Genomic DNA, 114460 nt, shown 5'->3' on the forward strand with positions numbered 1-114460 from the left:
TAATCAACCACCCTACACAACCCAAGGACAGGGTCCTGTTTCTGTGCTTTAATAAACCACCAGTTTGCACGGGAGAGTCTCAAGATTTCTTTCTTGGTCATCGACTCCGGACCTCATCCCACCAAACCTCACCTATATTCAAAGACTACATCAATACCAAAGTCCACTGATGGCATTTTTATTTCATGCCTTTCCAGCAGTCATAATGCATATGTCACATCCTTTGGGGTCAGAGGATTTACAAAAGATAACAGATGGAAATCGCTTCTATCTAAAGTCATGTTTATTAAAGTATACTTTACAAATAGGATGTCTCTTTTATTGATTTTTTTTAAAGAATTTTTTTAAGGTTTTCTTTATTCATTTAACAGAGAGGGAGAGTACAAGCAGGGAGAGCAGCAGGCAGAGTGGGAGGGAGAAGCAAGCTCTGTGCTGAGCCAGGAGCCGGATGTGGAACTCGATCCCAGGACTCTGGGATCACGACCTGAGCTGAAGGCAACTGCTTAATGAACTGAGCCACCCAGGTGTCCCAGGTTAATCTCTTTTATAAGACTAAAGTTTGATGCATGGTATTTAGATCAGTAACTACCACCCCAATACAGAGCATTTCTAACAGCCAAAAGAATTCCCTCCTGCCCCTCCTGCAGCCAATTCCTTTCCTTTCCCTACAGCCCCTGGTAACCACTGATCTGATTTCCGTCCCCTATAGTTTTGCCTTTTCCAGAATGGAATAAGTGAAATCACAAGGCATGTACCTGCCATAATAGGAAATATATATTTGGTCTTTGTCCCTAGTTCCTGATACCCAGTTCCTAAAACCCTTGGATTTCCAGAGCGATGAGCGTCTTCTGCATGCTAATCAGATGACTGGTGGCTAGAACCTCCTAGACAGCATCAAGAATAAGGCTGGTCTCCACAAAGACCAATGCATGATTAGAGGGTTGAAACTTCCAGCCCCTCCCCGTGACCTCTTGGGGGGTGAGGGTGCTGGAAGTTGAGTTCAATTACTAACAGCCAATGATTTAATCAATTGCATCTTGGTAATGAACCCTTCTAAACTTCAAGGCTTAGAGAGCTTCCTGGTTGGTGAATATATTGACGGGCTGGTGTTGGGAGGGTGGTGTGCTCAGGGCACGCAAGCTCCCGCCATGCCTCCCCACATACCTCTTCCATTTGGCTGTTCTTGAGTCATATCCTTTAGAAATAAATCAATAAATGTAAGCAAAGTATTTCTCTGAGTTCTGTGAAATTCCTGGCAAGTTACAAACCTGAGAAAAGCGTGATGGGAACCCCCAGCTTCTAGCTAGTTAGTCAGAGGTACAGGTAGCGCCCCAGGACTCGTGGCTGGAATCTGAAGTAAGGACAGGCCCGTGGGACCGGATCTTTAAAGCTGTGGAATCGGACGCTAATTCTAGGGACTTAGGGTTAACCCTGAATCGGAATGCAGGACACCTGGTTTAGAGTTGAGAGTTGGAGAAGGGGTTTGTTGTCATGGAAAAAATTCAATGTCAGAAGAGTTGTAACAGAGTAACCTTCTGTATCTGGCTGCTGCTTCTTCTTTTATTTATTTATTTTTTTAAGATTTTGTTTATTTGAGAGAGATAGTGAGAAAGAGCATGCTTTTTGATTCTTTAAGATTTGGATTCTGGGGCGCCTGGGTAGCTCAGTGGGTTGAGTGTCTACCCTCGGCTCAGGTCATGATCCCAGGGTCCTGGGATCGAGTGCCACGTCAGGCTTCCTATTCAGCCAGGAGTCTGCTTCTCCCTCTCCCTCTGCTGCTCCCCTTGCTTGTGCTCTCTTTCTCTCTCTCTCTCTGTCAAATTAACAAATAAGATCTAAATAAATAAATAAGAGTTGGTTTCTGGTGAAAGGGAGGGGAGTGTGACACTGAACTCAAGAGCATAAAACACAAATGGCCTCAAGTCACGAATTTGCTGGGACAGGACAGAAGCTGTGGTGTGCAGAAGGTCCACAGGGTGCCACCTTCCTGGAGACACTGCTCTTGGGGACAGCATTCCTGTAGTTCTCCTTCTGATCATTTTTCATCTTCAAGTGAATGTTGAACTCAGGAATCCTGAACACCACAGAGGCCACATAGTAAGGACCCACAGCTAACATCATCCTCAATGGGGAAAAATGGAGAGCTTTTCCTCTATGGTCAGGAGCAAGACAGGGATGTCCACTCTCACCATTAATATTTAACACAGTATTAGAAGTCTCAGCCTCAGTACTCAGATCACAAAAAGAAATAAGAGGCATTAAAATCATCAAAGAAGGAGTCAAACTTCCAACATTTGTAGATGACATGATATTCTATGTAGAAAAGCCAAAAGACTCCAATGAAAAGTTGCTAGAACTAATACATGAATTCAGCAAAGTCACAGGGAATAAAATCAGTGACAGAAATCTATTGCATTTCTATACACCAATAATAAAGAAGCAGAAAAAGAAATCAGTGAATCAATCCCATTTACAATTGCACCAAAAACAATAAGATACTTAGGAATAAGCCTAAGCAAAGAAGTAAAAGATCTGTACTCTGAAAACTATAGAACACTTATGAATGAAAGAAACTGAAGAGGACACAAAGAAATGGAAAAACATTCCAGGCTCATGGATTAGAAGAACAAATACTTTTAAAATGTCTGTACTACCCAAAGCAATCTATACATTCAATGTAATCCCCATCAAAATACCACCAATAGGCACCCAGGTGGTTTAGTCGGTAGAATGTTAAGACTCCTGATCTCAGGAGTTTTGAATTCAAGCCCCACATTGGGTGTAGAGATTACTTAAAAATAAAATCTTTAAAAACAAAACAAAACAAAATAATACCACCAGCCTTTTTTGCAGAACAATCCTAAAATTTGTAGGGAACTACAAAAGACCCCCACATAGCCAAAGGCAATCCTGAAAAGGAAATGCAAAGCCAGAGGCATTACAATTCCAGACTTCAGGATCTATTACAAAGCTGTAGTCATCAAGACAGTATGGTATTGGCACAAAAATAGACACACAGATCAATGGAACAGAACAGAAAATCCAGAAATTGACACGCAACTATATATGGTCAACTAATCATCAACAACACAGGAAAGAATACCCAATGAAAAAAGATGATCTCTTCAACAAATGATTAAGGGTGAGTATCCAAAATATAAACTTATGAAACTCAACACCCCAAAAAACAATTAATCCTGTTAAGAAATTTGCAGAAGACATAAATAGACATTTTCCCAAAGATATCCAGTTGGCCAACAGACACATGAAAAGATGCTCAATATCAGTCATCATCAGGGAAATGCAAATCAAAACCATGAAGAGATATCACCTCACACCTGTCAGAATGGCCAAAATTAACAACACAGGAAACCACAGAGTTTGGCAAGGACTCAGAGAAAAAATCCTCTTATTCTGTTGGTGGGAATTCAGTCTGATGCAGCCACTCTGGAAAACAATATGGAGTTTCCTCAAACAGTTAAAAATAGAACTACCTTATGACCCAGCAATTGCACTACTAGGTATTTACCCAAAGGATACAAAAAATACAGATTTAAAGGGGTACGTGCACCCCAATGTTTATAGCGGCATTACTAACAATAGTCAAACTATGGGAAGAGCCCAAATGCTCATCGACTGAAGAATGAATAAAGAAGATGTGGTGTGTATATATACAATAGAATATTACTCATCCATCAAAAAGAATGAAATCTTGCCATTTTCAATGACATGGATGGAGCTAGGGGTATTATGCTCAGCAAAATAAGTCAAAGACAAATACCACATGATTTCACTTGTATGTGGAATTTAAGAAACATAACAGATGAGAACATGAGAAGGAAAAAAAGAAAAAGAGAGAGAGAAGCAAACCATAAGAGACTCTTTATGATAGAGTATAAACTAGAGTATAAACTGAAGTTTCACAGAGGGAGATGGGTAAGGAGATGGGCTAAAAGGGTGATGGGCATTAAGGAGGGCACTTGTTATGCTGAGCCCTGAGTGTTATAAGTAAGTGATGTATCCCTGAATTCTACTCCTGAAACCAGTATACCACTAAATGTTAACTAACTAAATTTAAATAAAAATTTGAAAAAAAATTAAAAAAAAAATTAAACTTTTGAGATGTGAAAAAAAAAAAACCCCAACATTTCTATACATTACTCCGTACTCATCACAAGTACATTCCTTAATCCCCTTCACTTATATTACCCATGCTCCCACCCACTTCCATTCTGGTAACCCCCAGTTTGTTCTCTATAGTTAAGAGTCTGGGGTTTTTTTGGTCTCATTTTTTCTTTGTTCATTTCTTTGCTTTTTAAATCCCACATGGGAGTGAAATCATATGGTATTTGTCTTTCTCTGACTGATTTATTTCACTTAGCATTATACCCTCTAGATCCATTTATGCTGTTGCAAATGGCAAGATTTTATTCTTTTTATGGCTTAGTAATATTCCTGTGTGTGTGTGTGTGTGTGTGTGTGTGTGTGTGTGTGTAACCACATCTTCTTTGTATATTCATCTGTCAGTGGACACTTGGGTTTCTTCCATAATTTGGCTATTGTAAATAATGCTTCAATAAATATGGTGGTGTATATATCTTTCTGAATTGGTGTTTTCATATTCTTTGGGTAAATACCCCATAATAGAATTACTGGATCATATGATAATTCCATTTGTAATTTTTTGAAGAACCTTCATACTATTTTCCAAAATGGCTGTACCAGTTTGCATTCTCAACAAAAATGCAGGAGGGTTTCTTTTTCTCCAAATCCTTGCCAATACTTCTTTCTTGGGTTTCTGATTCAAGCCATTCTGAAGGGTGTGAGGTGATATCTCATTGTGGTTTTGATTTGCATTTGCCTGATGATTAGGACTGTTTAATATCTTTTTTAAAAAATTTTTATTAACATATAATGTATTATTAGCCCCAGGGGTACAGGTCTGTTAATTGCCAGGTTTGCACACTTCATAGCACTCACCATAGCACATACCTTCCCCAGTGTCCATAACCCCACCACCCTCTCCTTACCTCCCCACCCCCCAGCAACCCTCAGTTTGTTTTGTGAGATTGAACCTCTTATGGTTTGTCTCCCTCCCGATCCCCTATTGTTTCATTTATTCTTTCCTTACCCCCAACCCCACCATGTTGCCTCTCAACTTCCTCATATCAGGGAGATCATATGATAACTGTCTTTCTCTGATTGACTTATTTCACGCAGCGTAATACCATCTTGTTCCATCCACATCGTCGCAAATGGCAAGATTTCATTTCTTTTGATGGCTGCATAGTATGTTGAATATCTTTTAATGTGTCTGTTGGCCATCTGCATATCTTCTTTGGGGAAATGTCTGTTCATGTCTTCCTTTTTAAACTGGATTCTTTGGGTTTTTTTGGTGTTGAGTTGATTAAGTTCTTCACATATTTTGGATACTAACCCTTTATCAGAAATATCATTTGCAAATATCTTCTCCCATTCAGTAGGTTGTCTTTCTGTTTCATTGACTGTTTCCTTTGCTGCACAGTAGCTTCTTATTTTGATATAAGTCCCAACAATTTGTTTTTGCTTTTGTTTCCCTTGCTCAGGAGATATACCTAGAAAAATGTTTCTATGGCCAATGTCAGAGAAATTACTGCCTGTGCTCTCTTCTAGGATTTTTATGGTTTCAGGTCTTGCATTTAGGTCTTTAATCCATTTTGAGTTTATTTTTGTGCATGGTGTAAGAAAGTGATACAGTTTCATTCTTTTCTGTGTGGTTCCTAACACCATTTGTTGAAGAGACTGTCTTTTTCCCATTGGATATTTTTGTCTTCTTTGTCAAAGATTAATGGACCATATAATTGTGGGTTTATTTCTGGGCTCTCTATTCTATTCCTACAAAGCCCTTTTACATACAGTTTGTCAACCAGTCCACACCAAAACCCAGGAAGATAGGTATAATTAGAAACAGTGACTCCTCTAAGCACACTGTGGTATCCTGGATTGGGTCCTGGAACTAAAACAGGACATTAATGGAAAAACTGATGTGTAGCTTAGTTACTACTAGGACTGTCCAATGTTTACTTCTTAGTTTTGACAAATAAACCAAGATAATGAAAGAGGGTAACATCAGAGGAAGCTGGGTGAAGGGTTCGTAGGAACTCTGTACTAATTTTTCTGTAAATCTAAAATTCCAAAATGAAAAGTAAAAAAAAAAAAAAGATCACAACATGTATCCTCTACCTGGGCCTTCATCCTAGCAGGTCCTCTACTATCTGGATGCTCAAAGCAAGAACATTAGAGCTCAGAGTCGAGGGTGGTAGATGGTGCTGGATGGAAGCTCTGAAGGGTGAATAATGGCCAAACCGATCATTTGGGTCCTACACCAAAAAGAGTAAGAAAGTTCCTGGTCCCCAAAGAATCCACAATCTGATTTATAATCCTTTTTCTTGGCATTGGAATTCATAACATGATTTCTTCACTTGTGGATTTCTTTTCCTAATATTCTTTGCTGTTTTAAGAATTAAGAGACCTTGGGCACGTGGGTGGCTCAGTCGGTTGAGCAGCTGCCTTCAGCTCAGGTCATGATCCCAGGGTCCTGGGATCGAGTCTCGCATCGGGCTCCCAGCTCCACAGAGGGCCTGCTTCTCCCTCTCCCTCTGCCTGCTGCTCTGCCTACTTGTGCTCTCCATCTCTCTGTCAAATAAATAAATAAAAACTTAAAAAAAAATAAAAGAATTAAGAGAGCTTGTATCTGTTGGGCTTACTCCGGCTGTGTCCCAGGAGCAAGTGGCCAGCAGCCATTAGAAGCCAGGGGTGGACTTGGGCTGGGATTAAGTCATCTCACTTGGGGTACTAATAATCTATATGTGTGTAATGCAGAGAAATTCACCCTGGGTATTTCTCTCTTGTTGTCTTTTTTGCTGTTTTTTTTTTCTCTGCCCTCCCTCCCCTACTTTTTCTTTTCTTTTCTTTTTCTTTTTTTTTTTTTAAGAAAGAAAAGGGCCTGACTGCTTATCTGACTGTAACTCTGAATGCTTTTCACATTTGAGGCTGCAAAACATTTGGTAATACCTGTTGCCCCAGTCCTAGAACTGGGTAAATTCCAAGCATTATCTACTTTCTTGGATGCTAAGGATAAGCCCAAGCAAGGAATATGTGGGCCTGCAGGGGGTGGGGGTAGTTTTCTAAGCCAGAAGCTCTGGAATGCTCCTAAACTCCTTCTGGGGGTAGGCGTTCTTCTTATTTCTCTTCCCCAATACTCATAGGTCATTCTGCCTCATGTCATCATGTCCCCAACCCCCCCAACCCCCCTCAGCGCCTCCTCACCTGTTGCCCGGTCACAGCCCTGGGTCCGGTGCTCATGCTGCCTCATCAGCATTCTTGAACTGGCTTTCTAAGGACTCCTAGCCTTGGATCTCACTTTGTCACGCCCAACCCATCCTCAAAACTGCCACTGTCAAAGCCTAAGTATTAAAGGGTTAAAACAGGACTCATACAAACACAGAATGCGCATGGGGTAAAGATGAACTCATCCATGAGGAAACTAGCAGAATGGTAAGTCCAGTTCAAAGGAAAATTCAAGAAGCTCCATTCAGTGAAAACCTGGGTGCTGAAATAAGGTTGCAAGCTTCCAGGTACAATAAAACCGATTGTTGCTTTCCCACATGTTCAGAGTCTTCACCCAGGGCCTTCATTCTTGGGTCTTTATCTGAGGCCTTGGGCTAAGGTCCTACTGGACACTTCTGCCCAATCATCTGTCTAGGGGAGGAGGGGAAATCATGAAGACACTTGCCCCCGTTCCTCAGTCCCCAGGTCTTTCCCCAACCAGCCCTTCCCTCTCATCCTTCCCAACTAAGCTGCTGGAGCCTTTTGTTTGGGACTCTCTCCACCGCAAGAGGACCCCCCAAGTCTGCACCGATCCACCTGACCCTCCAGAGAATGGAACAGGGGGAGTGGGTGCTTCCTCCTGGGTAGCCTCTGGATTTTAGCACTGCAGTAAGTGGTTACAGGATTAACTCTTCCATTTATGGCTGGTTGCTTTAATCAGCTACTCCAACACCTGACAGCTCGGCTCTTTGTCCTCCAGCTCAGCTGAACTCCCAATAGAGTTATATTTTTTACTGGACAAGAAATCGTCTTGTCATATTTTTTACTGGACAAGAGATTGCACCTCTGCAGGGCAAAAATACACGTGTGCACACATAACACCCCAGAGCTGGGGCCCTAAAAAATAGTAAATAGACAGCAAAGGTTGATTCTCCTAGATTCTAGAACCTAGAGAATGAAAATCTGTGGGTGGGTCCATTAGACAAGACTCCATCAGTAGGACTTTGAAAGGACACATAATTATCTCTTGTCCTATTCCTAAGTTGTAGCTGATTTTGTGTGACACTGCCAAAATGAGGTCCTACCACAACACTGTCACATAATGGTGGCCAATCTCATGGGCATGGCAGGTGTGGCATCTGAACTTAGGCGCCAGCTTCTACCATATCTCCTACAAGTCCTGGGCCAGCTGCATCTGCAGCTCCCAGCCAAAGGAACCAGCTTCCCCGACTGGTCATCTGACCCAGCAAGAATGGTGGTCTTAACAGGTGGACGTGGGTTCTTCTTTGTCCTATGGGGTCAGTGATTGTTCCGCCCCACATCTCCAGTTTTTCTTCCCAACTCCTGCCCCTGCAGGTCTGCGGTAGCCCCAGGCCCATGCACATGCAGAGACAAACACCTTCCACAAAATTCTTCATTATGCCACAATTACATAAGGTCTAACTTCTAGAATAAATCGTTTATGTCACATCATTCTTAGAGAATCTGTTCTCTGCAAAACCCTGGCTGATGAACTCCCCAACATTTTTCAGCAGCCCTTTTGGCTTCTTTCATCTCCTTGTAGCTAGAGTGCAACCATTGTTAAGAGAATGAGCCTCCAGGTCATGATGCCAGGGTCCTGGGATGGATCCCCGCATCGGGCTCTCTGCTCAGTGGGGAGCCTACTTCCCCCTCTCTCTCTCTGCCTGCCTCTCTGCCTACTTGTGATCTCTGTCAAATAAATAAATAAAATCTTTTTTTAAAAAGAGAGAGAGAGAGAGAGAGAATGAGCCTCAATATTAAAATCCAGCTCAGGCTCTGCCCAGCTTTGGGTCTCCAGGCAAGTTATCAAATTTCTCGAAGTTTCCACCTCCGTAAAATGAGAACAATCATAGGACTCCCTTAGAAGGTTCTATGGGGATTAAATCAGGTTAATGGCAGTAAAATCCTTAGCACCATCTCTGACCTTGTATAAACACTCAGTAAATATTCACTGTTAGCATTACCTCTATCAGAAACGGCATTTGTCACATTGCCTTGCTTTTCTGAAACACCATCATCACACACACCAGACTGAACTTCTTGAGACAATGAGCAAAGAGATATCCCTCCTGCTTAGAGGAGCTGGGGAGGCTTCCTGGAAGAGGTGACATTTTAGCTGGGTCCTGACTTACTGGAGTGGAATTAGGTAGACCAAGAGAAGAACAGTATTGCTTCTGGAAAATAAAAAACAGATGGCTGTGTAGAGACCATCAGGAGAACTAGCTAGCCTTTGAAATTGTATGGTCTTAATGCAGCTAGCATGTGTAAGCAGACTATGCATCAGGCTCTGGGCTAGGCAAGGAGGTCAGAATGCTAAATCGTTTTTCTGTATATTGGGGGCAATAAAAGGAAATCAGTGCTTACTACACAGTGTATGAGGAGCATAGAAGTGCAGGGGCTGAACTTCAGGGACCAAGAATGAATCAAGGGCAGAGTGTTTCTAAGCTCAGGTCTGATGAGGCCAGAAAACAGGACATCTCTGCGGGCTTACGGGCTGCCTTGTAGAAGTGACTGGAGAAGCATCTGTGTTCTAGGCCACTGGAGACAGAGCCCCCCCACCTCTGCCCTGCCCCTGCCTCCTCCCAGTTCCCTCCCTCCTACCCTTTCAGGGGAATGTGGGTTAGTAATGAGCAGGAAGTGAATGTCCTGAGCCCAACTCCCCTGGAATTAAGACCCTGATTATAGAAGAGGCCACCAGAGGCCAGAACAACACATCTAGAGGTATTGAGAAGAAAATGGGAGGCACCTGGGTGCCCCTGTTTGTTAAGTATCTGCCTTCGGCTCAGGTCATGATCCCGAGGGCCTGGGGGTCCTGGTATTGAGCCCCACGTGAGGCTCCTGGCTCAGCAGGGAGCCTGCTTCTCCCTCTCCTCTCCATTGTGCTCTCTCTCACTATCTCTGTTGTGCTCTCTCTCTCTCTCAAATAATAAGCAAACAAATAAATAAAAATCTTAAAAACAGAACAAAACATTGGAAGCACCAATCATCTGCTTGGATTTCGTCTTCTCCCCGTCCCACAGCACTAGTCTTTCCTCCCCCTACCCACAGTTCTCCCAGACGAAAAAGAGAGAGACTGCTCAGTGTGCAAGGGCATTCCAGTCCACAAGGCTGATCCTTTCCTGCAAGAACTTATCTCTAGGTGAGCTGCCCATCAGGCTCCCAGGCTCCCTTCAACCCTGGGCCACCAACAAGGCCAAACCACTATAGGTTCAGCAAGGCGCTGCCACCCAAGCAAGCCTCCTGCCCCATGGTCCTGGCGACACCCTCGCCACACCTTCTTCCTCTTTTAACTTTGCACCCATCACTGAAGTATTTCTCCAAACACTACTGGTCTGCTCCAACCATGAGAGGGGACCTATGGGGTCTCTCATAGAGCCTGGCTCTCTTAGCGCCTCCCTGCACCGCACATCCCACAGGGTCTGCCCCGGCCTCTGGACAGCCCCCAGGACCCTGCCTCCCCTGAGTGGCCTTCTCAGGGGGGCAGACAACAGGAGCACCTGTCGGGACCCACCATGACGGTCGCTGGGCCCCAGCCTGCAAGCCCATGCAGCCACCTCCCCCACCTGCCTCTCAACCCATTTCCACTGAGGTTAGGTTGTCTGGTGGCTCTGGGCTCACTGGCCATGTGGCTCTGGGAAGGTAGGTCACTTCACTCCTCTGTGCCTCTGTCCCCTCAGCCGTCAAAGGAGGATGACAAGGATTGTATTAGCTCGAGGAGGTCCCTGCAGAAATCCCAGCACTCTGGGTATTTGCAGCAGAAAGTGATTCACACAAGGGCTTAGGTGCTTGGGGGACTGTCCAGTTGGCTGGGTGGGGGAGGGAAGGCTGAGGCTAGAGAGGATCTGCTCCCCTGTGGCCTCCGGAGCTGGGGCACCTGGACGACAGGGGTGGGAGTCAGGGAGAGGGCAGCGCCTCCTTGGCTGCCTCCAGTGGTGTGGAACTGCGCCCAGGACACCAGTGCAGGAAAAGACGCAGGTCTGCGTGACCCTGCCTTTCTGTCGGAAGGGAGCAGCCAAGCCCAGGAAGGCGGCCTCTGGCTCCCTTCCACCTGAGGAGTCCCAGGTGGGGGGCAGAGCGCTGGCTCACAGTGGGCATCCACGCTCTGGAAGGAGCGGTCTGGGAAACGTCGCTGTAGCTTTCTGCCTGCAAAGCACAGAAAATACAGGGCAGAGGGTCTTTGGTGCTCTTCAGCCACAAGAGGGTTAACGGCAACCCCTTTTGTGCCTGGAGAGCGCTCACCCTCTCCACCTCCCCACCCCCCCCTCCTCCAGTACACAGCCTGTGCCGAGTGAAGGCAGTTCTGGGGGAGGGCGGGGTGACCACCAGGGAGGGCTAGGCCCAGGGAGATTCAGCAGCGGACAAGATAGAGCCCGGCCCTAAAGAAGGGCTGACCCTCCAGGGCCCGCAGAGACCGGAATCATCAAGGAATGTGGTTGGTGTAACAGGGCGTCTGTCCTAAAAGCCTGGGCAGCACAGGGAGCTGAGAGCAGAGGGGGCGCACCTGGGCCAGTGTGGGGGTGGGGCAGGGCACCTGCTGGAGAGGGGACAATTTGTAAGTTTGGCCACCCAGCCTGGGGTGGTGTTCACAGAACAGAAACAGAGCTCATAGGAAGCCCCCCACCCTCCCATCAACTTTAAGGCGTGCATGTATTTCAAGTCTCCAATGTTTATAAGCATTTACAGTGTAGCGGAAACCAGGGAGACCCCTCGGGTCGCAGCTGCGGGAGAACTGTTTTCCTGATGACCTCAAAATCTACAGCTGGGGTAGAAGTTGAGGGGACAGGAACAGAAAGGAAAATCTGTTGACAATTTCTAGGAATCCTGTCCCTCTCTTCTCCGCAGCGTGCGGCTCTGAGCCTCCCCACGTGCCTGGCTCTGCACTGCGGCCCTGGCCGCCTCCCTCCCTCCCAACACAAACCTCCGCCACGCGGGCAGCCCGCACACGTGCCTTTGGAAGGCCCGGAAGCCCGCGCGGTTGGCAAGGGGACCTCACACTGACTTTCTTCAAGGGTGACCCCACGAGGGACCCGGAGAGGGGACCGGTCTGGGGTCAGACAGGACTCCCTCCCTCCCCGACTCCCCGCTGCCCCTCACCCCGCAGAAGACCCCGGGCACCCCTCGGTCCCGCGCCGCAGGCTGGACGCGGCGGCGCGGGGCGCCCTCGTGTGGCCGGAGGCGGCGCTGCACTCCCCGCCGTCGTCCTCCCGCGCCCCGGAGCTGCTGGCTGAGGAGCTGCCCACTCAGGGTCCCCGCTGCGTCCCCGCTGCGCCCCCGCCCGCGGTCACTGCTCCCCCGGGCTGGCGCCCAAGCTACAGGCCCTCCTCCTTTCACCTCCGGAAATTTTCTCCCTGTATCTTCCAAGTCAGTATTCCTGCACGTCAAAGAATGTGTATTAGTCATCTAACCCCGTGTAACAGATTACCCCTAAAATGTAGCTGTAGAGAATAGCAAACCCTTACCATCTCCCAGAGTTTCCGCGGGTTAGGAATTCCGGAGGAGCTTAGCTGGCTGGCTCTGGCTCTGTCTCGAGTCTCTCCTCCGGTTGCCATGGAGTCGTTGGCTAAGACTGCCGTCCTGTGAAAGCTGGGGTGGGCCCACTACCAAGCTCACTGTCATCCTCAGGAGCCCTTCATTTCCTGCCTCTGGGGCCTCCCCATAAAGCTGCTAGGAAGGTGTTCTGTGGCTTCCCAAAGAGCAAATGCTCCCAGAGAAAGAGGGCAAGAGGAGCCAAAATAGAAGACATAGTGTCCACTAGAATCTAATATTGGCAGTGACATACCATCAACTCTGCCCTATCCTATTGATCACGCAGGCCAGTCCTGGGACAATGCAGAAGGAAATGAGAATCCCAGAAGGCAATGATCCCTGGGGTCCTTCTCAGAGACCAGCTACCGCAAACACTTTTTTTTTTTTTAAGATTTTATTTTTTTATTTGAGAGAGAAAGAGCAGAGTCGGGGGGAGGGGCCAACAGAGAATTCTCTTAACAGAGAATCCCAAGGAGTCTCTGTTAAGCACAGAGCCCAATATGAGGCTCAACCTCGGGATCCTGAGGTCATGGTCCCAGCTGAATCATTCAGAGGCCCAATTGACTGAGCCATCCAGGCACCCTGCACAGACATATCTTCTAAATGTTAGTTATAGAGCAAAATATGGTCAACCCCATGAACCCGCCACTCACACCAGAACGAGCGCATCCCATGCTCCCCGTTCATCTGCCTTCTGCCTCCCTGTGTAAGGGATAATCATCTTGAATATTGTGTGTATCACTCTTTGGTTTTTTAGAAAGTTTTGTCACAAAGTTACATACGTCCGAACAATCATTTTGTATTTTTGATCTTTACACAAATGACTGGCTGTAGGTAGTCAAGTCCTTCTTCCAAGCTCCAAGCTTCCATAAAACTCTTCCTTTCCCTTTTGCTCCCGGCTCAGCAGAGGGCAGATCCTCCCTGTCTTCTAATTTCTGGCTTACCTCTATATTCTTTATTTACCCACTCTCCCGTGAGGGACATTTGGGTTGTTCCCACTCCTTTGCCATCCAAACAGCATGCCAAGTCCCTTTGGGACCTGGCCTCTGGTATGCATGTTCAAGTTTTGCACCTGCATACGTGAGCAGAGGGTGCTGGGTTCCCCAATGCAAACCTCCCGTTTCACAACATAACACCAAATTGTTTGCCTACGTGGTTGCCCCAATTTACCACGTCACCTGTAACTTATACACTATTCTCTTGGTGCTTGGGCATGTGTGGCAGAAAGGTGGACTCAGGGGCCTGGCTGAGGAGGGAGGCCGAGGGGCAGAGAGGCTGGCAGTGGGGGAATCCGCATGCCCACGGACCTCAGCCGAACTCAGCCAGAGGGGCTTTTGGGTCTGTAATACTGTGTTTCATCATTAAGTAAATCGTTAGGCTCCTCTCTATTTCCCGCACGGAGGGCCTAAAAGCCTTGAAATGTCCAAAGCGGGAACTCCAGACCAAGGGGCCTTTTCTTATGTTAATGAGGTGGCTTTTGGCCTCCCCCTAAGGATGGGGGTTGGTTTCGGGAGAAGCTAGCACCTGAATGAGGCCTGGAGCTTTCAGCCCCACCCCTGACCTCCCGGGAGGGGGCCAAGGGCTGTTAGTTGAATTAATCTTCAATGGGTAATGTTTTAACCAGTCTTAGTTTGGAAAGGAAGCTTCCTTAAAAACCTAAAGGAACTGGTTTCTGAGAGCTTCAGGTTGAGGGAACACGTGAAGATTGCCGCAGGTGCGGCGCCTGGGGAAGGCCCAGAAGCTCCGCTCCCTATCGCGGAGCTGGTAAGGAAGAGGTCTCTCTGCGTTCTGTGAGCCTCTCTAACAAATTAATCGAGCCTCAGGGAGAACATCTGATTCACACCCCGTCAGCCAGAAGTACCTAGATTTGCAGTCTGAAGGGTGGGGATAGCCTGGTAGGATTTGCTAAGCAACAAAATCAACTGAATAAATTCGAAGATCCAATTGGCTTTATCAACACATCATGAATCGGGTAGCCTATCAGCGAGTAGAAGGGACCTCCCAGCAGCTCTGAGGCTTTTCTAGGCAGAAGGAGGGGAAGGCAAGGAAGTGAAAAGTGGATTATTTGGGGCAAGATTATCTTGCTGCTGGGGAAGGCAGGGGGTCTTATCAACAGATGACCTCCAGACCCGTTGGTTTAAAAGTCCACTCCCTGGGAGAAACCGAAACTATAATTAAGTTAGGTATTAAGGCTCATGGGCCTTAGCAAAAGTGACTCTATTTTGGACCTGTTGTTTCTTTTTAACAGACTGTCCCTTAACCTGTGAAATCTGATGCTGTCTCTGGGCAGATAGGGACACAAGTGAGTCAAACTGCAGACAGCTGGTGTTGGAAAATCGCTCGTTAGCATGGGGAAACATGACATGCTGTGCACACGCGTGCGCACTCCCTAAAATTGGGTCCAGAAACCAATTATTTCTCTGGCCCCTCCTGAGGAAGCCTCACCCAGCTGCTTCTGTCGATCCCGGGAAAACCATTTTATACCCTCCTTGTTGTAAGAATTTCACGAGAATCCTAACAAAGAATCCATTGCACAGCAGACACTCACTAAACATCTCTCCTTTCTTCCCCTTGCCCCCCTCCCCCATGCAGCACTCCTTTGGCAAGTGGAAGTAAATAAAAGAAACAAACTCCCAGGCAAATCGCAGCGCTCTGAACTCCATCATCATTAACAGAGCATGAATTAATTGCTTACCCACAGAAAGGAGAAGTTAATTACCTGCCATGGAAATTTTAAAAGGAGAAAGGGAAACATGAGTTTCAATTTTAATTAGGGCCCCCGCTTCGTGGGAGTGGGCATGAGCTGGTTTCTCTGGGATCTAACTGTTGTCAAATGAAGGGAAGGCCTCTGATCTCTGAACGGCCTCCTGCTCCTACACCTCTCACCCAGAACTCCAGCCAGACCTCTCGGAGGATGCGGGGGTGGGGGTTGGGGGGTTGGGGGGTGGGAGGGGCTGATTGCTCCCTCTAGGACACTGGCCTTCACTCCTCAGGGGAACAGCCACTCTAGGGCAGGGGTGTCGAAGGGCCTGGCTCACTGCTGCCTACACTGTCAACGGAGGAATAGTAGGAGATGCTGTGAGCTGTGGCCCAGACCCCCTCTATGCAGGACCCTCTCCCCGGCCCCCAGGATGGCTGCCAGCCCTCCCAGACACCTTCACTGGGCCACACTGCCTTCTCAGGCCAGCCTGCACCTGGCGATTGACATGAGGTAAAGGCCCAGCGCTCACCTCAATTTGGATCAACTCTGAAGGTCATCTGGGCTCCTGGGCTCCCGGGGGGCGGGGGGCGGGAGGGATGTCCAGCGTCCTTACTCACACTGCCTTGCACCTGGCCCCTGCCTCCAGTCCCGCCTCCTCTCTGCCACGGGGGCTAATCCCTTACAGATGTCCTACAGGCTCATCTCCATCTCCGTGCATGCTTCTTGGGCTCACCCACTTGGAACAGAGACTAAAACTAAGCAGTGTTAAAATTTTACATTTTTGCAGTGCCTGGGGCGCTCAGTCAGTTAAGTGCCTGACTCTTGATTTGGCTCAGATCATGATCTCAGGGTCATAGGATCGAGCCTCCCGCCAGCCTCTGTGCTTGGCATGGAGTCTGCTTGAGATTCTCTCTCACCCTCTGCCCCTCCCCTCTCTCCCTAAAATAAATAAGTAAATCTTTCTTAAAATTTACATGTTATTGAATCATCAAATCAAGGAAACTTTAGAAGGCATCTGATCTCCCCTGGCTGCCCTCCCAGTACAGCCATATGTTTAGCATCTGACCTGGCATCGGCTGTGTGAAGTGCACGACCGTGACGGGCTTGTCATCTCACACAGTGACCCTTCGGTTTCTGGACAGCTCCAACTGCTGGAAGGCTCTTATATGGGTCAGCTCCTGCCAGGACCAGCCCCAGAGCAAGCAAGGGTCTATGTGGGCCCCAGTCCCTTGCCAGGCTGTAAAGAATATAGGATAGTGCCTATCCTATATGAGCCCTCAGAACAGACCAGGTCTGGATGTGGGCAGGGCCCTGGTTCCCAGCCTCCTCAGCAGTCCTGAGAACCTGCATGTCTGGAGTGTAGGACAGTCACCCGATGGTCTGGACAGTCCACCTCCAGGAGCAGCCTCGTCCCCACCTGGCTTATGTTGAACATTTCCAGGTGTTTTTGATAAGGCTAGTCCCTACCTGCTCCTCTAAGAGCATCCCAGACTAACCCTGGGACCCCATTGTAGCAGCATAGGTCTCCAAGCTGGGGACCCCTTAAGCTAAGATTGGAAGGAAGGGTCAGAGTTCACTGGGCAGAGGCAGTGGTGGGAAGGGCTCCTGGTGGGCTGAGGTCCTGGGGCTAAAGGATCCACTTCCCTCCACTCCTGGCTCGGGAGTGAGGGACAGCCCAGCCGTCTATAGGACTGAGTTCTGAGTGAGAAATCCAATCCGGCAGGCGGGCCATAACCTGCGGGGCTGGGCTTTCTCCTGGAGTCCCTGGTGCTTCCAACCCCACCTCGTCAGCTTGCAAGGGAGCACCCAGAAGCCAGGGAGCACCCAGAATCCAGGGAGCACCTCCTAGGGTGCCAGAGGGCAGAGTGGAGAACACAGCTCAGCACTCTGCTCCGGCCTCAGTCCCGCCTGGCACAGGGATCCCCAGAGGTCTCCCCAGCTTCCTGGGGGCTGGGGAGTTGAGCTGGGAGTTGAGGCATGGATGTGTAGTCATGGGGAAAGCAGGACGTGAGGCACAGCTGTGAGCACCTGGTTTTCTTCAGGGCTGTGCTGGCCAGAAGAGGATCCGGGGCCCAGACCCCCAGCTGTGACAAAGCCCTGCGACCGGGGCAAGTCTTTTCCTCTAGGAATCTCAGAGCGAAGGAGGGAAGCTGTTTCCATGTGAGAATGGCCTCCAGTTCCCTTGGAGGCAAGGAGAAGGGTGCAGATTGAAACTGCATCAGGAGAGCGGCGCGCGGATGGCTCAGTGGGTTAAGCGTCAGCCTTCAGCCCAGGTCACACTATCTCATGGTTCCTGGGATCAAGCAAGCCCCGTGTTGGGCTCCCTGCTCAACAGGGAGTCTGCTTCTTCCTCTCCCTCTCCCCCCTGAAACCCAGCTTGTGCTCTCTCGCTCTCTCTCTCATTCAATCTCCCCCTCTTAAATAAATAAATAACAAAATCTTTAAAAATAAATAAACAGCATCAGGAGGAGAAATCAAGCCAGACCCGTGGAAGAAGATCCAGGCTGAGCGGGTGGAGAGCATGGAGGGTTCCAACATCCAACAGCTTCCCAGCTTCTTCTGGCTTTCAGCACAGGAAATGAGGCAGGGATGCAGGATACCCGCTGAGCCCCCTCCCCACCCCCTTCAGGATTGGCTGTGCCACTAGGGAGAGAGCATGGGTGGGGCAACAAGCAGGAACCAGACCCCCAGGGACCAGGAGGGTTGGGAGACACCCAGCGGTGCAGAAGGCAGGCAGGGTGTAGGTAGGCGTGCTGGACTAAAGCTTTCGTGCTGGACTAAAGCTTTCCGCAGCCTGGGCCCAGGGGCAAGGCCGAGAGGGAAGAGAAGAGAATGCTGGCCTTTCCGGGCTGCAGAGCCCACACACAAATGAGATGGAGAAGGAGGTGGGATTGCCCTCGTCTCAGCAGGACTCTCCCGAGCCCCACACAGCAGACGGCTTCATCCTCTGGCGCCCAGCGCCTGAGGACCTTCCCTCTCCCGCCGGCCACCCCCTCACGCCACACTGTTCTCTGGCTCTCCCCCTGGACTGTTCCTCTGGGGCATCTATGATAGCCAGCGCCTTCCGGGTAGTCCACTCAAAGTCTACAGGTCTGATGAAGACAACCCGCGCATTCACCTCCAGGCCTTAATTCCCGGGGCGGGAGTGAGGGGTTCGGATGGGGTGAGACTGAGCTGTACCTGTCTACATGGCAGAGCCGGGGGTGGGGGTGGCAGGAGGGAAGCTGTGCACCAGCCTGAGTGCAAGGGAAGGGACAAAATGACCTCCCAGAGGGCTGTCCAGACCCAGGACTGCCATTAGGTATTGGATGGTTAACTATTCATCAAATGCTCAGCAGGGAGAGAGCGACAAGCCCTCAGCACGGGTCAGAGTCCAGGGCTGGGCTGAGTGCTGGCTCTATTCCCGAATTAGGACCCCGGGGAGTGGGGGGACGGTGGTCACCAGTAGCCACAGTCCAGGAGAAAATCTACCAGCAGATGAACCTTCTCCATGGCATTCTGGCAACGGCGAGTTGGAGGAGGAGGGCTACCTCGTTGCTTGCTTACTCGTAAGCAAGTAAGCAAGCCGAGTGACTTGCAGAGGCAAACTGAGGCTCGTCTCAGGGAGCCCCTTTGCCTCCTGGGCAGTGATGTTGGGGGACACGGAGGAGGAAGGCGGTGGACAGCCATGAAAGTGCAGCTTGACTGGGCTTTGTTTCTCAAGGTACTTGGAAAGGCTCGCAGGCCTGGTGCATGAGGCTGGGACCCAGGACTCAGCAGCCTGCCCTTCCTATCCTCAATCCCACTCCCAGACAGGATGCATGGTGGGTCTCACTTTTCACATCATTCTCTCTTCTCTTTCTACTTCCTGGTCCTTGCGACCATCCTGCGAGGTGTATCAGGGATCACTGACCCTGGACCAACCCCAGAAGATCTGGGTTCTGGGAGTGGCTTTGGCACAGCCAAGCTGTGTGACCTCAGGCAAGTTCTATCCCCTCTCTGGGCCTCCACGGCGGTATATTCTCTGTAGGATAAAGGTGTAGGCATTGATACACCTAAGGTCGCTTCTAGCTCCAATGATCTCTGTTCTAAGCCCCAAGAACAAATAAGGAAATTGAGGCTGAGTTTGTGGGCAGCACGATTGGGAGAAAGCCCTCTTCCTGTTGCCACATAGGGACCTCCGTCCTGCCTCCCTCTTCTCTTAGTTCAACCCAGGGGCCCAAGAAGGTAGCTCCCCCTGCCCTGTCTGCATCCCAGAGACTCATTTAAAGGAGAATCCAGTTTGGGGCTCATTTTCTTGTCTGGACCCAGAAGCAGGAGGCGGATCAGTGCTTCATGAAGCCAGGACCAATTATCAAAGGCAGTTTGTTAATAAGCGCCTTTCAATTCATGCGGGGAACTAATACACTCTGAATAAAAAAGGAAGAAAAGCCATTATCTTGATATGTCTGGGCTCCCAACTGGGGTGAGACCCGTGAAGTCATTATGGGAAATCATGGGCTGTGGTCTCGCATAGCCACAGTCCTACTTGCATACAGGTGGTGGTGAGCATGCGGCCCCTGTGAACTCATCAAAAGGGCAGTTTTCCATTTTTAGTTAGTTCCCTTCCATCCCCTTCTTAGGAGCATGCCTACCCTGCTCCTTCCGTTCATAATTCTGGTTTTACCCCCGACAGATTTGTTATCCCAAGTCTCCTCCCGTTCAGGGAGACAAGTCACCGTGCTCTGGGGTTCTATTGCCCGGGTCTCCGGGAGACTTACTTCAGCAGCTTTCCTAATCCACCCTCCCCCAGCTCCCTCTGGGCTGGTGGTTGCCGAGACAGAGGCGAGGCCACAAGGATGGTGGAAAGGGGTCATGTTCGGTTTGCTGGTGGGTCGAAGGGAAGAGGGAGATGTGGGGAGGAGAGGAATCGCAGATGATGGGGGGCGTTTAGCCTGAGCAGCTGGCTGGACGGGGGTAGCACTTACTGAGATGAAGAAGACCCAAGGAGAAGCTTGTTTGGAAGAAAGGAAACAGAAAGCGGTGTTTGGCCATGGTAAATTGAAGATCCCTGTTAGAGACATCTCCAATCCGGGTTCTAGGGAAGGGTCAGTTCTAGAGACAGAGCCCTGAGAGTCATGGAATATACATAATCCATAAACTGGCACAAATCATTTAGGGCGAATGTGTACACAGAGAAGTAATGGGCGTGCAGGACTGGCCCCCGGCCCTGGGGCACTGGCATTGAGAAGCTGAGCAGAAGGGGAGCACTTCTGAATTGGAACCAGCTGCTACAGCTGGAAGGCACGGCCCCTGCCCCGGTGAGGACTGGAATAGGAAGCCGAGAGGGCAAGTATATCCCTCTTCCTCCTTCAGTTTCCAGGCTCCTCCTAGTGATCTCTAGTCACAGGACAGAGCAGGTGCTAAATAAATAGCCAGTCAGAAATGTGGTTTTCAAAGCTCTTGTCCTAGCATTGCAAAGTAGAGGATAGACAGGAGGATAGATTTGAGGCTGAGGGAGCAAAGCCAATGGGCGCACACATTCTGCCTAAGGTCAGTCTGGACAGGGCTTTCTCCCAAGCTTTCCTCCTGGTCTCTGAGAGCTAAGAGGCAGCGGAGTAGAGCAAAGACTAGGGAAGCAGACATCAGCTGAGAGCTGCTGTACTGGGGGAAGTAGAATCAGTCCATTAGTGCTGAGATTGGAATGGAGCAGCTGGGAACTGGCAGTGTAAGAAACCTGCGGAGAGGGGCACCTGGGTGGCTCAGTCGGTGAAGTGTCTGCCTTGGGCTCAGGTCATGATCCTGGGGTCCTGGGATTGAGTCCCGCATTGGGTGTCCTGCTCAGCAGGGAGCTCCCTCACCCACTGCCTGCTGCTCCCCCTGCTTGTGCTCTCTCTCTCTCTCAAATAAATAAATAAAAGATTAAAAAAACCCAAAACCTCAAGGGAGCTAAACTGATGGAAGAATGGGAGGAGAGGCAAGAGGGAGGGAGGTCAGCCTTCCCTAAGAATAAGGATGAGGGAATATTTGGGCTTTCAGCTGCGATTCAGAGAGTAAAGCTCAGAAGCTAAATTCACCTCTGAAGCCGCCTCCCCCCGACATCTATCTCTGGTCAAGGCAGAGAAGGTCAGAGAAGCCTTAATCCTTCCTTTCAAATCCCTTTGGGTTTTGTTTTTTTTAAGATTTTATTTATTTATTTGAGAGAGAGAGAGCACGAACATGAACAGAGAGGAGAGGCAGAAGGAGAGGGAGCTAGAGACAGAGAGGGAGAAGCAGGCTCTCCACTGAGCAGGAGCCGGACTCCCAAGGCAGACGCTTAACCGACGGAGCCACCCAGGCACCCCTCAAATCCCTTGAAATTAAGTGATTTTTCAAAGTCCATTTCAAAATGGACTTCACCTATGGACAGGCCAGGGTGGGGAGACTTCCAAGATGGGAGAAAGGGTGATGCCCCTGGGGAAGCGGGACCTAGGCAATTCAGTTGTCCGTCTGGAGGGTTTCCCCCATGCCAAGAATTCCTTAATGTAATTCAATGTCCTAAAAATGAACAAAAGAGCTAGGAAGTACTGCTGCCCCCCTGGGTCCAGACTGACTCTCTTCCCAGCTCACCCTTCAGATTCTTCCCATGCTCGCTCACCATCCGCCAGTTAGGACCACAGCTCTTGGGATTTAAAGACGATCAACCATCTCCACAGGGACGGGCTCTCTGAGCTTGGTTTTCTTTGCTCTCTCTCCACCCAAGGTTTCCTGTGGACGTCCTGGTCCTTGGTAATTTGAACCCACTCCCAATCTCTATGGTCATCTGGAGTCTTCCAGGCTCCCGGGTTCCCTACACGGCCTCAAGAGACTGAAAGCATTTTTAAAATTTTTATTTTATTTTTAGTAAGCACTACCTCCAATATGGAGCTTGAACTCAGAGCCCAGAGATCAAGAATGCCGTGCTGAGCCAGACAGGCGCCCCAAGACTGAAGGCATCAAGAACACTTACAATCAAGGACAGGGGAAGACATCCTAACATGCTCCCATCTGGCTTCTCATGACCACGTGAGTCTCAAGTACTTCACCGTAGTCAGGGTCAATCCTCAACCCCAAGCAGGGACTCTGGCCACTACGCATCACGTCTTGTCCCGCACAGCTCCCCACCTTCTGCATAGGGCCTGCCACTTAGTGCCTTTCTTGGAATTCTCGGCCCGCATGCTACATCCGATCTGTACCAAAACAAAGATGATAATCGAACCTAGGCTCACCGCTGATTTGGACAAAAGCCCCGGTGACTATTTAAACTGAAATGCATTAATAGCTCTGAATATTTCATGCCAGGTACATTAGAAGAACCAGCATTATTTATTGAAGGCTGATCCCCCATCATGGGTATTAATACATTTTGCTTCAGTGTCAGCCGAGGGGGATTCACTTTAAGAAACAAGGTAGGAGGCTCTTGGTCTCCTAGATGCCTTTGCCTAAGGAGATAAATTTTGCGTGGATAGAAGGTGCGGCCTCATGGTGTTATCCAACCTCATTCTGGCTTCTGAAAAAACTTCTGGAAGGCTGTCAGGAGAGCCTTTCAACCACCATGTGAGTAAGAGCCCTGTCATCACATCCCAGACAAAACCAGGCGGGCTGAGCCACAGCTCTCTCCAGCAGAATTACCCCCCCCACCATGTCTGAAGTGGAGCCCAGTGTCCAGCCCTTCTGGTTTTCTACAGAGGATAATAAAGAAGTAAAAGGGCTTCATTGATTAGAGAGCGATTTGGTTGGCATGAGAGAAAAACTCACAGCAAAGAGCGGCTCTGTTTTCTCACGCTGGCCCGCTGTTTCCCTCATGCTGAGTCTCTGACACTGTCACCCTTGGCCTGTGCTCTCAACCCTATTCATCAGTTGGGGCCTGCCCAAGAAGCAAACCATTCTAGCTATTTTAAGCCCAAAAAATGTAATACAGAGATTTAGGTGCTTATAAAACTGTGAGAAGTGTTGGAGGAGTGGACTCTCAACTGAGCCTCGGCGGGGGAGGGGTTGGTCATGGAATTTCACCCAGTCCACCCAGCAGTCGACCTCATTGGCGGGTCAAGCTGATGCTAACTTACTGTTAAAGAAATTAAGAAACTATAAAGAAGATATAGTGAGATACTAAAGCCATATAAATCATGTTAACTGTACTTAAGAACACTTTTTTTGGGGGGGGGGGTCATAAGATATGGCTCTTCACATCATTCAGCCTATGTTTAGGTGAGGAGTCAATGAGAAAAAATCCCCTGGGAGCACTTTTTGGGCTTTTTTACACATAGAAGAATTTTCCTTGTGTGTTGCGTCCTGATTGTCTACCCAGCCTTGCTCTGATGCTTCCCTGGGCTTCTGTCCTCACCATTCCGCTCCTTCATCTGGTCCAGCCTGTCCACATCAACAAGGGTGGGGTCCCTTGTTCAAAAGGTAGGAAAGAGGGGTGCCTGAGGGGCTCAGTTGGTTAAGCGTCCAAAACTAAGCGTTCTTAGTTTTGTCTCAGGTCCTGGGATCTCACAGGGGTCGTGGGATCAAGCCCTCCAGGTCAGGCTTCGTGCTAAGTGGGAGACTGCTTGCATATTCTCTCCCTCTCCCTTTCTCTCTCTCAAAAATAAATACATAATCTTTAAAAGGTGGGGGGGGCAGGAAAGAGGGCCATTAAGGTTACCGAAACATAAAGCCTGTCCTTTCTTCCATAGCTTCTCTTTTAACTTGTTAGGGCTTTTACTGGCTGTTTCATCTCATTCTAACTAAAATAATAATAATAATAAAAAATTTGAATTAGTAACAGAATCTTACAGTTCATCTTTCTATTGCACAATTTCAGTTTTGCATGCAAGTGCAAGATCATTTCGTTCGTGTAAAGACTCACCAAAGTTCCATGAGTCCTATTTCATAGTTTGTACATCTCTACACATTTTGGTCTTAGTCGACAGGCACAAATCTAACTCAGCTGTTCTAACTTCTTTTTTTAAAAAGATCATATTTGTTTTTTTTGAGATAAAGTGAGAGTGAGAGAGCACAAGCAGGGGGAGGGGCAGAGGAAGAGGGAGAAGCAGACTCCCCACTGAGCAGGTAACCTAACACGGGGCTCCATCGTAGGACCCTGGGACCATGACCTGAGCTAAAGGCAGATGATTAACGACTGAGCCCCCCAGGCGCCCTGATTTTACTTGTTATGTGTGCACCGTGTTCCACTTTCAGCTTGCGCATTAACAAAGGACCAAACGGAAGGGACTGTGGGTTGTCCTGACTTTCCTTCTACAGTATGGTTTTCAGTGCAAGTGGTTGCTTATCCAAAGGAGTACCAAGAAGAAGAAGGGATATGATCAGGTTCCTTGGTTGTTCAGGTTTCTCAGAACCCTCTTACCTTCCTTCTGCTTTGAAGCAAGTTCTGGTGTGAAGACGGAGTGTGGTCTCCATGGATGCTTAGTGCCCTGCCACCACTTACTCAAACTCCGACGGAACACGCTTACCTTGCATTCCTCCCACACGGGAGGGCCAGCACTCATCGGGCACCACGTAAGCGACCTGAAATGGGGCACAAGAGAGCAACAAACGCACAACCTGCATGTCTCTTCTTTTCAACTCCGTGCTCCATTGCCCTACTGGACTCAACAAACACCAGTTCAAAGACAAAATCCCTAGGAGTTTCAAGCAGATGGCATGAAACAGACATGTGCCTGGAGTATATGGAAACCAAAGGGAAGGACACATTATGTGGGGCTAGTAGCAGCAGAACCGCTAACCACTTGGCACGATGGGGCCAGCACCCCAGAAGGAGGGGGTGACATTAAAGGGGATAGGAGACCTTCTGCTGAGGGGCACAGCAAATCCCAGACAACCCCACAGGGAAGGAACTGGTGAATAAATACCCCGACCTCATTTTCCTCCCTACCTCCCATCTCCTGCTGGGGCTCCCCCACTGTAAAGCCAATGGGAAGCCAGAGGGTGAGTGTCCCCATCTATATCAGCCAGCCTCCCAGAGCAGAGAGCAGGGTGGAGAGGGAATGGCAGTGGATGAGGACAGAGGAGGGAAACAAACTATCCCTGGGCCAAGGGGAAGGAGCAAGACCCCAGCGGGGCCATTCATACTGTCTCCCCTTGCAATCAGAATTCCAACTAGAGCAATACGACAGAAGGTGTCTGGGGCTCATTCACTCTACCTGCCCTGTTATTTATTATCAAGATGGCAAGACTACAAGTTCTTGCTACCTGGCTCCCCAGAGCTGCCTTAGTTCCGGTCTTTTCCTTGACTTAGTTGTTCAGCTGTTCCTGCTATGCTGTAGGATGGCCTACATTCTTCCAGGAAATTCTCTTTTTGCTTTAGTTAGCAAGAGTTCATTTTTGTACCTCGAATCCAACAAAATGATACAAACTCCTAAAGCTGGGAAAACGCCTTCAACCTGGCAGCAGGTGGATTTTGTGGATTGGATGTGGGAGAGCCAGGAAGCCGCGAGCCTAGCTCAGAGGTGCCTTCAATCGTGCAGAGGAGGGACAATAAGGAGCCGAAGCAGGAACAAGAGGACATGGTCCGGTGAGCATCGAGCCAGTCTCTGCCACAGTCTCTTACTTTAAGTAGATAGTATTGGACCGTGTGATGAACAATAAAAGATCTGAGTCTGGGTCCAGAAACGTGGTCGCCGTACGTGTTGACTTCCAATGATGGTCCAGGCATGGTGGGTTTTTTGGGAGAGACAAAGATTAAGAAGATCTAGGTCTGGCCCTAGAGGAGGTCACATACCTAAAGATCTTTAATTTGAAGTCAACAGCAGGGTAGTCCCTAATAGAGGGCACAGCACAATCCAGTGGGAGTACGGGGAGGAGAGATGCTCTTTCCGACAGTGGGGACCAGGGGGCAGCACGAAGGCACGGACTTGAAATGGATACACTTCGTTCTGTTACAGAAAAAATGATTCTGACCCTTGTTAGAATGGTAAGGAGGACTTTATCTGGGACTACTGCAGTAGGGAGAGAGATGGGGCGCCACCTCCAGTACAGCAAAAGCAGCCAGGATATATGGCCAGTGAGCAGCAGGGGGCGTTCCGTGCACAGAAAATCACGAAGAGGTCACCTGGAAGGCAGAGGGATTCCTGCTAAACTGACTTAGCAGCGTTTTTTGCAAGGGGCTGGGCAGGCGCAGAGGACAGGGCGCAGGTCAGGGGCCCAGGGTAGAGGCCTAGTCGGGAAGAGCGCTTGGAGAAGCCTGACTACAGTCTGGTCAAGGAGAGTGTTTGCTGGTTCTTGGCCCTCTGCAGAGAGGCCGTGCACAACCGGGGTGTGGGGAGGGATGTGTGTGGGTGGCAGGAGGAGGGCGGTGCACAAAGGGATACACAAGCCTCCAGGCTGGGACCTGCCTCCAGTCCCTTGACCTCCCACTGTAGGAGTGTCTCCCGCTTTGGGACAAGTGGGTGAAAATCCTCACTCTACTGAAGCAGGGGCTGATTCGTGCTCCAAAGGGAAGCCAGCAAAAGCTCTAGGATTCCTATCCAAGCTTCATTTTCTTTTTTTATTTTTTTTTAAGATTTTATTTATTTTCTCGACACAGAGAGAGAGAGCACAAGCAGGGGGAGCAGCAGAGGGAGAGGGAGAGGTGGACTCTCCGGTGAGCAGGGAGGTGGATGTGGGTTCGATCCCAGGTGCCTGGGATCATGACCTGACCCAGTGAGTCACCCAGGGGCCCCCTTGGCTTCATTTTATCAATGGCTTGCAATCTCCTTAAGTAAGGCCCGGCGGGGGGGTGGGGGTGGGGGGGTGCGGGGAGCAGGAGGGACAGGGAGCCCAGAGAGTGAGGACGGAGAGAGCCCCCTTTCCTCCGCCCCAACCTCATGCCTGGAGCTTTTTGGGATATTTCCAACCCCCCACCTGCTCAGAGGTATCCGCTGCTGAGTAATCGAACTATAAAACTATGCTGGAGTGGGTGTATACTTCCGGATGTTAGGAAAAGTTATCCAAAACTTGTAAATGGGGCAACAATGTCCCGGTATACACTTTCATGTTTTTACCAGAACATTTCCAGTGAGCTTCTCATTTGGGACCCAGAGTCTGCAAAGTCAGATGCTGTTGGGGAAAAAAAAAAAAAAACAGAAACAAAAACAAAAACAAAAAACAACAAAAAACCCCCCCTCGCAACCACAGGCCCCCAAATGGAACCATTTTTGCTAGGCCATGTCACCAAATGGGGACTTAATACCTCCCCTGACTGCAGTTTCAACCTCCCCCAGAAACGCAGTCTTAACCACTCAGTCGGGAATTTTCTCTGGGGCCCCACAGGGTAATCTGCCAATCTGCCGCAGGGGTTCTTTCTATCCCCCAAAGGAAGATGAGCTAATCCACCTAACAAGACCCTTTTGTCTTTGAAGGGAGGTGACCTCGCTTGAAATAATCCTTTTTGATGTTCCTGACTCCTCCTCCAGCCTCTACAAACCTCTTCCTTTCTGTAGCCCTTTGGAGCTCCACTCTGCTTGTAAATTGGGGTGCTGCTGGATTTACGCAATGATTAATAAAGCCAATTACATCTTTTTTTTGAAAGATTTATTTATTTATCTGAGGGGGGGAGAGAGAGAGTGTGTGTATGTGTGTGTGTGTGTGTGTGTGTGTGTGTGTGTGTGTGTGCGCGCGCACGCACAGGCACGGAAACAGAGGGAAAATAGCCCCAGCAGACTCCCTGCTAAGCAGAGAGCCCACAGGAGGTGGGGAGAAGGCTTAACCCCAACACCCTGAGATCATGACCTGAGCTGAAACCTAGTCTGGGTGCTTAACGGACTGAACCAGCCAGATACCCCTAAAGCCAATTACATCTTTTAAGATTTTTATTATCCGGTACTAACATTTATTTATTTATAAGATTTTATTTATTATTTGACAGAGAGACAGTGAGAGAGGGAGCACAAGCAGGGGGAATGGGAGAGGGAGAAGCAGGCTTCCCGTTGAGCGGAGAGCGATGCGGGACTCCATCCTAGGACCCTGAGAACAGGACCTGAGGATCCGTCAGTTGCAAATGATTTCTTTTTTTTGTCTGATGTGGGAAACAAAGGCAGAAGAAAATCATTAAAATTCCTTACCTACTGACAAGCCCTTGAAACAGACAGAGTGGCTCTTCGACCTCACCTTGAGGTTTTGCTGAGGACAATCCTAGCCTGACCGACCCCCTACTCCAACAGGTCCTATAAGTCCTATAAGTCTACTTTAATAATTCCTTTGGGAAAAGTCATCTCTAAACCATCAAGATGGTGTTGACAATCATTCCCAAGCACTGATATACATCCCAAGCACTGATATACATCTAAAGGGTCTCACAAGAAGGTTTTATTACTGGTAATGAATAACCTTTTCCCCAGACAATAGCTAGCCCCTCAAGGTCCTAGAAACCTTGCTTCCAAAATTCCTTAGAGACTTACACCATTCATAATCCCCTTTGTCCTCACCTGCCTCCGAATCCACCCCTACTCTGCCTTAAAGCTGACTGTAGAGATGCCTGGGTGGCTCGGTTGGTTAAGTGGCTGCCTTCAGCTCAGGTCATGATCCCAGTGTCCTGGGATTGAGTCCCACATTGGGCTCCTTGATCGTCAGGGAGCCTGCTTCTCCCTCTGCCTCTGCCTGCCTCTCTGTCTGCCTGTGCTTGCCCACTCTCTCTCCCTCTATCCCTGACAAATAAATAAATAAATTCTTTAAAAAAACAAAACAACTCTGACTGTAATCTGTTTCGGGGCCCAAGTCCCTACTCCGCTGTGTCAGGTATGCTTGGGCCCAAGCTTAAGCTTATTAAATAAACCCTCGTGTGATTGCATCAGTGTTGGCTCCTTGGTGGTCTCTTGGACGCGAAAACTCGGGTACAACATTGTCCAGTAGAGGAGCAAGTGTATTCATTTGTCTGGTAATAAAGATAGGTCTGAAGCCTATAGGTTTATCGCCCTGTAGGACATCAAGCATGCTTTGTAGTTAGCAATCTCTCTGTGGCTGCTCTTCTGCCTCAGGTGTCCTCTGAAATGGCTTTACCATTCTGCTCATTCCCTCACTAGTGGCTTAAGAAATGCTCCACATATTGCCATGAGAGTCATGTTTTCACCTTTTGAAAATGATACTTTGACAAGGGGAACTTGCCCTGACCTGTGGTTTCTATGCCCTTTCTGACTCCCCGCTAGACAACCACGTCATCCAAACACAACCAGGGAGTGAAGCTTTGAGTTTGGTGATAGTGATACAGTTTGAGTGAAGTGGTAGAGTGTATGTGTTTGGAAGATGGACCGTCTTCCCTAATTCATCTTACAGCCTCATGTCGCTCTGGAGTCTGAGTCCCACACATCTGAGTCTAGGCACGCCACCATGAGTAAGCTGCTGGGAAGCCCAGGCCTGAGCCCCTTCAGCCTCTGGGGACTGCGAGAATTATGAGGAGCCTCCTCTAGCTCTCCTTTTTGCCTGCTCCCTTGAGGGAGGGAGAGGTGAGGGGGGAAAACGGTCTTCCCATGGATCACTGGATTGGCCCATGAGGGCACTAACCCAAGGTCACTCCTGGGGGGGTCACCCAACCTATTCTAGGGTTGTTGCCCCACAAAGGAAGCTTTATTTGCAGCAAATAGGAATCACTGGTCCAAGCCACGACTCCCCAAGTAAGGATGAATGTGTTCCTTTTACTTAGGGTTAGGATGACTGTTTAGAAAGGGGGCGTTGTCATCTACACTGAGGAGAGTATAAGGTCATGTTTGTGCCTTAAGGAAACCTATCTAAGCATACATTGCATGTTCTGTAAATAAGGCTCATGCTGCTCCCTGGGTGGAGATTTTAGTATTATAATGAGGTGATGCTACTGTTAGTCACTCCACAGGTCACTCTGTGGTCCATGATTTGGAGGTTCAGTAGAAACTGGTTGTAAAGTTTTGCAGGCGAGGTAAACACAACACCAGGCGAGGTAGGCACAAGGCAAGATTTATTAAAGGCACTCTTGGGCGAAGTTTCAGAGCTCAGGAGAAGGGGAGCCAGGGAAGTCGCACCGGGAGGAGGTGGGCATCCTCAGGCAAGGTTCCTAGACTCTGGAAAGGGGAGTCGGGGAAGTCGCGCTGGGAGGGAGTCCGTGGGGGTCTTTTATCGGGCCAAGGCAGAGCATGGGTTCACATCCATACATGGTAAGGTATTTGGTGATCGGAGGGTATGGGGGGCTGTCCTGATACTTCTATTTCCTTCATAGGTATCGGGTTACCTATGGAGACATAACCTGGGCATACATCCTTTTGGCGGGAGAGTCAAGGGTTAAGGAAGGGTGGGGAGGGGGCTGGAAGATGGTGGCCCAGCAGTCATTTCTATTGCTCCTCCTGAACTCCCCTAGCCACTGACCCAATGCTGGTCAGGGTGGTTGGGGCCACCCCTCTAGGTAGCTGTTAATGCTTGAAGAGCACTTTCGGTTTCTTTTATGGGATGTCTTCTCACACACTAACCTCCAGTCTCACACACTAACTTTTATAGGGTAAAGGCCATGTGGTTGAGCCTGGCCACACACAGGTGGCCAATTGAATTACAGTTCACCCCATGATAGTCTTTTAATTCAGCCTATGACCTTGGCTGGAATTGGCGCCTTTGTCTGGCGCCTGATAGGCAGGGCTCACACTCCTTGGCAGGTAATACCTGCGCTTTCCCTTGATTGGACGTTTCCACCTGGCCTGGCTCATTCTTGGCGGGTAGGGAGGTAATACGTGCGCTTTCACTGATTGGACGTTTCTACGTGGCCGGACACGTCCTTGTATGTGGGCTCCGTTATCAGCAGCTGGTCAGTCATATTTCACCAGTTCTGTTTCTAAGCGCTTTTCTCTTGGGGGGCAGGGGCAGGTTCAATCTAAGTTTACTGAATAAACAACAAAATGGCTCGCTCTGGCTAAGTAGGCCCTTACAAGGAGCTTAAAGGAAAATGTGGGACAAAGTTCGGTGGGTACAAGCAGGTGGGCAGTAAAGGTCGGGTCTTGGGGTCCCGCTGGTGACAAGTCGACCCACCCAGCTTCCATCTGCAAGGGGCAGTTTTCCTTTTGCACCCCCTGCCCTACCCTGCCATGAGAATCCTTTAGTACTCAACACACAATCTTGCGCTCTCTCTCTCTCTCACACACACACACACACACACCTGTTTCAGAAGGCCCCTGCTCCACTGTTCTCACTTCCCTAGCACCCTCCAAGTGCTCCTCCTCCTTTCTTCCCAAATGCATAAGGCATGCTGGAGTTAGAGGGCTACAGCTTGGTAAAGCTTGGCCAAAGTCCCCCAGGGCAGATCACAGAGCTTGAGTTCTCAATCAAGGAATCAAAATAATTCAAAATAAATCACAGAGAGAAAGAAACAAAAGAGAGAAAGCGAACGATACAAATGGCAAGGACCCAAAGCCAGTTTGTTTTAGCATGCTAATGAAGCATGAGCTGAAATGTGTTATTTTTGCATGCATTACTTTGCAATGCAAATTACAAGAACTGTCAGTACCCCTCTCCCTAATCTCCTGGGGTTAAAGGGCAAAGAGACAAGGACTTGAAAACTCATCTGCCAACTCTCTTCTGAAGTAGAGAAACCTCTGCCATCCAACAGGCTTGTCTTCTGTGCCCCCACTCAACAGTGAAGTCCCAGAGTCCTCCTCATACTAAAGTCAATGTGTGACTTTCGCGGCCTGTGGCCTTCAAAGGGGTTACCAGCCTGGGCAACAGGTCTAAGAGGCAGAAGCACCTTGTTTCAGTTTTAGTTTCCTCTCTGTTACCCCAACCAAGCCGCCAAAAGAAGAGGGACCAGGGGGAGTCAGGGAAGGATGCAGTCCAACTACTGAACTGTCCTCCGCGAAGCAGACTGGCATTCCCAAGTTCAGAGCCCAGGCCAACTCGTTCAGAAATCAGCACTTCTGTATCTGACCTTACATTCACCCGCCCAGCCATGTAGGTCACAGAAATATTGCTGGTCTGCCATTCCTTTATCATGTACCTTCTGAGGAGTCTGATTCATGGTTAAAAACCTGTGTGTTTTGGGGGATGCCTGGGTGGCTCAGTCGCTAGATGTCCGCCTTCAGCTCAGGTCATGATCCCAGGGTCCTGGGATGGAGCCCTATATCGGGCTCCCTGCTCTGCAGGGAGACTGCTTCTCCCTCTCCCATTCCCCCTGCTTGTGTTCTCTCTTGCTGTCTCTCTGTCAAATAAATAAATAAAATATCAAAAAACAAATAAACCTGTGTGTTTGGGGGTGCCTGGGTGGCTCAGTCGGTTAAGCACCCAACTCTTGGTTTAAGCATCCAACTCACTTCTGGCTCAGGTTGTGATCTCAAGGCTGTGAGATTGAGCCCCAGCCCCGGGCTCTGTGCTCAGTGCAGAGTCTGCTTGAGATTCTCTGTCCCTCCTTCTGCTCCTCCCCCAGCTCATGGGCGCCTGCTCTCTCGCTCTCTCTCACAATAAATAAATAAAATCCTTAAAAAACCAAAAACAAAACCTGTGTGCTTTTTCAGGCCTGATCTGAGGCAATCATAACGGCTTTCCTGGCAGGCCCCGGGAGAAGCTGCCCTCCCCACACCAGACCCGCCACAGTGAGTACATTCCCGTCCCGAAGGGGTACTTCAGTCCAGGGCTCCATTTGCCGGTGGAGGGGCCTCAGCCCTCAGTTCTCTCACATATTCGTGCTCCTCCCCTAGTGCACTCATTCCCGTGTCTGTCGACCTGAGGCCCTGGGCAGGTGCTTCCATCCAGGACTCTTTACGAAGTAGGAGAGAAGGATCTGGAAGACGCTTTTCCCCACTCAGACTCAGCGCCTAAGAATTTTCCCCTCCCACCGTTCCTCTTCACCCCCCTCCCCCATCCTAGGTACACAAACCTGCCAAAGCCTTTTGAATTGATTCCTGAGTGTGACAACCTCACGTTTGTGTTGATCTGCTTGACCCTCGACAGGTGGGGAAAACGGAGCAAAGAGTGAGTGCTTCTTTGGTTCAAGCTTCCGGCTTATATTATTGCACTAGGTAGTTAAAAGGCTTAACTAACTTATGGCTGGTGGCTTTCAAAGATTTATTTATTTATGTATTTATTTATTCGACAGAGAGAGATCACAAGTAGGCAGAGAGGGAGGCAGAGAGAGAGGAAGAAGCAGGCTCCCTGCTGAGCAGAGAGCCCCGTGTGGGGCTCGATCCCAGAACCCTGGGATCATGGCCTGAGCGGAAGGTAGAGGCTTAACCCACTGAGCCACCCAGGCGACCCGGCTAGTGACTTTTAATCAGCTACTCAACACCTGACAGCTCATCGCTCTTCCCTCCAGCTCAGCTGAACTCCTAACTCCTGCCCTTGCTGTGGTTCTATCCATTAGACTAGGAAGTCCTTAAGGTCAAAAGTACTCTTTCCTAATAATAGCAGATAACTTTTTAAGCATTTGCTGAATGCCAGATACAATGCTATGCCCTTTGTATGCATTAGCTTGGCTAATTCTCATGATAATTGCCTTTATGATTGATAATTGTGTGCCAAACATACTCTTACTCCCTTTCTTTAGTCAGGAAAATTGTGGTTTAAAGACATTAACTGACTTGCCCAACAGCACCCCGCTCTTAAGTGGCGGAGTGGGAATTGGAACGCAGGTCTGTGTGATCTAAGATCTAAGCACTTTCTGATTCTCCTCCCTGGCACCTCTACACTTGGCACTTGCCTGAATTCCTGGCATTCAGCAGGGGGCTCAGTAAATGCCTCTTGGTGAATAATTCTCGAGTGTCCATCTTACTCCCTAATTGCTCATTCCTATGCCTCTCAGCGTTAACGGAGGACACTTCAGTAAATTGTCTCAAGGCCACTTCTGCTCAACATGCCCAACACGGAGTGAACCATCTGTTCCATCTAAACGTCCCTCTTTCCCAGTGGTTCCATTTCTCCTCTTCTACCACCATTTTCCAGCACCCAAGCTCACAGTCCGACAGTCCTGTTGTACTTATCTCTACTGAGCCGCTCCATCCTGCCCTCCACAGCTCCATACCTAATCTGATACCAAGTTTGATCACTTTCCTCTTTGAAGCGATCTTAGATGTCCACCTTCCCACCTCTCTGAAAACACCCTCGCCTCGGCTCTCCTCGCCCGCACAGATGACCAATATGGCGTCCGGCTCAGCGCTCATTCATGCCCTTGAGGACACTTCTCCCCTCAGCTTCTCAGATGCTTGTCTTCACACATTCCCAAAGTCGTAGGGCCTGAGGATGGGCCACATAGAATTACATTTTATGATAAAATAATAGGTTTGTTTAGGCTGGGGTTAGAGTGGTGTTGGGGGGGCACGTTTTGTTGAGGAAAGAAGCTTGGTAGTTTCCGGTTGTCAAAAATCGTTGTGAACTTATGCCCTCCAGGACTGCTCAGGCTCCAGGGAACGCCGTCTGCTCCCCGATGGTAGTTGCCAGCCTCTCTCCATTTGCTCTGAGAATCTGGCTCCCATTTTTATAAACGAACAAACAAAAACACCTACTTTTTCTAAGGATAGCAGATGTCTATCAGGCTTCTTAGACTCATTATAGTTGCAATACTTGACTCATTTTCCAGGCACAGAAAATTGCACAGGATAAGAGTTTCCATGACTATAAACCACAAACAGGAATAATCCTATTAGTAATCGAAAATTATGAAAAATACCGGTAAGAACCAAGTTTGCTGCTCTCAGGACTGCAAAACAAAGATTTTAAAGGCCAATACTTTGGCTGATTGGATTGGGAATTATTGAACAGTTGGGCTGTGAAGTGGGGTGGAGAACTACCCTGTCATCCTTAAGATATCCCAGTCTCCCAACCCAGGCCCCTATCAGTCCCATCCACTGACAGTGCCCCATCTGAGTTGGAGCCGGGCCACAAGGAGGGGTTAGTGGAGAGAAGCCATGCACCTGGGGTCCAGGGAGGAAAGCATGTCTGTGCACCTCAGTGGGCCCTGAAACCACGGTCTCCATGAGCCCACTGCCTTGCCTCTCCTCTCCTAAGATCAGAGCACAGGCATTTTAAAGACCGTATCTGTCCAGATATATGAAGCCTTTGCAGACTCTTGTGAAAGTTTACACAAATCTGATTATCCCCCTCAGTGAACCAAATTACAGTGAATTCCCCCAACAAGATTAGCATCAAGGAAATTTGCTGAATTTACTGCCAGCAGCCTTGACCAGTGCTGGGGAAAGAGCAGAAAATAACAGGGACCTCTGTCCCTTCCCTAGTCCGTTTCTTCATTCTTCTCACCCCATCCCAGGAACTTGTAGATCTTCAAGGGTGAGAGCCTGTGAATCACTCACGCCATTTCTTCAGTGATCTGCATCGGCTGGGGCAGAATTCCATCTGTCCCTGATCCCATCTTGCCCTGTCCTTCCCTCCTGGCAAGAGGGTAAACAGCCCTTCTTTATCCCAGCTGACTTGTCTCTCTTCCCTGGTGGTTCCTGCCAGCTGGACCAAAAGTTGGAGCTGAGATGAAAGTGATTTTTGTCCCAGAGGGCTTGGCTTGGGGTAGGTGTGAATGGACCAGTAATTGGGTGTAGCCTGGAGAGGTCCTGCTCCATTCTTAAACAACTCAGAAATGTAATCAGGATCTAAATCTAAAGTTATTCCCAGGTTTTTCGTAGGCATTCCAGGTCTAAATCTCTCTTTAATGTGCCAGGAGAGCAGGACTTGCAACTAGTCATGACTGTCAATCACCATTCCCTCCACTTTATCAAGTGGCTCACCTAATCTCATCTCCTCTAACCTCACCACAGCCCAGTGGCCGAAGTGGGTTGTTACCTCTATTTCTTTCTTTCTTTCTTTTTAAGATGTTATTTATTTATTTGACAGAGAGAGCTGGCAGGGAAGCATGAGCGGGTGGGGGGAGGGGCAGAGGGAGCAAGAGCCCCCACTGAGCAAGAGCCCTGACCAATGATGATGCAGGGCTAGATCCCAGGACCCTGAGATTGTGACCTGAGCTGCAGGCAGACTGAGCCACCCCATTAGTTCTCTTTGATAGAAGATGAGCATGAAACTCAAGCACCACTGAGCCAGGCTGGGACCCCATCCTGAAGAGGCCTCCATGGAGTCTGCCTGTGCCCCTCCCACATGCCCTTGGCATTCACCTCCACACATCCAAGGTCACCACTTAGAACCTCTGTGTGCCTGGCGAACCAGAACACTTGAAGGCCCCAGGAGCCGCAAATAACAGGGTAGGGCAGAAGCACCTAGCTTCCCTTCCCTCTGCTGGAATGACTCTGCAGCATGTCTTAGGCCACCACCACCTAAACTTCCCCAGCAGGATGGGGCTCCATCTGCCCACGTGCTAACTGGCTTGGTAACATCCCTTTATTAGCGTCCTTCCTTTCCCAATCTTCCTTTTCCACCCCAAAGGCATTTCCTGGGATTGTCTTTCAAAGTACTTTTTTGCACACACTCATGAGAGGCGCTCATGAGAGGGCAAAGAGAGAACATGTCACTGGAAGTCAGGACAACTTGGCATAAGACACTGGAAAATACTTATCAGGAACCTGAGTTTATTGTGCATTTATTCAACTTAAAAAAAAATTTTTTTTTAAATTTATTTGACAGCGAGAGACACAGCGAGAAAGGGAACACAAGCAGGAGGAATAGGAGAGGAGGAAGCAGGCTTCCCACCAAGCAGGGAGTCCAACGTGGGGCTCGATTCCAGGACTCTGGGATCATGACCTGAGCCGAAGGCAGACGCTTAGTGACTGAGCCACCCCAGTGCCCTGCACTTATTCAACTTTTTAAAAATATTTCCATTTTCAGGTTATAATCCTAGCTAAGTGACGTCTGCAAACACCTGTGCGTTCTTGTGCACTGGTCATCCATCTCTTTATTCATCAGACATTTCGAAAGCTCTGTGCCAGGTACAGTGCTCAGGGCACAGATGGAGAGAGGTGACTACCCTCTGGAGCCCCCAGTCTCAAGGGACAGACCCTTACTGGATCTGTGCTCTGAGAGGGATCAACTCCAGATGCATGAGGAGGAGTGCATGGAGAGGCTTCCTGCCCAGGCTTGGAAAGTGGGGGAAAGGTCCCTGGAGGACGTGTCCCCTGAGATGAGTACTAAAGGGAACAGCATCCACAGCAGGGGGAACAGTACCTGGCAGAGATGGAGGGCAGAAGAGCCGGAAGGAGGCAGGGAACCCGAAGCTGCTCCTCCATGGTATATTCCCGAACAGGTCACTTCACCAGGCTGGACCTTGGCTCACCCACTTGACCCGCTTTCTTCAACACTTCGTATAAGATTAAACACAATAATGAATGTGAAGGTATAAAGTTCTTTAGAAATCTGGAAGGTGGAAGAGTGAGCCTGGACGCACTTATCCCACCCCTTCTGCTGGGAAGGAAGGTGGTGGTCGGAGAGGTGACACACAGGGTCATATGTCCCCTTTCCCCCCCGTCTAAGTAGCCAGCGTGGTGGGGGAGGGGCCGTACGTCAGACTGAGAAGCAGGGAGCATAATCCTGTGTGACAGCATTTAGCCAAAAAATGCAATCCTGCATTTTTTTCTTTATTGAGCTCCTAGGCCGGGGACTCTTCCAGGTGCTGGGAACACAAGGAAGAATGGGGGAGACATACTTGTACCCTGTGGAGCCCCACGTGGGCGGGTCGGCCGGACAAGCAAACAGGGAATTTCCACAGTCACACCTCACCCCCACAACAGCTGAGATTCTGCTTCCTGGTTTCTAAATGAGGAAATAGGCCCGGAAGCCAGCGATGACTTGCCCAGAGTCACAACCAGATCACGGGCTGCCAGTAGCCACCCCGAGGTCCCACCCCCTCTCCAAGTCATCATCTTTCCACAGACAGATGTTATGCCAATCCCTGAGCTGACCTGAGCCAGGGAACTCAGGAGAGCCACTGGGTCTCAGACGGCGTGAGGCGCCCGAGAGAAGGAGTGCCCAGCAGCAGAGGTGGCGAGAAGAGACAACTGGGCTTAGAAGTCTCCAGTCCTAAATCCTGGAGGGATTTTGTTTTTCGCATTAAATCCCTTCCACAGCAAGCTGCCTTTCCAGTAAAGCTCACCTCGTGCTTCCTCATACGTGAATTCATTTGTTCTGAGAGGAAACAATGCATCCTTGGACTTCCTTTGCCATCCTGGCTCCCTCCGTGGCTCCCATCAGCTTCCTCGGTGCTGGAAATATGGTAACCGAAAGGGAGAAAAACAAGCCTGCAGATAGATTGCTGCTGATCCAAACGTCCCCCCTGTATTGAAATCTCTCCTCCAAACATGGCTCTGGGGGCCGTGGAAAAAGGTTGCCGAAGTATCTGATAAAATACAACAGCTGCGTGGATTTACATTGAACATGGTTGAATGGAGTCATTGATAATCCGAGTTTTGTTGGGCGGAGCCAGATGTTGGGGTGGTGGAGGGGTTGTGCAGGGGAGCAGAGGTGACAGGAGATTAGCAACCTCTCTTCCAGGAATGAGAGCCACCAGTGCCCAGGTGCAGGGGGAAGATCTCAGGCCAGCATCAGGAGAGTGACTCTGGGTACCCTCTGTCCAGACAGCCAAAGTCCCTGGCTAGAGAATCCCAAGAAGCTCTCTGTTCATTTATCCACAGCCCAGATGGCTGCAGAGCACCGACCAGGAATCAGACCTTGTACTCAGTGCCCAAAAACAGGGTCCATGAGACACCGTCTTTGTAATCAAGGGACTTAGAGTTTAGGAGGGGAGCCAGACAGGTTAACTAAGGAGAGGATGAAATGTTGTAAATCTCTGCAAAGTGGGGACATACAGAGGCCACGGCCAGTTCTCCTGGGGGATGTCTAAAAAGATTTTACTGTGGGAGTGAACCGTGAAAGATGAGTAAGGTGTGCCAGGCCAAGAGGGAGGAAAGGTGTTCTGACATTAGTGACATTGGTAACATTAACATCTGCAGCAGTTACTGGATGTGTGAACATCGAGGGCCACATCAGGCTTCTGCCTTGGTAGACTGATAGATGGGGTGCTGTCTACCAAGACAGAGGACGTGGAAGGAACATGATACATCTGAGAGGGGGAGATCACGAGCTTTGTTTCAAACACAGGGGTAGCATTCACAGATAGGAGAACTCTGGGAATGGTCCCAGAAGTGAGCGGGTGGGGGAGGAGGACTGAGGCTTTAAAGTGTTGGAGAAGGGGTGCCTGGGTGGTTCAGTCAGTTAAGCATCTGCCTTCGGCTCAGGTCATGATCTCATGGTCCTGGGAACAAGCCCCACATTAGGCTTCTTGCTCAGTGGGGAGTCTACTTCTCCCTCTACCCGCCCCCCCCACTCCTGCATTTTCTCTCTCACTCTGTCTCTCTCTCTCAAATAAATAAATTTTTAAAAAATCTTCAAGTGCTGGAGAAGTTGTCTACGTAAATGCTGGACTCTTAAGTCAGAGAGTCTCTTAAGTCAGTCTGTTTTTCACCCATAGACCGTGCAATTTCCTCGTCGTGGGCCTCCCTGCCTCTCTGCCTCTAAATTGCTTCCCAAGAGATCCCAGGAAGCAGGAAGCAGGGCAGGCCAGTTCACGTGCAAGGCACTGAGGAATGTGAATGGCATACTACGATTTTGTGTTCAAAAAAGTGGGGAGCATATTCTGAGTTAAATTGTGTCTCCCGAAAAGATAGGATCAAGTCCTAACCCTTGGTACCTGTGAATACGACCTTATTTGAAAATAGGTGTTTGGAGATCGAATCAACTTAAAATAAGGTCCTACTGGGTAAAATGGACCCTAATCCAAAGAATCCAATGACCGCTGTCCTGATAAGGAGAAGGGAACACAGGTGTAGAGACACAGAAGAAGCCACGTGACAGCAGAGGCAAGATTGGAATGATCACCCACAAGCCAAGGAATGCCAGCGTTGCGGACAAGCACAGTAGCGGGAAAGAATGGAGGAAGGGTTCTTCCCGGGAGCAGTCAGAGGGAGTGTGGCTCTAGATTTCAGATTTCTGGTCTTCAGAACTGGGAAAGAATAAATTTCTGTTGTTTCAAGCCCCCAGTTAGTGATCTAGTTTGTTAGGATCCTAGGAAAACAATAGAGAGGGGGAGAGGAATGTGAATGTATTTTATTTAACTGCTTTTGTTTTCAAAACTAAATAATGAAGTCTCAACTGGCAACCTGGTTGAAATGACTGGACGGGGGTGGGGGCCATGGTGGGGGACTCAGCTCTGCACCCCGGGTTGCTAGCAGGCTTGTCCAGGCCTGTCCTGGGGGGCTTTTGTCAGGGTGCAGTGAGTGAGTGGAATAGCCAAGCACCCTTAATGCCAGGGCTTGGAACAGACACACCATCGCTTCTGCTCCATTCTGTCAGCCAAGGAGAGGCATGAGGTCCGCCCAGATTCAAGGGTGGGAGGGAATGCAAAACAGACTTCTCTTCTTTAGAGAGAGACTGAAAAAAACACACGGCAAAAGATATGTATGCAGACACAGCTTTTGACATATGCATTCAACAGAGTCTGAGCCAGAATCTAAAAGGCATGCTTTGCATACCCCTAGAAGCAGACCTGGAAACTAGGATTCACTTTAAGTAGTTTATTTGGGAGATGACCCCAGAAAACCCCAATAGGGAAATGGGAAAGTGAGACAGACACTGAGAAGGCCCACAGCTCAACCTCCCCAAAGAACTCTGACAGTGGAGGATAAATTTCAGGGTCACGAAAAACAGGATGAGCTCTTGGTCCATTGGTTGAGGTTTGCTCTTACGGACTTTGATTCTCCTGCATCCCTGACTTGCCCAGAGCATAGGTAAGTGGGCCTCAGATTGAGACAACAAGTCCTTAGGCAGTGAGATGACAACCATTGGCAGGAGAAATGAATGCTCAGGGGAATGGAGAAGCATTAATAATGTTTGCTACAGTGATCAATACTGTAGATCTAACTTCTAGTTTACGGTAGAGTAACACGTTCAAAAGCACCGAGATCCAGTCAAATCCAGAATGTGAAAAATACTACATGAGAAATGATGTGTATTTCTTTCACAAATTAACGGCTTTAGAAAAAAGGGGGTGGGAGTAGGTGTGGGTGGGGTGCCTGTATGATACAGTCAGTTGACCTTCTGACTGTTGGTTTTGGCTCAGGTTGTGATCTCGAGGTTGTAAGATCGAGCCCAGAGTAGGGCTCTGTGCTCAGTGGGGAGTCTGCTTGGTGATCTCTCCCTCTCCCTCTGTTCCTCCTGCTCATACTGTCTCTCTCTCTCTCTCAAAATAAATATATAAATAAATCTTTTTTTTTTTTTTAGATTTTATTTTTTTACTTTTTGACAAAGATCATAAGTAGGCAGAGAAGCAGGCAGAGAGAGAGGAGGAAACAGGCTCCCCTCTGAGCAGAGAGCCCTATGCGGGGCTCGATCCTGGGACCCTGAGATCATGACCCAAGCCAAAGGCAGAGGCTTAACCTGCTGAGCCATGCAGGTGCCCCTAAATAAATCTTTTTTTTAAAAGGGGGGAGAGTATTAATAGATTAATAGAGACTTAGGTAAGGTATCGACCACATGCAATGTGTAAATATGGATTCTTTATGTAAAAGAACTGTAAAAAGACACTTGTGAAATAGTCAGAAAAAAAACTCAATGTGGATTGAGTATTTGAGAGTATAAATCACTGTTTATTTCGTTGAGTGTCATTATGGCAATGTTATTTCTTTCAAGTCCTTATCAGAGATTTAAAAAAAAAAAAATAGACGAAGCAAATATGGCAAAGTGTTAACAGCTGTAAAATCCAGGTAATAGGTGTCTGGGAATTCCTTATACTATTCTCTACTTTTCTGCTGGTTACAAACTTGATAGGAGAGGAGAAGGGGAAAGAGGAGGGTGAGAAGGGTGATGGGAGGAGAGGAGGCCAGACTACCTGAGTTGGAATCCTGATGGATGTTTTTTCTGGCTGATTGAACTTGAGCAAGTTGCTTAAATTCTGCGTGTTTCCTCATCTGCAGATTAGGCTAATCACAGTGCCTGATTCATAATTCCATGGAGAAGATCCAGTGAGTTAATTTCAGTGCTCAGCAAATATTAGCTATTCTTACCCCCCTGAGAGTGAGTTCCCATGTGTGAGGGGCGGGGAATGCCAACCTCTGCACCAGTCAGATCCAGCAGGGGCTGTGGTTCTGTAAGAACAGAGCAGCTCTTCCTGAAAACACGGGGCTGAGGAGCAGAGGGGAAGCCGTACTCAGGCACCGGGAATCCCGAGAGGAGGAAAGTATAGCACCGCACAGGTAAAACACTGGGAGAGGCGGTGTGATGTCTCGGACTTCGATTTCACAGCCAGGCAGCAGTCAACTCACTCAAATGCTGTATTGGAGTGAAGCGGGGCCAAGCCCCGAGATCTCCCAGTGTCCCTGGCAGAACACCAAGGCCAGCAGTGGGGGCGCAGTTGCAGATATTTCTTTCATTCCAACTGCCACAGGGGACCTCTGGATCTGGAACAGGAAGCAGCAGGTGTAGCGTGTACCCATTCATGAGGCCCTGACCTTGACAGACAGACTGAGTGAATAAGGGAGCCTCACCAGGCTTCTTCTATCAGCTCTCTCATTCCAGAAGATACACGGTATGTAAATTTCAAAGCACTTATAGAGCCAGAAGTTACTTTTTCCTGCCTCAGTTCAAACCTCTGAAACCCTAGGAAACTTTAATGGCTCAGTCTGGAAAAGAGGTCTGTGTTTCAGCATCTCTCCAGCAGCTTAAGTACACTTAGCCAGAGTGAGAATGAGCCTCGGCAGAATAGCTCTAGAGTGACTGCGTTCCTCCCTGTTCCTGCGAGCTCAGCAGGCCATCGACTTGTGGATGGTGCGCAGGGTTTGCTAGGTTCAGGGGACAAAACTATCCATCATTCCCCAAACAGCCTGCTGGGCCCCTGGGGAGAATTCACAGGGCTGCTGCTTCCTCCCACCCTCCACCCAAACAGATCATTTTCAGTCCGTCCTGGACTTGAGTGCCCTCTGGTGAGCACTAGACCCGAAAGACACATTGCCAGGAGCTTGGGAGGAGTAGAGAGAGCAGTGTGATACAGTGGGGGGTACAATGGAAAGAAGTTTGAATTTGCAGTTTGGAGAACTGCTTTCAAGTCCTAGCTCTGTCTCCGACTTGCTAATTTTGTTCATTTGTTTGTTTTATTTATTTCCCTTGGGAAAGTCAGTTGACCTCTCCAAGCCTCTGCTTCCTTATTGGTAAAATGAAAATAATAATAAAACCTTGAGGGGCGCCTGGGTGGTTCAGTGGGTTAAAGCCTCTGCCTTCGGCTCAGGTAATGATCCCGGGGTCCTGGGATCGAGTCCCGCATCGGGCTCTCTGCTCAGCAGGGAGCCTGCTTCCTCCTCTCTCTCTGCCTGCCTCTCTGCCTACTTGTGATCTCTCTGTCAAATAAATAAATGAAATCTTTAAAAAAAATAATAATAAAAGCTTGACTACCCACGGCCATTGTGAGATCAAGTGAGATAATGGGAGAGCCAAGGAACTCTTTTCAAAATTCAGTTTCATACAGAGCCCCAAGACATAAAACAGATTAAATGGCATTTTATAATGATTTATTATTGTTTCAGTTTTTATTCAAGTAATCTCTTCACCCAACATGGGGCTCGAACTCATGACCCCAAGATCAAGAGTCACATGCTTTTCTAACTGAGCCGGCCAGGTGCCCCAGAAATGGCATTTTATATGAAGAAATGTAGTTTGTAGGTTAAGATTTATAATATCAACTTACTAAAGGCAATAATTAATTGCCTATATATAATTAATTAATTATATAATCAATGTATAATATTATAATTACATAATTATATAACATTTTATATATTACATATTAATATAATATATTAATTATATAATTATAATCCCTTATTATATATAATTATATATAATATATATTTGGTTATATATAATTATAATTATATATAATTGGTTAAAAATTATATAATTATAATCACTTGATCTCACAATGGCCATGGGTAGTCAAGGTTTTATTATTTTTTTTTTAAAGATTTCATTTATTTATTTGACAGAGATAATATTTTTATTATATATTATATTATAATAATTTATATATAATTATATAATATAATATATAATAACTATAATTAATCAATATATAAATATATATAATTATATTTATATATAATTATATTTATATATAATTATATAATAATATAATATAATATGTATTTATATATAATTATATAATATAATATAATAATTTATATATAATTATATAATATAATATATAATAACTATAATTATCAATTGCCTATATATAATAATATATTCTATATATAATTTATATATTTATGTATTCTATATAAATAATATTTAGAATTGCCTATAATAATAATAATAATAAAGGTAATAATTAAGAGGTTGTTTTGGTGAATAGAAAAATTTGAAATTGAGATATTGGATGATGGTTGCAATCACGTGTATCCTGCTTATTTCTCGCCTTTATTTTGGCTACACAGAACAAGAATCTTCATCACACAATAAGTAGTTGTAAATTTTGGCAGTGTTTTAAACCTTGTAATCTTAGGATCCTCTTGAACTCTCTTAATTCCAGAAGCTCCAAAGAAGAATAGTAGGGATTTCCCTTCAAACAGAATCAATAAGAGTTTCCAACAGCAGCTCAAATTTTTTAATACTGAAGTTAAACATAAGGTAACCCACTCTGACAATAAATGTCTAGAAACATAACATCATCACAATGAATCATGTGTTGACTTATTGTACAGCAACAATTATGCCATGGGGAAAACATGTTCTAAATATATGTGCCTTGGGGTGCCTGGGTGGCTCAGTGGGTTAAAGCCTCTGCCTTCGGCTCAGGTCATGATCCTGGAGTCCTGGAATCGAGCCCCGCATCGGGCTCTCTGCTCAGTGGGGAGCCTGCTTCCCCCTCTCTCTCTCCCTGCCTCTCTGCCTACTTGTGATCTCTCTCTGTCAAATAAATAAATAAAATCCTAAAAAAAAAAAAATTAAAAAAAAATATGTGCCTTATCTTGCATTTTACCAGGTGTTTTCTGAGCCTGTTATTTTTTATTTTTAAAGATTTTATTTATTTATTTGTGTGAGAGAGAGACAGAGAGAGAACAAGCAGGGGATGTGGCAGAGGGAGAGGAAGAGCAGGCTCCCTGCGGGACTCCGTCCCAGAACTCCAGGATAGTGAATGGGGTCAAAGGCAGACACTTAACCGACTGAGCCACCCAGCTGCCCCGAGTCTGCTGTTTTTATGTCCTCGCCAGCACTATCGTGAGTAGACATAGGCGGGTCTAGATTTTTCTTAATGACAGAGCTACAACCTTCCTAGTCAATCGTAATTAAAAGAAGTTCTAACTGGGGTGCCTGGGTGGCTCAGTCGGTTAAGCGACTGCCTTCAGCTCAGGTCATGATTCCAGGGTTCTGCAATCAAGTCCCACATCGGGGCTCCCCCTACTCTGTGGGGAGCCTGCTTCTCCCTCTCCCTCTGTCTGCTACTCCCCCTGCTTGTGCGTGCGCTCTAGCTCGCTCTCTTTCATTCTGTGTCAAATAAACAAAATCTTAAAAAAGAAAAAAAAGTTCGAACTGGACCTGCAGAGCAATGGCAAAAAAAAAAATTTATTTGGAGATCTTTCCGCCAAAGGGGAGTTGGGAAAATGTTTTCCCTTGCTGCCATTCCTGGGCATCCTAAAGCCAGCACCAGAAGGAGGATGAGGCAGTTATGCCCTTCCCACTGGGCCATCCTGGAACTCTACACTGACCAGGAGCGAGCCCTCTGCACCCCTTCCACCCCCCGCCCCCGTGGGTCTTTCTAATCCCTTCCTAGCAGATGACATTGACATCCTGCTCAGTTGCTGTGGCTATGGATGGCAGGAAGTCCAAGTAGCCCCACCAGGATAAGACACACTGTTATTCTAGAAGCCCAGGTAAGGGGAGCACTGCTGCCCCAAGGGTTGTCAAAAACCTGGGCAGCCTGTGTCCCTGCCACCTGACAGACTTGTTTGCTTCAGAGAATTAGATTGGTTAAAGTCTGTTAGAGAATCCAGAAGGAAAAAAAAGCAAATCCCAGAACCATGGAAGTCTTCCTGAATAACTACACTTGAGACAGGAGGGTTGTTCCTTGAAGGGACTTGGGGGCTTTTAGTCTAAAAATAGCTGGCACTTGGTTTACTTCTCCAAGAAGGAAAGGAAGGTTTCCAGTAACTTCTGGAGAGAACTGAACTTCACGGGGTTGGGCACAGTCTGTTCTGAGGAAGTTAGTAGATAGACGTGGTGTGACAAAAAGAAGTCTATACTCAGAATAAGGAGTCCCTTTGCTCAGGATTACAAGCTGAGAGAACTTGAACAAATCCCTTGAGCCTCAGTTTCCTTACCTGTAAGCGTATACAATACCTTACAGCATTGTGGTCAGGACTTTACAAACTCATATATGTGGAGCACCTGGGCTGAACCTCAAAATTATTACTTACATCTGAATAGAATATACTTCGGTTGGCTACACATCCTTTAAAGTCTGCTAATGGACATCCAGGGGGAGGAAGAAAGTGTGAGGAATTATATAAGGAGACTAACGTCTCTAAGAAATAGTAGCTACCTGGTCAATAGAAGTATTATTATCTCACTTTTCAGAGTTGAAAGGGACCTGAGAGGTTGTCTAAATAAGCCCAGAACACACGGCTGAACTGATCCTTAGAAACTGTGAGGAATCACAGATGCTCGTTTCAGCCAATAAGTTTGGGGTGATTTGTTATACAAGAAAAGTTAACGGATACGAAATGTAATAATGGACTCTGTCATTCTTACCTCCCTACTCACATTTTTCCCACTGGTTTCAGTTGATGTGACTGTGGGAAAGCTCAGACTATCACAGCTCCAGAGATGGGCATGTGAACCAGGCCTAGCCCCCAGGTTGTTAACCAAAGTCTGCCTTGGAGCCTCTGGGAAAGCTTTTTCTTTTCTCATAAAGGAACAGTTGATGCATAAAGGAGCAGTAACGCCCCACCCTTCTCTTCCTACTGCCTTGAACCTGGCAGTGAGTTTCAGAGCCCCAGCAGTCATTTTGTAACGATAAGGCAAAGGCTAGGAACATTTTGAGGATGTTGACACATTGCCGAACCACTAAATCAACAGTGGCAACTGCCTACCTCCAATCTTCCTGATACACAACAAAAATTAATCTTTATTTTTTAAACACATCTTATCTTTGTGTTGGTAGTCAAGTTGTCTGTTTCTTACAGTTGAAAGCATTCCTAACAGAGCATGTCACTAGCTACGATAATTAATCAAAGCCATAAAGAAGATCAAGTTCACTACAAATTACAAATCACTTTTATATTTCTCTTTCTTCTTTGTAACTTCCAGTATTTTTACTTTGTTTTTTAAAGATTTTATTTATTTATTTGAGAGAAAGAGAGAGAGCGCACGCGCACAAGCGGGGGGCGGGGCGGGGAGGAGCAGGGGGAGGGAGAGGGAGAGAATCTCTAGCAGACTCTGCACTGAGTGCAGATCCCCACACAGGTCACAGTGCGGGGCTTGATCCCTTGACCCCCTGATCATAACCTGAGCTGAAACCAAGAGTCAAAGGCTTAACCAACTGAGTCACCCAGGTGTCCCAGCTTCCAGTATTTTTTAAAAAATGCCTTTTAGTAAGCACCTATTTTAGTAGAAATGCGAGGGGGAAATAAAGATTGAAGCAGTTTGATAGCAACAAACTCAAAGGATAGAAGCAGCCTGATGGACTGTCAGGACACACACCCAGGTATGACCTTATTATGTTCAATTTCCTTAACTATGAAGTGGAGGTAACGTTTCCTAAGTATCTACTTCATATGGATATTGTTAGAATGAAATAAGATCATGTTTGTAAGTGTACCTGGTACTAGCTATTCATTTCCTTGTGCTTCCTGTTAAAGTAGGAGTTAGAGGTGCGGGGCTAGGGGTTCATGGGGGCAGGGAGGAAGGACTGGGTGTGGGAGCCTGGACAACCATCTTCAGGTCACAACCTATACTCCCGGATCCAACTGCACCTCTTTCTGGGTGGTCTCTGCCCCCCTTGTGCCTGGGGCAATGCAGCCTTCTTCACCTGCCTCTTTGAGAAGGGACATTCCCCTGCCAGCTCTGTGTCTCATCCTACTTAATCCTCCTTGGGATCAGATCCTTTGGTTGATATCAAGTCTCTTTCTTCTTGGTGAGCCCTTCAGACTGTCTTCTAGAACAAAGGAGAAACTCCCTTCCCCCCATGCTGTCCCCGCAGCATTTTTTTCCCTGGCCCTCTGCAGCTTTGTGTCTGTCTGTGTCTTCTCTCTCTCTCTCTCTCTCTCTTTTTTTTTTAAGACAGTGAGAGAGAGCATGAGAGGCGAGAAGGTCAGAGGGAGAAGCAGACTCCCCATGGAGCTGGGAGCCCAATACGGAACTCGATCCCGGGACTCCGGGACCGTGACCTGAGCCGAAGGCAGCCGCTCAACCAACTGAGCCACCCAGGCGCCCTGTCTGTGTCTCTTGTCTCTTTTCTTTCGCTCTCTCTCTCTAGAGGCTAATTAACTTTCATAGACGTGCTCTTTACGGTTATGTCTTCAATGTTAAAAAATGTGAATGGCAAGCGAGGTTTCCGTTGTGCACTTTCTCCTTTTGAATTCTCTTAACAAGACACCCGGGACTTAAGAAGGCGTGGAAGTGATGCCCAGAATACCGAGACAGGACTTTCTTCTTCTGCAAGGAAAAGGGTGCTGCACCCCTGCAATCCCCAGTCCACCCGTAAAGGGTCCCCGGCGGTTTCCTCCCATGCTGACCTGCAGCCCTCTACAGGAAGGACGAGGAGCCCAGACTTCAGCTACAGAGAGATCGCAGCCACAGGACCCCAGGGCTCCCCTGACACCTCCACTCCTATCCTCCCACATGTGTCCTCACAGACCCTCACGCAGGTCTTCTGTCCCCTCCACCTGCTCATATGGACGTTGTGCGCATGCTCAGTCCACAAACCAGAGGCGTGTGATTCAACATTTATAGGTGCAGACTGTTTATAAAGAATATGAAGTGAATGAAAGCAAAAAAAAAAAAAAAAAAAAATCCTATTTTTATTGTTGAAGAAAGAGATGATCCTGTAAATATTGGTTCCTGTAACAAATGTGTCTCAATCAACTATCGTACACCAGACACAGTGTTTGGTGTTGGGGCTGGAACGGTGAACGGTCAGTGGTAAATGAAGCAAAGCCCCCCGGACTTCACAGACATAGCCTGTAGGGAGAGAGACCCAAGTCAACGGACAACTTCAAAACCCTGAGATAAGGGCTACAGTTATCAACTTTATTCGGGTTCTCACTCCTATCTGCCTTCCATCTGTCCTCGGATTAACCTACAGATCAAAAACAGTCCGGATCCAAATCCCAGCTGGCTTTTTGGGGTAGAAATTGACAAGCTGAATTACAAAATTCATGTGGAAATGTAAAGTGCCTACAATAATAATCCAAACAACTTTAATAAGAAGCACTAAGTTGAGAAAGTAACTCTGATTCAATACTTATTATAATGTCAAGGCAATCAAGACACTGTGGTCTTGGCAAAAAGCGTGCCTGGGGGGTGGAAGATGAGTGGGCTTGGAGAGAGACAAGCCGAGGCCCATTCTGGGACTGGAGCTTGTATCTCCTACTAGCTGTGCTCTCTGGGCCTTGGAACAGGGGTAAATGAGAAGATATCTCGGTTTTCTCACAGCTCTGGCAGGCCAAGGGTACGGGGGCACGACTACAAGCCTGCCTTTGGGTTGAGAAGTCATGGATTTCACCAATAACTTAAGAACAACACCGGGCAGTCATAAGCAGGGGAAGGAGTCTACCCACTTCGCCTAACAGATTGCGGTGAGAGAAGGAAAAAGCAAGTGGGATGGATTCACAGTGTTCACATCACACACGCGCGTGCACGCGCGCGCGCGCGCACACACACACACACACACACAACCTGCGCACGCACATGCATGCACACCCCTATACACACAAGGGGACCAAGGAGGAAGTAAACCCCGCTGCTTCTGGCCAGAACATGCAACTGTCCAGTGAGGTGATCTCCCAGAATCCTCTCCACATGGATTTTCCTTCCCCTGTCCCTTCCCCATCAAACCACAGCCTTCTCTCCCTGAAGTTTTGAGAGCTGCTTTGACAAGAAGTGGAGTTAGCGGGTCCCAAACCGTCTTCTGGGGCAAGTCCCTCAACCTCGCTGCGCTACCGCGCCCTCTCCTGGGCAATGGGGGTAACAGTCTCAGGGTGAGGGTGGAGCTGTGGGTTAAATTAAAGCAAAGTGCTTAGGGCAGAGCCTGACAGTCACTCTGTGGCCAGTATTATTTTTTGGCTTATTCTATTCTCCCGGACGGGCCATGGTGGATACCACTGTTTGTCTCTGGGAGCCAAAGAATCCACTGGGAGGGATGAAAATAAGAGGCAGGAGAGAGAGAGGGCTGTGGGCCCAGCGATCACCAACCTTCTCACTTCCGTCCCATCCCCCAAATCTCTCCTCTTTTCCTCTCTGCCTCAGCGCCCCGCTCCCTCCGCTTTGACTTGTCTTTCGCCTCCTTCTGAGTTAGGCATCAAGCCTGGGACACGGGGACAGAAAGGGGGAGGAGGAGGTAGGGAACGAAGGGGAAAGAAGAGAGGAGATACGGAGACTTCTTTTTCTTATTCTCCTTTCTTGTCTTTTCTACCGGTCCAACTTCTAGAAAGGGGCCTAGATCCATTCCAGCCCCGCACGTTGGTGGAAAGAACTGCTAACTGTGTTGTAATCATTCTGTATTGGGCAGGCCCCTTGCCCCCAAGGTCACACCAGCAGAGGCTAGCCAGCCTGGTGAGCTTCCCTCCGAAGTATAACTCCTTTCTAGCTACCCCCCCTCTTCCCTGGGAACAGACAGGAGTGCCCACCCCCACCCCTACCCTCTGCTGCCTCCACACTCAGCAGCCTTGGGGACCTTTCCCTCTCAAGTAAAGCAGTTGGCTTGCTCCACTCCCCGCCCCCCAGCCCCACCCCCAATTTCTGTCAACTTGTCTGCATCCAGTGTTTGATGTTCTCTGATGTCTTCTGACCTTGAGACAGGATTAAATTTTTAATCAGCAAAGTACAATGTTCATTGAGTTCAAGTCCTTGGTGGATGTCACCAGCGGTGGAGTTTAAACCAACCCTCGACACCCCGCCCCCCACCTCTGGTCCCTACCCTGTGATTTGTGAAGCCCTGCCAGTGGGGAGCAGACAGACCAGGATGGGGATCCTCATGAGCTTGAGACGTTGTGTCTTTCCAGTGCCCTCCACTGAGCCCAGGGCTGGCTGTGGCCCCGGAGTGAGCAGGGGCCCCTGGAGAACTGCACGTCCTCTTTTATTTATAGTGACACAGTGACATTTTGGAGGTGAGCCTGCCTGTTTACCTGCTTCAGTTTTGATGGTTTTTACATGTTCCCACTGGGCCCCACTCTCTCTCCTGTCCTCCCCTCTCCTCTGCCTGGGTCAGAATGCCATAATGGCTCTCTCTCCCTCCCCCCCCCCACGCCCCCACAGACGCTGGCGCACACTTTTTACCTGACTGATTCCCATTCACCTTTAAAGACTTGGTCCTCAGGATACCTGTCCTATGCTGGACTTGGTTTCTTTTCTCTACTATAACACAGAGAACACGGATTGACCATGACACTTATTACCCAATTCATCCTTCAACCCCTCCCATCTTTTCTAAGCATTAACTGTAAAGCATTTGGACTCTGGGCAGCCCAGTCCTGGAGGAGATAGCCAGAACACAGTCCATGTGTGCTGGAAGAATATGAGCTTTAGGGAACATCTGGGTGGCTCAGTTGGTTGAGACACAGACTTCCTGTTTCAGCTCAGGTGGTGATCTCATGGGTTGTGGGATCCAGCCTGGGGTAGGGCTCTTGCTCAAGGGGAAGTCGTGGAGTCTGCTTGGAGATTCTCTCCTTCTGCACCTCCTCCTGCTCTCTCTCTCTCTCTAAAATAAATGAATAAATCTTAAAAAAAAAAAAAAAGAATATGAGCTTTAGAGCTGAGTAGATGTGGGTTCAAACCTTAATTGGCTTTTTGTCCTCTGTAATCTTTGACAAATTACTTAACCTCTCTGACTTTAGACTCCTTGTCTATAAAATCAGAATAGTAATATTCACCTTATAGAATTGTTGTGAGGATTAAATGAGACAATTCACATAAAAAATGTCTGCCCCTCACTGCTCACTTAGCATGTGCTTTTTCCTAGTCCTGAATTCTCAGCCAGTGAGACAGTTAATGAAGGACATCAGACTTTCTTTCCTCTCTGAGCTTTTGCATCTGTACATTGTTGACAATAACACTTACCTCACAGGCTCTTGTGGAAATTGATTGATTCAAGGTGTGTGAAACTAGTTTACTGAATTGAAATGCCATGGTAAGACTCAAGTAGGAAACACTTTTTTTTTTTTTTTTAAGAGTGGGGAGGGGTAGAAGGAGAGAGAGAACCCCAAGCAGCTTCCATGCCTCATATGTAATGACCCCGACTGGGCGGGGGCGGGGGGTGGTTTGAGGGGGGCAGCTTGATCTCACAACCCTCAGATCATGACCTGGACTGAAATGAAGAGTTGGAGGCTTAACCAACTAAGCCACCCAGGCACCCCAAATACAAAACATTTTTATTATTTTCTTTCTTTTTCTTTTTTAAGATTTTACTTATTTGAGAGAGAGCAAGAGAGAACACAAACACGGGGGAGGGGCAGAAAGAAAGGGAGAAGCAGACTCCCTGCTGATCAGGGAGCCTGATGTGGGGTTTGAGCCCAGGACCCTGGGATCATGACCTGAGCAGAAGGTAGAAGCTTAATGGACTGAGCCACCCAGGCACCCCAGAGACACTTTTATTCTTTTTTTTTTCTTTTAAGATTTTATTTATTTGACACAGAGAGAGATCCAGAGAGCACAAATGGAGTGAATAGTAGGAGAGGGAGAAGCAGGCTCCCCACTGAAGAGGGAGCCTGATGCAGGACTTGATCCCAGGACTGACCCAAGCCTAATGCAGACCCTCAATCTGGTGAGCCACCCATGTGCCCCAACACTTTTATTCTTTATCACGCCTTTATTCACCTTTAACCTTCAACATTGTGTGGTACTGGATGAATGTGGACTCATTTTTGTGGTTCTGGATGAAATCTTGGGCAACTTCTGTATATTTTTCTGATTGCTTTCAGGTAGTAAATAGTCCTGATCACTTTCATGAGTGAGAAAAGAGAAGACAATAACTGGTTAATTTTCATTAATACATTCATATTAATGTAAGGAAGAAATCCTTGTAAATACTACAGTCTGCATTGGTATAATGGGTCATGTGGTCAAAGCTAGTGTTTTTAATTGATTCTCTACTATTCTTTCCATATCCTCTTTGCTTTCAGCAAACACCTCATCTAATACTCTTAAAGATATCAATATTAATATATTTTAACCTACACAGATAAGTTATTTTCAAAGCCAGAAGAGCCCAAAGTTGAGGGTCTGGAAAGCAAAAATTTCCCTAATGGGTAACTAAGAGTAACAATGAGAGAAGACATTCCCATTTTAACCCCTTGATTTTCAGAGTGGTCATCCTGGCTATGGAAGAAACCAGCACTATATATTGGTCAATCAGTGGGGGCATGTACAGCATTCTGGAGGACTTTGCCCTGCCCAGTGTTGGCACTCAACTCGTGTTGTCACTGAGTATCCAAAAGCTCATTCTACCATTCCTTAAGGCCATTTAGTTCAAGGTGATCAGGCACATCGTAAGACCTGTGAATTCTATGATCCTGAGCCTATTACCTTATTTCATTTGCTGCTAAATGTGTTACTTGGTCAGAAGCTATACACAGTGGAATACCATGACAATAAAAAAGATAGTCCGTAAGTCTCTGAATGGTGCTTTTGGCCGAAGCATGTGAACAGGGAAGGAAAATGCATGTCCAGAGTAAGTATCTGCTTGTGAGAAAAAGCACTGCCCCTTCCATTATGGAAGTGGCCCGATGTAACTGACCTGTCACCAGGCAACTGGCTGCTCTCCTGGAAAATGGTGCCAACATTGAGGCTTCAGTGCTGGTCTCTGCTGGTTGCAGGTTGAGTGCTCGGCAGTGGCAGTAGCCATATCAGACTTGACGAACAGGAGCCCGAGTTGCTGAGACATGCAGAGCTTCTGTCTTGGCTACCACATGCACTTTGATCATGAGCCACTGGGCAAAGCCAGGGACAACTGGAGAAAATGGGTGGGGAAAGAATATAGTATCTCATTGTCTTGACTATTAAGATCCTCCTCCAGGGTGCCTGGGTGGCTCAGTCAGTTAAGTATCTGCCTTCAGCCCAGGTCATGATCCCAGGGTCCTGGGATTGAGCCCAGCATCAGGCTCCCTGAAGGAAGCCTCCTTCTCCCTCTCCCTCTGCTGCTCCCCCTGCTTGGGCTCTCTCCCCCTCTCTCTGCTTCTATCTCTATCAAGTAAATTTAAAAAAAAATCTTAAAAAAAATCTCCTCCAATGACATTATACTTTGGTGAACACTCCTGTAAGATATGAATATTTTCACGCTTTGTGTCAGCTTAGAATGGTTTAACCACCTACCTCTTCCCCATCATCCTTACCACCAAGTTCCCAAATACAGTCCCTTCAAAACTCTGAACTAAAAGTCAAATATTTAGCCCTAGCTAAAGATTTTTTAAAGATCTTATTTATTTATTTGACAGATAGGGATTACAAGTAGACAGAGAGGCAGACAGAGAGAGGAAGGGAAGCAGGCTCCCTGATGAGCAGAGAGCCCAATGCAGGGCTCAGTCCCAGGACCCTGGGATCATGACCTGAGCCAAAGGCAGAGGCTTTAACCCACTGAGCCACCCAGGCGTCCCAACACACACCCTTTCTTTAGTGTCTGTCTATACCTCTGGCCATCTCTCCTTCCAGGCAAAATGAACAACTATGTGTATCCCTCAAATTTCTGTATACTGGGAAGACTTAAGGGTCTCCTCTGAGCAGGGCAGGAGTGCGGCAACTCTCTACTTTCAGGTAGTACCCAAAATAATTCAAATCATGCAGAACCAACTCATACCATGCAGAACCATCAGTAAAGCAGGTCAACATTTTTTTGTTCCTCAGTCAACTGGTCCTAGAGACCTTCTTGTGAGACCATATGTATGGGATGAGAAAAAGGAGGCAGTTTAGTAGGAATAGGAGCCATGGGAGCCTGAGGCACTTGTTCACATAATTTCTTTTTGCCTTTAAGACTTGCTCAAGTCCAGTGATGTGTGCATACCCTTCCACCGAGATACTGCTATGAATGCCCATCTCTTTGGCTTTGTGACCAAAGAACACCCTGTTTATGATGGGCAGTTCAGGCCATCAGTAATATAGTCACAATCAAACATTGAATCTCTAGTAGTGTCCAGTAAATGCTGGAAGATTCCAGAAGGAAAGCAGTCATCTGAAGAGAATGGCTGAGTTTGATCTGTAACCCTAAGGGTTTATTCTGATTCATCTTCAGAGGCTGCCAAAGATTCCACAAAGTGTCTGTGGCTCCATATGGTGCCAGACACTTCAGGCACCATCAGATGTGACAGTTAGTATGGCCCAAGGGACAGAGAAGTTGACACAGCATCCTACACTTTTTTGCAGAAACTTCTCTTGTTCTGGATCCTACTCAAAATGGAGAGTCTTTTGACTTTTCTGACAAATTAGTGAGAACAGCATGCCCAAATGAAGAACATGTTATTTCTGGAAGCTGAAGAGGCCCATTATGCATTGTACCTCTTCCTTACTGGTAGGAGTGGCCAAAGGCAGCAACTTGTCTTCCATCTGAGCAGAGATATTTTGACATGGCCCCAGTCACCAGGCTCTTGGACAATTTACCATAGTGGCAATTTCCCTAATTTCCATAGGGTTTATTTCATGCCAGCCAGCATGCATGGGTCTTACCAAAGTCTCTAGTATGCTTTTTACCAAAGAAGTATGCTTTTTACATACTTATTACCAAAGTATGCTATTTCCCACTTGCCAGGTCCATCCAGCAAGATGGCATCCGTGGGGTTGACAAAGCCCTGAGGAAGGAGACTGAAGGTGTATTGTTGGCCCTTCTGGCTGAAAGTTAACTGCCTCTGGTGATCTTTACTAACAGGAATAAAGAAACAAAGTTTGCCAGACCGATAGCTGAGTAACAGGTGCAAGGTTGTCTTTGCTCCAGCAGAGAAACCATGTCTGAGATAGAAGCTGAAATTGAGTCAGCCTGATTAAGTTTATGATAATCCACGGTTATTCCCCCAAATCCATCTTTATGCTATGCAGGACAAACAAGCAAGTTGAAAGAGGATAATCACCACTTTTCCAGATCAGCAGAAATAGTCTACCGCCTTGATTTAGAACGTGGCAGTATTTGAGAATAGTTGATACCTCCCTTTCTTTTCCTGACCCTTGGGGCCTCTGCCCAAATTCTGAGATGGGAAGAGTCCCATTAAACATACTATTCCCTATATAAAGAGCCGAACACAGTGCTTGAAACAAGTTAGACATTCACTAATAGAGGTGATGGTGGGTGGTCAAAAATAGGGATCAATCTCGCCTTTGAAATGGCTGTAGTTCTCTCCCCCTAAGCCAGACTGAAAAGGAGTTTTAAGCCTCATGTAAGGCTTAAAAGGTAGCTGCCTGGTCCTCCTTATCTTGTCTACATATCTCTTCCAAATACAATGTTTGCAGCCATTGGAGTCCAGTAGCTTCCGTACAGCAGGCATACACCCAGATCTACAACCCACACTCAGTGCAAATCACAAGTCCCAGGAGGTCAGGATCCAGCTTAGCTACTCACACTGAGGGATGAGAGCAATGAGTGTTCTCCTGTTCTGGAGTCCCATCTCAGTCCTAATAGGTAGAGTGGGAACGTGCAGAGCCCTGGGTAGCCAGTGCACGCTGGCCTGACATCCCAGCTGGCATCTGTCTTGATTAGTCAGTCTCTGTGCCAATCTAGCTTTTCTATATGGTAACTATCAGTCTTGGGCAGATACTCAAACCACAGATGCACAGAACTGCCAGCAACGTGTGTGTACATACAGTTACATCTTTACTCAGAGGTGCACACACAGTTTCTTTCCTTGAAGTTACATAAACTTGGAAAATATGAACCAAGCTGATCTGAGGTGTGATAACATATTGTTGGGTCCCCCAATAATGGGTCCATGGTCAAAGGAGAGAGACTGATACAAAGCGAAGGTCAAGCAAAGCTTTATTTCGCGCCAAGCATCAAGAATCAAACCAACCGTCCAACAGACCGGTTGGGGCTGCCCCTTACAGAGAGGGCGACCCTGACCAGTCTTTTGGATGGTCGGTGGCCTTTCCACCCAGGTCTCAGGTAAACATTCGATGTGGAGTGGGCCCAGGTGGAACGTAAATCAGTATTTGAACTAAATTAAGTTTGTTGGGTTAATTAGGATGAACATATCTTTTGAGTTAACAGTAGTAAACGTGAAACTTCAATGTTTTTACTTAAGGTCAAATAAGCTTGTGTTATTTGTTAAAATCTGTTAACAAAGAGATGACTAAACTGATGGTTAATTGTCTGTCTCAAAATTTTAATGGGTAATTGTTAAGGTAGCTTTCAAAGTCTTTGGTAACCTGAAACATTAAACAAAATGGGACAAAATGCTAGAACACTGGTTGCTGGAACTAGGGTTGTGCTTTTGAAATTTGTTGGTAAACATATTTTGTGCTTAACTGCTGTTGCAACAGTTCACAATTGGTTAATATTTAGTCTTCACTAGAAGTTAAGGTATTTCTAAGAGTATAAAATTCTGCTAAGTGTAACTAAGACTGATGGAAATAAGAAAAGCAACTCTGTATGTAGGAAAGTAAGAAAAGGTAATTTTGTCCTAAATGAAATGGTTATTTGGAAGAAAATGACTTGGGATGTATGTATTTTCCTGAATGTAAAGGAAAATTATAGAAGGTTTGTGAAGGAAAATCTTCAGGAGAAAAAATTTAAGTATGGTCAGGATGGACTAAGAAAAAATGAGAAAAAGACCAGATGCCTGATCCTGTTTGAATAATAAAGAAAGAAAAACAGCCCCAAGGTGATTTAGCACTCTCCTGAGGTTCCTCTCTCTCTCTCTATATATAATACTTTCACATGAAAGGGCCATTTGGCCTTGAGAGACTGCGAAAATACCCCGTTACCATCCCCCATTGTACCACCGGTGTGGGACAGGAGACGGGCCTCAGAGGGCAAACGGAGCACCTGCCCTAGGGTTAAGGCTCGCCCCACTGATTTCAGCGGATCCAAGGCTGGGATGTCCTGGACAGCCAAGGCTCACCTCCTCCCTGCTGGACCAACAATAGGAGGCCAGGGACAACTGACTGGATCTGCCCATTGAACCAGGAAAGCCCTGGGGCCACTGTCTGAGCCAGACCCTTTCGTAAAGAATGGAAGGGGAGACTGATCACCTCCCATTAGCCAGGGATACCGGGGGAGGGGAGCTGTCCAACCTGTTAAAATCTGAAGAGTGCCTGACTGTGTGAATCTGTCTGTATGGCTCCCTGAGTCTCACGGGGTGTCATATGGCATAGCGGTCACCTACTCCATGGAGTAGCCTGGTCCGGGGCTTATACGGACAGACTTTAGCTAAGACACTCCTAAGTTCCCTCGAGGGGTGTGAGCAGGACAGCATCCGAAAGGTCTCCCTCCCCTTTGTCTGCGACATCATTCACAATGGGAGGGAAACGCAGTAAACCCACTATCTTAAGACTGCATGCTTAAGAATAAAAAGGAAAGACACTGGTATAAAATTTTTCTCTCTGTTTAAAAGTATTTTCTCTCTGTTTAAAAGGACAAAGTTTTCTTAGGTTAATTGATCTGTTAAAAAAAAAAAAAAAAAGTAAATGGTTTTCTCTTTGCCTGCCCAGAGTTGTAAATGAGGTCTCTTTGATTGACTCATAAGGCTTTTTCTTGATATGCTAAGTTACTCAGGGAGTACTGCTAAACCAATGATAAACTTTGCGTTACATTTGGGTAAATGCTGCAACTACTCTAGAGGTTCTATACATTTCCTAAAGTTTTAATGTTTTGATAAGGGTCATCACTTGATATTTAACCATATCTATTCTGAGTTTTTGTCATTTTTAATTGTTTTAATTCTCTTGTAAGATGAATTCCGCCCTAAAGGAAATTCATATGGGAGACTTTCAGGACAAATACAGGTCTTTGATATGTTAAAATCTTGGAACTGAAATGAGTAAGAATTTCCAGAAGTAAAAGCTGCATTTGGACTAAACCAGAATTAGCAACATGGGAAGCAACATAGGACTAGATGAACTGAAAGATTGTAATGTTGTGTTTCTTGATGTTTTGTCTTATTTTAAACATTACTGGTTCTGTAATGTTTGCTCTTCCAGAGTAGGGAAACTTTTTCTTAAGTTATCTGCAACTTACAGAGATGTAAAAGTACTCATTTGTAAACAAATCAAGGCATTCAACTTTTCTATCTGAACTCTCTGAAACCAAAAGGTCTCAGCATGTATTCTTTCTTCCATGGCAATCAGTCATTTGCATAAGTTCAATAAGAATCTGTTCTCCTCGTAACAGGACACCACTGGAAACACTGGTTATTTTACCAAGGCTTTGACTGGAATGTCATATTTGAAAAGACTCAGACATGACCAGACAGCTTAAAGGAACTAAGGTTGACTTTACAAAACCTGGAGCCATAAAGCCCCTTGGAACTGTTGGCCTGATACCTTGCTTACAGAGTTCCCAGCAGCTTAGCCAGGTGAGTAAAGAATGTCACTTTCTGGCAGGATACTTTGGGAACCTCAGGAAGAGGAATTCGCCCACGACAGGTATTGCAGTCATGTCTGATGGCAACTACGTGGCTTGGCTTCTGGCCCAGAGAGGCTACTAAAAGTTCAACCTAGGGGGATGCCTGGGTGGCTCAGTTGGTTAAGCAGCTGCCTTCGGCTCGGGTCATGATCCCAGCGTCCTGGGATCGAGTCCCACATCGGGCTCCTTGCTCCGCAAGGAGCCTGCTTCTCCCTCTGACTCTGCCTGCCACTCTGCCTGTGCTCGCTCTTGCTCTCTCTCTCTCTGAAAAATAAATAAATAAAATCTTTAAAAAAAAAAAAAGTTTAACCTAGAGATTCCTTATAAGAAGTTCCAGCAAAGCAGATTCTAAAAGGTTTATATGATCACACTCACTGTTCTTGCTGAGCTTATGTGAATAATTAGGCCAAGTTTGTTAAAACTGGACTTGTTCTTCAAATGAATTAGTCCTGATTTGGCTATCTCTGGGAATGAGGGTTATTTTAGAGAGAAAATTATGTTTTAATAACACATCTTTATGGCTAGATTTGGTTGTCTTTGCTCTGCAGGAGAAATGGTATCAGGTGTCAGCAATGAAAGCACAGCTTTGTCAGAGCCATGCCACTTATTTAGGCTTTGATCTCCACAAGGGAGTTTCTTGGGACGGTGGGCTACTGTAGGCTGTGGATACTACGATTCATGGTTATGGCGCAACCTCTCTACGAACTGGCTAAGAGAGGACTCACTATGATAGAGTGGACAACTGGGGCAGAAAGAGGATTTCAGGAATTACAAACAGCCTTACTGAGTGCCCCAGCATTGGCCATCCCAGATGTTACCAAGCCCTTCCACTTGTATGTGGATGAAAAGGCAGGGGTGGCCGAAAGAGTTTTGACTCAGACTCTGGGGCCTTGGCAAAGGCCAGTAGCCTGTCTTGGCAAGAAGCTAGATCCAGTAGCAGCTGGGTTCCCAACTCTTGCCTCCGCATAATTACTGTCATGGCCCTCCTGGTCAAGGATGCAAGTAAATTGACTTTGGGTCAAAATCTTATCTTGACCACCCCTCACGCTATCAAGGGCCTTCTCCAGACTCCACCAGACCAGTGGATGACAAATACCCGAGTGACGGGATATCAGGCCCTCCTCCTCAATAAACCAAAAGTGACTTTCTGGCCCCCAGCGGTGCTAAATCCAGCCACATTGCTGTGGGAGGAGCTGGCTGACCACCCATACAACTGCAGGAGGTCCTAACCCAGGACACAAGAATAAGGCTGGATCTCAGAGACACTCCCCTCCTGGATGTGGAGATGACTCAATTCACAGACAGAAGTAGTAACTACATGGTCGATGGAACAAGGTATGTGGGGGCTGCGGTGGTTTCTCCTGAGCAGAAACTCTGGACGACAGCCCTGCCACACGGAACCTCGGTGCAAAAAGCAGAGCTGATTTTACTCACCAAGGCACTGCAGATGGCCAAGGGTAAGACCGCCAACATCTATATGGACGGTAGGCTGGGTAGAGGCTTTTTCTGCCACACACGAGACGACGGGAGTGGTAGCAAAAAGCTACTAGAGGTTTGGGTACCTCTCGTGATCAGGTCAGACAACGGCCCTGCATTTGTGAGTTCAGTCTCACAGGCATTGGCCAAGGCTGTAGGCACTAATTGGACGCTACATTGTGCCTACCGGCCCCAGAGTTCCGGGCAAGGAGAGAGAATGAATCGAACTTTTAAATAGACCCTGACAAAGCTAATTCTGGAGACTGGCAGTGGATGGGTAGATCTCCTTCCTTTCGCACTCCTCAGGGCACAATGTACACCCTGCTTAAACAAGTCATTGCAGGCATTGCAGTCTGTCTTGGAAGGAACCTTCACAGGGATCCAAACTGCCCACAATGGGATGGAGACGCAGGTGGAACCACATCCCTACCAACCCGGGGACTTGGTTTGGATACGCTGCCACCAAGTGGGAAACTTGGAGCCTTTCTGGAAGGGACCATTTACTGTCATCCTGACCACCCCCATGGCAATAAAGTTGAGGGCATTGGGGCCTGGATTTGCACAGGTCACATCAAACGAGCCAAGGATGAGGATGCCCCTCAGAGATGGGTGCCGCTGCCGATGGACCCCACCAGTCGTGGAACTAAAGCTAAGACTCAAAAAAAAAAAACACCCCCCCCAAAAATGAGTTCATTAAGTTCATTGTTGCTCCTGATGTTAAAATATAGGTGGGAAATATAGACAATTAGGGCTTGACATAGTATTTCTAGAAAAGGGGGGCTCTGTGTAGCCCTAGGAGAGAAATGCTGTTTCTGGGTAAATCACACTGGAGTCATTAAAAACAGGCTGGCAGCCGTGAAAAGAGACTAGAAGAGTCAAGAATTTGACTAATCTCCAAAGAAAAGTGGGGGGAATGTAAGGGCCTATTTAGCCAGAGCAGCCCCACTTCGGTTGAACAGCCATTTTGTTGTTCATGCAGTAAAACTTAAATTGACCCTGCCCCTCCCAGGGGAACTTACTTAAAAGCAAGTCCAGGAAACCAGTCCCAGATAACTATGCCCAAATACAAGGGTGGGTCAGGTCAGGTGGAGATAACAGCCCGAATGCAGAAATGAGTTGGGTCAGGTGGAGAAAGACAATCAGTAGAGCGTGGATACTGTCTCCCTAGCTACCAAGGAGTGTGGGCCCTGCCTTTTGGGCGCGGATTCTGACCAAGGTGATAGGCTAGTTCAAATAGCTACTATAGGTGAATTGTAATTCAATTGGCCACCCCTGTGGGACCTAGCATGACTGTGCAGCTTTCTCTGTGTGTTGTAATCTCATCGGCCACCTGTGTGTGGCCAGGCTCAACCACATGGCCTTTGCTCTATAAAAGTTAGTCTGTGAGGCAGGGACGGGTCGCCCTCTCTATAAAGGGTGGCCCCAACCGGTCTGTTTGACGGTCAGTTTGGTTCTTGATGTTTGGCGCGAAATAAAGCTTTGCTTGACCTTCACTTTGTATCAGTCTCGCTCCTTTGACCATGGACCCATTATTGGGGGACCCAGCAATATTGAGGAAGCATTTATCTGCTTCAAGTCTTTCTCTTGGCCTCCTAGTCTTTATGTCTTCATTCCTTTGGTGGTTAGGTCTCACAAATGGCACTGGAAAGGATTAAAGGGGACACAGGCACAGTCTCCAAGAAATACCAAACCCAGAAATACAACATTGAATCATCATTTTCCAGATTGCAGGCACATACTGAGAAAGGTTCAATTAAAACAGGAGGGGGAAAAAAACCCCACAAACAAACAAACAAAACCAGAAGTCCAGGGATTGGCAAAAGTTTACTAGAAAGGGTCTGATAGTAAATATTTTAGGCCCCGTGGGTCTTATGGTTTCTTTGTAGTGACTCAGCTGCTGTCCCAGTAGGGAAGTAGTCCCAGACAATAATAAACAAATGAGTACAGCTATGTTCCAATAAAACTTTATTTGCAAAGGCAGTCGGTGGGCCAGATTCAACCCAAGGGCCTTAGTTTGCAGAACCCCACACTAGAATCTAAAGAAGCCAAAAGCCATCAAAGCTGGCCTCATGGGTCTTCCGAACTTTGATAGGAGCTCCATTCTATCTCCTTCAGAAAGGACAAAAATCCACTGTTTTGGGTGTGGCATCAGCTTTCTTCTGATTATTTTTATTTGTTTTGATTTGTGCTTTGGTATTTTGATGTTCCTCTGAATGAGTTTTCTCGACCCTCCTTTTTGTCTTTATTTCTCTCTTTCTGTGAATATCTCTAAATGCTTCCCATCCTTCATTTGTCCTCTTGCACCCACAGGGTTTGGAGATTGTAGAATGAGACTCTTTCACAACCATCCTTGCTAAAAATCCTGGCTTCTTTTCAGGTTCCTCATCTGTATGGAAGTACAGAGGCAATGTACAGCCAAGAACACTTGTCTGGATCACTGGGTTGGATGTACCACCACCTTGCTATGTTACTTTGAGCCAATCACCTAACCTCTCAGAGACTCCCTTTCCTCATCTGTCAAATGAGAGAGTTGGCTAACTGATCTAGCTACAGCCTCAACCTGAGGCAACTGTCTGGGGCAATTAGTGACAATGTCACTCATAGAACTTAATGAAACCCACTGGAGGTCACAGAAATTAACCACATGATCTCTGGTACTTGACAACCTTCCTAAGGCTTGTGCAGCTGAGGGCGGGGGCATACTAGCTAGCCTGAGAGAATCTGAGAGCCCAGCCCAGAGACAAATGACTCCAGGACCCCTCTGCTCCAGGAAAATTAATTTGCATTCCTAAACTTCCATTAAAGTTGCTACAAAATGGCCAAAAATATTGACTCAGTTGGAAACAGGACTCTAGAGAGCTACTGTTGGAGGTGGGAGGCTTTCTCTTCTCCACTAGTCCCTCCTGTGTTGTGTGAAGCTCTTCCAGCCAGATAAAGGACAGCCCCCAAATCCCACCAAATAAATGGATGAGTGGGTCATGAGGAAATGGAGGCAAATTCCAGTGCCAGAGGAAAGAGGCTTTCTCTGCAAGCACAGAGGAGGGACCTCAGGGAGGATCAGGGAATCAGGACTCTGGCTGAGGCAGGGGCTGGTGCTGGTGGGCAGCTGGTGGGGAGAATTTATACAGCATCATCCTCACTCTCTTGGGCTCCCCCAGCTCCTACCCCAGCAGCCTGTGGATGCAGCAAATGGGCAAGGAGCTGTTCCCCACCCCCCAATTTTCCTGTACACAGTCTCAAGGGATGGGGAGGGAGTAGAGAAGCTCTTCTGGCTTTCAGAAGAGCAGGCCTTTATTGTGTGACTCTGCTAAAGCTGCCTCATTTGTAGTCTAAATAATTCAGTCACCAATCTCTCAAGGAGCATTAGAAGGAAAACAAAACCCAACCCAGCCCCTCCACTTCACCGAAGGCAGGCCAGGAGGCTGGGAGGCAGCCCCAAGCTGCATAGAACGCCTGCCTTCAAAGGTTCACAAGGACTGGCAACCTTCCAAAAACAGCCTGGGGTCTGGTTTTGTACAGCCCTTGAGCCAGGAATGGTTGTTACATTTTTTAAAAGGCTTTTTTAAAAGACAAAACACACAACAACAAAGAAAAACATGTCAGAGACTGTATATATGGCTTATAAAAGCTTAAAATAATTGCTATCTGGCCCTTTCCAGAAAGTGTGCTAACCTAGCCCATTCCCCAGTCTTAAAGGAAGAGCTGACAACCTCAGACCTACTCCTTGACTACCCCACTCCCTGAACCCACCATGTGCAGAGATTCAAAGTCAGAGAGTGAGAGAGAGTCTGATATTTACAGACGAGTGAGAAGCTGGCATAATTTTCCACCCCATTGCCCAAACCAGAACGAAACAAAAACAAGAAAAACACCCTCGAGTGGAGTGAACAGTCTTGGTTCTACTGCTTGGGGAAGAAGAGGAAGCAGCAATGATGGGCTGAGGTTCAGCCTCAGCTCATCATCCGGGGGTCAGAGGTCAGCATCGTCCTGGTTGGTCTCTGCTGACACCCTTCCCTTCAAGCTCCATGCCCCCGACACACATCCTGAGATCCTGGTGGTCCCAGCAGATCCCAGCTGATCCTAGTGGTCACTGAGCCTATAATTCTTGTACTGATGAGATACCCGCCTAGCCTCCGTCTCTGAGTCCCTAAAGCCTATGTCAGTCTGACTTTGCCAACCCTCAATCCTGGACAGAGGCTCCATCCAGCCCTGCAAGGGCTCCCCTATGGCCCAGTAGGCCCTGGACTCCACCCAGAGCCTCTCCTAGAGCCAGAGCCTCTGAGAATTCCATTCAGCCTAAGTCCTCTGGGAGAGATGTGTCAGACTAGACACAACGGGGCTGCCGGCTCAGAGTGCCCGGATGTAACTGGGCTGAATGATCTCTGGCTATCATGGGGCCTGGTAGTAATTTTGAGGGCTGAGGGCCGAGTGGAGATCCAGTGGTCCCACATGCTGGCATGTAAGTATTCTGGATTACTTCAGGTAACAGGGACCTGTTCTAGAGTCTCCCAAGAAAAATGTTGCTGCTATCCTGCCAGTCCCCTGCAGGCTTCTCTTCTTGAGATACAAACAACATGGAAGACCCAGGTTGAATACCGTATCTGGGTTAAGCAAAAAGCCTTAGAGATTTGGAACCCCAAACTGGGAGATCTGGGGCAAGTCCTCTTTCCTCTTTGGGACTCAGCTTCCTCATCTGTTGAAATAAGCAAACAAACAAAAACTTGAGGTCTTTGCATGGGAGTGATTTTAAGGGCCTGTATGTTTCATTCCCATTGAATAGCCCAAACCAGGCCACACCTCTGCAGAGCTTTGCTAGAAAGTTGTCTGGCTTCATGTCAGCTTTCACTCCCCAAGTCAACCCAGTCCCATGCAAAAGAGGTACAGCTGGTCTCTCATGGGGGGAAAGGTTTTCCTTGGGCATGTTGGCAGCTTGCTGGGTGTTCAGACTGACGTGAGAGAGGGATGTGGCAGGTGGTGAATGTGACTTCTTGTCTTCTTGCCTTGAGCTGAGGGGTTGGCCAAAGGGTCATGGGGGTCTCACCCTCACACCCCCACCATGTCCACAGCACATGACCCATATACGGTCTACATGGTAAAGTCCCATACCATGTGCTTTAACCTCAATTAGCTCAATTGTCTTTCAACAACTCTCCAACTTGACTGGACATTCCTCAAGGACAGGAATTGTATCTTGACCTTCTTCTGGGTCCCCCAGGAGAACCCAGCACAACACCAGGTATGTGGCCAGAGATCTGTCCTTATCTGCTGAGTAACTCAACTGAGATGCCCCCTGGGAAGAGTGATTCTGCACTTGGCACAGGGCATGTGTCCAGGTAAGTGAATCTCCACTTTTGCTGGCTGATAATAATACCATTCTTCAGTCCATGGCTCAGTCAAGCTGTCCTGTCCAGCACATGACCCAAGAGCTATCGTGTGACCTAGAGAGCAGGTGATGGGGGGAGAAAGGAATGGAGAAAGGAATGCCTAAGACTCCCCAGGAGATGAAGGTCACATGAAGGTCATCAGTGTTGTTCCCTTATCCCTAAGCAGTGCAGACTGGGAGAGCACAGTAAATCAAGCACACATCAGAGCACTTGCTTCAGACTGATGACCCAAACTGTAGGCACAGCATCTATGGGCAACAAATGCAAAACTATAAAACAGTGACAAATGTCGCAAGCCCTGTGGTGGGTCTCACTCTCTTCTGGTCTTAACCAGGCTCAGAATGGCTGTCTCCCTTGCCTGCTTGCAGCTAGAAAGCGCTACATTTTTCCTAGCTGTGGCTCCTTCTCTTCTGTGCTCCCCAAATATGCAGCTCTCTTCAGAGCCCCAAAGGCTGCCTTCTCTTCTGTTTATGTGTCTCCTTGTTTGCTCTCCCGGTGATGGGAAGGGATCTGCCTTGCCTCACGTGTCACTCATCTTTACAAATGGTGATGGCACAGCCATGCCACTGATTAGTTATGACACACATGGAATTGCTAATGAGTTTGATACAATTTTAATTACTCCTTGTTCTGTGGTGGCAGGCAGTAAACCATGAAAGTAATAATCCTCTTGGGTGCCCTCAAAGGTAAGATGAGAGGAAGACAGGTGTGAGCTGTAAGGAGTTAATCCGGGGGGTAGGGGTGGGGTCTGCAGCAGGGGTGAGTGGGCAGAGGGGCTCCCTGCACAGACTCCCCTCTGAATTATCTGGACCATTTCCTAATTCTCTACCTTGTTCTTATGGACCTGCCATTTTCTCGAAGACAAACTCACCTTAGGGAGAAAAGGAAACCAAGGCATATGGAGCATCAAGGATTGGCCCAGGACACATCAGACTTCAAACCCTAAGGCCCTAACTCCAGTCCCCAGAGTGGAGACAGTCCAGAGGGACTGTCCGGGCATGTGCCCACATAGTTCACGGATCTCACCTGAGGACACAGATCTCCTGGAAACCACCCCCTCCCAACCCCTCCTGAGCCCTGTCCCTCCACACTCAATTGGAAGGGGGAAGAGTAGGGAGGGATAGAGGGGCCGTCCCGGGATACCTTGGTGGTTTTGACTTTGTGTCGGCCGCTGCAGCTCCATCCTGACAGATCCGGGAGCACTCTGCACTCTTCCCCCGGCAGGCAGGGCTCCATCTGACACCACCACTTCCGCAAGACGATGGAGGCTGTGGGAGCAGGGGGCAAGGAGAGGCAGGGCAAGCTCTCCAAGGAGCCCTCTGGTGGGCCTGCGTGTGTGAGAGCCCAAGCGGGCACCTTTTCAGCCCTGCCACGTGAGGGAGCTCATGAGCACGGGTGGGATCCTCAGAGAGGGGTGGGTGTGAGTGACCCCTGTGTGTCCACGTCAAGGCCACAGGGGAACAAGAGGAGGGCGTGTGTAAGAGGCCGATGGAGGAGCAGGAGGGGAAGAGGTCAAGGTCTGCTGCCCAGTTTGGGAGCAAAGATTTGTGAGACAGAATGTCTCATCTCACTCCCGCCCATCAGGCAGGGTGTGCGGATAAGAGGAAGGGCCCTCACGAACAGGACCCCTCCTTCTCTATGGAGCGGACAGTCCCATCTGCCCTCCTCCCTGCAGAGGTTACCCATCATTTCAGACCGATCACAAAAGCCCTGGGCTGGTATGAAATTGTATCCGAGCAGATGGTGCGGCCTAGACTGATCTTTTTTTTTTTTTTTTTTTTTAAGATTTTATTTATTTATTTGACAGAGAGGTCACAAGCAGGCAGAGAGGCAGGCGGGGGATGAAGTGGGGGTGGGGAGCAGGCTCCCTGCGGAGCAGAGAGCCCAATGCGGGACTCGATTCCAGGACCCTACCCTGAGATCATGACCTGAGCCCAAGGTAGAGGCTTTAACCCGCTGAGACACCCACGCGCCCCAGACAGAACTTCTTATCTCTGTGACTGGGCCCTCCCCGGTGGGCCGGCCTCTCACTCACCGTCCACGCAGGAGGGCTTTGCGCGGGTGGTGCCCGCCACCTGGCCGGAAAAGCAGGAGCACTTGACCGTCTGGGAGCGCTCCTCGATGCGGTTCCGGTTGCAGCAGCGATGAGCCGCAATCACTTCGCAGGCGCCCTGCTTCGCCAGGACTGAAGTGGTGTAGGAGATCAGGGCTCAGCCCCTTCAGGAAACCCAGCTCTCCTCCCACCTGCCCTGCTTTTTCTCGGGCACTCCTCCCAGCCAGGGGGAGGGATGTTCAAAGGGCGGCCTGCGGCAGGGGAAGAGGAGGAAACAGGAAATCCCCCGGCTCCTTCAGCGGTCTCGCTGGTCTTTCCTTCCGCCCCAGTGAGGCGGCGCTCACTCCTCTTCCGCAGACTCAGGCTCTTGGGCAGAGGAAGAAAGGTGGAAATCCCCACCAGCCCCTACTTCCTCCAGCTTCTTCCGGGTGAGGGCCCGGGGGCTTAAAATGCGTGGGGAGGATCATCAGCTTACACAGGCTTTAGCCATCCCAAAAGCAATACCACAGAATTAGGCCAGGAGGTTGAACTTAAGCCTCCTCCCCACTGCCTCTCTCCCTGCAGAACATGGTCTGGCCTGCAAGGAAAGGGAGCCACAGGTCTGCCCACAACTTCTCTGGGCTGGGATGGCAGAAGGGGGCAGATTTTCCTGGGTGAAAAACAGAAAAGGAGCCAGAAACCCTAGAATCCACATTTTACCCGGCGATCGGCGGGCTCTAGAACGGGGTGGAGCAGTGCCCAGCTCTCCAGGCCTCCAGGGAAACCCTCCCCCAGGCTCTGTCGCCTGCCCCAGACCTGTGGGAGTTGGCGGCTGCAAGGAAGCTGAGGCGAGGAGGGTCCACAGCCAGGCCAGGGAAAGTGCCAGCAGCCAGTGGCCCGCGCTCCGGTTCTGAGAGGTCCTCTCACACATCCTGGGGAGAGAAGCACACAGCCGGCTCAACACAGAGCAGGAGCTCCGCAGGGCCCAGCCCCAGCACCATGCGCTCTGGGAGGCCCAGAGGCGGGCAGGATGCACACCTTATCCACAGCGGCCCTCAGCCTGGCATAAGATGTCCAGCCTGGTACAAGGTGTCCGAGAGGGAGAATGTCCAGTTGGGAAAACCACCACGGAGAGCTCTGTGGGGGGAGAGGCCTTTTAAGAGGGCCTTGAAGGGTCTTGGAGGGCCACGGGAGGAACTATACTGCTGACTCCCATTTTTTTGAGCCCTTGACCTGGGCATGTCACATACATGCTCCTGCAGCCTTCACAACTGTCCTACAAAGTGGGATTATTTGTACCTATTTGACAGATGAGCAAACTGATCCTCACAAAGCCTGGACAGAACCAAAACAACCATCAATAAAGGAATGGCTAAATACATTTGTGGGGCATCTGTACAAATGCAGTTACATCCAGACCGCTCCTCCACAGAAGGAGGAAATGCTTTATGTACTGAGGCATGTAATGATCTCTAACAATAAGCCACCATGAAGGCTTATTGTGCACCACAATAAGTGCACCACAAAGTGCAGGATGGGGTGTAGAAAATGCGTTAAAGGGAGGGATTATATATATGTTGCTTAAATATGTATAAGCTAGCTCTGGAAAAGGTACCAAAGAAAACCTAGTAATATTGAGTGTCACCAAGAGGGGGAACCAGTTCGCTGAGAGATGGAGGTAGAAGGGAGACTTAATCTTTTTCCCTGTTGCTTTTCTTCTGGCGGACAGGGGTGGGGGTGGGAGGCTCTTAAACTGTAAGAACGTAAGCAATTCTTTTTCAACAAATTTTAAATTTAGAAAAGAAGAAATGACACCAGGGCTAATGGAAGTCAAATGATTGCCCCAGGCCAGGCAGCACATGGGGGTGCCCGAGCCCAGAAGCCTGGCCTATTCCTACCTCACCACTTGAGCTTTTCCTCCTCTAACCTTGATGGGTCAGGCCTCTCATCTATCCCAGAGGATGAGCTAGAGACAGAGGGGATCCCAAGGACACAGAGGCAGAGAGCAGCAGGGGGCTGCCCAGGCATAACAGGAGTCTGTCCCCTCCTCCACTGCACTGATGTCCTGGCCCCTTGGGACATCGCTGGAGTCCCTCAGGTGTCAGCACTTCCCTGGGATCACCAGAGGCCAAACCAAATGCCGGGACTGTGGACTGGGTTCTTGATCTCTGTCCCCACCACCATCCCCTCAACTGTCCCCTCTTCGGTGTCTCCTCACTCACTTTTTTGGGGATCTTCCAGCTTCTGTCTGTTCATTCACAGGCCTCAGACTTACTCCACCGAGGCAAGTAGGAAAGATTCTTGGGGGTGGTGTGGACAGGAACAGAGGGAGCCCGTGGCCCTACAGGAGGTGAGGGAGCACCTGGGTGAGGACAAAAGGTGCCCTGGAGTAGAGCCCATTTGTGAAGCTGTTCCTCAAGGAGCAGGGCGGGGCCAGAGGCTCTCCTCTGCGTTGCAGACTCTGGGAACACACATGGCAGCTAGCCTGAGAAGAGTAGCCTGAGGATTTCTCTGGCCCAGGAGTGAAGCAGGGCAGACAGTGGGGAGGTGTCTAGGAATCAAGGCTATCACAGCTCTGGCCTTGGGAGGGAGCCGAAGGCCAGGGACGGATATCTGAGCAGGATCTGACAAAATGTTGCTCCAAGAGGCTCCGGGAAAAGACCCCTACGTCTTGAATCCTTTTGCCTCCACCTCCTAGTTCCACTGCACCTGCGTCCTGGACTGGAGCGGAGCTGGCTCCATTCTGCCCCCGTCACCCCCATTTCCCTTCTGGAGGGCTAGAATGGGGTGCCTCCGGGTCTCAGGGCCCCCAGCCCGACAGCCTCTGCATTCTTCTGAAAGACCTCTCCTCCTTCAGCCTCCAAGGGGGAGGTGGAGCTGAAGCAGGTAGGATGGTGGGGCTGAGAGGACTATGGGGACAGATGGAAGAAGTGGTGCCAATATCCCAGAGACAGGTGTGTTCACGGGTAAATGCTTCCCAGCCTTCTCGATGTATCTCTTTTCTGAGTGGGTATCTCCTCTCGCTGTCCCCTTCAGGAACCTTCATTTTGATCATTTCAAATACAGCTTTGTCTTCTCTCTCAGGCAGTCCTCATCCCTTTTCCTTCTGAGCTGCCACACCATCCAACCCAGCTCTCCTCTGAACCCCAAGACCCAAAAGATGGGGGTGTGTACTTTTGGGCTGAGTTCTCAGGCATTCTATTCCCTCCCTCGGGAGAAGGGGGGAAAGAAGCTTCTAGGATTTGTTCTGGGCTTCCACACTCCTGCCTCAGTTTCCCCCAAACCCGGATGCAAGGTATGGGGAGGCTGAATTAGCAGCCAGCATACCAGCATAGCGTTGAGGATGTGGACCACGAGAAGCTTTAAGTTTCCCTGTCTTCTCCCCGCCCCCTCCAGCGCCCACTCACTGCTCCAAATTCTGAGCCCCAGGATCCACCCGCCCCACGGCGGTGCCCACTTGCCTCTGAGTCCGGCACCAAGACTCCGAAAGGCGGACTTCAAGCGGGAGCGGCCGGCGCGAGTGCTGTCGAGCCAGGAGCCTCGTGTCCCTCACCTAGTTGCTGCCGCGTCCCCGAGGCGGCGGAGCTTTGGCCAAACTGGCCTCACGGTCATGCCCGGCCCTACTCCGCGCACGGGGACCTCCTGGCCCACCACGCCAGCTCTGCGAGGCCAGCCGCGGTGTTTTGGAGGCTCCCGCCGGCAGGCCAGAGAGCCTGCAGCCGTCGCCTCCTTTCTGGGGCCGGGGACCGTCCCCGCTCCGCCAGCCCGCCGCGGGCACCACAGCCTCCTCCCGGACAGCTACCCGCGCAGCGCCGAGCGCTCTGCTGGGCGGGCGGGCCCAGACGGGCGCAGCGGCCCCTGGCGGCCGAGGCGAGAAGAGCGAAGAGAGGCCGGCCGGTCCCGCGGCGCTGTCTGCAGTCCGGGTGAACACCTCCCTGGGGCAGGCCGGGATAACTCAAAGAGGTCCCTCAAAACACTCCGTCTTGTGGCTTCCGGGGAGGGAGGGGGCTGTGTGTGAGGAGGGACTGCCAGGACCCCCAAGGGTTTTGACTCTTGAATATTCTAAAATTGCACTGTCCAGTAGGATAGCCACTGATTCTACGTAATTATGTATGTTTAAACATAAATTAGATAAAATCCAAAAATGGTTTCTTATTTGCATGGGGCTCAATAGTCACATGTAGCTGGGATTACTGTATTGAAAAGATACAGAACATTCCCATCATTGCACAAAATTCTATCAGACAATGCATTTCTAGATTGATATGTTAGCCCTAACTGAGAAAATGTTAAAATCCAGGAGGGAAGAACAAATGATCTCTACCCTAGGAGTGGTGTCCTCAGGGACAGGAAGGACTAGAGGAGGCATGAGGGTAGAGGCTAAGCAGGCAGGAGGGCTGCAATAGACTGATGATGGGTCCTTATGGATGATGGCTATGAACCCCAACTTGAGAACCAAACTTGAGACCCAATATCCTCATTATATGAGTTGCAATATAATTGCAATTTTGTAAATCTTTACAGGGTAAGAATCTGGATGTGGAAGCATTAGACAAATGGGAGAGAGAGGTGGTCTGTGAATTTGTCTCTTAGCAGGAGGGACACTCCTCATAGTTTAAGAAGGCTTTGTGATTGGAGTAATGGGGTGGGTAGAGGTAAGGGGGAAAAGCCTACTTCTGAGCTCTGGGCCAATGCACGTGGCTTAGGATAAAGGGGACTGTCTCGAGGATGCCCGGTCCCCCTCACTGGCCAAGGCCACACACACCCCTGGCAGGGCCAGGCACTGAACAGTCTCAGTTCTCAGAGAAGAGTATCTCCCAAGTCTGACTCTCTACCCATCCCCTTACCTCTTCCCCTTTCTGCTGCCTCCGGGACTAGTAGAAATGATGACTTTCTTACCAGGTTCTGGGGCAGTCTGAGGATGGAGAAAGTGTGATGATGTCAGGAATCAGAGGTAAGATGTTCAGAGAGAGGAGAGCCTTGGGATTTAGGTAGGGGGATGTGGTTCTGGAGCCCAAGAGTGCTGTTGACATCCCCACTACCCATCTGCTGCTGGAGCTAGGGATCTTTCTGTCCTGGCTCTGTGGCCTATTTGTAGCTACACCATGGTGGGTGCTGTGAAGAGCAGGTACCAGGGAGCAGGGTGACACAGAGAAGTGGGAAGCCAACTGCCCCAGAAACACTGAATAATAAAAATAGCCAGGATGTTATATTTTTTCATCAGTCTTGGCTTGCTGTTGTTGTTTATGCCATTTATCTGAGAGCTGGTTCCTGTTTTTCTCGAACAGGAGGGAAATACCCATAGCAACAGCATGGTTTTTGCCCTACAGGAAGTGAGGGAGCACCTGGGTGAGGACAAAAGGTGCCCTGGAGTAAAGCCCATTTCTGAAGCTGTTCCTCAAGGAGCAGCGCAGGGGCAGAGGCTCTCCTTTGCCTTTGCTCTCCTTTGCCTTTGCCAGTCTATGCCTTTGCATCTGATTTGTTTTTCTTTTCTTGTGACTTCTATTTTTCTGGCTCTCTCTGCCCAGAGTGTAGGTATGATTACAACAAGTCTAAAGACTGAATGAAGGGTCCCCTGAGTGGCTCAGTTGGTTAAGTGTCTGCCTTTTGACTCAGGTCATGATCTCAGGGTCCTGGTATCAAGCCCCATATTGAGCTTTCTGCTCAGTGGGGAGTCTATTTCTCCCTCTCCCTCTGCATCTCCCGCCCCCCACCCCCATCCCAGCTCATGATCTGTCTCAAATAAGTAAGTAAGTAAATAAATAAATACCTGAATGACCATTATGAGATTTTTATTTGGAAGCTGGGAGGAAAACCACTCCTTCTGGGACCCCAGGTCAACCTGTAGTCACTCGGAGGCACCAATAGTCGAGCGGTCCTGGCATTGAACTTGCCCTGCTTGTCCAGCCAGACAAGCTCAGGAAAAAAGAGGGCTATGTTCAGGGAGCATTCTGCCCACAGATCCAGTGATGGAGTCCCAACCATGAACTCAGTGCTAGTGATTCCTGAGAGCTACCCTGACTTACATTAGGGCCACAGGGCCTTGTCTCCATTTGGACAGTGCACGGGGCAGGAGGTGTCGCTAGAAATGTACTGATCAATTACCTGATAGCAGGCTTAGGAACAGGGCTCCTTGGGCATCAAAGTTAGTATTACCGGTCCCTTGCAAGCAAGCGCTTAGCCTGGCCTCTGTCTCCCCCTGGCGGTGCCTACAGATCTCGTTCAGCCTGCAGGCTCAGCCTCTGCAGGGGGGGGAAGGTGGAAGAGGGGGAACCCTCACTCTTCTGCCATTCACCTGCTCCTTAGTCCTTCCTCCACGATCCATACAAATCAGCTTGGTTCATCAGACAGAACGGAGTTTGGGCGTTTGGGGACTGGCACGGCTGTGAGTCATTGGCTGTGTGACCTCTTGAGACAAGTCCTGTAAACGACGGGCGCGTCATCGGTAAAAAGAACAGAACACCCACCTCGAAGGGCTGCTGTTTGGTATAAATGGCCTAATATGTGGAAAGTGCTTTGTAGCGAGACTACTATACAGTAAGTCGGAGCAGTTATTGTTATCCTTATCAACTAGCCCTGCTGTGGTCAGGGGAGGCCTAAATGTGGGGGGAAATTGGGTCCTGAGAAGCAAAGCGGAGTCAAAGCGGCAACCGCTCTCCCAGATCTAGAGGTGGTCGTCAATGGGGAACAGCGCCGTCAGGAGCCCAAGAACCTAGCCCCGGCTCCCTAATTCAGGGTGGTCGGCTCCAGTCCGCGTCGTTAGCACCTCCAGCACCAGCTCCTCGCCCTCGCTCTCACTCCAGAAGCCCCAGCCAGAGGTGTTGTCACACCAGGTGCTTCACACCCAGCGGTGGCGGAAGCTGCTGGTTTCCCTGAGGTCACCAGCTCCATCACCCTCCCGGCAGGCTAGGAACCGAGGGCGAGGAGACCTTCCCCCCCGTCACAATGGGGAAGTTCTAGCTGATGTCTCATCTAGAGCACGGCTGAAATAGGGTGTGCTTCCCTCCGTCCCCTTCCTACTACTGCAGACCCTACTGCTGCAAAAAAGCCGAGGCGGAGGGAAGCCGAACTACGCGAGAAGGAGCCGCGAGCTGATGGGGCGGTGCCAGGGGCGGCCCAGAGCAGGAGGAAGTTTTGCCGGGACCCACCCTGCCCGCCCAGAGCCAATGGCGGGGGAGAGCCCGTAGGAGCGAGCACCGCCCACCGCGCGTCCTAGGGGGAGGGGCCCGCCTGGGGCGGGGCCACGGACGAGGGCGGGGCAGGGAGGCAGCATGCTAAACCGGGTGCGCTCGGCGGTGGCGCACCTGGTGAGCTCCGGGGGCGCCCCGCCTCCGCGCCCCAAGTCCCCAGACCTGCCCAACGCGCCGTCCCCGCAGACCGCCGCTCCTCCAGAAGCGCCCAGGAGCCCTCCGGCGACGGCTGGGAGCGGGAGCGCCGCGCCGGCGAAGACAGTAGAAGCTCGAGCGAGTTTCTCCCGACCGACCTTCCTGCAGCTGAGCCCGGGGGGGCTGCGACGCGCCGATGACCACGCTGGCCGGGCTGTGCAAAGCCCCCCGGACACGGGCCGTCGCCTGCCCTGGAGCACGGGCTACGCCGAGTGAGCGCCCCCGGGGACACCCTAGGCGGGATGGGACTCCCCCCATCCCCTAACCCCTTCCCCAGCTGGGCATCCCCGGCGCTGGGATGCGTGCCCCTCGCGGTGCTCGGCGCAGGGAGCTCCCTTCTCCCAGGACCTTTGCTTTCCTTTGGGCTTCGGGCCGCACCCCTCTCCCCCCCAGCCCTTTCTCAAGTCGGTGCAGTCTTCTTCAGGACCTTCCAGCTCGTTGACTACCCTCACCGGCGCCGCCTCAGGACCTCCTTCCCTTCCAGAGCCCGGAGGGTGGAGGGCCCCGTGGAGGATGAGTTGGCCAGTTCTCAGTCGGGGCCCGGCAGTTTAATGGCTAAGGGAGGCGGGGTTTCAAGGTGGGGGGTGCGCTTTTAATAGGGGAGATGGCGTTTGGAAAGACTCGCTCCTGGGCTTCCCGACCCCAGCGCCCCAGTTCTCTGTCCCTCTTACCGTTCCCCTCCCCCTCCACACCCAGAAATAGCCCGCGACACCAGGCGGCCTCAGGCTTCCTCGGGGGCGGGGGAGGGGGCCGCCCGAGGAAGCAGGAGGGTCCCTTTTGGATGCCTCTCGGAGGGAGGGCAATGGCACGGGGCTGGCAAGGAAGTGGACCCCCGGTCTTAGTGGGGAGCAGGCGGCTGACTCCCGGCCGGGTGTATTTTTAATGTCTGTACTGGAAAAGCAGAGCGCTGAGGGAGATGGGGGCGCTGAGGCCGCTGAGGCTGGTGGCTGGTAGACCCGTGGCCCCACCATTAGCTCCTTTAGCTTTTTGTTTGGGAAGAGTTAGTGGTTCTGTGACTTTTGCGCAGTCCAGGTGGGCTTCTATCCCTACCCTATTTCAATTCCTCTTTCCCTATCTGGGCTGGAGCACTTCCTCACTGCCAAAGCCGCAGAAACTTTCACTGGATGATTTTAAGATAAAGGTGGGTGTGCCCATGAGGGTGGGGTGCTGTGGACAAAGCACTAGAAAAGTTGACTAGGCTTCAGGGTGGGATGTAGGGGGTTGGCAAGCAGGGCGGTAAGACCCCTGCTGCCCTGTCCAGCCCCTTCCCCAGCAGCCCATGGGAGTGCCCCTTTTGCCAGGGATGGGGGAACTGAGGCAAGAACGTGCTACTGCTGGCCTTCCTATGAGGTGGTGGGGCCCGACACCCAGACAGTACTCCTTGTGCCTTGCCCTGCCTCCCTTCTCCTCCTCTTTCTGGCCTGGATCCCAGGCGGCTGTGACCTTTCTCAGTTTGGCCAGCAGGCTAGAGAGGGTGTGTGTGTGTGTCTAAGGTGGGGGTTATTCCAGGACCTGGTCTGGTGTCCAACCTGATGTGGTCACTCTGGCCTGGCAGGGTCATCAACGCGGGCAAAAGCCGGCACAATGAGGACCAGGCTTGCTGTGAGGTGGTGTATGTGGAAGGACGGAGGAGTGTTTCAGGTGCACTTAGGGAGCCTAGCCAAGGCCAGGTAAGCCCCCACCGCTTTCCCTTGACTCCAGAGATACAGTAACACCTCTCCCCGGGGATTCTAGGCATCTGTTTTAAATCTCAGACCTAACTAACTCCTAACTCACTAGCTTTCTACCTCTGGCACAGAACTGGCATTGACCAATTAGAATGTCAGTGTAAATATTCAGTTTACCACTTAGAATATAAGTGCTCCCGTCTTTATGGATGATTTAATTCATTGCCAGTGTTTATTTTTGTGTCTTTTATCCTCTGAGTTTGGCTTTTTTGGTGCTTTACCCTCTGACACATAATAGGTCCCTGGTAAATAAGCGAATAAATCTGATTTACTTTTCATACCAAACTCTGACCTCTTCTCTGATGTTTACATGGTTGCCCAGAGTCTTGCTCTTCTTCACCTTGCATCACACACACACACACACACACACACACACACACACACACAATATCCCTTATTCACCTCCAACTTTTCCTCTACCAGGGACTCTGCTTCTACTACTGGGGCCTGTTTGATGGGCATGCAGGGGGGGGAGCTGCTGAAATGGCCGCCAGGCTCCTGCATCGCCACATCCGGGAGCAGCTAAAGGACCTGGTAGAGATACTCCAGGACCCCTCGCCACCTCCCCTCTGCCTCCCGTCTACCCCAGGAGCCCCAGGTTCCTCTGATTCTTCTCACTTGGTTGGTCCTCAGTCCTGCTGGTCTTCACAGAAGGAAGTGACCCATGAGAGCCTGGTAGTGGGGGCCATTGAGAATGCCTTCCAGTTCATGGTGAGTGTGTGCACCCCCCCCCCCAAGCAGGAGCCTGCTAGGCAGATACTCTGGTCCACTGTATACAGAAATCAAGTGGTGTGAGGGGTCCTGAGTACCCACAACACCTTGGAGGGCCTGAGCAGAGCTTGGTTCAGAGGGGAAGAAAGAGGGGGTTACACCCATGTCTGCCCTCCTCTCCTCCAGGGTTGCTTGGCTGGGTCAGTTTATTTCTGCAGTTGGGGGCGGTGGTTGTGTGCCTGGAAACTCTCCTTCATTCACCCCCTCTGACCCTTCCTCACATGGCAGGATGAGCAGATGGCCCGGGAGCGGCGTGGCCACCAAGTGGAGGGGGGCTGCTGTGCACTGGTTGTGGTCTACTTGCTAGGCAAGGTGTATGTGGCCAATGCAGGTGACAGCAGGTATGGGAAGCGGGGTTTGAGAGTGCCTACAGGGGATCGCACACTCTGGGATGGGGGGAATAGAAGAGAATGAGGCGGTGGGTGTTAAAAATCAAAACCCAGAGGGAAGGATGGTGTCAGGAACAGTCACAGCCATAAGGGATGGCCTGAAATAGCCACGCGAGGGGAGGAAAGATGGGGGTCTGGCTGAGGAACCCCTAGGGTCATTGTGGGGAAGGCCTAGTCTTTCTGGAATTCTCCACAAGGGGGCTGAGGAGAGCCTGGCCCAAACCTTTCCTTTTTCTGGGCAGAGCCATCATTGTCCGGAATGGTGAAATCATTCCAATGTCCCGGGAGTTCACCCCGGAGACTGAGCGCCAGCGTCTTCAGCTGCTTGTAAGTAGGAACTAACCTCCCTGCTCCCATTCTTTGTTGACTTTCTTGGCTCTCTATAGCCTATGCTACCCCTCCACGCCCCCCACCCCCGCCACCGCTGGGAAAGCCCCTCTACTCTGCAGAAGAGGGCTGAGCTGGTGGCGGTATGTGGCAGGAAGGAACGTGGGCTACTCCAGGGCCCCCACTGTGCCCCCCGCTGAGGAAGGAAGTCGAGTCAGAGGTGGGGAAAGGAAGTAGCAAAGGCTCCTGAAAGGCAGGACGGTTTAGTGCTTTAAAGGACTGACTCTGGAGCTAGACCACCTGGGATTGAACCCCTGTTCGAGTCCTTTGCTAATTGTCAGACCTGCAGATGGTTCCCTTAACTTGAGTCAGTAGCTCCTGCCTTCAGGGTTGTCATGAGGTTAGGCGAGTTCATACACCTTATTTGTATTAGAACAATGCATGGCACCTGGCAAAGAAAGCCCACTTAAGGCCCTGCAGTAATTAACATCACCTACACGCCCACTAAGCCTAATGCCTCCCGGGGCCTCTGCTCTGTCTGGCCGCTCCCGACCCCAGGGCTTCCTGAAACCAGAGCTGCTAGGTGGTGAATTCACCCACCTTGAGTTCCCCCGCAGAATTCAGCCTAAGGAGCTGGGCCAGAGGATGCTGTACCGGGACCAGAACATGACCGGCTGGTAACACTTCCCTCCAAGCTGGGGCCTGTTCCCATGGCAACACAACCAGTCCCTCACCAGCAGCAAGGTGGAAGCTGGAGGCGGGGTCGGTGGGGGGGGGTGGATTGGGGGGATATCCTTCTTAGGGGTTTGTGTGAGAGGCATGGCTCCTCTGGGAGAGGGGCTTTGATGCCTGGGTGATGCCTCCTCTCCTCCCCCCCCCACCCAGGGCCTACAAAAAGATCGAGCTGGAGGATCTCAGGTTTCCTCTGGTCTGTGGGGAGGGCAAAAAGGTAAACATGGTAGAGGTGGGAGAGGGCAGGAGGACCCACCACAACTTGTCTAGGGAGGTGGAGGTTCTACCCGAGGGCAGGAGTGGGAGGGCCCACAGCTTCAGAGGCTGGGAGAGGGCCAGGGCAGCACCCACGCTCATTCCCTTTAGGCTCGTGTGATGGCCACCATCGGGGTAACCCGGGGCTTGGGAGACCACAACCTCAAGGTCTGCAGCTCCACTCTGCCCATCAAGCCCTTCCTCTCCTGCTTCCCGGAGGTGAGCCGTATGGGGGCTTCCTCAGCTAGACCTTTCCCTCTCCAGGGGCCCAAGCTGGTTTTCTTCCAGGGTCCCTTTGTCCCGCAGCTCCTTCTCCACTCTCTTCTCCCTGCCAGGTGCGAGTGTACGACCTGACACAGTATGAGCACTGCCCAGATGACGTGCTAGTCCTGGGAACAGATGGACTGTGGGATGTCACCAGTGACTGTGAGGTAGCTGCCACTGTGGACAGGGTGCTGTCAGCCTATGAGCCCAATGACCCCAGCAGGTAGGGCTTGTATGGAGGTGCGGGGATGACAATGGGGAAGGTAGGGGCAAAGGGAAGCAATGCTTGGGGACCCATCTGAGGGCCGGTGTATCGATCTTCCATATACATGTTGGAACATGAGTGTGCACGTGTGCTCCTGGCAGGTACAAAGCTCTGGCCCAAGCTCTGGTCCTGGGGGCCCGGGGCACCCCCCGGGACCGTGGCTGGCGTCTCCCCAACAACAAGCTGGGTTCCGGGGATGACATCTCGGTCTTCGTCATCCCCCTGGGGGGGCCAGGCAGTTACTCCTGAGGGGCTCAGCCCCACCCCTTCCACCACCATCCTAGCCCCTCCGTGCTTACCCTCTGCCAATCCAGACTCTGAACTTGTCTCCCTCACCTTCTTTAGTGGTACCGTAACTGAAGAAGGAGTGTCAATTAGATCCAGAATTAATAGCTAGTGGCAAATAAACCCGATGGATAAAAACATGTGTCTTTATTTACTTTGATGAGAAACGAAAAGGCTTCTTTCAGGTGGTGCAAAGCCGTCCTAAAAATGTAGCACTCCCAGTTTCCATCTTCACCCTCTGCTTGTCCCAATCCACGTGCCCTCATCCACTCCCATGGCTTCACCTACCTGGTGGTGTTTTCCAAGTCAGTATTTCCCCCCAGATTGTTCTTGAGCTTTAGGCCCGCGTGTCCTAGCCATCTCCTGAACATCTAGACATCCCACAGGCATTCCAACTCCACGTACTTGAAACGGAATCCACCATTGCCCTACAAATGTGTGCCCTCTCCTGGTTCATCATGTCCATGGGCACTAGCTCTTCAGCCCAAGTTAAAAATCTTGGCGCTGGTCACCTTTGGGTCTGGCTTTTACCCAGCCAGCGAATCAATCAGTACATGCCATTGATTACATATCACACAATATTTTTCCTATTTGTCTACCTAGACCCACTCCTACTATTATTACCACATTAGGCTCCTAACCATGTCTCCAGGTCATGTCCCTGTATTCCTGAATGTGATCTTACTGCAGTGTGAATCTAAGTTGGTTCTTGAGAGAACATTTCAGTGGCTCCCTACTGCCCCTAGGCCAAAATCAACACCCAACTCCTGAGTGTGGCATCCAAGGACGTTCATCATTTGTCCATTGTGTCCTCCTCCAGCCCTGTCTTTCTGCCCCGTCGCCACCCTCCTGGGGGTTCCATAACTCTTGGAGCCTGTTGGGGCTCCAGCCCATTTAATATCTACTCATCACCTTAACTGGAAGACTTCACTTGTCCTTCAGAGATGGGTATCCCATAGTCCATGCGTGCCCCCAGGACAGCCACTGCCTCCTGTATATACAGCTGACTACATGGAGGAACAGTGAAGGGCGGAGGCTCTAGAGTCCTGTTTCCCGGGTCCTCTGCAACCTCTCTGAGCCTTAGTTTGCTTCTCAGCAAAACGGGAGTAACAGTGCTTCCTCACAGGGTTGTCTTAAGGACTTAAATTTGAATGTAGAGTCAGGTACATGCAATAAGGGTTCAGTAACTTGCTATCTTTAAGTTGTGTGTTTCGAATTTAGACTAAGTTCTTAGATGACCCAAATCAATCGGAACTGAGCATGTAGCTCTCAGTTCATGCTCAGTGTGTATTTATGGCATGGGTGAAGAGGCCTGGGGGCCAGAGTTCCCTGGACCTCAGCTTACTCATTTATCAGATGTGTGGGCTGCACTTCAGAGCTTTAAAATTTACCTGACTTCTGACATTCATTCATTCAGACAATATTTTTGGAAAACTTAGGTGCCACACAGCGTGCCAGGCAGTGGGGAGGTACAGGAGGAGCTTAAATGACAGCAGGGAGAGCACCAACCCTGAAGCCAGGCAGGCCTGACTATTTGAACTCTCTCTCTGTTCCATACACACCGCAAAAGTTTCGGCAAGCCACTTAACTTCTGTCAGCCTCAGTTTCCTTGCAGGCAAAAGGAGATGGGTACACTTATCCCAAAGATCCCCAATGAGCTCCCAAAGGGCTGAGCTATGTAGCAAACAGGTCACAAACTAATGAAGTAGCGGCAGACTTCTCATCCTCCGTCGTCATCCACCTCAGGAGGAAAAGAGACACACCCGTAGGTAAAGAACCCAATGTGACACATCAGACTGGGCCAAGTGTCCCTAGCGGCACCGAAATAACGCATTATGGGGTAGAAGCTGACTTCCCAGCTGGGGATCAGGAAAGGCCTCCAGGAATGCCCTTTGAGGGGTACGCAGTAATTGGACTCAAGGAAATTCCAGGCAGGGGAAAGGGAATGGTCAGGTGGAAAGGTGGCCTGGGTCTCAAAGGATCTGAAAAGTCCTCAGGGCTGGGGCGTGATGTTGGGCAGTACTTCCATGACAGGATTTTACGAGCCGAGGCGGGGCGGGGCGGGGTGTGTGTGTGTGGGGGCGTCTTCCGCAGACCCCTCCCGCGAGGTCCCGGGAGCTGTAGGCGCGCGTGGCGGGTTGGCCACGGGAGGGCAGCAGCGGCCCTTTCCCGACCCCACCCCGAGCGCCTCACAACTTTCCCGACGCCGGTCCGCCCCTGGGGGCTGGAAGGCGGGGTAGAGGCTGGGTCTTCAAGGGGTCCCACCCGCCGCCCACTCCCCGACCGCCCTGCGATCCCACCCTCGACCCCCGCTAGTAGCCTGGGCAAGCCGTGGAGGCCCCAGGCTGGGCGGTGGGCAGGCGGAGCCAAGGGCCGACCCCCCGCCCCCGGCCGGTCCCTCCCCCTGGCGGGCCCGCCTCTCCCCGCCGCGGCGCTGAAGGAGGGCGGGGCAGGGCCCCCCGGGTCAGTCTCAGCCTCCGGCACTGGCCGCGCAGCTGGAGGCAGCGGAGCGGAAGGTACCCGGGACCGGGGGCTGGGGTGGCGGGGTGTCCCGGGAACTCGTTCCCGGGAGAGCACTTTTCGCCCTCCGCTTGGCCGGAGCTCGGGCCGCCGGGAGGGGAGGGGGCTTCGGCCAGAGCGCAGGCCACCCTCCTTCCCCTGGGACGCGCGGCGTCGGGACTGTGCGGGAGTCGGCCGGGCTGGCCCCTCCCTGGGCCGCGGCGAGGGCTCTCCCCTACCCCCCTACGGGAACTGCCCGGCGGGGCCTCTGGCCTTCTGTGTCCGAGCCTGTGTCCCTGCCCTTCCTCGCCCGGCTTCCCGGAATCTGTCCCGTCGGGCGAGAAGCCAGGAGGCAACTTGGGTCTCCGCGAGGGAGCCCCAGTCCAGGCGCTCAGACTCGCTGGCGTGTCGGCCCGATGTGGACCTGGGCCGGGGTGTGGGTCTGGGCTCGAATCCGGCTGGAGGTGGGAATTCCCCCAGGCCGGGCCGGCGGAATGGCGGGAATAGGGGCGTGGTGTGACCGAGTGGGGCCTGCCACAGTTCCCAGAGGTCTGGACGCCTTCCTAGACGGTTCCATGGAGTGTGCCTGGGGCGGGATGTAGGGGAGGTTGGGAAGGATCTCGCTCGTTTTTATGTATGCAAGAATCTCCTCCCTTCCAGACCCCTCCCTCCCTGCACCCCAACAAACCTGGCCGGAGATTATCCTGGGCCTTTGTGCTGGGAGGGTCCGAGGCTGAGTCCTGCGCTCTCTTCTGGTTTTAAAGTTGAGGTGGAATCGGATTCGTTCTCTGGCCCTCAGGGCTGGCCTACAGGGGACAGCCCAGCTCTGGGTCATCTGGAAATCTAGAGAATGATTGAGGAGACGGTGGGATGTCTTGTCTGCACGCAGCACCCAGGAGCTTCCGGCTCCATTCCAGCCTCTGTGTCAGGTCGGGGTGGGGTCGGGAAAGGGCCGCTGCTGACCGTCTTAGGGTCAGTGGGGCAGTTCTTCTGGCGCTGCCTCTCACAGGGAGCTGTTTTCCTTGCCATGTTGGCCTTGGGCCTAGTGGCTTGGTCTGGGCCTAGGCCAGCTGCTCTTCTTGTCCAATGAGAGCCTGAAGGGAAAGTCTTCTCATTGAGAGGGGGGCTCCAGGTTCATTTAATGCATGCCCTTGCCTCTGAATTCTGTCCTGTGCCTCCCACCATCTGGTGCCACTGAGACTAACCTGCTGTAGGCGGCCAGTGGCGTGCTCACACCTAAGCAGCTGTACTTGTCATGGTGGTGATTGTCACCGTGGTGGTGACTGTCACCATGGTGGTCACGTCCCAGATGGGGCTGCTCCAGCCTGTTTTTGCACTGCTGGACCGGTGGAACTAGCAGGAGTGGAAGGGATGAGTTGATCCCCTGGGCAGAATTTCCAGGGAGAACCCCCTCTCTGAAGGTGGTTTCCATTTTTGAAAGGATCTACTGGCATGGTGAATGCCTTCTTGCCATCTCTCGGGGTACCAGGAAGGGAGCCCCTTTTGTGGTGGGGAGAGTGTGGCCGTATCCTCTCAAGTCCTATAAATTCTGACTCATATCCACTTCCTCATCCCAGTTTTGTGCCCGTGTGTGTGTGTGTTGGAGAGTAGGGAGGCCACCCAGGATCCCACCGTTTGGAGAGAACCAGCTTTGGGCTTGGGAGTATTTGCTTTCCTAAAAGGCAGCCCAAGCCAGGGCTGTGGGGTGTTGGTGGTCTGTGGGGAGTACAGGAGTTCAGCCCAGTTTGACAGGATGTGGGACTGAGAGAAAAAGCCAGGTTTAGGGCTGAGATCAGGTTACCATCCCCTTCTCTCTTAACTGCTCGCTGCCTGGTTGGTGAGGCGACTGGCCCTTGTTCAGCTCTTTTTTTGGGAGCTCCTCCCAGCTCCGGCTCCGGTTCTAGCCCCCTCCCCCTTCCCAACAGCCTCGACGGCCATCTAGGCTCTGCAGCCCGCCCTCTCTTCCTTCCAGGCTGGAGGCCTGGGAACCTCAGACGGCTTGGAGGGCAGCTGCTCTCCCCAGGGAGGGAGGAAGTGAGGCTCAGTTCAGGGGCAGGGAGGCCGGCTAGGTGTGATGAACTGTGCAGATGCTCATTTGGGTGTGTTGGGGGCCGGGGACACACGGAAACCTCAGGAAGCTGACTCTTTGCCCTGAGTCACAGGGAGGGATGGTAGGCAGGGCCTGGGGGTGAGCTGGACAGAGTTGGGGGGAAGGGGCTGTTCCAGAGGATGGGTGGAGGTGATTCCCTAGTGGATTATTCTCGGTCACTCTGCTGTGGTGGATGTGTGGCTCCCTACAGTGTGGTCATTGTCCCCTGCCTGGGGCTGAGTGACCCAGTGTTGCTGCCAGGCCCAGGAGGAAGGGGGGAGGAGGGCAGACTGCCCGAATGTGGGCTGTGGGCACTGCCGGGACTGAGCCTCCTTTGTGTGACTCGGGGCTGGCTTTGGGGACTGGACTGGGGTGGGCCAGGGAAGCTGGTTGGCTGCCGAGGCCCTCTATCTGGGTTTCCCTGCCCCCTCTTTTTCCCATTACTGGGGGGGGGGGGTGGTGGTGATAGGTAGAAAAGGCAACAGACTCCAGAGTCACACAGCCCTGTGTGCCCTGAATGCCATCCCTGTCATGACTTGGAACACACATTGTAACCTTCCTGAGCCTCACTTTCCTAGTGTGTCAGAATGGGAAGGAAGCATGCCATCCACCTTTGCAGGCTTCCGGGGACTGAGGGAGATGATCTTTGTCCAAACGCTCAGGACGCTTTCCCTTACCCACCTGTCACCTGTTCGTTGCTTCTGCCGGCCTGTGGGAGAGGGACACCTCACTTGTGGCGAGGCAGGCATGCCTTGTCCTGAGTGAGGGACAATGTGTTCTTGATTGGACCCTAGTGATTATGAAACTTGAAAACAAGTATCAAAATCCTGCTAACGCATGAAGTCTGACTTGAAGGCCTGGTATATGTACCAGATTCAAGCTGCCTCTTCCGGGTATGTCCCTAATCCCCGAGCACCCCTCTAAGTGTCCAGAACCCCATAGTTGGCTCCCAGGTGGGTGGTTCTCCCGCCTTCATATTCTGACCTGTCCAGGGAGACCTGCTCCTGCTCCTGCTCCTGCCCCAGAGATTACGATTTCAAGATCAGTTGTCTGAACGATTGGTTCTTGACAAGAACACACCAGGGCAGGCCCCTTTCCCTCCCTTTGCTGGAGGCCTCGGTTTCCAGGTCTTGGGGAGCCCCCAAAGAAACATTCTTGGTTTTACTGGCTTTTCCCCAAATCTACCCTTTTTCCTGTCAGCCCCAGCCATGGCTGCGATCCGAAAGAAGCTGGTGATTGTGGGGGATGGGGCCTGTGGGAAAACCTGCCTCCTCATCGTCTTCAGCAAGGATCAGTTCCCCGAAGTTTACGTCCCCACGGTCTTCGAGAACTACATCGCAGACATAGAGGTGGACGGCAAGCAGGTGAAGGCCAAGAACCCTTCTTGTCTCCCCCTGGGAGCCCCCACCCTGTTGCTGTGGACCTTGGATAGCCTTTCTCACCGCCGACCCACTCCCTCCTCCACTCTCCCTGCTGGAACCAGTGCAAGTTAGGAAGCCAAATTGTAGTTTTAGGAAACCTAGCCACACTTCCTGGGTCTCTACGCCCTGACTCTGTAATCTGGGCCCAGTCCTTTTGCCTCTGAGTTTAAGACCCTCTGACTGCAAAATGGAGTGGTAAGGCTTCCTTCAAAGGGCTTTGTGACTTAAAATCAAATCGTGGTGCTCACAACAATAGCTCATAAGCTACATACAGATCAAGCACCCATGTCTCAGGATTTCTAGAAACTCACCAAATTTATACTGCGGGACGGTGACTAATGTTGTCCCTGGCACACACCAAGTGCTCAAGAGATAGCTGTTGAGTAAACCTAAAGGACCCATGGTTTCAGAGGACCTCTGGGTGGTCAGGGAGGGGTAGAACTGGGACCTGCAGGCAGGTACTCACTGGCCCCCTGCGGCAGGTGGAGCTGGCGCTATGGGACACAGCTGGGCAGGAGGACTACGATCGGCTGCGGCCTCTCTCTTACCCGGACACTGATGTCATCCTCATGTGCTTCTCCATCGACAGCCCCGACAGCCTGGGTGAGGTGGGGGTGAGGGCAATGGAGGAAGGGCACTGGGGAGCCCTTGGAATCAGCCACCCCGAGGTAGCTCATCTTGGCTCATTTCACCCTTCTGAGACAGGGTGCTGTTAGTCACTTGTGCTGGGGCTGGGTGGGGGGAGGGCTGTGATCCTTGGGAGGGCTCAAAGGGGGTACTGTGGGGGCGGGGGGGTGCTCTGAGCTGTGCAAGGGACTGTTGTGCCCTAAAGCTTCTAACAACTGCTCTGGGGGAAGAAGGGGGCCCCAGGGGGCAGTGGGGGGAAGGTTTCTAGCTTAAGTGGAGGCACTGACACCTGCTGGGACGTGTCTGTGCAGAAAACATTCCTGAGAAGTGGACCCCGGAGGTGAAGCACTTCTGTCCCAACGTGCCCATCATCCTAGTGGGGAATAAGAAGGACCTAAGGCAAGACGAACATACCAGGAGAGAGCTGGCCAAGATGAAGCAGGTGGGTGGGGTGGCCAAGCCAGGAGCCCCTCAAAGGGCTGATGACCCTCGTGAGGCCTACATTCCAACTGACCTCCCTGGTGAGGAAGAACCGGAAGGGCCCTTTGTCTCCTGTCCAGTGTCTGATGAAATGGTCAAAATCGTGACTCGTCTAAGGTCACTTGGCATTTTAATGTCATCTATTGTCCCTTCCTGTTGGGTCAGGACTATTAAGAGGAGTACCCACCCTCGAAGGCAGCTTCTTAAAATAGGTGTTTTGCTTGGGGTATGCAGGTCGGGCCATCAGTGTATACCTGGGAGGTGTGAGTAGACATGGACAGGGGAAGGCGGGCATTGGAAAAGGCCAGAAGGCCTGGAGAGTGAGGGCGCTGGCTTACCTGGAAAGTGACTCTGGCCAGAGGACTAGGGCTTATTACACAAGTTGCCAGGATGAGGAATATGGACTTTCCCAGAGGAATAATTATGGCCAAGTCCTAATCCTGGTCTCATCAGTGATAGAGAAATTCTTTCGGTAGAGCATGGAGTGTGAGAACTGTGGTGGGCAAGGTTGGTTAGGAGGCAGCAGATACTATTTGGGCCAGAGGAGGGTGTACCATGGGGTAACTGGGCCGAGGGAGACCGTTTTTAATGTAAATGTCTTGGGTCCTTGCCCAGAAACTGTCCAGGGAGTTGGGTGCTCTGTTGGTTGAGGGAGGTATTTGTTCTAGTCACTATACCTTACAGGTCAAATGGGGAGAGGTACACTTGGCCACCAGCTTCTTTTGACATCTAGCCTTCTGTCTTCTCAGGAACCTGTGCGATCTGAGGAGGGCCGGGACATGGCGAACCGGATCAGTGCCTTTGGCTACCTCGAGTGCTCGGCCAAGACCAAGGAGGGGGTGAGGGAGGTATTCGAGATGGCCACTCGGGCCGGCCTCCAGGTTCGCAAGAATAAGCGCCGGAGGGGTTGTCCCATTCTCTGAGACCAGGGAGGCCTCCCCTCTTCCCCCACTTCCTTCCACAGGGGGCAGAAGCTGTGCATTTCCTGGCCCCACCCCCTTAGGGCTCCTTGGCAAAGGCTCCCTTTTCAGTTCTCTCCCGCCCAGGACTGCATCTGAGCTCCCCAGCCCCACTGGCCCCCAAGGTGATGGTGGTGGTAGGTGGTTCTCCCTCCACACCCTCTGGGTACCTAGGGCAATTTCCTGCCCTTCAGAAGAGTCCCTCCTCCTGCTGCCTTGGCCCAGGGGTGGGGCTCTGGATCCCTTTGGCCTTCCCCAGAGGATCATCACACACCAGCACTTTATCCACTTCTGGCTCACAGGAGTGTCTGGGGTAGGGGACTTGGAGGGTGCAACCCTGAGCCCCGGGTCTCTGGCTCTACTTGGGGGGGGGGAGGGGTGGCATGAATAAAGGCCACAGGCTCCTAAGTGTGTGGTAGCTTCCTGTCTCTCTCTTCCTGGTCCCTATCTTGGCTGTGAGCCTAGAGTCCCATCTCTCCCAAGTTGCTTGCCAGGCTGGCCCCCAGTCTGCAAAGGCAGGACTCCCCAGCAGGCAGGGTGGAGTCTGGGAGCAAAGGATGAGGTCATGCCTGGCTCTGGGCCTCAGAGGCGGGTGATGGGAGTGGTCTGGAGCAGGGGCTAAACTTAGAAGTCTGTGGGTGGCTTCCTTGCCACCTCCCACTGGGTTTCCTCCCCCTGGACCTGGGGGCTGGGTTCCTCTCTGGCGTGGAGGGGTAAGGCCCAGGGCAGGGTGATAGTCCCATCCTCCCCTCTGGGGTCCGCTTGGGAGCTCAGGAAAGCCACAAGGCCAGAGGGGCCAGGCTGAGGAGACAAGGAAGCTTTTGCATAGAACAAGATTTTTGTTTTCAGTTTTTCTTCCTCCCCCTTCCCCCAGTTGTTAGCAGCTTGATGTGTCATTCTCCCCAGCAGGGGAGGGGGTGGAATGGCGTGGATTGTAAACTCCCTCCCCCAGTCTTCCTGTCCTGCAGAGGGGCAGCTTGGCTGGGCTCTGGTTCAGGCTGGGTTCTGGTTCAGGGTCGGGTGGGTGGTTAAGGCTTGGCTGGTGTGAGAAAGCGGTCTCCTGTGTCTTCAGAGCTCATTCCTCCACTCTGGCTCTACTTGCAGGGACAGGCCATCTTCTCCCTCCTGCTCCTGGGGGAGGTAGTCGTGACATTGGGGCCCTAGAAAGAAAAAGAGGTGAGCCTGTCTTCCTTAGCTCCTCCCCTTGCGCTGTCCCCTACCTGGCCCCGCCATACCTGAGGTAGAGGGCCTGAGCTTGCTCAGGCCCTGGAGCAAGTTCTGTCCCTGCTGCAGGTCCAGTTTGGCAGGGAAGGGGCACCCAGTGTACCCCCCGTTTTCTTTACAGAACTCCAGGAATCTGTGGGGTACAGGGACATTCACACAGAGCTGTGCAGGCCTAGCCGAGGCGCGGCTTGGTCCTCCTACACTGCCCTGTGCCTCTGGGCGAGCAGCTTATCCTCTGTGAGGCAACTTAAAGGGGGGTACTGAGGACCACCAGATGAACCCACTGAATAGACTTGAGGATTAACTGAGCCACAAGGAGGTGCTTATACAGCTGCACCTGCCCCAGGCTGGGGGTGGTGGCTCCTGAGAGGGATTACCGGGGTGCGAATGCTCACACTTTCCAGTCAGGGTCATGGCCCAGGAGGAGCGGGTTGCCCACCACGATGAGCAAAGCCTTGGCCCGAGTTACAGCCACGTTGAACCTCTGGAAGGAAGGAGTGCTAGGGTCAGAGGAGGGAAGGACCTGAAGGAAGGAATTGCTCACACCAGCCACCAGCCCTCAAACCTTGGGGTTCTTAAGGAAACCGAGGTTGAAGTCCAGATCCAGCTGCACGAAGCTCTGGCTGCTCCGCACGGTGGAGATGAGGATGACGCTGCGTTCTTGGCCTTGGAACTCTTCCACGGAGCCCACCTGGAGGGTGAGAGACAGGGCCTGCAACCTGGGGCTCACAGGGGAAATCGAGGGCCAGGCCCCCTCCTCAGGGAGCCTGAGCTGAGCACCAAGGCGAGTGTAGAGACATCCTGGGCATTTGTCACAGTGGAGGGACTGAGCAGGAAAGAGAGCATGTGGATTGCCCTGAAAGCTGAAACCTGAAGGGGGAGTCCAGGTAAAGGGGTGCAGGCTAGAAAGGGTTCTCAGCCAAGAAACAGAGCTGCGAGGACTTGGTAACCCAGAGCAGCGGTTTTCAAACTTCCTGAAAAAACAATCGCTAAGTACTTATAGACAAACTGGAGGCCTTTAAACCTTCAAGCATCCACTCCGGCCACGTGCTAGATCACCTGAGGAGCCATAAAAAAATGGCCATGCCCTGGCTCTGTCCCCAGAGAGCTGTGCCAGCAGGCCAGGTGTGGCTCTGGCACCGGCTGCTAAAAGCTTTCCAGGTGATTCTTATCTGCAGCCAGGGGCAAGGACCGCCATCTGAAGAGTCAAGGTGCAGACTCACTCACAGGGTAGGAATGGTGAGCGGGGCACACCACCACGTGACAGGGCAGGCAGGCTGGGAGTTGGGACTTTAACCTCAGGACAGAGGCCTCAGACAGCCTGCAGCTAAGAATCAAGAATCTGCTGGGGTGCTTCTTGGTCCCAGCCCAGGAGGACAAGCCAACAAGCTGGGATCTGCAGGAGTGAGGGCCGGGGTGAGCCCTCTTGGTCTCAGGCAGTTAGGGTGGGGCGCCTGGGGAGGTCTCTGGAAGCGGAGGGACGTTCGGGGAGGGTGAAACAGTGGTGAGTGTCACCTTCAAGTCTTTGATGTCATCCAGTCCCCGAAGCTCCTTGTCAAGTTTGGTGATGCAATGACGGATTTTTTCCACCTGGAAGATGGGGACAGGTGCCTTTCTTTCATGCTATTACCCCAGTGCAAGAGGGAGCCAGGCAGGAGGCCAGGGAGCTGGGGGGCAAAAGCTGTCATAGCTGACCACTCAGCTCTTCTGAGCTCAGCAGAGGCCCGAGCTCCTGGAATCTCCATCTAGTGGACTGGCTATGGAGGAGGTATGGTCTAGTTGCTGGGCGGGGGTGGGGAGGGAGGTGTCACACCCTCAACAGGAACTGAGGGCCTGACCTGCTTCCGATAAGGAGAGATGACGCCCACGCTTCGAGGGCTCAGGCGGGCTTTGCCCTTCTTGGAGGAGGGGGCCAGGAGCTGCTTCAGGTAGGAGGTCACTGTGGCAGCCTCTTCTGGGTTGAAGAAGGATGGACTGTTGCCCTCACGCTCGTCCTTGCCCATTACGCCGTGAAAGATGATGGGAAAGCCCTGGATAAGGGGTCAGGGGAAACCTTCAGCCAGACCCCCTGTGTCCCTTCTCTCCTAGCCCGACACCCACCCAGGGAATGTGGGATACCGGGCCAAGGGGACAAAGCCTGTGACTTTTGCTCAGACCCGCCTCCTACCTTGTACCTTCAGTAGAAGGGAAGCTAGGATACAGGGGCAGCAACCTGAGCCCCTGCCCTGTTCAGCCTCACCTGTCGAGGCAAACCCTCCCAGCGGCAGAAGCGCTCTCGGTCCACAACGTCAGCACAGGCCTGCAGCTCTCCTTCATAATACAGTCGGTTAGGAATGTCCAGTATGGTGGGGTGGGACCTGGGGAGCAGGAGGAGAAGATTACTTCCGCCCCACCCTTGGGGTCTCCCCACAGCATCCCCTTGCCGCCCACCCTCTGTGGACGGCAGACTCGCGGGACTGCAGTGTGCGGCTGGACACTTGTAATTGCATGAGAGGCAGAACCCAGCAAGGGTGCTAGTCAGAGAGCATCTGGTCCATGGATTTCACGGGCCAGTCAAATTTAAAAGGAAACCACAAGAAAGGGGGAACCCATCCTCAGGTTTCCATTTTGTCAAGGAAGGACAGTACAAAAACAATTTTCATCTACTACTGCCATGATTTGATGAAATCATGTGTTAAGCCTAAAAGAAAGAATAACACAACAGCTACCGCTGGGTGAACGCTCAGTGGGACTTACCAAGGAACTGAGAGCTCAGAAATTCATCTGAGCATTTTAGGTACATGAACTCCTCAACTAAATCAGGTACGGCTCTTTAATCTGAATAACGATTAGGTTTATGAAAAGCCACACTGTCCGGATTTTCCTGATTTCCCCTCAGACTGCCGGGAGACCAGACAAATCCCCCAATACACGAATAAGCAAACTGCTCTAGAGTGAAGCCACTTGAGAGGTCAGAGCCCGTGAGCAGCAATGATGGGGCTAGAACGGAAGTCATGGGATACCCATGGCCCACCCCCAAGCTCTGAGCAGTGCCGGTAGGAGGGAGCCCCGGGCGGGGACTGCGCGGAGCAGGTGAAGGCGCAGACTGGCAGGCACGGTGAGGGGCAGGGTACCTGTAGTTGCGCAGCAGCTTGGTTATGAACTGGGGGTCATAGCCACTGGAGCCCTTCTTGTACAGGGTGTTGTAGGTCAGCAGCCGCTCCAGCAGGGAGTAGCCCAGCCCATGCTTCTGGGTCAGCGGGGAGCGCAGCACAGGCCCCAGCTGCCTAGGGTCTCCTGCCAGCACCAGCTGCCCTCCCGGATTGTCTGTTTCCTTGACTTCCATCAGCCCTGAGAGGCGGGGACAAAGTTAAGCAGTGGGACCGCCCCCAACCCCATGCAGCATGGTTTACACGCAGCCTGCCCTGAACCCCTCACCTGCTATGGCCACCAGACTCTCGGGCTCCATGGAGTGGCCAGCCTCGTCGATGAAGATGTGTGTGAAGTGATCGATGGGAAACTGAGCTGAGACCAGCCTGGGAAGCATCAAGCGGACCAGGGGTCACATCTGGGCACCTGACCACCAAACCGAATGCCCACCCAGGCCAGCCTCTCGCCCCACTGCCAGGCACCGTTCTTCCCCAGCCCACTACCTCCTTCCTTAACACAGACGATACAGACACACACTTCCCACCTGCTGGCCGTGATGAGCGTGGTAATCAAGACTCGATATTCCTGTAGCTTCTTCTTGGCGGGAAACACATAATCCCCCTTCTTTGGATCCCAGTTACAGCAGGGCTGTGGGGTGCGAAGGGACGGGGGAAATCAGCCAACTCTACCCGTCCTCACCCTCATGCTGGCTCTGGGTCTTCTAGGCCATTTTATTCAGCCCCTCACTTCCCACACAGGGAAACGGAAGGCCCGAGAGGGGTCCCGACCCACCCAAGCTCCCACAGCAAGTATCAGAATCCAGGTAACCTCATTTCCTGGCCCCAGCATCCACCCTGAGCCATACCTAGCACTTGCCGTCCCTCAGCCCGGCATACATCTCCAGGTACCTTGATGTCCTCGGGTACCATGCGGATGTCCCTGCTGGGGGCCAGGAGGCGGTAGATGGAGCTGGGCAGGTGGACCCGGAGCCGCTGACAGAGGAGGTCAGCCCCCGAGTTGGACGGAGCGCAGGCCAGGATGTGGGCTTTGGGCAAGTGTTTCACCACCTGGAGTGGGGAGAAGCACGGTGTGGGAAGCAGCCTTTTTGGCTCCAGAGGGAGGGGACCTGATTGTGACTCATGTTGGCATGGGGTGGCATTTATGTCCCAGACCTGAAGGAAGCAGTGACCCAAAAGCCAAGTTCTGACCCCTTCCTCCCAACCTCCCGCCCCCACCAAGTTCAAGTCTGCATTTTACTGCTGGAAACCTAGTGTAGTAAATATTCGAGTGTATAATGGCCAAAAAGTGAGACTGGTGACTCCGAGTCATGTGGAACCCACCCTGCCCAACAATGCTCAGCGGCCACACTGAGTCTTGATGCCAGCCAGGGGGTGATCAGGGAGCTGGAAGCACCCAGAATCTGAGAGCTGCTCGGTCCCTGGGGGACTTCAGTGTAGGCCCCGGGTCTCTGGTCAGGCCCTACCTGCTTGATGGCTTCCACTAGGGTGACAGTCTTGCCAGTGCCTGGAGGCCCAAAGATGATGTAGGGGGCTGGGCGGGTAGTGCCCGTGACAATGTACTTCATGGCCTGCAGCTGCTCAGGGTTCGACTCCAGACTGCGGTCGTACAGCCTGGCAGAAGGGCCAGAAACAGGATGTCGGCTGGCGTCCCAGAGGCCTCCCCGATTCCATCCCCAATGCCCCACACTCCAAGTGGCCCCAGAGCACCCCTGCCCAGTCTCACTTGAGCTTCACATCTGAGGGCAGCAGCGGGACCCCACGGGAGGCCGTAGGAAAGAGCATGGGCCACAGCGGCCAGCGCCCCGTGAGCTCCAGGGCACGGTGCTGCACGCGCAGGGGCTGGCGGTTGAAGGTGAAGTTCACCTTGAAGGTCAGCCCATCCACAAAGCGGCTGAGGAGGCTTTGGGAAAGGAGGGGGGAAAGAGCTCTGGTTAGGGGCCAGGATGCTCTGCATCTATCCTGATAACATCCCCACTTTTCAAAACAGCCATATGGAAACTGCCCGCCCCCCCACAAGGAGAAGCTGCTACTGAGGCATCTCAGGGCTACCCCTGAAGAAAAGCTCTGTTCCCGGGGTCCCACTCATTTCAGGGAAAAACACAGCTGCTGCTCTGGCCTAATCTATAGACACTTCTAGCATCTCAAGGGTCCCCCAATACCCACCTCGTGGAAAAGCTCAGCTTGACACGGTCCAATTCCACCTTATGGACAAAGCCCTTATAGGTGACAGGGTTTTCCTGATGGGTCTCAGAAGACAGAAGTGCAAACAGGTGGTCACCCCGCAGCACTGAGGGGCGGCTCTCGGTCACCCCGGGAACCTGTGGGGGGTGGACACAGGTAAGCTTCTATCTCAGGGATGCCTACTAGAGGGCCCAACCGCCTGGCTCTCCAGACCTCCTCTGAGAGCCAAGGATAGGAAGTGGTGTTGTCCTTCTACCCCAAGACCCTTCCACTTGCCATGGCAGAAGTTTGGGGATGGGCAAGAAGACAAGTCTCCCCAAAATGCAGAGAGAGACTGAGCCCAGCAGTCCTTTTACCATTTCAGGACTTGAGAGCCAGATTCCCAGCCCATCCGTTTGCCCTCTCAGCCAGCTCAGATCCTGCTCTGCCCTTGAAGTCTTGCTCAAAACTCAGCTCCATGAGGCGCCTGGGTGGCTCAGTGGGTTAAAGTCTCTGCCTTTGGCTCGGGTCATGATCCCGGGGTCCTGGGACTGAGCCCCGAATTGGGCTCTCTGCTTGGCAGGGAGCCTGCTTCCTCCTCTCTCTGCCTGCCTCTCTGCCTACTTGTGATCTCTGTCCGTCAAATAAATAAAATCTAAAACAAACAAAACCTGCAACAACTCCTGTAGGAATCTTCCCTGATCATTCCAGCCCCCCTGCCTCTCTTAGCAGGTGTCCTCCTCAGCACCTGTGTGCAGCACCCAATGCTCATGTGTTACTCTGGGCTTATGTGTACGACGCTTAGCATCTGAGAGTCGGACAGGGATATAAGAATCATCCAGCCCAGCTCTGTACTTCCTAGCTAAGGGAACTAAGGCCCAGAGACAGCAAGAGACTTGCCCAAGGCCACACAGCTAGTGGTAGCCACGTGTGGATGAAAACCCAGTCCCGCCCTCCCCACTGCCCTGCTGTAACAAGACATCATCAGGGATACAGAACAATGCTCTCTCCTAAGCCTATGGGCTGGCTGATGGAAGTCCACCCACCCCGCACCAGCCCAGAGCCCTGACCTCCAGGGTAAGCAGCCTCGGGTTCTGGTCCGCGGGGTCCCACGTCATGGGCACCGACTCCAGGTCGTAGTGCCGGATGTCATGTTCCATCTGTAGCTCCTCTAGGTGCAGCAGGAGCCGGAGTTTCACCTCGTAGTTCCTCCACTGCAGGCCTGTCTCCAGCTGGGCCCTAGCAGTGCCGGGGGAGTGGGGCGCGGCACGGAGGTGAGAACAAGACAGGTCAGGCCACCCCCATGCCCAGGAGCGGCCGCCCTCTCCCGTCCAAGGCTCTGGGGCTCTGAGAGCACCAGGAATCAGAAGACTAGAAGGGCAGAGAAGCAGCTGGAAGCTCAGAAGCCTCGGCGCACAGAGCCTTGGCTCTACTCCTTACTCCTAATGCCCCTACCCCCTAATTCAGACCTGCCTTGGCATCCACACCATGGATGCTATGGCCTGGAACATTCTCCCGCTAAGATGCTCCTGAGACGTACACCCTTGCCTCATTCAAATGTCGTTTTCTGCTCCAGTATCACCTTTTCAAAAGAGGCCAGCACTAACTGCCCTTCACAAGACCGCACACACCATCCCTTTATCTGAATTGTGTTCTTCGGAGCACCTGGCACTACCTGAAACTGTACGATAGATGCTCATTTCCCCCCACTGCCATGGGCAAGGCCCTCATCACCTTGAGCCTGGCTCATGCTGCGTGTTCAGTACAGAAATGAAGGAATGGCGCACAGGAGGCTGGGGACAGAGCTGTGGGGCAGAGCGAAGAGACTGGAAGGCAGCACAAGGGGAGCAGAAGGGTGGCTCTTACTTTATCTCAGCGATCTCCTTTGGGGCAGTGAAGATACTTGTCCCCTGAAGAAGGATGGGGAGTAGCTGCCGGAGGCGAGGGGGTGGGTAGTACGTGCCCAGCGCCATACTCAGCTCCAGGTCATAGCCCTTAGCGCTGCAAATGGGGGGAAGCAGAGTGACCCCAAGTCCGAGATCTCGCCCCTTCAGAGTGGTGGAGACAGCCCCTTCCCAGAAGATGCAAGAAACCCTTCTAGAAAACTGCTGCTGAAAGGGTCAGCAGCTTTTGCCCCAGGAGGCAGAACTTACTACCCCATGAGGCTGCGCATCCCAAAGCTGGACCATTCTTTTTTGGGAAAGAACCATACTTGGAAACATTAAAAAAACACATATTGGTGCAGGGGTCGGCGCCTAGATGGCTCAGTGGGTTAAACCTCTGCCTTTGGCTCAGGTCATGATCTCAGGGTCCTGGGATTGAACCCCGCATCGGGCTCTTTGCTCAGCAGGGAGCCTGCTTGCCCCCCTCTCTCTGCCTGCCTCTCTGCCTGCTTGTGATCTCTCTCTGTCAAATAAATAAATAAGATCTTTAAAAATAAAGAAAAAGATAAAGAAAGGAAGAAGGAAAGAACGAGCACGGGTTCCTCTGCGGGTGAAGTGTTCTAAAACGGATCACGGTGTTAGTGGCCCGTATCTGTGAATATACTGAGAACCTCAATTGCGTACTTTACATGGGTGAATTGTACAGTATGTGAATTATCTCCACAAAGCTATAAAAGGGAGAGAGAGAGGTCTACCACAGGCTGCCTGACAATCCATCATGCGATCGAAAATGCTTAGCATTTTTTCAGGGTCACCTGCAACTTTCTCCCAAGACAGAAAAGGTCTCTGAGGCCTAGAGGAGTTACAGACTCACTTGGGAAAGGGGCCCTGGCTCAGGCTCTGGGTTCTTCCCACGGGCCCCCACTGTCGTGCTGGGTACCGCAACCCGGACTGAGTTGGAGGGGAAGGTATTACCGATCAGGTCTCTCTCCTTCCTCTATCCGGCTGGTCACTACAGGGTTTCCAGTGATCCGGGTCCGCTTGAAGGGAGTCGTGGGCTTCAACTGCGCAGCCAGGGGACTGTGGGCAACAGCGGCCAAGAATCGGGCGATGTAGAAGGTACCAGCTCCTTCTGAACCCGGCTCCCCGGGGCCCAGCAGCTCCCAGAGCACTGTGGCCGGGAAGTAGCCCACAAAACTGGTCTTGCAATGGACATGGAGCTCATAGCACTCGCCTGGAGGAGAACAGCAGAGTGAGAGGGGACAGGGAAGGGACACTCCCCCAGGAGCCACAGCCCAGGGCAGGAAGCATCCCCTTCCCCTCACCCAAGGGACAACAAGTGTGTTTCCCGAGGCACCAACTCTTCCCAGGGCAAGCCCCTGTCTACCAAAGGCTTTTTCCTGTGGAAACCCACTCACCAGGGCCCAGGGGGCAGGGCAGCTCTTGTTCTCCATTGTAGAAGGCAAACTGGGGGGTCCGGCAGAGTGGGAAGAGGTGAGTGAGGGTGACAGGCTGAGTTCCTCCGTTCCGAAGCCTCAGGGTCAGCACCTCCTTGCGGTTCAAATCCAGGCGGATAAGGAGCTGCCCCTCTCGGGCTTCATGGGGCCCCTGGACTTCCACGTCCACCCCATGTTTCCCGTGAAGATACTCAGCCCTGGGGAGAGTGGGAGTTAAGGCGGGGCTGGGACAGGAAGGGCCTAGAACAGGGGAGGCTGGCAAAGAACCAGTTCAGCTCAGGAACCCCACTGCCTCCCCGCAATGGAGCTTGCTCCTTCCCCACCCTTCCCCCACCCCTTGAAGGAGGGCGCCTTACCCCAACCTGAGGCTACCAACTCTTCCCCCAGCCGGACGGATACCGCCCCCCACCCCCACCCCCATACCCACACACCTGTCATAGAAAATCTTGGCTAGCAGTGACTTGTGCTGTTTGCTGATGTCTGACCCCAGCTTCACTCTCCTCTTTTCTGGGAACCACACGTTGGCCCAGCGGTCGAGTCTGAAGAACCTGACCCGAGTCTTGGTGACGTAGGCCAGATTCGCAATCTTCATTCCATACAGCATGGAGGAGAAGCCAGGGGCAGGGGTCCCAAAGCTGCCGGAAGCAGAGGAGACTGGGAAGTGAGGGAAGGCAGGGGAGCTTGGTGGGGAGGGCAGAAGGGGACGATGTCTGCGGGTTGTTCTATGTGGGACATACCAGCACGGCTGCGGAACAGAACAGGACCCAGGGACAGAGACTCAAGGCTGGGGGGGGGTTCATAGGAATTTTTAAAGTTCTCGGGGAATTCAGTAGGCTTCCCAAGACAAAATATGATTGTTTAAAACAGCAGGTTGTAGACAGTGCATTTCTGAGGAGGAAAGCCCAGTGCTGGGCTAGTGATTTGGAGGACTAAAGGCAGAGAAAGAAATGAAGATTTTTGGTGGGGGGGGAGGGGAGGGGAACTATTTGGGACAGAAAAAAAGATAGCAGCAACCCAGCGGAAAGAGCTGGGGCTAAGGGGAAGCCAACTGAGAAGATTCAGAGGGGTGGACCTGGGGTCCGGCCTGACGGTGGAGGAGGGGAGAGAGGGGTCAGAGAGCACAGATGTCCAGGGTGTGTGGGCAAGGTGGCTGATCAGACAGCAGTTTCCACCCGAAGTCAAAGGGTGCAGGTGGAACCCAAGCAGGAAGGGAAAGGATCCTTCTCCAGAGATCAAAGAGCTTGGTTTTGTGCCTAGAGAAGGTGAAGACAGGGAAAACTGGTCAGAAGGACAACAACTTCAAGGTTTAGTGCCTGGAATTCAGTTTAGTCAACACTTACAGAGATCTTTATGTGCCAGACCCTGCGCTAGGCCCTGGGGGTTCAAGGAGGCGAAAGACCCAGGCCCGCCTCGAGGAGCCCAGCACAGACTGAACACAAGGATTCCAGCATGCTGCCGGGGGCGGGGAGCGGGGGGGGGGCGCAGCCAAGGAGGGACACGGAGCCAGGCTGTCTGCAAAGGCTTCCCTGGGGACAGTGGTCTGAACTGAGTCCTGAAGAACAAATGGGTGTTAACCAGGCACAAGAGCTCGGAGTGGGAAGTATGAGCCGAGGTGGAAGGCTATGTAAGGACAGATGCTGGGGGCCGCGGGGCGGGGTCAACCTCCCACTCGGCCCCAGGCTGGGTCACCTCGGCCTACTTCACTTCTCAGAGTCTTGCTTTCCTCCCCTCTGAAACAGGGATAAGGCCAAGTTCCGCGGCGGGGCTGCTAAGAGAGACGGGCGCTGCGGTGTCCGTCTAGCCAGGGCCTGGCACATAAGGAGATCTCTGTAAGGTGTGCACCGGTTAGCATTAGCATCACACACCGCCGGGGGGCACTACCGTGAGAAGGGCGGGGCGGGCGTGGTGGGAGGCAGCAGAGGTGGGCAGGACCAGGTCACGCGGGTTGGCATGCCAGGCCGGGAAGCCTGGACTTGACCCTGAAGGCCCAGCAGCTCCCTTCCTCTCCTGGCAACCAGGAGCGGCGGGGGGCATCCCCACATGGGACATGTCCAAGATCTGGACCGCCGACCACCCTCCCTCAGTGTGTTCTAGGGAACGAAAGCAAATGCTCGTTCCTAGGAACCGCGGTAAGCCCTACTTAACTGGCAAGGCTAACGCAGCATGGTCATCACTAGCGTGTAATGAGATCATTCGTGGTCTGGACCATTCCCTGGTGCCCCCTGCCTGTCACTCTGCCCCTCTCCCTTCTCACCCCAAGCAAATGAGAGTGATACTATTCGGAAAACTTTGAATCAGCTCTTATTTGTTTTAAAAAGATAGTCAATCATTTCCAAAACATAACAGAAAATGCTCAGTAAGCGGTACCTACTATGATTAGTATTCGTATTAGTAGTAACAGTAGTACTAAGAGTAGCAGTGGTAGTAGGAGTAGTAGTAACTTACTTGCAGCCCACAGCAGAGGCTACACTGTGGTTACAGAACCCCCGCGGGTGGTGGGTTTTAAGCAGGGGAGTGGCAAGGTCTTATGTGCATTTCAGATCACTCTGGCACCAGGACTGGTGGATTTGCTGGAGGATTTGCTGGAGGCAAGACTGAAGGCAGGGACACCAGTTAGAAAAAGGCCATTGCAACAGTCCAATTAAAAAGATGACAAGGGCCTGCACGAGGAAGTGGTAAGGACAGAAGAGGGGCTCTGCAGATCGGACAATGTATTTAGAATGTGAAATGAGCAGAAGTTGGTGACTGACAGGAGGGGGGAATGGAAGCAGGGAAGAGGGAGGCGTCCAGGATAGTACTCAAATCCATGCCTTGGTTTCCGGGAGCATTCCTGGGATAGAAGGGAAACACAAGAGGAGGAGGAAGAGGACACTGAGGGCTGACCATGACCTCTGGATTTGGACATGCTCAGTTTGAGATTCCTGGGGTCCAGAGGCAGCTGGTTGCAGGAGTCGGAAACCGAGAACTCAGGCCAAAACCAAGCCTGAGCCCAGACTAACACTCAGGAGATCCTCAGCAGTCGTTCCAACCACAGACGTGTGTGGGATCTCCCCAGGGAGTGTGAGTCTTCTGAGAAGAGCCAAGACCAGGGGGACCCAAGGAGGAGGAGAAAACTCCATGAGAAAGGGAGGAGAATCATCTGGAAGTCTACAGGCTCAAAGGCTTCCCAGAGGTCCAGTCACAAAGGGTCCAAAATCAGGAGGAGTCACAGCCATTCCCCAGGGCCCCTCGATAAGTATCCCAGATGGAGCACAGACTCAAATGCCAGTGGACGCCAGCTATGGGCATCTTCTATACCTGACCCTCTCAGGCACCTGTACACTCCCCTTTCTGAGCCATGGGTGGAATAAAGACTCACATGCCCCCTAACTCCACTTGAGGAAACAACAGTGCAGGTACCTAGAGAGGCAGCGGGCTCTCAGCATAGTGCCAGGGAGCAAGCCGGGCTCCAAGGCGGCTGCGCAACCCCCAGATTGCAGCCCTGTCTCATAGTGGGGGCAGCTGCCTGCTGTCATCTTCGCACAGCTGTGGCCGACAGGAAATGGAGGTCCAAGGCAGCCAGATCTTCTGGCTTTCAAGAGAAACCAGAATCTCAGCACCTGGGTGGCTCAGTCGGTTGGGCATCCGACTCCCGTTTCGGCTCTGGTTATCATCTCCTGCTCTGGTGATGGAGTCCCCCAATGTCAGGCTGCCTGCACAGCAGGCAGTCTGCTTCCCCTCTGTGCCCCCCCTCTCAAATAAATGAGTCTTGAAAAAAGAGAGGGAGAAGCCCAAATCAAAATTTGAATGTGCAGTCTCCTAGTTTTGGAAACTTCTGCATGGGCACAGGGCCAGGAGGAACTCAACTTTGCAAGTTTTTCAACTTCTGCCCGGGATACTACCCACTATCTTAGTATTTTTCAAATTACTCCCCAGCCCTCTCACCACTCCCCAAATTCCCTTATCCCGGGGTCTAAGGCAACAGTCAGAACAAAAACATTTTTTTTTTCCATCAGAAACTTAGTACATGCTTGTGGGGAAGAAAGTCCCTATTCTTGTACTCTTCATCTAGTCACCCAGATTTCTAGAAGAAAGATTAACACATCCATCCAACACGACCAGATGAAAAGATGTTCCAAAGGCAGAGAAATGCAAATTACAGTCAAACCGAGACACCATTTGACTCCTGTTAGACCGACAAAAGTGGAAAATCATCAGAGCATGAGAAGTGGGCTCTCACATACTACTGGCAGAAAGGGGAAGTCCGACCACCTTTTGGGGAACAATCTGGAACATCTCTCAACATGTGAAATACAGGTCTCCTTTAACCAAGGAACTGCATTCCTGGGAAGGTACCCCAGAGAAAGAAAAGTACCTGTGTATAAGGATCTGATCTAGGGCACTGGGGTGGCTAAGTCCTTGAGCCTATGGTTCAGGTCATGATCCCAGGGTTCTGGGATGGAGCCCCGCATCTGGCTCCCTGCTCAGCAGGAAGCCCGCTTCTCTCTCTCCCACTCCCACTCCCTCTGCTTGTGTTCCCTCTCTTGATGTGTCTCTCTGTCAAATAAATAATTTTTAAAAATCTTAAAAAAAAAAAAAAGGATCTGATCTGACAATACGGCTGAATAAACTGCCAACGCCCACACACGGGAAGCTAGGCAGCGGTGTAAAAGAATCACACCCACCCAGATGCCTAAAATTTAAAAGGCCGACAACACCAAATGTGGGTGAGGATGCAGACACACCAGCACACTACACCAGAACACTCCTGCACTGTCAGCTGGAGTAGAGATTGGTGTAATCACTTTGGAAAAAGGCACCGTTTCGTGTCAAACTAAACATAGGATGCCATGTTCTTATTTTTAACAAAAGGAGTATTACATGTGCAATAAAAATTCCATTACTAAAACCCAGTATAGACCTCACACTAGTATTTATCCAATAAGTACTTGCTGGGAGAAATGGGTGCAAGGATTAGCAAGTAAATTCAAACTACTTTTGTTTTGTTTTGTTTTTTGAAGATTTTATTTATTTATTTGACAGACAGAGAGTGAGAGAGGCAACACAAGCAGGCGGAATTGGAAAGGGAGAAGAAGCAGGTTTCCTGCTGAGCAGAGAGTCCGATGTGGGGCTCGATCCCAGGATCCTGGGATCGTGACCTGAGCTGAAGGTAGACACTTAACCTCAGAGCCAGCCAGGTGCCCCCAAACTATGCTTTTATGGACAAAACAGATCACACTGCGAACACTGAACCACAGGCTGGCACCAGAGCGCTGCTGGGCAGGAGCCTGGAGTGTTACATGTCAGGTGGGACACATGGTCCAGACTTGGACATATATATAATTATATAATATTACATACCATTATAAATGTGATAAGTATATAATTTACATACTCCTTTACATATACTGTCCAAACTTGAACACACATATAATATATAAATATACTAGGGTGCCTGGGTGGCTCAGTGGGTTAAATAAAGCCTCTGCCTTCGGCTTAGGTCATGATCTCAGGATCCTGGGATTGAGCCCCGCATCGGGCTCTCTGCTTGGCGGGGAGCCTGCTCCTCCTCTCTCTCTGCCTGCCTCTCTGCCTACTTGTGATCTCTGTCAAACAAATAAATAAAATCTTAAAAAAAACACTAATAAGTTCACATATAAATAAATATATATAAACGGAGGCAGGGAGTAGAAAGGAAGTGAAATAAAATGCATGAAGACCAAGCCCCAGTCACTCTACTTTTAGATGACTACATACATTTGAAATTATTGTTATAAGCCAAAAGAGTAAATTATGTCTGACTTAAGCGATAAGACCTATTTATCAGTAACTTGCAGGAAGTTGAGAAATGGGCTCAGGAAACTGACAGGAAGTAGGGAAGGGTGAGCAGCCAGACCCTAGACAAGGTCACAACGGAGGATGAGTCCGGGAAGCTTTGCTGCCAACCACCAAAAAAGAGGTCAAGCAGCTTGCCTAAGATTTAAAAACAACAATAAACACCTATCTACCCTGTGATCCAGCCAAGTCTCCCAGGTATATCCCCAAGTGAACTATACAACAATGTTCACAGCAATTTTATTCAACATGGCCCTAAACCCACAGCAGGGTCCACGAACAGAACAGAGGAACAAACTGTGATTTGTATTCAGACACAGTATATAGTACTCAGTGATAAAAAGAAGCTGGCGATGAACACAGCACAGATGAATCTCAAAAACATGGCGCTGAGGGGAGCCAGGCTGGCTCAGCTGATAGAGCTCGTCACTCTTTAGCTTGAGGTCATGAGTTCCCACCCCATGGATGGGGTAGAGTTTACTTAAAACAAACAAAACATTATGCTGAGTGAAAGGTGGCTTTCACAGGTGTCCATACCTGGGGTGCCTCCTGGTTTCTGCTTGGGTCAGGATCTCAGGGTTCTGAGATGGGGGCGTGCTCCGCGGGCTCAGTGGGAAGTCTGCTGGGGATTCTCTCTCTCCCTCTGCCCCCCTTCTCAGATAACAATCTTTAAAAACAAACAAAACAAAACAATCCCCCCCCACAAAGTGTATACCTCTTGATTCCATTAAATGAAGTTCCAGAGAAGCACAACCTCAAAAAAAAAAAAATCAAGAGTGGTTTCCTCTGGGTGGGTAAGGGTGAGGACCCACCAGGAAAGATGGGGGAAACTTTGGGGGTGATGTCATATTCTATGTCCTGACAGAAACCACACAAGATATATGATTTGTTGAAACTCACAGAATGGTGCAATTAAAATGCAGTCTGTAAGTTTCACTTAAATTTTGAACTCTTACAGTTAATAATCATCATGCTGAAGTCTTTGGGGTGAGGGGCACTGAAGTATGTAACTTACATAGAAATATACTGAAAACACTAAGATGGACTGATGGGCAAGTGTGCAAAATACTAATTAAGAAATCTAGGTGAGGGTATCTGTGTGTTCGTTGTACAGTCATTTCAACTTTTCTTTATGTTTGAAGTTTGTCATTAATAAAATGTTGGGGAGGAGCGCCTGGGTGGCTCAGTTGTTAAGCAGCTGCCTTCGGCTCACGTCATGATCCCAGGGTCCTGGGATTGGGTCCCACATCAGGCTCCCTGCTTATTTTTAAAAAATAAAATAAAATAAAAATTAAATTATATTAAACGTTGGGGAAAAAATTCCAATTATGTATTAGAGGTCTACACTAGATGATCAGGAAGGATTTCTGTGATGTATTGTTGAGTAAGAAAAGCAGAATACGGAAAATGCATGCACCATGATCCTTTTGTCTGTTTACTTTTTGAAGATTTTATTTACTTGACAGAGACAGATGCAATGAGAGGCACAACACAAGAGAGAATGTTAGAGCAGAGGGGAGAGGGAGAAGAGGCTGAGGAGGGAGCCAGATGCGGGGCTTGATCCAGGACCCTGGGATCATGACCTGAGCGCAAGGTAGCTGCTTAATGACTGAGCCTCCCAGGTGCCCCAGTATCACCCTTTTAAAATAAAACAACCCAAAGAACACCCAGGTTGATAACAAGAGTTTTCTGAGCATGGGAAAGAAAGTGGAAATGGGAGGTGGGATGCTGATGTGGGGCGGGACCCACAATAAACAAGGACATATTATGATGATGGGGGGGAGGGTGCAAACCGACAGAGGTGTGATGTAAGTTTGGGTTCATAAAGAGATAAATGATGGGGTGGACACCCAAAGGATCAAAAAACTTCTGAACATTAAGCATTAAGGGCCCTCTCTCCCAAATACCAATTAAACTGTTTGATGTGTAATTTTTCTTTATGTACTTTTTTATATAGACTTTAAAAAAAAAACAAAGATTTTATTTATTTATTTGACAGAGAAAGCTCATGCACAAGCACTGAGAGCAGCAGGCAGAGGAAGAGGCAGGCTCCAGGGAGCCGGATGTGGGACCAGGCACCCCTAGTAGGCTCCACACCCAGCGCTGGGTTTGAACTCACCATCCTGAGATCAACATCTGAGGTCAGGGGCGCCTGGATGGTCCACTGGGTTAAGCATCTGCCTTCAACTCAGGTTATGATCCCAGGCCCTAGAATGGAGCCCCCAAATCAGGCTCCCCACTCAGCAGAGAGCCTGCTTCTCCTCTATGTCTCCATCTGCTAATGCTCTCTGGCCTTCTCTCTCAAATAAGTAAAATCTTTAAAAAAAAAAAAAAAGACTTGAGATCAAGATTTGGACACTCCACCGACTGAGTCACTCAGGTATCCCACAGACTTTTTTTTTTTTTTTTAAAGATTTTATTTATTTATTTGACAGACAGAGACCACAAGTAGGCAGAGAGGCAGGCAGAGAGAGAGAGAGAGAGAGAGAGAGAGAGAGAGAGAAGGAAGCAGGCTCCCTGCAGAGCAGAGGCTTTAACCCACTGAGCCACCCAGGCGCCCCTCCCAAAGACTTATTAAGCACACAAGTTTTTTCTGTGTGCTGCACACATTCTCCTACAACCGACTTCTTTCACCACCACGAACCGACATCCTTCTGGGACATTCTACCAAGCTGCCTTGTTCATCCGGATGACTGCAAAGAACAGCACGGTATGAATGCGGGTGGTGTGTTTCACTATTTGTCCAGTAATAGACAGCTAGGCACCTACAATTCCTGGCTATTTCAAATGTTTTAACAACCATCCATGCACAAAAACTCTTGTAGGAAGTTTATGGGACAAATGCCTTCAAAGTAGGTCTTCTGGGTCAAACAGACTCTTCACACCTTCAGAAAGTTCTGTCACATTGTCCTCTGAACGGGTTGTATAAACATAATATTACCACCAACAAGTATTTGAGAATACCCTTTTCCCACGCCCTAACATCAGAAATCTTCAATCTTCTCAACTTTTGACAATCTGATAAACAAAAAAAAAGTATCTTGCTTAAATCTGCATTTCCCCAGATCACTGACACAGTCGACTACCTTTCCTTCCGTTGCTTAGTCATTTGTGTTTCCTCCCCTAAACCAACAGGAGTTACCACCAAACACAAATATGACATGCTCCTCCCCCATGACTCCGCCATCTACAAGATGGTGTCAAACCTTTTAAGGCGGCGTACTTGGATCCTCTTCAGAACAAGGACACTGCACACACAAAACAACATCAACAACAGGAAACATTTACTGAACACTCCTGTTTGCCGTCTGAAGTCCCTGCGCGCATTATCTCATTTAATCCTCACAACCAAGTACCGACTATTATCACCCCATTTTAGAGAAGAAAATACTGAGGCACAGGTTCTCCTGTCAACCCTCCTCCACCGTACCTCGGCCATTCCCAACTATCTGGATCATTCTCCAGACTTCCCTGTCCCCATGGGCATCCTCAATCTGTAATGCCCTGACCTTGGCCCCTGTCATTTGTTTGGTGAACAATAATAAATCTTTTTAGATGCGGTGCAGGAAAAAGTAGCTAGAGGAATGGCATTTCAGAACAAAATATCAAAACTGGCAGCGATCTTAAAGGGACATCTAATTCTGTGTTTTTACCAACTGTGAGTTGCAACTCTCATTAGTGGGTCAAGACAGGATTTTATAAAACTGAAGTAGAAAAGGACAAGAAAATAAAAATCAGAGGGCACAGGGAGTGAGGCTCTTGAACTGTTTCAAGGACACACACTGTCCTGTGAAAGCGGAGTACCCCAGGCTCCAAAGTAAAATGTATTCTTTCCTGCCGATACAGGTCTAACTACCCAGCTATTCTCTATGCAGGAAGCCAGAGGGATTTTTCTAAAACCGTGAATCCGTCAACTCCTACTTTGAAACTTTCTGTGCTTTCCTATTTCTGTTAGGATTAAAAGTAAGCAAACAAACAAGGCCTCTCTGGCAGCTGGCAAGGTCCTGCCCCATGGAGCCCCTGCCTCCCTCTGGCCTCCGGTCACGGTCACTGAGTTCACTCTAAGGTCGTGAGGGTGCTACTCCCTCGGGGTCTGGAATGCTGTCCCCTTCCCCCTTGGCGTCCGGGAACTCCTGTTTATCTTCTGAGATTAGGTTCCAACATCACTTTCTCTGAGAAACCTCTCATTCCTAGACCAGGTCAGGTCTCCCGAGTTCCATAACTACCATCGCGTCCTGGACCTTGTGTTCCAAATACTTATCATGACCATAATTAAATAAGGACGTTTCACGGCCGCCGCCTTCCTTAGGTTCGTTCTGTGCATCCAACAGCCCATCTACAGCCACTTGCACAGTTTTGCTTTGCTCACAGGAGGTATCCAGCCAAGATTTGTTGGAAAAAAAAAAAAAAAGGATGAGTCTCCTGCCCAAGGCGAGAGCACTCTTCTCTGGAAACTTCTCGTGACACCCCCCCACTCCTCATTCCAGCCATCACTGGAGTAATGACAGCTACCACTTCCAGAGCCCACGTAACAGGCTATGCAAGGTAAAGGCTTTACCTAGGATAGCTCATTCTGGCCTCGCCCAAGCCAGAGAGGACGACATACATTTTTTAATGCACGTTCACAGGAAAATTTAGATAGTTGTTCAAAATCCAGTGCTAAACTCATAAGTGGCCCAGGAAGGATTTGAACTCCAGCTATCCATCTCAACTATTCAGCCCCTGAAGTATTCTATGACGTTTGTCTCCGCATCTGCCACGGTCCCCCGCCCACCAGACTAGATCAGAGGCAGGAACCAAGGCAGAGTCTCATTAAACCTATCTGCTAAATAATGAACGATGGGGGAAAAGCAGAAAGTTGGCTGCAGAGCATCACAACATCCTGAAATAACCCAGCTGGATGGGATGCACCCCTCCCAGCATAGGAAATCTCCCCCAGACCTCCTGATAGGGGGTGACTGGCTATGGTTCTCCAGCAGCCCACCCTCTCGAAGATCAACTCTAGATCCACTTGACTTACTAATTCAATGACATCCTGACAGGACTTACAGAGGGTCTACTCCCTACCTGGTTCTAGGCTGGGGTCAGAGAAAGGTGCCAATGTGACAAAAAGCCTGTGACAGTGTGGTTGGGGAGCCGGCCACAGACCAGCTCCAACACAACACAAGTGTACCGGGCTATATAACCTGGCTGTGAAGAATGAGCTCACAGAGCAGCAGTGAATTCCCACTGGGAGGAAGAGGGCTGATGTCACAGCATTCCAGCCTGGGTTTAAAGGATGCGCTAATAAAGAGCTCTCTAATCTTAACAAATCTCCAGCCAGCAAGCGTGGGGATGTAGGGGGGCATGTTGAATGAACCTAGTTCTGCCTTCTGGAGGGGCAAGGAAGTATAAACCTCTCCACCAAGACTGTCTTCAAAATTCAACGATTACTACCTTGTTCTCTCCAGTGTCTCTTTTTAAGGCACACATTTCTCCAGTTTTTAAGTATCTTTACACCCAACAGGAAGCTTGAACTCATGACCGTGAAATCAAGAGTGGCATGCTCTACCAACTTGCTAGCCAGGTGCCCCTCTTCCTTTTTTTTTTTTTAAAACTAGGTCTCATGACAGAATATGAATAAACACAGACTCTTTTTCTCCTCCCCCTCTGAGAATTAAGACTACCTCTGGCCTTCAAATCCAAGGCCAAAGCCAAGGTCAATGTCACCTTCTCCAGCAAATTCCCATACAGAGGAATGGAACCTATTTGCATAAGAAGACACAAATTTCCCTAATAATGACAGGGGAGTGGTACCTTATTGGCATACAAAACAAATGCATATAGTAAAATTACTTATGAAACACCTCATATTCACCCACAGTGCGCATTACTTCTGGTTTCCATATAATGCCGTCAGACAGAGCCTGCGTTTCCCAGGACTGGAACACACTGCCTAGCTTTGGTTCAGAGCTGATAAAAGACTCTCCTAGACCCAATTTAGTTAGGTTCCTCTGAACCTCTTCTCCATTAGGCCTCAACCTTGTCCCCCACCCCTTAATGTGTCCTCTTAGTAAGCTCCCATCCACTGACCCCCTGCTGCTGGCTATCAATTCCCAGCTGTCTTTGCTGGGTTGGGAGTAGAGCTCGCTCTCCCATACAATACCCCTAAAATAAAGCCTAAATAAAGCCTTCTCCACTGGTCTACCAAGCATCCAAGATAATACATTAACAAAGCCAGAAGAAATAGTTGACTTGTGTTCAGGGCCACAAGGTACTTGTATTTCATGAACACAGGTGAATTCAGAGATGTTAAGTGCCGATGTCTCGATAGTCACTGCTCTTTCCTTCCTTCTCTTCAGCAGGTTTCTTTTCTCTATCGTATTTCTCTCCTTATTTGACCACTTATGATGGTATACGGTATGCACGCATACGCCATGCCTATTACAGCCTCGTGCATTATTCCTCTCTGTCCCCCACAGTGCCCAGCACAGGCTGAGGGCATAAACAGGTCATAATCGCTGCCCCTTCCTCAGATGTTGCTCCAGCCTGTTAGTCCCTCTTAAAACGTGACACTCATTACTAAAAACAAACCAAACCCAGATATGATCTGGTCAATATGGAGAGTCACTACGTCCTCCCCCAACCCCAAACCACATTTCTATTAACACAGTCTAACACTTCTTTGACTCTTTCAGCAGCCACACCGACCTTCTGGTCTGTTAAAACCCAGGGCCTTTTTCAGGAGGTCGATTATGAAGCCGACATCCCCGCCGCCCTGTAGTTATTTGTGTAAGTCTTCACATTTATCCCTGTTAAATCGTGTCGTGGTTTTTCGGCCCAAGGCTGCAGCCTGTTGATAGGTGTTTGGGAAGCACAATTCGGTGGTTTGCCAGAGAGAAGTGTCTGATTTTCACTTAGATGCTAACAGGAAAAGGGGACCAAACAGCCTGCAGCCACAGGGTGAGAAGGGCCTCCAGGAGGCTGGCCCTGGGTCTCCATGGAGAAGCCACAGGTGCTAATGGAGATTTGGTACGCACGTAGTTTGCGCCCTTATCTTCTTTGCCGAGCTGCCCAAGATTCTCCCTCCGAACCCGGGTCTCCTCCGCTCCCCGGGATAGCGGACCCCCTCCGCAGCAGCCCCTCGGCAGCGGGGCGGGGGTCCCCGCAGAGCCTGCGCCAGGGCCGGCCGCCAGCGGCAGGCAGCTCCCTCCCGCGGTCCCGCGATGCCTGGGTCCCCCACTCCCTGTCGAGCTCCCCTCCCCCCACGCCGAGCGCACCCCCCACCCCCGCGAGCGGCGCGTGAGCGCGGGACCCCGCTCCCCGCCCGGGACCCGGGCCGCCGGGGGGCGCGGGCTGCGCGGGAGGCTCTGCGCGGGGACCGGGTGCAGGGGCCCGGTCGGGCAGAGCGGGCGGGCTTCGGGCGGCGCTGGCGGGGCGTGGGCACGGCGCGGGAGGGGAGGTCTGCGCCGCCCCGGGACCGGCTTGCGCCACTGGGGGAGCTGCGTCCCTCCGCGCCCCGGGGCGGGAAGGGTGGCCCCGCGGAGGGGGTCGTGGCGGCGAGCTGGGCCCGCGAATCTGCGCCGGGGAGTGGGCCGGCCCGTACCTGATTTTGAAATCCCAGTTATAAACGGTCCGCAGCCGCTCGCGATCTGTCTCCATGTCCATTCCCCGATCGACTAGGAAACTCTCGAAGCACTGGCCCGTCTCCCGGAGCTGCCGGCAGCTGAACTTACTGGGCATCGCGGCGGCGGCGGCTGCGGCCCAGGCAGGAGGGTCCGTGGAAATGAAACTGAAAGTCGCCGCCGCGGATGTAAGTTGGCGGCCCTGGGATGCGGGTGCAACAGGGGGAAGCCCCCTAACTCTGACCCCTGGTCCTGCAAGCTCCCTTCGCCCCACCAGGATTCCCTCCTCTGTTCTTTTCCTACCTGAGCCTTCCCTTCGGTCTCTCCGTCCTATCCCCTCCCCCTCCTCCCATTAACTCTTTCCTAAGGAGTCTGACCCCTCCCTCAGGGCCCTCCCCTTACCCCAAGCTCCCTCCCCTGGCTTCTGGCCAGAATCCGAACGTGGCTACCGCCTGGGGCCCCCTGAGCCGCCCGGGAGGACTTCCGAGCCGCAGCTAGGGCTACTCCCACGCCCACCCCCTGGGGCCTCGGGACTTATTGAAAAGCAGGAGAGCAAAGGGCAGGGACTGGGACCTGGGTTGGCTGCGACTGGACTAGGGCAGCTCATCCAGCACCTCCCCCAGACTGCTAGGGACAGAAACCCGCGCGGAAGCGAGCGGCACGCCCCCCTCCCCCATTCACCCCTCTCGGGCTTTTCAGACGCAGGGAGGAAGGCATAAGAGCCAGATAAGTTCGAGGGAAAGAACCAAGTGTTTCTGAGATAAAGGTGTGTACGTGTGGGAGGGAGGGACAAGGGGCTCCGCCGGCACGAAGAGTCATTACTTTTCTCAGCCACACAGGTTTCGTTTTAGTGTAAAGGCTGATGATCCCTGCCCTTGAGCTACGTATTTGGGCACTTAATTGCATTCCAGTCTGTGTTGCTCTTAATTGTTACGAGTATATAAGCAAGGGTTGCCCCAGTCATCAAAATCTCAGCCTGAGAGCGAGAAGCTTTTCTGCTAGGCAGTAACTGGTTAATTGTTACAGCATCAGTACCAGGAAGAGAAGTAAAAGAGCAGCGCTCTTCAGAAGACAAGACTATTAAGACAAACTAAGAGGGGTGGGGCTCCCACGATAAACATAAAATGAACCTCTGCATCTATTTATGCTCCCTAATAACACACACACACACACACACACACTGAAAATGGGGCAAAGATAATAAAAGTTATATAAAAATTTTCTTTAAACAAATATACCAGAGTTCCAAATATATCAAAGGTAGTGTTCTCGGAGTAATTCCCCGTAGGCCACACGTTCAGTCTAACCTAGTGCGAGGAACGTCCAGAACCCAGGTCAGGCTCCAGCTGGGCTACTCTTGTGCCTTCTCCCAGGCCAACAACCAACTAAAGCCAGGAATAACAGATTTTAGCAACAGGAAATGCAAAGTCAGTGTGAACCAAAGCTAATGGCAAGGGGAAAACAGGGCAGGGGAAGTTCTGTATTAGAATTTACTGTCTTAGAAGTTGATTATGCAAAGTAGAGAAAAACACCAGAAAAAGAGCCAATTTTACCCTTTTCTCTCCACAATTACCTGCTGAGGTGTGAGAGTAGGAAATAGGAACCCCTTAA

At 50.5% G+C, this 114460-nt stretch overlaps 4 protein-coding genes across 26 annotated transcripts; 2 read left to right on the top strand and 2 right to left on the bottom strand.

Annotated features, from left to right (window-relative positions):
- Positions 1-54521: 54521 nt before the first annotated feature.
- TAFA3 (TAFA chemokine like family member 3) lies at positions 54522-72908 on the bottom strand. Of its 11 annotated transcripts, none has more exons than XM_032302882.1 (7): positions 72546-72908; positions 71306-71364; positions 69804-70015; positions 69087-69240; positions 68195-68319; positions 66264-66360; positions 63973-64053 (listed from the first exon to the last, which is right to left on the bottom strand). In XM_032302882.1, the coding sequence occupies exons 2-6, from the start codon at positions 71337-71339 to the stop codon at positions 66274-66276; spliced, it is 612 nt and encodes a 203-aa protein (XP_032158773.1). In that variant the 5' UTR covers positions 71340-71364; positions 72546-72908; the 3' UTR covers positions 63973-64053; positions 66264-66273. The 11 variants fall into 11 exon arrangements, with proteins under 11 accessions (XP_032158778.1, XP_032158776.1, XP_032158773.1 ...); XM_032302884.1 differs by lacking the exons at positions 63973-64053; positions 66264-66360 and adding exons at positions 66999-67105; positions 67881-67922; XM_032302883.1 differs by lacking the exons at positions 63973-64053; positions 66264-66360 and adding exons at positions 67018-67299; positions 67881-67922.
- Positions 72909-76325: 3417 nt separating this feature from the next.
- PPM1J (protein phosphatase, Mg2+/Mn2+ dependent 1J) lies at positions 76326-81621 on the top strand. Of its 4 annotated transcripts, XM_032360731.1 has the most exons (11): positions 76326-76680; positions 78024-78138; positions 78619-78729; positions 78829-78906; positions 79195-79307; positions 79598-79682; positions 80241-80359; positions 80568-80631; positions 80781-80888; positions 81005-81156; positions 81300-81621. In XM_032360731.1, exons 1-11 carry the CDS (start codon positions 76355-76357, stop codon positions 81445-81447), a joined length of 1419 nt encoding a protein of 472 aa, XP_032216622.1. In that variant the 5' UTR covers positions 76326-76354; the 3' UTR covers positions 81448-81621. The 4 variants fall into 4 exon arrangements, with proteins under 4 accessions (XP_032216622.1, XP_032216620.1, XP_032216623.1 ...); XM_032360729.1 differs by having other exon boundaries at positions 78619-78906; XM_032360732.1 differs by having other exon boundaries at positions 78619-78906; positions 81005-81100.
- A 2251-nt stretch (positions 81622-83872) lies between these two features.
- RHOC (ras homolog family member C) lies at positions 83873-89971 on the top strand. The gene is made up of 5 exons (XM_032360733.1): positions 83873-83999; positions 87272-87435; positions 87975-88095; positions 88431-88561; positions 89349-89971. The coding sequence occupies exons 2-5, from the start codon at positions 87280-87282 to the stop codon at positions 89520-89522; spliced, it is 582 nt and encodes a 193-aa protein (XP_032216624.1). The 5' UTR covers positions 83873-83999; positions 87272-87279; the 3' UTR covers positions 89523-89971.
- A 406-nt stretch (positions 89972-90377) lies between these two features.
- MOV10 (Mov10 RISC complex RNA helicase) lies at positions 90378-114102 on the bottom strand. 10 transcript variants are annotated; one of them, XM_032360721.1, is made up of 21 exons: positions 114088-114102; positions 112831-113016; positions 99863-100066; positions 99393-99628; positions 98950-99208; positions 97958-98092; positions 97162-97330; positions 96095-96249; positions 95655-95831; positions 95395-95542; positions 94820-94978; positions 94456-94559; positions 94200-94297; positions 93896-94112; positions 93022-93139; positions 92621-92812; positions 92298-92372; positions 91348-91473; positions 91178-91266; positions 90794-90915; positions 90378-90718 (listed from the first exon to the last, which is right to left on the bottom strand). In XM_032360721.1, the coding sequence occupies exons 2-21, from the start codon at positions 112965-112967 to the stop codon at positions 90627-90629; spliced, it is 3012 nt and encodes a 1003-aa protein (XP_032216612.1). In that variant the 5' UTR covers positions 112968-113016; positions 114088-114102; the 3' UTR covers positions 90378-90626. The 10 variants fall into 10 exon arrangements, with proteins under 10 accessions (XP_032216612.1, XP_032216613.1, XP_032216611.1 ...); XM_032360722.1 differs by lacking the exon at positions 114088-114102 and adding an exon at positions 113423-113439; XM_032360720.1 differs by lacking the exon at positions 114088-114102 and adding an exon at positions 113252-113380.
- Positions 114103-114460: the final 358 nt, after the last annotated feature.

Source organism: Mustela erminea, chromosome 10 (assembly GCF_009829155.1).
Source record: "Mustela erminea isolate mMusErm1 chromosome 10, mMusErm1.Pri, whole genome shotgun sequence".
Taxonomy (NCBI): Eukaryota; Metazoa; Chordata; class Mammalia; order Carnivora; family Mustelidae; genus Mustela; species Mustela erminea.

Bases quoted from the DNA above. Each gene is read 5' to 3' on its own strand.
- MOV10 (XM_032360719.1), bottom strand. From the start codon at position 113,202: ATGGGAGGAGGGGGAGGGGATAGGACGGAGAGACCGAAGGGAAGGCTC. The intron at 96,250-97,161 runs GTCAGGGCTCTG...CACCCCCCACAG, and splicing joins CGAGGCTGCTTACCCTGGAG to GTTCCCGGGGTGACCGAGAG. The intron at 94,979-95,394 runs GTAGGGCCTGAC...TCCCCACTCCAG, and splicing joins TAGTGGAAGCCATCAAGCAG to GTGGTGAAACACTTGCCCAA.
- TAFA3 (XM_032302879.1), bottom strand. From the start codon at position 71,339: ATGAACAGACAGAAGCTGGAAGATCCCCAAAAAA. The intron at 67,923-68,194 runs GTATCCCGGGAC...TTTCTCCCTAAG, and splicing joins ACAAAGTCAAAACCACCAAG to GTGAGTTTGTCTTCGAGAAA. The intron at 67,731-67,880 runs GTAGAGAATTAG...CTTACCTTTGAG, and splicing joins GGCAGGTCCATAAGAACAAG to GGCACCCAAGAGGATTATTA.
- PPM1J (XM_032360729.1), top strand. From the start codon at position 76,355: ATGCTAAACCGGGTGCGCTCGGCGGTGGCGCACCTGGTGAGCTCCGGG. The intron at 79,308-79,597 runs GTATGGGAAGCG...TTTTCTGGGCAG, and splicing joins GCCAATGCAGGTGACAGCAG to AGCCATCATTGTCCGGAATG. The intron at 80,360-80,567 runs GTAACACTTCCC...CCCCCCACCCAG, and splicing joins GACCAGAACATGACCGGCTG to GGCCTACAAAAAGATCGAGC.
- RHOC (XM_032360733.1), top strand. From the start codon at position 87,280: ATGGCTGCGATCCGAAAGAAGCTGGTGATTGTGGGGGATGGGGCCTGT. The intron at 88,096-88,430 runs GTGAGGTGGGGG...GTGTCTGTGCAG, and splicing joins CGACAGCCCCGACAGCCTGG to AAAACATTCCTGAGAAGTGG. The intron at 88,562-89,348 runs GTGGGTGGGGTG...CTGTCTTCTCAG, and splicing joins AGCTGGCCAAGATGAAGCAG to GAACCTGTGCGATCTGAGGA.